The following is a 105268-nucleotide window of genomic DNA, read 5'->3' as shown; positions in this document are numbered from 1 at the left end:
TACTTGTGCAGGCTGCTGGCAGCTAGAGCCCCCCCCCCCCCACCTTGTCCCCACGGGATGGACTGAGGGCACAGTGAATATATGCTTCTCTCTTGTGACAATCCTTAACAAAACTGATAAAAAAGTAACCTAAAATGAAACATGCAGTTTGCATATGAGGTGCCTCCAACACAAGCTCTCGTTTGTAACCTCTTGACACCGACGGACGCCGCAGAAAAGGAAGCACCTCAACATAACTCTGGACTAAATAATCCAACAGGTTCCCTCAAGGTTGAGGTCAAATCCTTTTCGGAGCTGGTACACAGGTAAACATGCAGATGAACATGACTAAACTAGCACATTCAACTGTCATAAACTGCCTACCTCAGTACATATGCTAACGCGAATGCTAATTAGCGCTCATGCTAACAAATACTAAAGTCATTGCCATACTAGGCCAACACACAACTTACAGTTATTGCTTCCTGATGGATTGCACGCATAAAAAACTGAAGAAAGAGGATGTTTGGAAGGTATCGTACAACTGTCTCTGAGCTTTACTTGATACTTCCGGTGACTCATTTCCTGTGTCAAAATAAAGGCACTAAGGCGAAGATGAACAATAAACAACATAAAATACATTCTGAAGAACAGGAAGTCTGAACCTAGCAATTTACAATCTAATAACTGAACATTCATGATTGAAGGCAGAACATAAATACTGTGCATTTTTAAACAGAACATACAAAAATAAAATACACAACTACTCAAATACTCTAAATATCAAAAGATCAAATGAACCGTTGCCTATTACACCATCACATCGGCACCTTTGCCAGCATCAACACACAATACACAAATGACACATTTTTGAGTAGTATTTTTCATTTATTAAAACAGGACTGGGCATCAAAGAACATACATGCATGCTTTCTTCATGACAAACCTTCTCTTCAAAGCGTAGATGATAAGAATGCCAGAGCTGCACACAGTCCACCACCTCTACACAGGACCTGAGTCACTGTGTCTTTAACAAAGAAAAAGATATTGATATTATGGACAATTTCTGAAACATAAACTCAACACAAACACTGAGTATGACATCACTGGGTGTGACTTTGATGGAATAGCTTTGATCCCAAGAAGAAAGATTGATGATGAAAGCTTTGATCCCAAGTTGAAAGCTTTATGACATCACAAAATGTCAGTATATAAGCACCCGCTGGCACAGTATACACAATGCTTTCATTCAAAAGAAGCATTCAAAAAACAAGTTTGAGAAATTGTTAAAAACAGGTTGGAGAAACTTTTGCAAACAGATTAGAGAAACGTTTAAAACAGGTTTGAGAAACTTTTAAAAACAGATTTCAGAAATCTTTAAAAACAGGTTTTAGAAATGCCTCTAAGTCACAATTCCAGAGATGAAGATTATAGGCGGGGCCCTACGCCTAACACTGCTCGGGAGATTATGATACTGCGTATTCGTATCGATGAACTCGAGAAGGCACGTCAGGAAATATTCAACCCGAAAAAGCCTATGAACTACCTGGAATTACAGCAAATTGAAGATCAGCTGGAGATGAAAAAGTCCAGACTGACGGCTATCCAGATGACTGGTGGACTGTTGGAGGAAAATACACAGGAGAAGACCAGGGCCTCCTCAGACAGCCAGGCACCTCAAATGACAAAGAAACACTTCAAACAAGAAGCGATGGAGCAAAAGGAAAAGAGGGACTTGGACAAAGAAGTGATCCAGGTTAAGGAAAAGAGGGACTTGGATAAAGGAGTGATCCAGGTCAAGGAAAAGAGGGACTTGGATAAAGAAGTGATCCAGGTCAAGGAAAAGAGGGACTTGGAAAAAGAAGTGATCCAGCTGAAGACAAAGCTCATGGACAGTGAACAAGACATTGCTGAACTGCAGAAGGAAAAACAGCATCTCTCTTCAATGCTCGATGTTGCCTTAGAACAGCTGTGTGATAGTAAAAAACCGGACGTTCAGAAAGAAGAGGACAGGATGATGGAGAAGCTCAAAGCTCTGGAGGAGAAGCTCCAGCAGGTGGTGAAGGAGAGAGACAGGCTGCTGGCTGAGAAGGAGAACCGCAACACTGACAATAGTACCCTTCTGGCTGAGAAGGAGAACCGCAACACTGACAATAGTGCCCTTCTGGCTGAGAAAGAGAACCTCAACGCGAAGAATAGTACCCTTCTGGCTGAGAAGGAGAACCTCAAAGCGAAGAATAGTACCTTTCTGGCTGAGAAGGAGAACCTCAAAGTTAAGAATAGTACCCTTCTGGCTGAGAAGGAGAACCTCCAAAGTGAGAATAGTACCCTTCTGGCTGAGAAGGAGAACCTCAAAACAGAGAAGAGTATCATTCTGGCTGAGAAGGAGAACCTCCAAACTGAGAATAGTACCCTTCTGGCTGAGAAGGAGAACCTCCAAACTGAGAAGAGTACCCTTCTGTTTGAGAAAGAGAACCTCAAAACAGAGAAGAGTACCCTTCTGGCTGAGAAAGAGAACCTCAAAACAGAGAAGAGTACCCTTCTGGCTGAGAAGGAGAACCTCCAAACTGAGAATAGTACCCTTCTGGCTGAGAAGGAGAACCTCAAAACTGAGAATAGTACCCTTCTGGCTGAGAAGGAGAACCTCAAAGATAAGAATAGTATCCTTCTGGCTGAGAAAGAGAACCTCAAAACTGAGAAGAGTACCCTTCTGGCTGAGAAGGAGAACCTCAAAACAGAGAAGAGTATCCTTCTGGCTGAGAAGGAGAACCTCAAAACTGAGAATAGTACCCTTCTGGCTGAGAAGGAGAACCTCAAAACTGAGAATAGTACCCTTCTGGCTGAGAAGGAGAACCTCAAAGATAAGAATAGTATCCTTCTGGCTGAGAAAGAGAACCTCAAAACTGAGAATAGTACCCTTCTGGCTGAGAAGGAGAACTTCAAAACTGAGAATGGGACCCTTCTGGCTGAGAAGGAGAACCTCAAAACTGAGAATGGGACCATCATTGATTCCTACAAAAAGCTGTACATCGCCTGCGCTGACAAGAAGAAAATGCACATTGAGATAATCTGGCTCAAGAAGGCAAATGAGGTCTTACAGATGGAACTCCAGACCGAGAAGGAGAAGAAAAGAGGGTTCTGGAGGCGACTCTTCAAAAGGAAGTGAACAATGGCAACAGAGAGAAGAAGGCCAGAGAGGCGGTGGAAGAGGTCAAGAAGGTTTCAGAGGTCAAAGAACTCTAAAACAACACAAGAGAGTCATTGTCACAGATGGACCCAAATTCAGACTCAAAAGTTTCCATAAAAAACAAGTTTATTTAAATAATAGTCCAGGGAACACAAGGAAACCACAGGGAAACAGAAGCGACAAGATGAAACAGGTCAGATGGGAACAGGTCAGACGGGAACAGGTCAGATGGGAACAGGTCACTGGGGGGGGGAACAGGCTGGACGGGAACAGGTCAGACGGGAACAGGTCAGATGGGAACAGGTCAGATGGGAACAGGTCACTGGGGGGGGAAACAGGCTGGACGGGAACAGATCAGACGGGAACAGGTAAGACGGGAACAGGTCACTGGGGGGGAAACAGGCTGGACGGGAACAGGTCAGACGGGAACAGGTCAAACGGGAACAGATCAGATGGGAACAGGTCACTGGAGGGGGGAACAGGCTGGACGGGAACAGGTCAGACGGGAACAGGTCAGATGGGAACAGGTCAGATGGGAACAGGTCACTGGGGGGGGAAACAGGCTGGACGGGAACAGATCAGACGGGAACAGGTCGGATGGGAACAGGTCACTGGGGGGGGAACAGGCTGGACGGGAACAGGTCAGACGGGAACAGGTAAGACGGGAACAGGTCACTGGGGGGGAAACAGGCTGGACGGGAACAGGTCAGACGGGAACAGGTCAGATGGGAACAGGTCAGATGGGAACAGGTCACTGGGGGGGGAAACAGGCTGGACGGGAACAGGTCAGACGGGAACAGGTCAGACGGGAACAGGTCAGATGGGAACAGGTCACTGGAGGGGAAACAGGCTGGACGGGAACAGGTCAGACGGGAACAGGTAAGACGGGAACAGGTCACTGGGGGGGAAACAGGCTGGACGGGAACAGGTCAGACGGGAACAGGTCAGATGGGAACAGGTCACGGGGGTGGAAACAGGCTGGACGGGAACAGGTCAGATGGGAACAGGTCAGATGGGAACAGGTCACTGGGGGGGGAAACAGACTGGACGGGAACAGGTCAGACGGGAACAGGTCGTATGGGAACAGGTCAGATGGGAACAGGTCAGACGGGAACAGGTCAGATGGGAAGAGGTCACTGGGGGGGGGACAGGCCAGACGGTAACAGGCAAGACGGGAACAGATCAGATGGGAACAGGTCACTGGGGGGGGAAACAGGCTGGACGGGAACAGGTCAGATGGGAACAGGTCAGATGGGAACAGGTCACTGGGGGGGGAAACAGGCTGGACGGGAACAGGTCAGACGGGAACAGGCCAGACGGTAACAGGTAAGACGGGAACAGGTCACTGGGGGGGGAAACAGGCTGGACGGGAACAGATCAGACGGGAACAGGTCAGATGGGAACAGGTCAGACGGGAACAGGTCACTGGGGGGGGGAAACAGGCTGGACGGGAACAGGTCAGACGGGAACAGGTCAGATGGGAACAGGTCCGACGGGAACACACCGGATGGGAACCGGTCGCCGGCGCTCAGGCTGGGCTGGAACAGGTCGGCGGCGAACCTTGAAGGACTTGTGTGGAACTGGTGAGTCTGCTGGGTCCATGATGGTCAGATTGTTCTGTCAGGGTTGTGCAGGGTGGACCCAAATGCAGACTCTGCCAGTTCTGTAAAAACCAGGTTTATTGTAACAGAAGTCCATGGAACACGGGGAGACAGGGGACACAAGGGCGACCAGACGAGATGACAAGAGGCGCGACAAGTTGACGAGGAGACAAGACAAGCCTGAGCAGCTCTATCTAGACCAGTGGTTCCCAAACTACGGCCCGCGGGCCGGGTACGGCCCGCCTCCAAATTTGACCCCGCCCCCTCAACAATACCAGAGACGCATTTAGATTTTTTTTTCAAAAATGTAGCCGGGTGGGAAAACTTACCATAATCAAACAACACCACCAGATGGTACTGTGTCCATTTGGACAACCTCCATTGTGGACATTGTTCTGAAGAACAGACACCAGAGAAACCCGGAAGTGAGACGCCATCCTGCTTGACCCCAACAGTTTTGTGAGTATGGTTTCCCGGACATTAAGGACGGCTTCAATGAAGGTAATATGTTGTAAATTGCAGCTGGCGGTGAGAAATACCAAGCGATGGACATTGAAAGTAATTTGTGACTGAATTCTGTGAACTGCTGCTCACTGACATGTTTGTATTTGTTGAATGTTCACAGATCTTGAGTGTTGAAGGCGGAGATCATGGCGGTGTCCTGTCGCCATGTTGTTTTCTGATCCTGGACAGAAGCACACGACATCAAGACATGTGAATGTAAAGTTGTTTACTGCTAATTTGTGGGTTGTTTGTGTTCCAGGGATGAGCTGTTAGAGAGATTGTTCTGCCGACATGTTCCCAGATGGGTCTGCACTCGATGCTTCTGCTTATTAAGGCAGACAAGAGAAGTCTGGAGAGTCCTGCAGAAAAGTTTCAGTGCGTATTATACAATACTATAATACGTACTGAAACGTATACAACAGCAAGCCTTCTCCTTATTTCTTATTTTATTCCTCTTATTACATTTAAATTGAACGCCAATTTTTCTGTTCAGAATAAAGACCCCAAAATAATATATTCTGTGTCCTGTGCCGTTCAGTTTCACCAGGCTACATATTCAGCGCCTGACAAAAATATAGGACCTCCCATTTTTAGAGGGTAAATCATTTTTTAGAGTCGCTAAATAAAAATCAAGACTGTATGTTTTTTGTTGTTATATTTTACACCTACCTACATCTTTTCGCTTTCTAAGAAGGTCTGCTTTGAAAGATATCAACATTTTAGAGCTGAACTTTTACCTGTTAAGATTGTGCACCGCACAACAGAACCTTAAGCCCCCGTTTCCACAGTGCCCCCTTACTATCCGTAACCAGACCCAATAACTGTAAGTTGTGTGTTGGCCTAGTATGGCAATGACTTTAGTATTTGTTAGCATGAGCGCTAATTAACATTCGCGCTAATTAGCATAATCATGCATTAGCATTCGCGCTAATTAGCATTCGCGTTAGCATATGTACTGAGGTAGGCAGTTTATGACAGTTGAATGTGCTAGTTTAGTCATGTTCATCTGCATGTTTACCTGTGTACCAGCTTTGTCTCTTTGTAACAGAGATTCTGTGTCTTTTCTTTTATAGTTTCACTCTGTTTGAATGTCAGTGACGTACCAGGAACAAGTCATTAAAGGAGCAAGGCTGCTCACTTCCCTGGCTCTCAAAAGAGTTTGGCTGGCTGTTTCATCTATGTCAACACTGCAGCAGTATAACACATAGAGAGAACAGTATAATTTATTTTAATTCTTTAATTCTTTCTCATATGCCTCATACAGCAGCTGGAGTGTCCCAGCAGAGGGCGCATTTGGTAAGTGAGTTACAGGAAGAACACGCTTGGCCTCTTCAGTCGTCACTGGCGTGCGTGTGTCATCGTGTCCTCACTTTATTTACATCTTTTTCAGGTATGAATGCCCTGTGAGAGTTGTATGTTAAGTTGTGATGATTGGTAGAAGAGTGTCAGAGAAGTTATATGATAATATGTGTGTGTATATTTTAGTTTCCTGTTAATAAAGCCCCGTTTCCACAGTGCCCCTTGGCACTTTCCATGACACGGGGAACGGTTTGAAATGTAGGCGGGGTTATGAACGGCAGCGTAATCACGCAGGATGTGACGCCATTACGCAGCGGTCAATCGGGTAACAGTACTTTACTTCAGTGAAAATATAGAGCATACTTTTACTTTCACCCCATGACGTTTGGCCCCGATTATCTGTAGTTTTTACTCCATCACATGTCTAAAATGCACCTCATGATTAATCAGCCATTAAAATGTCACCTTCATAAAAATGTTGTTTTTTTCAATAGTTACTACTAGTAGTTGTTTTACCGCTGCAGAAGCCATTTGTACTTCCTTTAGTTTATTGTACAGTTATTGGGAAGAGATCAATTTCACCTGTAATTCATAATTCTTCAGATTATGTATTACCGAAAACGGGAAGCCTCATACTGGGCTTTTTTATTAATTTAAAAGTGTTTCCAATTTTCTTATATCACTGGCTTTTAATTAAGATTAGATAAGATATCCTTTATTTATCTCACATGTGGAGAAATTTGCAGTGGTACAACAGGATAGTAAAAAAGAAAGAAGCACACACAGCAGAAACTAGAAAAAGTTAAAAATACAATATAAAATAGAAATAGATTGATGTTTAAATGTGTATAAAAGTGCTGTTATGTCTCCCAGGTCATCCTGGCAGCACTGCAACAACACCGCCACAGGCCTACAAGTTGGGCTGTCACTCGAAGCAACGACTGGTGGGAGAAGATAGTGCCTGGCTTCACAAGCACACAGTGGCTGCAGAACTTCCGGATGTCTGAAGAGACCTTTCGCTACCTGTGTGGGAGAGTGTGTCCGGCGATGTCCTAAATGAATGAAGTGTTTGTAAATAGAGCTGTATATATTTGAAGAACCTGTTTAGTGTTGTGTTATCTCAAAAACCTGTTTCTGTTACCTGAGTTACTGTTTAGTTTTTCTTGTTCTACTTGTTTCAGGCTGCATTAAATCTGCAACACTGATCTTTGCGCCCTTGTTGTCCATCTACAAGCCAAACAAATCAGAAAGCACACTGCTAACAACCCCATCCAAGTTTTTCTGAAAGCATCTGACAGAAAAAATGATCTGAATTGTAACAACTTTTCATTCCAAACTTTTTCCTCACAAAATACGGCTCAATTCACACCAGTCAGAGTGGAGACCTCCAGCACATCACAATTCAATTCAATTCAATTCAATTTTATTTGTAAAGCGCTAAATCACATCAACAAACATCTCAAAGCGCTCTTACAATGATAGAGTACAACAGGACCCAACTAAACCCTTCCAAAGCAAGCAGGTGTAACAAGCAACAGTGGCCAGGAAAAACTCCCTCGCATGGAGAGAAGTTCAAGAACTCCCTCTTCAGGAAGAAACCGTGGGGCGGACCCTAGACTCTGGAAGGACGGCCATCCGCCTTGACCGGTTGGGGGGAGAAGTACATGGGATAGGACAGGGAGAGAGAGGAAAAGAAGAGGGAGAGAGAGAGTGGCAGACAGGCCAGATAAGTACAAATACTAAGAAAAGTCTATGATGAGCGTTGGTCTGATGATGAGCCAATCTCAGTCTGGAGTTTAAGGGCCGTGCCGTTGCGGTGGGGTCCCGGTGCTGTGGTGGGGTCGGGTAGTAGGACCGTCGTAACTCCACTCTGTGAGTCTTGGGTCTGATCCCCTGGATCCTGCTCTCCTCCTGTCAGGGATAAAAAAGACGGCGGCAGTGTCTGGTGGCTCCAGTAATGTTACACAGAGAGAAAGAAAGAAAGACAAGAAATAGAACCTCCAAATGTAGAGTTCCTCCCTTTAACGGGAGAGAAAAAATCCCCTCAGCAGTCTAGGCCTATAGCAGCTCAACTTAGTGGTCCTATTTTATTCCTATTTTATTCCTAAGGATAAGCTTTATCAAATAGGAATGTTTTTAGTCTACTCTTAAATAAACTAATGGTGTCGGCCTTTCGGACCGAGGCTGGTAGTTGATTCCAGAGTAAAGGAGCCATATGGCTGAAACTCCTGCCTCCTGTTTTACTTTTATGGACTTTAGGGATTACCAACAGTCCTGCATCCTCAGAGCGAAGGGCTCGTGGAGGGTGATAAACTTCTAGAAGTTTCTCGATATAGGACGGAGCCTTCTGATGAAGAGTTTTATATGTGATCAGAAGGATCTTGAATTCTATTCTAGATTTAATTGGAAGCCAGTGTAAGGATGCTAAGACTGGGGAGATGTGCTCTCTTCTTCCAGTTCTGGTTAGTAAACGTGCAGCAGCGTTCTGCACTAGCTGTAAGGTCCTAACAGAGGAGTTTGGACATCCTGACATTAGGGAGTTACAATAATCTAATCTTGAAGTCACAAAGGCATGAATAATTTTTTCTGCATCTTTGAAGGACAAGAAGTTTCTAATTTTTGCAATATTCCTTAGATGGAAGAAGGCTGTCCTGGAGACATGTTTAACATGGGAAATAAAGGACAGATCCTGATCAAAAATAACACCCAGGTTCCTAATATCACTGTTAGAGGTTAAGGTAATATTATCTAAGGTAATCAGACTATCTGAAAAGTTATCCCTGAGCTTTTTAGGACCTAGGATTAGAACCTCAGTCTTGGATGTGTTGAGCATTAAGAAGTTGATAGACATCCAGGACTTAACGTCCCTGAGGCAGGACTCTAGTTTAACAAGTTGGTCGGCCTGATTGGCTTTAATTGATAAATATAGCTGAGTATCATCTGCATAACAATGAAAGTTAATGCTGTGTTTCCTAATTATATTTCCGAGTGGCAACATATAGAGATTAAACAATATCGGTCCGAGGACGGAGCCTTGTGGTACTCCACACCGGACCCGTTCATGCATTGAAGATTTGTTATTTACATGAACAAATTGAAACCGGTCAGATAAATATGATTTAAACCAGTTTAAGGCTAAGTTTTTAATGCCGACGGCATCTTCTAATCTCCTTAAAAGTATATTATGATCGACAGTATCAAATGCGGCACTAAGGTCCAGAAGAACTAAAACCGATAGAAGACCTCTATCTGAGGCCGTTAGAAGGTCATTAGTAACTTTTAGCAGTGCAGTCTCTGTACTGTGGTTCATTCTGAAGCCGGACTGAAGGTCCTCTAACAGATTATTCTCGTGCAGGTAATCATTGAGTTGTTTAGCGACTACTTTCTCCAGAACCTTTGACAGGAAAGGAAGGTTGGAGATGGGCCTGTAGTTTGAGAGAAGGCTTGTGTCTAAGTTTGGCTTCTTAATGAGAGGTTTAATAACTGCTAGTTTAAAGGATTGGGGCACATAGCCTATTGATAGAGACTGGTTAATAATTGCGAGTATAGAATTATTAATTAGTGGCAGTGCCTCTTTCAGAATTCTAGTAGGAATTGGGTCCAACAGGCTAGTAGTTGGTTTAGCAGAAGAAATAAGGGAATTTAGTTCGACTAGTTGTATTTGCTGAAAGCATTCCAGATGACTGTTAGGTTTAACCAGTTCCTCTGTTATGGGGCTAACGGACGGTAGGGTTTGATGGATGTTATCCCTAAGCGTTGTAATTTTATTTTGAAAGAACTTCATGAAGTCCTCACTACATATATTGTTAGGAATGGTGGGCTCAACGCTATTTTGGTTCTTGGTCAGTTTGGCTACAGTACTGAAAAGAAACCGAGGCTTGTTTTTGTTTTCCTCTATTAAGGATGAGTAGTAATTAGTTCTACTTCTACTCAGAGCTTTCTTATAAGTTTTGAAGCTATCCTTCCAGGCTATATAATCTAGGTCTGTTTTTGTTGAACGCCAAGTTCTTTCTAATCTACGGGAGCGTTGTTTAAGCTCGCGGGTTGATGAGTTAAACCATGGGGATGACTTTTCCTGTTTTTTCATTTTCATTTTTTGAGGAGCTATGTCGTCTAGCGTTGTTTTTAGCATATCTGTCAGACTGTTTGTTAGGTATTCAATGTCTGAGCTAGCAACAGTATACGGGTCAGGAAGATTCACTACTGATTCTATAGCAGAGGGAATTCTTTCCTTGAATTTAGTTACTATGTTATCAGAGAGACACCTGGTTAACACGGCTTTAGCCGGAGGTTTATAACTATTTAGAACAAAGTCAAAGGTTATTAAGAAGTGATCTGACAGGAAATCATTGTGAGGAGAGATGGTCAGATGCTCTATATTCAAACCATAAGTTAGAATAAGGTCTAAGGTGTGTAGATGTTTATGGGTAGGCCCGTCTACTACCTGAGAGAAACCTAGAGAGTCAAGTGTAGATTTAAAGCTGGCACTGAAACAATCATTTTCTACGTCAACATGAACATTGAAGTCTCCTACCATGATAACCTTATCTTTAGTCAGGGCTAGATCTGACAAAAATTCAGAGAATTCAGTTAGAAAAGTTGAATAAGGTCCAGGAGGACGATAAATGATTACAAATTCTACAGAATTTACTATTTTATTTGACGGGTGTCGCATGGTCATGCTCAGACTCTCAAAAGAACTAAAGTTGGGTTTTGGGTTCATGTTAATTAGTAACTGAGAGTTAAAGATGGCTGCCACGCCCCCTCCTCGACCACTTTCACGAGCTATTTGAGTGTTAATATGACTTGGAGGGGAGGCTTCATTTAGACTAACATACTCATCCTTACGTAGCCAGGTTTCTGTTAATCCAAAGAGATCAATGTTGTGTTCGGTTATCAGATCATTGACTAGAAGAGCTTTGGATGATAAAGATCTAATGTTTAGGAAACCACATTTAATTTTTTTGTCTTGATTTTGTCTAGTTTCACACTTGATACGGATTAAGTTTTTGTAGTCATTAGAAGTTATTTTCCTAGGTTTAGATAGTTTTATACTTGTGGTGGTCCGAGGGATAGACACAGTCTCTATGGGATGTTTAACTAAGTTAGCTATGGTTGGTGACTGCCCAGAGGGAAACTCAGAGAGGCGTGTAGGACTGCGACTCTGTTGCCTGGTCCCCACTCTGGTGCGTCAGGATGGAGGAGCTAAGCTTTTAGCTATGTTTCTAGATAAGAGGTACGCTCCATCCAACGTGGGATGGATGCCGTCCCTCCTGATGAGACCAGGCTTGCCCCAGAAGGACTTCCAATTATTAATGAAGCCTACCGAGTTACTGGGACACCACCCTGACAGCCAGCGGTTAAAAGATGATGTGCGGCTAAACATCTCGTCACTGATGAGGTTTGGGAGGGGGCCAGAGAAAACTACTTCGTCTGAAATGGTCCGCGCGTATGTGCACACTGACTCTACGTTAGCTTTGAGGACCTCAGACTTCTTCAGGCGAACGTCGTTTCCACCGCAGTGGATTACAATCCGTTTAAATCTCCGTTTATTCTTGGTCATTAGCTTTAGCTGGGACTCAATGTCGCCTGCTCTGGCCCCAGGCAGGCAGCTAACTGTGGCCGCTGGTTGTCCTAGGTTAACGTGTCTCACTATAGAGGAGCCAATAACCAGCGTGTCCTTCTCAGCCAGCGTGCTGCTGAGTGGGGCAAACATATTGGAGACACTGACGGAGGCCTGCGGGGTGTAGCGGGGGTGTCCGGTAGACTTCTTGCTGCTACGTTTACCCCTGGCAGTCACCCAACCGCCCTGTTCCCCCGGCTGCTCGGGGGCCACTGAGGGGGGGTTAAAGTTAGCAGCTACCTGCGCTGCTAAGCTAGAACGCTCCCCTCCAGCTAAACCTGGCGGCTGTTTACTAGCTACAGGGCTAGCCCTAAGCTCGACAGAGAGGAGACGTTCCTCAAGCTGACTCAGCCTCGCCTCAAGTGCTACAATAAAGCTACACTTTTCACAGGTCCCTGTGTCAGTAACTGAGGTCGAGGTGTAGCTAAACATCTGACATTTGGAGCAGGAAAAAATAGGAGGAGAGGAGGGGGAAGCCATGGCTAAACAGGTGCTAATAGGAGCTAAAACAGCTAAAACAAAGCAAAAACAGAGAGAAACTGGAAGGCAATCACCTTTTCGGTTTAGGAATCCGGTTCTTTCCGTGCGGTTCTTTTCGTCCAGTAGTTGGGTTAAGCAGCTCACCTGCTCTGAGCTCACCTGCTCACCTGCTCTGAGCTCACCTGCTCACCTGCTCTGAAGTGTTGACCAAAAAGTAGATGCGCATATTGGGGTGTGAAAAAACTCTTTATTTGAACATATTATTTACATATTTGAACCGGCTATTCATTTGGCCCTGTGCCGCCACGCTGGGCTCTCAGGGCCTGGGCAAGCAAAGCCACCCCCTGGCGCCGTTCCTCCTGTCTCTCCTCCTGGCGGGCCCGGACCTCCTCCAGACGTGTATGCTCCCGCTGCTCCATTTGCTGGCGCTGAAGCTCCCGGTTGAGGTGTGCCTCCCGCGCATCTGAGGCCTGCATCTCCTTCAGGAGCTCCGTCAGGTGGTGGTGTTGCTGCTCCCGCCTCCTCCTGCCTAAACAGCAAACGGCGAAAGAACTTAAGTTAAGCATTGGACAGTAACAATATAATAATACATTTAATTTGGCAGCACCTTTCACAGTACTCAAGGACACTTCACAGAAGTATAAATATACAAAACAGAGTTAAAAGTAAACAAGGAAATTAGGTGAATATGCAGCTTGAAACGTCACAAGGATGTGTGGGAAGACACTGCCAGGGTGGAGCCTATCACCTCGCTGCTCTGCACTTTAATTGTTTGATCATAATCTGTTGTTGAGTGAAGTTAAGCATGAAAATAATAATATAAACATCCAGCTGCAAAAACAGCAGAAAATATATCAGTACTCTGCATCATTTGTGCTGTGCATTGTTAGGTATTTATCACAGTATTCAATGTAATGGTGCATGTATATACTTCTACTTAACAGAATACCAGTACTCCAATAACAACATGTAAAAGCTACTCCTTACCCGGGCGCTGCTGGAGCGACACATTCCCAACCCCTGGACGAGGTGGTGGCGATGCAGGTGATGGGGTTGGGAGTGACGGTGTGCTGCACCGCCCCTCCACACTACTGGGTCCAGGGGAGGTGAAATCCTCACCCATCGACTCACTTCCTCCTGCAGAAATGTAAACAAACCACACGTTCAGACTGCGCCGATAACTGGGGCTGAAGCTCACTAGCTAAGAGCCGCGTGCTACAGCTAACTGGCTCGCGCCTCGCGTGGATACAAAAAGCATGGATTTCACTTACCATCTCCCTCCACCAGAGACTCCAGCAGGGCCGTGGCGCTGTCCAAACCGGCTTCTCTTCCCTGACTGGCCGGTCTGTGGCCATAAATTTGGTCCATGTCGTCCAACCACCGCCAGTGCAGGACTTCTACTGAAGCCGTTACACCTCATCCTCTCCGACACCGCCCTGAAGGTTTTCTCATTCCTTACTGCCCCGTCTAGCTCTTTTTGAATTTGCTCTTCTCCGATTATGGAGAGGAGCAATTGCACTTCTTAAGTCGTCCAAGGATCCATTCTTCACTTTCTTTACTGATTTGAAACGGCGGGCTTGCCGTTAGAGTAGCGGTTGTAACAGACCAATCAGCAGACGACAGTGTTGAAGCTCCTCCCCCTCATATCCGGCAGGTTGCGCCTGGTATCCCAAACGGAGGGGTCTCGAGAAATGGTTACCAATGGCACCTGTTGGTATCGGTAACTGTGGCAGTGGAAACGCACACCAAACGGTTACCACAGGTCCTGTACCGGTACCAAGGGGGACTGTGGAAATGTTCCATGGACTTTTTTCTGTGAAGAACCCAGAGAGGGTTACTTGGTTCTGTGTGGCTTTCTGGAAAACGTTGAGGCGCCCCTGCGATCGTCACACTTTCTCTGTTACAAACTGGCCCCGGCCCCCGTCAGAGAAGGGAAAAGTTATGTGGCCCCCACAGGAAAGGGTTTGGGGACCCCTGGTCTGGACAGGAACAGGATTTTCAAGCAGGAACATGAATTAACAAAGAAGCAACAACAAAAGAAGAACATGATTCTGAAAGTTGAAGGAATGATGGTAGAAATCCTTTTCGGAATCAGGGTCACTCCTACAAATGGCCCTCGAACCTCAGCATGCAATGCTTTGTCAATGTCTCAGCCATTGTCGGCCGGTGCCGCTCTGCACTACGTCCTTCCCCAACCATCTGTTTTTCCTTCTCTGCTGTTCTCTGCTGGATTTATCTTCTTCGAGCTCCAACTGGGGGACAGGCGCTGGTCCAGCTGGTAGTCAGCAGGAGCAGGCTGCGTATTTCCAAACTGATGTCTACGTGCACGCTGGCCAATAGGGTGAGGTACAGAAAGTTCATCAATCACACCTCTCTCTCTCTCTCTCTGTGTTGAGCCTCTTCACAGAGACAGCGGGGGGCTGGCGTGTGACAAATTGATCAATATTTGTAATTTGTGGTTTGGATGATGTAATGTGAGCAGGATGGGTTTTCCTATTCTGGTCATTTAGCGGAGCCTCACAGCATTAAATACGAATTGACTGATGGATCCTGCATAAAGTGCCTGTGGCCACAGTCAGGATCTGTCATCAAGGAAACTTTTGGATTGATGAACAGGAATAACAGAGAATTTTACTCGAGGATATATTTATATGTTAACGAATGAGGGTTGAGGGTCTTGTTGTGGGAATCAACATGCATACTCCTGATCCAATATCCACTTCTGCAGCCCCGAGGCCACCACTGACAATGCTGTAAGGTACTGCTGGATTTTCAATCCAGGATCTTCGCCTCATCATAAGGTGTACTTTACTATAGAAAAAGACGGATCACTCCAAATACCACAAGAAATGATTACATCAGAATGGAAACGTCTACATTTCTCCATTTGAAACTGGGCCAGCCTAAGATACACCTGTCAACAATCCTGCTGTCCAATCAGCATCTTGATATGCCATACCTGTGAGGTGGATGGTTCGGAGAATGATTTAGATAAATTTATGAACAATATTTGCTGCCTTTATATTTTTGTCCAGTGTGTGAAGTGATATCTTTTATTGTGGTTAAAATTGCAATTTGGTAATTATTGTTCATAAATAATATGTCTCATTTGAAAATAAGAATTTAATTTAGAGGGAAAATCCAAATAAACAAGAACAATCACCACATATTTCAGCCCATCATCACCGCATAAAGGCACAAATCTTCATTCTCCTCCTCTTGGTCCTCCTCCTCCTCCTCCTCCTCCTCCACCCCGCTCCTTCTTTCAGTGCAGAGCGCACTGCGCATGCGCAGCCTCCCAGAAAACCACACGCGTCTCCCCGCTCGGCTCTCTCCTCTCTCCGATGCCAAAGCGGGAGAGAGATGCGCACTCCGCGGACACCGCAGCACAGAAATGCGCACAGCCCCGCGCCAGAGCCGGCGACAGCTCCACGTCCCCTCCAGCAGCCCCGACCCGTGCCACTGCAAAATGGGTTAGAGGGAACATGGCACACTTTGACACACTTTGCCTGACGTGGAAAATGCCCTGCCGGAGAGCCGCACTGCCGAGCGGCTGAACTGCGCGGCACAATAACACGAGAGACTTAAAGAGAAAGGAGGGGAACCTCAACTCCCAGACATTTCTACCGCTGTCCCTCTGCCTCTTTGCTTTTGAGAGATGATCACGGAGCTGGTGTGCACCGCCGTGGCTGTGGGTCTCTATCTGAACACGCTGGACGCGGATTTCTGCTATGATGACAGGTACAGTAGGTTTCGCCCTCAGCGCGCGGCGCGGCACGGCGCTCCGACACTTGTCATCGTCTCCTCTCGTTTCCTCCAAACGCAGGGAGATGGGTCGCTGCGCCTGCCCGCTCGCTTGCATGTGCTTTTGTCTGGAGGCTGCAATAAATCCCTGCTGATTTGTCGGATTTGCTCTAAGACACAAAGGCAGGGAGGAGCATTGAAGGAGGTATTCTGCAAGCAATATTACTTGACACATTCATAAAAAAAACAAAACAAGAACAAACTAATGAAGCTACTTCGCTTCAGTTTATTTATTGTTTTTGAATCAAAGACCGGCGTGCAATCCTTACAAACATGACAAAATTGTATTCACACCGACGCACAGGTTATTTCCACCAAAAGCAGGTGGAGTTCAACATGTGTTGTGACCCGAGCAGCATCCCCTTCCTCCCAACCATAAACAGCCTCATGTGCTCTTTGTGTTGATGAAGCACTCACGCTTGTCCTAACAATGCTCTGCACTCTGGGGAATGGAGAGCTTATTTAACACTGGGAGTAATTTTGAAAACAGCTGAATAAACACGTCAACACGTTCCTAGAAGGGCATGCATGGAAAAGCAGTACTTTAAAGGTAAAGGTGGACCAGACTAAGCAGAAAGTTACACTCTGTTTGGAAATTGAAACTTACCCAGTCTGTAACAGTGAAAATACTTATGGTTATGCATTTACGACCTCCTACACATCATTTTCTATTTATTATTGATTTAATTTGGGACTTTAACTTGGCCTTACGTGTGATTGTGAGTGTGTGGAGTTGTGATGACAATAAGATGGATAAAGGGTTATAGACTGTCCAAATAGTAAAGCTATTCAGTTTCAGTGTTATGAAACAGAAAAAAAAGGCAAATTCAGTGTGTGTATAATTGGAGATGTACAAACTGTGTTAAATCTTAAATTATCAGGCCATAGTGTTGGTGTGATTTTTTTCTCTGACTGGATAAATTTCCATGTTTGAATGGAAGTGTTTTTTACATGTTACTCCTGTCATGTTCCTCACACACTATGCAAAATGTATTTGAGATTAGTTTGTGACTCTAAATTGCACCGAGGTGTGTTTGTCTCCGTCTCCTTGCGTTTGCCCTGTTATGGACCAGTGACCAATTTTTGCGATGCGTTTGGCACATTAATCTCTACTAACGTAGATATCACCATTTTCAGGTGATCAGTGCATTCCAGACGTCACATTTTCATTTTTAGCATGCACTTCTTCATCCCTCAGACTCATTAAACGTCTGTGATGGAAAAATGCCCGAATTGCTCATAATTCGCTACTCTAAGGCTTAACTGGTGATCAAAAGCCAGGAAGCGAGGGAACCACTGAGCTGAGTTGATTTACGAATTATGGCTTGAAATGTGAAACTAAGAAGTACGATTCAATCAGATAACAAAGGAAAAGGAACCTTTATGGGATAGTATTAGACACATAAGCTCACGAATTGTAATTCAACAAAGCTTCACTTATTTTTTTCCTGAAACTGGCAGAAAGATGATATTTTAGTTATACGTCCTCTACAGCCAGGGTGCAGTTTGCTGAAGGGGATGTGGGGATACACGCCTCCTGTGGTCTATGTATTGCTCTTTCTGCTTCATCTTGTTTTCTTTTTTTATCACAGTGGGCTATTAAATTTGTCTCCCTTGCATAGTGATTAAAGCCACTTCACCAGCAGTCCACACAAAGCTCATAAACCAAGTAAAGCAGAGCTGTCACATTTCACATGATCGGCCCTAAACTCACAAGCAATAAGGGTTCGTTGAATTCAATGAAATGGTCATAGGAAGTCTCTGCAAAATGTACACCTGTAACATTAATAATGATTTAATTTTGTCTTTATTACATTTAATTGAAGATTTAAAGCTTTGTCTTTCAATACTATGCACTTGTGTACAGTATTGTACTGAAAGGTTTATGTCATGTTCTATTCCTCTCTTGTAAAGTAGAACCATTTAGAAAGCAATTTACTTTCTCAACATCAAATTTTTAGTTCAGTTATACCTTTTTTTTTCTTCTTCTTTTTTTTAAGCTTCATTAAACTTTGTTAGCTTTGTGACTTATGTTCTTACCACTATAGCGGTCTCAAATCGCTCACACACTCACATGCAAGTGAGTGCTTTTCCTCCCATTAAGAGCAACTTGGGGTTTGGCGTCCCGTCCAAGGACACACGAACAGGTGGAGCTGGGGATTATAACTCCAGCCTTGGGAATAAGCGACAACCTGTTCTACCACATGATCCACAGAGAAGGCACTTTTCATGGCAGGTTTGAGGTAATGGACCACATTAGATTGTACAAGTGTTTTTGATAAAGTGGCAGGTGCATGCGTTGGTATATTTTCGGAGAGTGTGGGTGTACCGGCCGTACATCTGCGCCTCTGAGATTAGCCATCCTTCATGTCAGTGTTTAGTAGCTGCGCCCCAGCTGAGCAGCTCACCTTACGAAGAACATCTGGACATGTAGTTCTTTATTGACCCTGAAATACTGTACATGGGTAAGAGCGGGGGGTGGAGGGGGGGGTTTAGCTCTTGTCAAAAGGGATATTTTTTCAGCTTTAGATATCAAGTGGTAAATCACTGGACGAAACCACTGACATGCAAGGTATGTTCTAGATTTCTCTGTGGATTATAAAGCATGAACAATGAGTGAGCAGGTTGCCTCCCTTAATCATCCACAGCTCAGTCAGATGTTGCTATCTGGTTAGCATCTCCAGACACCCCTTTAAAAGGTCAACTGTACCCCCCCCCCCACCTCAAACATCACCCACACACATGCACACACACACGCCATGGGTGACCCCTGCTACATGCTGTGTGTAAGTGAGAGTGAGTGAGTGTGCGCGGTGAAAGAGGAGGAGGAGGCGCGGTGAAGTACAGAGATGTGGTGTAAATGAGCTTCACATGCCGTCTTCAGTTACATCACACCTCGCCAAATATCCCCATAAAAGGACCCAGAGGTCGTGCATCCGTCAGCCCCGTCTGCACAACACCGCGAGGCTGTCAGAAAGCCGGCCGGTGACGGATTACCTGGGGGCGCTGCTCTGCCTGCCTCTGCCTACACGCCCCTGCTTCGAGCCTTCAGCGAGAGCTCAGCATCCACCAACAATGTGTATCTATCAAAGTCACCATGGTAATTTACACTCCTGGGGACAGACACTGGTGTTTTGGTTCAGCGCTCTCAGATGGAGGAGGCTGAATACCAATCAGAGGTCTGACCTTCCCTGGTCGTTCATCAAACAGGGTCTTCTCTCACGGGGTCAAGAGTCGTGTGCTCCAGGACTCCTCCCTCGGGGCTCGGAGGGGGAGTTATGTTTAAAAGGTTAAGGCGAGAGAAAGATTGAGGTAGAGGAGAGTTGAATGAATCATTCTGTTGTGGAGTCGACTAGAAGGCCCGACTTAGATGTAGACAAATTGGTTTTTCATACTTTTGTGCCTGGTTGTGTGCTGGAGTGATCTTATCTGACCTTTCCGCTCCATAATCAAATTCTTGCAGCATGTCACATGCAGTTCTTAGCATCCTAGACAAGATGGCGATGCAGATAAATCTTCTATATCCAGACACTCCGGAGTTCTGGGGATGTTCTGGCTGGTCTCTGTTTTTTCAATCATGTCAAGTGTTTTTCCTGGGCATTGCTCAGAGCCTGGCCAGGCTCTCACTTGGCCGATTGTAATCCCAATGAAAAGCCTCTCCGTGTGAAATGACTAAGTTTTTACGGGAGCCGCGAGAGGACTTGAGCCAGGCCGTTTTTTTGATTTGATAGGGGAAACTCAGAATGGGATTTGTTGCTTTTCCAGCCAGCCCCCCCCCCCCCCAGTTTAGTATTGGCAAACTTCAAACGAGACATGAGACAATTACAGTGCTGATTTGTTTACACGGGCTGTTAGATTGATTGCCTGAAAAATGTAGTCACGGTTTGGGAAACATATTTACCATAAAGGCTGTACTCTCCTACGACTATCCATCATCACATCGTTTCGACAGCGTGACAAACGAGGCTTTGCCCGATTCTGACACTTCGGTTATACTCCTCTTTAACAACAGCTTCTGACAGATCAGCGTGGTGAATAAATGGATTTCTTTGCTTGGAGATCTAGTATATTATTCACTCGAGCTCACACTGCTTCCTTTATCTTTCCTCCTTGTTTCAATGTTGGAAAAATGAAAGGCACCCTAAGTGGATTTCAGCATTCAGAGCCGCGTCTCCAGAAACATCTGTGACCCCAGTAACGTCACAGCCCCACTGCTCAGAGCAGAAATACATTATGGCCCCTCGGGGAGTTGGAGTGAAAACATCCCTCCCTCTTTGTCTCAGGGGAGCAAACAGTTTCATCTTTAGCTTTAAAGGAGATTGCTGAAGATTGGATTTCAGTGACATACACTCGATGGCTCCTTACTTCGCCATCTTGGAAACGCTGTGTTCGAACTGACTCCGTTCATCCCGAAGACGGAAGTAAGCCTCGCAAATAACAGAGGTGATGTTGAGCTCTGCTTCAAGAGAATGAAGATAGCAAGTCATAGATCCTGTGGGTTGCAGCATCTGTTTCTTTTCTGACTTGGTTTCTGTGGTTGACCGATAAATGCAACAATGTGGGATTGGCTCTAAGAAGCACCCTTTCATCATACTTCAAACCGTGGTGCTTTTGAGTTTTAAACGTTAATGTCAGGTCTTTATATGCGCCATTGTATTATTATTATTATTATGCACCTATAGTCGATATCATTTTGTTTTTGAATAAAAAAAAAATCCAGGTTTCTGTCATTTATGTAACCTCCACTTGACCCATGTGACGTTAAGCATGTAGCTACAGTGTTTGCATGTTCAGTTAATAAAGAAGGATTGTTGTGTCAGGAGTGACCATGTGCTTGTAACAACAGCCACTGAGATAAGAGAAGCAGTAAATTCAGTTTAAAGCAGGAGGCCACTTTTCAGTGTTGTTTCTATGCTACGGGCTACTGTTCTGTATTCTCTTAAGAAAGTAATTACATTACTTCGCTAATAACAGAATGCAATTATGTCAAGTAAAAGGACTCCCCACAACTGAACAGGCACAGCACTCAAAATGCGGCATCCCCTGTATTAAAGCTGCCGTGGTCCGCATGTGCCAAGTTTATCTTATGTGTCTGTAAAGGAATTTAATTTAGACTCAGACAGCTTTGTTAACCCCAATTCAGTTCAACGGGCCAGCAGAGGGTCAACTGAATTGTTGATTTTTGCACATTTTACAGGTTCGGCTCACTCTTGGTCAATCTGGGAAGAGAAGAGAGGTGGACATCTCATAGACAACTTATCTTCCTCCCGTGTGGTCTTGTATTTGAACTGTCCCCTGCACTGCTCCCAAGGTTGATTGTTTCGCTGCAGCTTCTCTTTGTCACTGTTGTTTGCTGCAGCTTGTAATTTTACAAGGATCTGGTGGAGATGAAAGACGGAGCAAAACAAAAGGGAGGGATCAGTGGGTGGCCTGAGACACATCTTGAAATGAATATATGGTGTTCTGATCATTTTTAAATTTATGCGATTTATTTGCATGCACCTTGTCTTTTTCTTCACTGATAAGACCTCCGATGTCTCAGTGTTCCTGCGATCAGTTTCAGCCCACTGTAGTCATTGCTGCCTGAGATCCCAGTGCCTCCGCTTCAACAATTATTGAAAACATGTGCCCTACTTGTGCTGGGGCTGTTTAAGTTACACTATATGCTTGAAGCACATAAATATTGAAGGAAGAAGCCAGCTCATGCAATGATTTGAGCAGAATCCCCTTGACTGAATTGTGTGCGCATTAAAGTAATTCAGCGGAGGTGAAAAAAAAAAAAAAGCATGCGTCTGTCACAAGGAGTTTGACAGTAAGCGCTATTAGACAGCCTGAAGACTAAATTAAAGTGAGCAGTGTGGTGAGGAAAACTGATGAAAAAAGTGTTTATGAATGGTAATTTGATCGGGTTTTGAGGCGTGAGGCTTTTAACTAGACTTTCGTACATAAAGGATAATGTGTTTTCGAGGAGAAGCCGGCAAACCTCATGAAACGTGTGGTTTGGTTGGTGGGAAGAAAAAAAAAAAAAGCGTCTCTGTTGCTGTGTCACCATCATATGCACTCACCCAATATACTTAAACATTAGCACATGTTCTTGCTCCCCTGGTTTCAAACTTGTTGCGATTCAAATCTCGTTTTTTGCCGTCTGAAACCTCCCCAGGTCTTGGGTGTTTGGCTCCAACTATCATTTTAACAATAGGATTGCAGGAGCAAATAATCTCATCTTGATTACTTGCAGATTTCGTCAATTGAAGCACTTAGTGGTCGACTTTGCAGAAATTGTGGCTTTGAAACTGCTTTCAAGCCGCAAATTAAGCATTGGTGGGACCCAGGATGGTGAAAGGGGTGAATTCTTCTGTAGTGGTGTCAAGTTAAGATGTTTGATAGGAGACGTGGCAGCATCTCTGTTGTGGACAGAGAATTAAGTTGATCTTCTTGCTTGGAAATGGAATCAAGCTTTCACACGAGCAGGAAACCGATATTTTGGCACTTGAGTGTGAATAAATTGTTCTTCAAACTGAAACAGCATTGAGACACGCACAACACACAATCAAACACATTTTGAAAGGTATTTTCATTTTAACTTGAACCTACTGCATGTGCTTCTTCAAGCAACTTGAAATGTTCTCTTTTTGCAGTGTCTCAGTGGACATTTTTCTGAAATTACTAATTGTGACGATTAAAATGTTCTTTCTTGTGATTGTTTAGAGCAGGGATGTCAGGATGAAATTGTGCTGTTTGTGGCCCTTGAACTAAAATGTGTCTGAGTGGGCTGGACTGGCAAAATAGTGCATTAGTAACCTTTAAATTTAAAGTGTAAAGTTTTTTCTTTATGATTAAAATGTCTATATTTTCCACAAAATTAAAGAATTATTGCATAAAATGACTACAATCTCAACTAAAACCAATCTTAATGTAACATTCTGTTGCAAAATACAGTGAAATGTCCACAAAACATTTATAGCTGTTGCATTGTGAAAAAAAAAAAGAATAAAATAAATATATAGATTTTCTATGAAAGTTTTTGAAAATTTTGATGAGTTTATTGGGCCAGATTGGAGCCTCTTGTGGGTCAGTTCTGATTTACAGTTCTTTCAATATGTAGAAAAACAGCTCCGGGTGCAGTTTGGGTTGCAGAATATCTCGCAAATTTATTATCATCTCATAATAAAGACGTGCAATATACATATCGCAAAAGACCAACTGCAAAATGCAATAAATTATGTTTGCTTCTCTGACATTAGGTGTATTATTCATGGGCGCTATATCAAGCCAGACAGGAAGTTGCTAAACAAAATGCTTTGACAGTTTCAAAATTAAACTCGGTAGTGCAACAGATTGCATTTTAAATCAACACTGCAGCATTATTTCATACCTGGTGGCTAGAATGTAGAAGTCACAAGCAGAAAAGAACAAAAATAACAGGAACAATTACCAAAAACAAACTTCTCATTGTAAAGTGCTGCTGGTGAGAACAGCAAAAAAAAGAAGCTTAAATTAGGGTCAAAAGAAAGAGAACTCTTATTTAAAAACAGATCTCAAAGACATTAATGTCATATTGCTCGTATTAACATTATTGCATATCACTTGTTCACCTTCAAATGATCGCACAAACTCTGTGGTTCTAGTGTCACTTTTATCTGTCTTCTTCCGTTTCTTAAGGTTTTCATGCTTCAAGATTCAAGATCAATTCGCTCATCAAGTTTTCTGACATTTAATGAACAGAGAATAAATCTGCACAATAAGTGGCAAACAGATCTATTGTGACGTAAGCTTTAGTATGAAAGACTGAGCATGACAAACTTAATAAACCCATGCTTCTGAATGAACTGACTCAGCCGCAGAGAGGAGATGACTGTTTATTTTTAGGTCCCCTCCCCCCCCCTCCGTCCCATCGGATCCCAGTGATGCATGGCTGAGGCTGCTGCTCACCCTTGGATGGCCCTCGAACTCCTCAGGCCGCAGACACCCCCGCCCGCCTGCCAAGACATGACCGCTGAACCTTCGTCCCACGACCCTCCCGCTATCTACGCCATACGCGGATCACAGAGCTGCGATATCAACGGACAACCAGCCTGACAACTCTTTAACTTCCACGTCAGGCGCAGATTTGTCACGTAACACCCATGTGAGACATGGGAGGATGAGAAGTTCACGTAAAGTGATGGAGGTCCCACAAATCAGGGCAGAGCGTGTGCATGTTCATCATGTCCTTTAAACATAAACGTGTTCAGCAGCATGGGGTTGTATTTCTACCACAGCGTGCTTTGTAAGCATTGTGGGTTTTTTCTTTCTTTTTTTTTGTGGTGTTAAGTTACAGTTAAAAGCTGGCATCTATTTTCACTCTTAAAACTACAAGGTGGACTTCTAAAGGACGTTACAGCAGTTGGAGCGTAATACAAAACCAAGCCCAAGCGGGGGATTGCACGATTACCCTTCCTACCTTTTGTAATCAATAGCCATTTAGTATCGTCTTTCAGTGACTACAAGGTTTTTTTTCTGTGTGTCCCTGCACAGCTGTGGGAATCAAACATGTGTTTTTCTTGCTACACTTTGTGTGTCAAATTTCACGACACACCATCAATTCTGGATGTTAAAACTGACTCTAAAGTGACATGAATCAGCAAGTTCCTCCAAAACGGAACAGGATATCAATGGATGTTGATGTGTTTTTGTTTCTAATGGTCACTGACATTTCCATCGTTTTCCCAGCGATAGTGAAACCTTCGATAATGTAAATAATCAGGTTGCTGAATCAGGTATTTTTCCTCTGTCTGCGGTTGGTAGGATCTGCGATACGTCTGTTTTGTTTTTAGTTAGAAGGTCGAGATGGAAAAGGAAACATCTGACATGTGTTGCACTGCTCTTAGCAGCTAAACACTGTAAGGAATATGAGTTTTTGCGTTTTCTGGGAAAATTTAGATGGGAAAATTATTAATACACATGCTTCATGCATGTGCATTCGGAGCCGGTGTGTATTTTCTCTTTGTTTCTGGTTTCCATGTAAAGCTAAGAGGATTGAGATTCATTCAGGCCCCGTTTACACTTCGTCTTCAAGTGAAAACTGAAATCTTTTGTTGCGTTTTGGGTGTCTGTATACATGACAACGGTGCTCGGAGCCACTAAAAACACATTGTTCTGAAAATGCTCCGTGTAAATGGTAAATAACACTGCCACTTCTAATGTGAGACCTCCTTCCATATAGTACACCACAAGACAAACATTTTTACATTTTCACTTCCAGAAAAATATACTAGTTTGAGTATCTCACATTTAAGGCCGTCTTATTAAAGCTAATAGTATGACTCACAATCACTTTGACACATCAGCACATTGAATTTAGTACTGTATATGTTTTTGTAGTGGCTCGATGTCTGAAAAGATCACCTGATGGAAGATTTTTAAAACTTTTTGTAAAGAGCGTAATGTTGGCAAAGTGAATTGCTGAGAGCCAATAATAGTTTGGACATCTTTGGCTTAGAACAAACAAAACAAAAAAATATATATAATGTTCTCTTTGATTGAAAGTTCTGGCAGGAAAGTCTCCAACACAACCAAGGTATTGTACAAAATGTAGTTCTCCCAATGTGCATCATATTCTGACTTGCCTGTTGGATGTTTTCAACTTTGCTTGCAAACAAAATATGCCCATCATAAAGTTTTAGGTGAAGTTGACAAGCCGCCTCCTGTTATCATCACCTAAAGCAATAACGTTTACCCCCCCAGGGCCCCGGCATTGAGCCGAGCTGCAAGAAAATCCTCCTGAACAGAGTGAGGAAACAAATGTTTTTATGGTGCCAAACATTTCATTTCAAAAAATGCATCGAATCCACGGAGGCAACACTTGTTATGCCCCGCAAGCTGGAACAAAACTTCAATTCATCTCAGCATACAGAGACTGCCTTAATTATTATTCCAAGTGCCAAGCGCTTCACAAAACCAATACAGATCCATTAGGTGGGCAACCTTGGCACTGAACCCGAGCTGTGCACTGCACACACTCTTTCAATCGTTATGCATGGCTACTTCAGCTCGCCTTTGTAAAATAGACTAATATGCATACGGATTTCTGGGTCAGAAAAGGGCCGCCTGCAGAGCTCCCAGTGTGTGTGTGTGTGTGTGTGTGTGTGTGAGGGAAATCAGTTTGTGATTCGCACTTCATAAAAACCTGCGAAGTTGAGAATGAGAGAGTCGAGACCAGCTACATTTACTCACAATGCATCGAGGGAGATGTGGTCACTTTAAAGCAGTTGGTATTTTTTTTGTCACAAGTTTCGTCATAGCACAACATAAAAAAGAATGTTTTAAATCACATTCAGTGGATTTATGGAAACGTTAAAAGGTCTCTAGCAGAGGCAACATACAGTCTTGTTTCATTTCAATAGGGCTGGGCCAATAGAACATAAGCTATAGATACCAACATCAAAGTGTTTCCTCATTTGTAACTGAAAAATACAAGTACATCCTGAAAAGGATCACACTTTAGGGCCGTGTGAGTTTAGGTAAATGCTGTATACGATAATGTTGCAGGCTATCATACACATATAAGTGTTTTTCTTTTGTGACTGTGATGTGTTTTTTTCGTCTTCTTTTTTATGGTTGTTTTTAATCACGTGCATTTCAGAAGCGAAGCAGTTGGTTGACTTTGTCCTTTTCAGTTGTTTTTGATTGTTTTTTGAGATTGAATTGAAAAACTTGTATGGAATAAAATCAATGAAACCTTTTAAATTAGTTGATTGTACAACTGTTGTGATTAATTATGCTGTTTTTTATTAATGCAAAGCATTAATGCACTCAGCACGGACACATTTATCTTTCTTTTGTCACTCTTCTGTGATGTGTAGATTGCACATACTGATATTGTGATATCGATAAATTTGAAATATTTTGTGAAACCCTGCATTTAATGCACTTTTCACAAAACATGACAGTTAAGTGTGATCTGAGTCAGTTTTTCTGAACAGGTTTGCAAAAGCCTGTCACTTCTCAGGCACAGAAGTCCTGCAGCTTTTAGTAATACAGTACATGTTTTTACAGCTTCACCCTCAAGTTATGGTTTTGATGCTGATACTGGTTCACGGGTTTTGCGGCTTTCAATTCTGGGTTTCAGACTTGCATTATGGCTTCTACTCTTATTGAAAACAGTGGGAACAGCAGGTACTTTCACAAAGAAAACAAGCATTTGATCAGTTCTATATTACTTTTACATTTTGCAAACTCATCCAGCGAGTTGAATTTTGCCCAGAGGCCAAATGTTTGACACGACTGGACTGTAGCTTGCTCATATTGGTTCCCTTGATTTACTTCGCAAAGGGAAATAGCCTTTCTCCTTTTCCTGTTTCCTCCCGATAAGTGCCTAAAAGTGGAAAACCACCACAGATGATAGAGATAGAGGAAATGTGGAAGCATCAGCTCAGATTTGTTGTTTCGTGGCTCTCCCACCGCTGTACAATGGAGATCTATTTGGAGGAGCAATGACACACGCTGTGTTATGAAAAGAGAGGATAGGATTATTGTGGATAGTCTAAAATAGAAGAATATGCCATTGTGCTTAAAATTGTTGCCGTATACAAAAATAGAAAAAGAGCATGGACTCAATCTAAGCTGGAGCGAGTTGGTAAGAACATTGCAATTTCCTGTTTTGCCATATAGCCACAGTTTTGTGTTTTGTGGTCTGACATTTCCTTCTTCGTCGAAACACCAAGTCACTCAGGTTTGGATCGGTTTGACTATCCATTACTCTGTGTTTGAAACAACAAAGCACATCATCCTTCAAGTTAACTATCCTCCTTAATTACCCAGTCAGGGTCAGGATACATTTACGCCAATTTCCCCATTTTGAAGCAGTGCCCTCTTAAGCACTGTTCAATAGTCTGCTCACCCGTTTCACGGAGACAGATTGAGCTCCTTATTTCAGTGGGATCTGTGGCTTTCCTTTCAGCGAGCTGAAAATGAGGTGAACTGCTGTTTAACATAGCAGCTCTGACTCTAAGAAGCTCTCACAATCTGCCTTTGATAATAGTTGTTTTCCTCTCTTCTTTTTTAGATAAACCAGCCACCGTATTTATCCATCTTCCGAATGTCATTTTGATATTCATAGATCAGCCGCTGGAGCAAAAGCCTGTGTAGTTGTAGTGCTTTCATGATGAGCGCTGACAACACTGTAATTTATTTTTGATACACATTCGAGGAAAGCAACCAACACCACACAGTTTTATCTCCTTTACAGTTCACCCATTCAATATATTACTTTCATGTCTTCATCTGGTGGACTGTACTACTGAAGGTTACTGAATTATGCATGTTTCTGCCTTGGATAAAAACACGGCTGGTTCGACTGAGCTCCGCAGTGTGTAAGGCTATTCATTTTCACTTTGAAATGAACACACAGCAGGGAACTTAGACTGTCAATACAATGATTGGTTGCCCCATACCCAAAAGAAATCCATCATCCAAAGCTCTGAGTTATTTTTTATTTTTTAATGTTTATCTGATCAAATTAAACATTCCAGCTATGTCGTCCTGCTGCAGGTTTGTGTCTCTGCTGGGTTGACATGGTGTGCGTTCTGATTGGAGGTCACCACAGAGTGTGGCGGTGCCGTCTCATTCACCACACCGGGCGAATTACCACAGCAGACATTTCCCCCACGGTTTGCTCATTACCGTGATAACACATCCAGTCAATCCATTACTGAGGTGGCTGACAATGCCAATTTAATCTACACTCCGTGGCCTGACTGATTTTTTTTCTTTCTGCTATGACCACCAGCATCTGCTAACATGTAGTCCTATCTAGCAGGCGAAATAGACCTCGTGACAACCCCCGTCGGAGACAGGAAAGATGTTTGTTCGCGGAGCAAAATGAATAGTTCTGCTCATTATGCTTGGTATTCGTTTCATGTTGTCTGTTTCATGATCACATAAGTTCAGAGAATTCAAAGTTAATTGAGGAATTTCAGAAAATGTGATACAATGCTGAAATGATGCAGATATACTGTTACTATAACGATACGATACCATTATGACACCACTTCGATATCGATACAATAACGACGCTATACCACAGATCTGCTTAATCCCAATAAGTTTTTACTCTTCTATTATAATTTTTCTTACTTTGCCTTTTATGTGAAGCACTTTGGCTTCAGCCACAGGTGTTTTAAAGTGCTATATAAATAAAGTTGACTTGACAACAAGCTGCGTCACATTTCCCTTCAAAACAAATTCTCATATCAGTTCCTTTCATATGTGGAACAGAATAAACACAATACTATGAAATTTACACACCTAACGCAGCTTCGCAGAATGCTTGACTACTACAGGTTAATCTGAGATAGTCACCGAAGAATCATTGATTTCCCGGAGTGTCTGCTGGATACCTGACAAAGAGTCTGGACCAAAACAGGTTTGGTACGTTATCTCCAATAATACAACAGGTGAACTTATTTTATCATCTATTTTATTCATCTATCTTTTAGATGAGGAAACCAGTGAGGAGTGTTCAGTTTCTTTCCATCGTCACATTTGTCTCTTTTCTGTTTATAGAGGGAATGATGAAAAGTCCAAGTTGCATATAATCACAGCGAAGCAAAGTCCTCCGAGCAAATGTCATCGCGCTGTACCATGACATCATGTCTGCTTGTTCCCCCGGTCCATCTCAGACGGCAATATGCCACTTTTATGATGTTATACAATGCATTTTATGGTTTTATAATGGACTTTCCTGCAGCATTTCAACAAGGCTGTATATTAGAGAATTCCTGCTGAAAGCTGGAAAAACTTGGATTGTATTTAACCTCCTGCAGGGAAGTGTTTGTGACATATCTTTAATAAACAGGATTTTGTTGGTTTCGTAATTCGTTGATCATTTGCGCTTGTCGTAGCTTGTAATGCTAACGGTTTCCAGTGCTGAAATAAAATGTGACTCAAGTAAAAGTACTTTTAAAACTACTTTAGTCAGGTTTAGCTTTGTCCAAAGTTGAGGGTCAAATGGATGGGGTTTGCACCTTTGGGATGACTTCATTGGTTCCAATGTTAAAAGTTGAGTTCAGGCAAATGGCTTCGTTGTACCAGCCATGTTCAACAGATCACAGATCAGAATTTGAAAAGATCTTAGATAATTAGCACAGATCCTTGAAAGGAAGACAGATTTGGTTTGGGTTGGCCCCCTTGGTACCCCTCTTTAGCTGCCGTTTCTCTCCGGCTAATGCTGGAATGTGACAACTGGTCACGGCAGAAGAAAGGAGGCCCTATTCTGGATTGGATACAGTGCTGTACGCTCGGTTAGTGCGGCTCACTTGGCCATTACAAACGCTGCAAGTGGATCTGACTGCGGAAAGCTGTCAAAACAGAAAGAAGCCTCACTGCTCCCGAGTGTGACACTACAGGCTGTTTTCTGTACAGCCCGCAGCCATTCTTTACATACAATGTATGCACACAGATCCTCTTCATTCTCAAAAGTAGCTGCATTTTTTAATTTGTCATCGGATTACAAACCAATTCGGGTGAAGTATTAAAGTGATTTTTTATTTTTTTTTTCTAAATCAGAGACAGAAAGCTTTTGAGCAGAAACAGAATGCTGCTTTGTTTCTCCAGCTGCTCCCTTGGCAGCGCTGCAGCACTCAGATCCTCCACTGGCTGCATGATTTGTCATCGGCAATTAAACTCGTCCTCATTATAATCCCCGCGGCAGATTAAAAGTGATCTGGTCTCTGTAAAGTTACTGAACAGAAGTTTGTTTCTCGAACGGAACAAACCTGCACCACGAAATATAGACTTCTCGTATCCACGTGTGATTATCCTTCGACAAAAATAGCTCCCAACTCTTCTTACTTTACCGCAGAGCAAGTACCAGTTGTCACTTCATTACTTCAAGTTCAATTGTTTTCATGGTCTGACACACTGATTTTTGTAGCAGACTGAATAAAAAGGAACTTTTTTCCAAACCCAGTTGGACATTGCCAAGGTCTGCCATGCTGTTGATTCCAGTGAATATAAAGTGGGCCTGCAACCCTCTGGACAGAGTGTGTTTTTGATGCTTTGTGTCCACACCTGGTCCTCTGCATGTGTGTGAGTGTGAGTGTGCGTGTGAAATCTGAACATATGTGCATGCAAATTATACAGCTGGACTGAGGTGAAAAGTGAGCCGAGAACATTGGCAGCCACTTTCGGAGCCATGACTCTTCATGACCCACCAACATCCATCTATTCCCCATGGAGAGAAATCAATGCCAGACACTGTATTTGTCCCCGGTGGGAGAGTACCCCATTTTCATTCAAGTGTGGGAGGTGGGGGTCTAGCGAGGGGGGACTGGGTGTACATAATGATGAGTTTAGGTGGCTCAAGGTGGACGTTTTTTAATAGGTCACTGTGCCAACCGCCAGCATCTGTGTGGAACTAGGCCAGTGGGATTGATTGTGGAAGGTAAAATGCATTAAACAGGTGAGGGAAAAAAACGGAAAGGAAAATCCTCCTGGAGCTTAAAAATAAAAAGTGTTGGATAGTGGTGAAATATCTGTACCACTCCAGCTAAAATAATAACCACAGCAGAGTTTTTGGATGGAGAAATAACTGCTCATTATAAATGGTATTTAAAAAAAACCAAAAAACGCTATGGTCCTATAGGTTTTTGCAGGATAATGTCCACACACACACACACACACACACGTGCAAGGTAATCTACTAAGAAGGCACTCAGAGGATAGTGTCTGACACACGCAATCGATTTGGGGCGTTCATCTTCATAAATATGCAATAGTGTCCGTGTGCTCCAGAGCGTGGGAAATACTGGGAGGAGTTTATGATTAATGTATAACCTGCAATGCGAATTTCCACATGTGTAAATGTTGTTTCTGATTGTGTCTGCTTTTAAATACATTGGAAAATGAAATGCACATTGGTTCAGCAATTAGCAAAGAAGCTAGGTATTTTCTCAGATGGCTCCCCACAGCTTTTATATACGTAGTTAAAAGATATTGAAAAATAGTTTTATAGTTGAGCTTTGACTGATCATCTTTTTAGATTTATTTGCAATAACACTCGCATGTCTGACAACTTCTTCCACCAAGGCATCAAACTCGCTGGTATCACCTTTCATCTTGTGCATGTGGAGACTCCAGTCAATTATTCTGCTGCCAAAGCAAACAAATAAAAAATGGAACTAACAAAATCTAGATATGAAACGTTGCCATGTAAAGAAGGCTTCATTCTGCATTTCGCCACAGTCTTTTCTCCTGGTATAGATATTGGAATGATTGCTCAGGGTAATGTAATATCAAATTACTGATTTGAGAAGTTAGTGGAATTTGTGGTCAACGTCAGAAATGATTTACCTGTAGAAGTGGGCCCATCCATCTTCATACCGAGTGTCACAGGGGAGCTGGTCACAGCTGTGGTTTTATTACAGGACGGGACCAATCCGTAACAGACCCAACGCATCGTATAATAGTGATTTAGTATAAATATACAATCATTTTAATCGAACTATAGCCACTCTTTAGGTTGTTTTTGCATAGTACAGCTTGATGGTAAAAATAGAAAGCATGTATTCAGACACAAGTGAAAGAGTGTAATGCTGCAGAAATTCCTGGAGAAGCAACAATGCTCTATAAGCGGCAGCGAGCTGAGACAGAAAAACATCTGTCTGGCATTGTAAATTATATCTGCAGCCTGTACACAGCTTTGATTTATGCATTGTTTGGTTAACTCAGAGAACAGTATTCCGTCCATTTTTAATCAAGCATCACATTTATCACTGTGGATGCAGGCAGCTCGGGGAGGCCACTCTAATTACCCATTCACCGTCAGGCGCTGTAATTAACTGTCGAGCTCCAGCTAGATGGAGAATTGAGGACTGATTGGCTGCTCATTTGTTTTCTCGTAACGTACTGGAGGTTGGTGGGTTCTGGCTGGAACCTGCGGGTGGGATGGATGGATGGCCGGAGGGTGTTGGAGTTGGCCACAGTTTCACTGATAAGCGCTGGCTGTGTGGGAAAGGCAACGATTTCTGGGAGACCTGTAAAACTCTCAGCGGTGCTCCTGGACGTTGGCTCATTTTAATGTGTTGGGCATTGCAAATGCCGCCGGGCAGTACGATACTGTCGGCATGTGCTGTTTTTATTAGGTGAGACTTCTCAAGAACCTATAAATTGCAAATTAAGGGTCCCTTGCTTGATGTATAAGGGATAAACACAGCAGTATGCAGCCATGGTTTTCCATAAGAGATCTTGGTGGTCTTCGGAGTGTTCGAGAAAGTGTGAAAGTGCAATTTGCTGATGAATTGAACTGTAACACTCCCTGGATCTTGGTCTCCGATGTTTTCCCAGCATGGCTGTTTTATTCTATTTGCTATAAATACACTGCTCAGCATCGTGTGCTTCAACAATATCAAAACTGTACCCAGGAATCTTTTGAATCCACAATTCTTTGGTTTTGTTTTACAAGTGTGAGCTTTTACCCTTTCAAATCCCAACCCAGTCTTTCGCTCTCTGCATCTACTATATTTTTCCTCCTGGGGAAGCGTAAAGCATTAGTTTTATTAGCAATTGATTTCCCATAGCCTTCCTTCTGGTGAGGACGAAGATTCATCACAGGCTTTTATTGACACCATCACTCAGGGAACACTGCCGACGGCCTGGCCTCCTTTTAACACAGGTGCCAGCGGTGGCATTGTTGTCAGATCACCTCGATTTTGTGGGGCCAGCTAATGGAAAGTGATCAATCAGTCGTGTAGATGGAGATAAAGGCCCAGTAATCAATTTGATGAGAGTTCTCAGTGATTACGTTCATAATTTTTTTTAATCATGAGGGTATTGAACATGTCTTTTCTCGAGGGGAATTCAACGAAACGTCGTCGGTTACTCGATCAAATAAAATGCTAAGTGATCTATTCAGCATTTCTACACACATCACTGGATTTATTTAGCTTTTGTTGCTGTAGAATTCTCAAAAGATGTGGAAAAAGTGCGAGTTTCTGCCCATTTTTCCATGGTCGCATCAATTATTAATCCGGGTAGTTCTTCAGATATCGAACAGTTGTACTCAGGAAGCCCTGTAGGCCTCAGTAATGACTAGAATTTTGACACAAAGCTCTTTACTTTTTGACATTTCCTGATAGTTATTTACTAGATACAAGTTCCGGTTATGAGACGTATAAAACTCCCATCAGCAGTTAAAAAGAGTGAAAGAGTTAAAATAATTATTGCTAATGATTAAAAACAAGTATAACTGCAGACATAATGATGTTATATTTATCATATTTATGCTTTTGTACACTACAAACAAATGAAATGTAATTTGTTTTTAACAGGGAAAAGTGCGTTTTGTCACAATTAGATTGCAGATATTGTGCGATGTGATGAAAAACAGGAGCAAAAGAAAGAACACTGTTACGTGTACTGTATTGACTGAAGTGCTTCTGAATCATATTGTTTGCAATACTAATTGTAATAGTAATTGTATATAATGCTGCCTAATGGCACACGCAACCCTAGTTTATACTGTATTTCTCAACTTTTAAACTGATCGTTCCAGCCAGCGCTCTGCTCTCACTCAGTGCTTCTCAAATTAATTGAAACCGAGTTTTTGCGGCATGGAGACTGCTTAAATTTAATGATGTTTGATATTCACACAGGCATTTGATTAATGCGTCAGTCCATATACATTTAAAGTCGGCACACATTTACGTCCCCTGCACTGAGCCGACCCTGACCCTTTTGGATTTACTTGTTCAGCTAATCAGGAAACCAGCCTCACAGGCGACATGAAAGCTGCCCGGACACAAGAGAGACGGCCAACTTCCTGATGTTTAGCTCACACTGTTTCTGCCTCTTTGAAGCCCCGAGCCCCCGGAAAAAATCTGCTCGCCCGAACAGGCCGGCCTGGAGGGCCAGAGGATGTAGAGGAGACTTTATCTTAATCAGCTACGAGCTGACCTGTTGGGCCTGACGGTGATGAAACTACAACAGACGGACACAAATGATGAGGAGCAACGATCCACAAGTGGCCTCCTTTGATTGTGGCAATTAAATCAATAGTCACTGGTAAAACTTTACTGGCTTGAGGCCAAAGGTAGAATGTGTGTAAGGAATAACATTTTTTGTCAACTCGTTTTTTAAGCTGTAATGTATTTTTTTCATGGAAAGTATTGCAAAGGAAACGCTGTGTTGTGCAACAATGATAAGAAACAGAAGACGTGAAGAGGCAATGCAAAGTCTGAGCTTTTCAGATTTTTTTGGCTGTCTTTTCTTTATACAGAGAATCTATATGCTCATGTATTCACTTTTTGAAATACTTATTTTCACCATGAGCAGTTTTTTTGTGTTTGGTTTAGATCAGCTCTACTCCTACTACTACTCCTTCCAACCACATGTTTAAAATATGTTATCAATCCAGCTTTTATTTCTTGCTGGAGCCAATCACAGCGAACAATGGTAAAGTAAACCCTGGACAGGTCGCCACTCGCCAGTCCATCAAGCGACAACCACATACATTATGACAATGATTATATTTTGGGCTGCAGCTACATTGCATTTGTTTGTATTTTTAGGTACAAATACAAATTGGGAAGAAAAGTACATATTTAGGACTTAAATTGTCTTTGCATACAAATGTGAACATGTTGCATGTGAATTTATGTGCAAGTATTTGTGCAGAAATATTAGAAATGGCACATAATTAAAATTAACACTCATTTCAGTTCCTTACATTTCTATTTTTATAAAAATTCTGAATAGACCGAGGAGATACTGTGTGCATTTGGATATTTTACAATGAGATGGAAAGGAAGCTACCTTTCTAAGGAAACAATATTCTTGTAAACACTCAGATAACAAGCATTTCCCCTCTGTAAATATACATTCAGTGCACGGATTCTGTTGCACAGATACAATAATTGTAAACACCATTTTGTTATGGAAGCTGTTGTTTCACATTTGCATGTAGAGCTAAAAAATAAAAAAAAGATGATTTCACTGGTTTGTTCTTTTTTTTCCATCTTGCTTGGGAAAACTGCTGGAAGCTCTGAGAAAGGCTATTTTTAATCAATTAAACCAGCGGACGGAGCAGGAGAGGGAAACAGAGTATAGTACCTTGAATACAAAGTAGGCTTCATCCTGTGTCAGAGATTTACTTACAGTACAGTAATACATAAAAAAGGATGAAAATCTTGCCAATTTTTCTCTCTCTGCTTTCTATGTCATCATTGCCCAGCTATGTGGAACGCCGTCCAGCGGCACTTTATCACTGTTAACACATTTCAAACGATGGAAAGAAACAAATAATTGCATGTGAGCTGGGCACGGAATCTGTCAAAATGTCATCTTGCACATCAGGCAAAGGAAGAGCTTCTGCAGAGCTAAGCATAAATCCTTCCCAACCAGACCCAGGGCAGAATGACAGAGTTTTATGAATGCTATCTGAACATTTCTGCATTTTTTTTCCCTGTTCTCCTCCCATATTCGGGCCACTTTGGCGTGGGACAGAGTGTGGGAAAGTAGCAGTGCCACTTCTGCTTGGGGTATTGTTCTGCCAGTGGAGGCGGTGACGTGCGGTGTTTGAACACACCCTTAATGTTCACTTCCTGACCTTTCGGCCAACCGATTAACAAACTAAACAGATATAAATGGTTGATTAAAAGAGGAACTGAATATCTGAATCATATCTCTGTCTGCTAAACAATCACTTAGTGAAAAGAACAGACATGAATTACCTAGGAAATTTGAGTTCATTCAAAAAGAAAGGATAATGATGTGAACATGAGCTCATGAAATAAGAGCTGTGGTTTCTTCCTCCCCCTCGTTACAACTCGTACTTTCATCATCATCGCCATCTCCTTATTGCCTGTCATCACGCTGCGGTTGCATGGAGGGGGGGACAACAGCGGCTGATAATCAGCCAGTGAACGAATCATTTAGGCCCAGCCAGCAAGCATAATGGCTTTCCGCATGATTGTTCAACCCAGCAGTGTGATGGATGGGTAGGTACCCTTGGATTAAAGTGAGAGCGGACCAGATCACCGTCTCCATGCGGTCGCTGGTCTCATGTGGTGAAGTTCAACAAGCTCCCTCTGGAGTGATCACTGAGGTGAAAATTAGAGGATTTTTTACTCTCAACCAGCTTTTGCTTTGAACAAAGCCCTGAGCGCCAATATCCTGCCAATCGTCACACCACGTGGGATTAGGACAGTATATTTCATAGATTATCCATATTGCACATGTAGAATGGCATGGGAGTTGCACAAAACACAATAATCAGCTTTACATCTTGACCTGTGACCCCTGTACGTATCTTACGAACTCTTTTCTTCTCTGTGATCACTTTCTAATCCTGTTAGCATTGGATTAACATGGAGGCGATGCGGACACCCACCCACACGGACACTTTCTCTCGGTTTGATGCAGTGGTCTTTAACTTGCTGCACGTGTGCCTGAATATAAATGAAGATGAAATCAATAACTGGTGGCCAGCGTCTTCAGATGCAAATCATATTGAGGACTCAGACGAAATAGTCCAAATATATATATATATATATATATATATATATATATATATTTAAACTTCATCAAAAACATCAATAGAACCACATCAGTCATTCAGAATAGATAAGCAAATATTACCCAAGTACTGCATTTCGTCACTTGCCCAATAAAGTGTGAACTTTTTTTTTCTCCAATAAACTTTCTTCTGTGATGAGGATTTGTTTCTCAGGATGGAGATTTCCCCCTCTCGTCGCGTTTTAATCATCTTTGTTCCTGATGCCTGTGCACAAAGCCAGCAGCATCAGTGCTGTGTTTACTTCAGTGGTGCGCCAGCCCAAGATTAGCGTTGTGTGAATAGGCCTGTCTGCTGCTGCTCTCTGTCTGCGAGTTTAATTAGCACTCAGTTTCCTCAGCAAGGAGAGGGAAATTTAATAGATTTTGGCCAGACAAGGGGATTTTAAAGAGCCCGGGACTGTAAGAGACTACCAGATCAGATTCGGTTCCTCGGGCAGATAGTTAAGATGGAAAGAGGAAAAGAGCTGGGAGACAGAAATAAGATGGATGGAGGTGGTGTAAGGGAAGAAAAAAAAAAGTGGACGAAGTGCATTGAAAAGCAGAAATAAAGATAAAGGAATTGATGGTGATGGAGATGCGGGTGGATGACAGATTTAATAGAAGCAAGTGAATGGAACGTGTGAGGGAAATGGACCAAGAGATGATGATATCCATGAAATAAAGTCTTGGCCAACCAGGTCAGCATCCATTAACAGCACAGTTTTATGATGATGGGGTGATCTATCTTATCACTTAGGTCAGGGGGCAGGAAAAGGGAGTCTGCCACAAAAAGCTATAATCCACTCTGTGTTGGCAGTTCATACTGGAGATCTGTGTTATTGTCAAACAAACACAATCTGCAAGCAGACAGGCTGTAAATAAGCAAAAACAAATAAAATTAAAGTTAAGCGTATGTATTGAGGGATGAATGGTGAACATAGAGCCGGAAACAATATAATAAATAAAGGAGGTAGTTCAGGCACTAATGAATATGTCATGGAGCTCAGACTTTGGACGGTCACCAGTTGGGAAGGTCCCATTTCCCAGTTTACAGTGTTCCCACGGCAATAACAAACAGGCCACACGGCTCCCTCCTGCAGTGCTGCTTTATAGCTGCTGTTAGGGTCCAGAAAAGAAACACAAGCTTATTATCACATACACTTACTAAGTTGGAGCTGAAGTAGACTTCTGGACATACGAATTTATCTTCGTGTTACATTTCTGCACATTTGCTATACAGCCGCCACTTTGTCCTCAGCTGGTAGCTGTTGCTTTATAGTTCCGGATGACAGTTCCACTGAAGTGGCAGGAGCTTTTATTTCATGCTTGTGAGAATGAGCAAAACTAAGATCAAAGCAACTTATTTGTGCACATTTTTATGTGGAAAATGTAGTGTCTGTGTCAGAGACTCAACATTGTTGTATTTTTTAGATACTTAAAAAAAAGAAATTAAATTCTGAAGAGTAGCGGCCACTTTTTTTGGGTGTTTTATCACGTGTTCTCTGCACAACAACAAAAGAAAAACACTCAAGATGAAATTGGACTGCAAATGTCACCCCTGCTATTGATCGTTCAACTAATCACGCTTGTTGTATCTTGCCACCCTTATCTCACGCTTATCGTACATTATGCATTTTTTGGTATCATTGATTGACGTAAGCAATCAAACAAATATGATAATTACAGAGCTGGCAACACCATGGCAGAGCGAGTACATTTTTTTAAATTTTCATTAAAACTGCTGCCATGTTGAGTAATGCAGAGAATTAATTTGTTATTGCCCTGCATGCAGTTTAAGCATCTCAAAACAAATCTGCTGCTTCGCTTCTTTTCTTATAATTTTACACGGAATATCTTTGCATTTCAAAAACCTAATTTGCACATAATTTTTTTTGTGTAACTAAATTATTAATCAACAGTGTTGTCAGTCTACCTATTATACTTTTTACTCCTAAGACTAACGTGCATAATGCTCCTCAAACAGGCGGCATATGTCTTTGAAGCGCTTGAAAAAGCAAATCACTGGTGGTGAGCTCACTGCTCGGGAGGCGGCGGAGGGGCTCATTTGCATATTGAAAAGACACATACCCAAACACTGAAAGACAGCCAATTTTCTCTCTTCTAAGAGCAGTGGACAGGTGAAAGAACACCTCATCCCATCGGGAGGGGGAGAAGAAAAAAAAAAAATTTCTACACCCACTAATTTCTCTTTTCAGAGTCGATGGGAATCCCACAAATGTATTTTTATACCTCCCCCCACCAAAAAAAGAAAGAATATTGAAAAGACCAAACCCATGCTGTACTTCAGGGATAGTGAAAGGAGTGCCCCACAGCCTCGCCGCGCTGCCTGCCCCACATTACGGCGGTTGAATACAAAAGACCTTCTTCTGTAAGAGCAATCACTACAGGAGGCCACTCTATCTGCACCGCTGCAGCGACGGGCCCCAATGAAGCCGTCAGCGCCGGCTCTGCGGCTGCACACCCACGCCTGTGCGCACACACACACACACACACACACACACACACACACACTCGCCAAACACAAAGACCCGCACGTTGCATGTATCCATCTATTCCTTCGGCGTTTGCAGGCGCATGCACAAACCAATTCCCAAAGCCTCATCGCTAATGCATTCTTTTCATCCTTCAGCGCTGGGCAGGAACGGGGAGGGAGATGAGTGGTTGGCGCTGATTTGAATATTTAAATTATTTATCACCACTGTGTGCTGAGACCAGAGACACGCTGAGGGACAGGAGGGAGCCGGGCCAGGGTGAATCGGGGCTCGGGTTTGGATTTGATACTGTGCTAACTAAATGCCTGAGGGGATGGGAGGGTGTGAAACATGACCGCTTACACATTTAGGATACAATAATCAGTTTTGTTTGAATAATGACTGGAAATCTTGGACATTCGGGTACTTTTTGAGTCTATGGGAAACTGTTTTGCCTTTGCTTAGGTTCATTTTGAATAAACCTTTCAGTGCTGGCAGTCATTAAATTCCAGTGTTTATTGTTTCTGTATACTGACTCATTCTGCCCTTTGCATCAATCACCACTGTAGTGGGACTGTTAACATTTCATCAATAACACCTTACTGTGGACCAACAGTAACACAAGGGAAAAAAAGAGGAAGAGGGTTTGTAAACCCAATGATGTAATGCACTGGGTCCTTAGAAATATCAAAATGGGCGAGTTTGCTTTGCTGCAGCTGGGAGCCTGAGAAAGCCACACTTGCCTTTCCCTGATAGAACAATCATGGGAAATGGAGGAATTTACTACAGCTCAGCCGATGACAGGGCCGTGGGCTCATAGGAAAAAAAACACTTCAATTAATTCAGCGAGTAGTTATCACTTTGACGCCGGATCTGCCAGTTAATGCTTGCTTTTCTGTCTTTTGAGTAGTTTTTTTTTTTGGGTTTACTGTCAATCTTCGTCTTTTATCTTGTCAGCTCTCACAGGCTGGCAAGCTTGATCTCCTTCTCTCTCCTGTCCTCCGTTTACACGCTCAGCTCTTAGTTACAGTCTCCAGACAAAGGAAGTCCCTGGCTGGCCCCCTTTTTGTTGCCCCCCCCCCCCTCCTCAGCAAACAGCGCGGCACTGCTAAATGATAATCAAAGCCTGAGCGAGAGGAGCTTGACAGAGTCGGCGTGAAGAAAAATTCCTGGAAACACAAAATTGGTGCTTTTCGTGGCCCATGCTTCATGCTCATATGCAAATAAAATACGTGACCTGGTTTTGAAGAAGAATGAGTTGTGTTGTTTTCGGAGGATAAGACGGGCTGTTATGACTCTTCCTCATTGTCTTTCCCTCATCTGCTTTGAACCGGCTCGTAAGCAAAGGGATTAGCAGAGTCGATGCTTTCGATTCCCACACTGATATTAATTAAACACAATTTCTCCTCAGATGATTTCCCCCTACGGTGTGTTGCTGATTTTGTATAGATATGAATTTTCAAGCCTCACTTTATTAGGGGTGTCAAACATAAGGCCTGTAGGCCTAAACTGGCCCGCCAAAACACCAAGAAAATAATAAAATTGTCAAACATTGATTTTTGAAATAATTTCTTAAGAGTAGTATCATTAAGATTTTTGTTTGACATTTCACTGTATTTGGTACCAAAAGGTATCATTAAAATTTGCTTTATGTAGTACATTCCGGTAGTAATTTGGTGAAAATAGACATTTTCATCATGTATACTCTGCACCACAACAAAGAAAAACTTTAAAGTTTTAAATTTAAAGGTTAATATGGCCCAGTTTTATCAATCCGTCCCACTCAAGATGAAATTTGGCTTTATGTGGCCACCGAACTAAAATATGTTTGACAGCCCTGCTCCAGAGCATATTAAGCTTTTCCTGTTCGGGAATGGTGGATAAAATATCCAAGTTTTTGACATGAAATCAAAAACTATTAGTGTTTAGGGAAGCTGATAAGTGCATACTAATCAAAAGTAAACAACAAAAACCCATGAGGTAGAAAATAAGACAGGAAACAGAGGAAATCAAACAGAGGCTGAACAGATGAGCAAACAGATCTCTTAACTGGGGGCATTGAACAGACGAGGAACAACAGACAAACAGACGTGAGGACAGGGTGAAGCTTAAATACTCCAAAGCGGAGGGAAAATGATGCACAGCTGGTACAATCAGGGGCGGAGCCAATCAGGATGAGGGTAGAGATCAGGACCACACACATACACACACACACATGCATACACACACAGACACAGACACACACACACACACACACACACACGGGAATGAGTTGCAAACAACAGACAGGTGTGAGGGGAGATGATGAACAGAGGAACAATCAGGACTTAACGTGAAATGAGGAGCCAGGAGGGAAAACAGGGACAAACAAATCATGACAATTAACACCAGCTGGACTGAGCTGTCTTTTCCTTTTTTTTTTTTTTTTCAAATCCCCACCTGCAGTGTTTCAGAAATGAAGCAATTTGTTTAGTTTGTTGGTTTTGGTTGCGTGTCCTCCTTTTATGTTTTTGTGCTTCTGAATTCTGGCCTGTTGTATGAAATAATGTTGAAGTAATGAAGTGAAATCAGGCAGTGGGGATCCATCTGATTGGAATATGTCGACAGAGTTCATGTCTAATTCATCACGGTTCAGTCAGTCTCTAGCGACGTATATGACAATGATGATACATTTGTGATGCGTTGTGCAGCCCTAGTTTTTCTCTGTCAGACTATTTTGCATAGTGTCTACTGTTGCATCGAGTATCTCCATCTTCTATATGTAGAAGATATATATATATATATATATATGTATACTGTCCCTCCTCAGCAAATGTCCGAACCAATTATCTTGAAACTGTTCAACTGGAGCTGTCCTTTTTGACATTTTAATCATGTCCATTCGGGCCGCCGTTAGAAAATGTCATGCCTGCCATCTCCATCCTAATCAAGCCTCCTGAGCCAGTGCCATACTCTTATGGTAGACCCTGGATATATGAACTCATGGACAGTCACTACCTTTACCCCTTACTTCTCCTCATCTGACCAGCACACGCCTCCAACTTGATGTGGTTCTTTTCCAGCTGTTCTATGCACTTCCAATGATCACAGTGTCAAACATCATGGTCCACGGAGCCTCCTGCCTCACCTGTCATGCTGTCCATCAAGATTACAAACAATAATGGACTGAGAATGCAGTAGATGGTGGAATGGAATCATCAAAGAGCTCATTCCGATTTTTTTATTCTCTAAAAAAATGAAGTTGATCTCAGCAACACGGCTCTTCAGAGCAATCTTGAAGAACTTCAGCATGACACAAGACACAAATTGATTTGTCTGGCAACATTACAGACTGTTGAGTGTAGTTTACTCAGTCCATTATCTGAACTCATTCCAGTAGACAGTGTTCCTTTTTCCAGAAACGTCATCCAGTTTGACATTTTTTTCAAGAAATCCTCCAACTCGTTGATTGAGCCATTAACAATGAAGCCAGCTGAACCCCCGAAAGGAACCATGCCTGTGCTGTGTTTCCTCCGTTTGACTACTTTTCTTTGTTTCCTGCTTTCTCCCTGGCACCTACGTCCTACAGGCTGTCTGATATTTTTATTATCAGCTGCATTCACTGTGTAATATCTAAAGATGCTTCATCTCTGATCAAATTCACTTTCCAAAAGGGAAAAAAAAAAAAAGGGTTTTGGGGGTACTCTCCCACTCAGCTCTGAGATGTTGGAGCGGTTAGGCCATTCATCACTCTTAATCCCTGCAGTGAGCCTCATTTGTCGCAGCCTGTGAACGTACACGAATGCTGCTCGTGTCCCCTGTAATGATCTGCTAATTATCAGGATCCACAGCAACCTTGGGGCTGTGAAACCACCTGTGTGTGCAGGTACCAGTGACATATGCACACGCTGTGCATGTGAGAGAATAACAGAGCTCATGTGTATTCAATCAAATACTCTGTGGTCTTTTTTTTTTTTTTTTATTGCATTTGGCATCGTCATTGCATTTGTCTATTAAATCTCACTGATGAGTGGATCATGAGCAAGATGGAAAACGTATTTCATATGAAACTGTGCTGTTGGCTGACTTTTCTTTTTTTCTTTTTAACTCATACCAGAAATTAAGTGAAGCAATTAAATAAAGTCTCTATTCATGAACATATGTTGAAATATTTTAAAATGAATTGTATATACCTCAAAACTGTCTGTAATTATGTGAATGAGAAAAAAATATTCGCCATGGTGTTAATAATCATAAAATACACATTATATAAAAACACCCAGTAGAAAAAGTGAATGAAAAACATATTGAAATTAGTTGATATCAGACAATAAACACATTATGAATGTCTTTATGTTAAACTAAGTCTCTTTACTCTTTCAGCCGAGCCATCAGGACCAACCAGGACCTTCTCCCTGAGACTCCGTGGACAAACATCCTGTACGACGACTTCTGGGGAACCCTCCTCACTCACAGTGGCAGCCACAAATCCTTCCGTCCGCTCTGCACCCTCTCCTTCCGCCTCAACTACACCCTCCACGGCCTGCGCCCGTGGAGCTACCACCTGCTGAACGTGCTGCTGCACGGCCTGGTCACAGCGCTCGTCACAGCCTTCAGTCGCCCGCTGCTGGGCACGGGGCCGTGGAGCCTTTTGGCGGGCCTTCTGTTCGCCTCACACCCGGTACACACCGAGGCGGTCGCCGGCGTGGTGGGGAGGGCAGACGTCGGCGCTGCATTGTTCTTCTTGCTCTCTCTTCTCTGCTATGCGAAACACTGTGGCCTCCGTAGGAACCCACACGGGGCCTTGCAGGGCAGGCAATGCGCCGGCGGCTCCACCGCTGGGTGCTGGGCATGGATGCTGTGCAGCTTGTGGTGCGCAGCCGCCAGTATGCTGTGGAAGGAGCAGGGGGTGACGGTGCTGGCCGTGTCTGCCGTGTACGATGTCTTTGTGTTCCAGAGACTCCGGTTCCGCCAGGCGTTTCTGCTCCTGCTGGGCAAGGTAAATGCATGCATGCCACTGGGGCCAGCCTGTGTGTATGTGTGTGTGTGTGTGTGTGTGTGTGTGTGTGTGTGTGTGTGTGTGTGTGTGTGTGTGTGTGTGTGTGTGTGTGTGTGTGTGTGTGTGTGTTCCCTGGCTCTTGTCTTGGCATCTCTGCATATCCAGTTTCCTGATCCTTCCCTCTGAGGCAAACCTCAGCTGGCCAGCTGTTAATGGTTCATGAATGGTGGATTAAGCTCTGTGTGTGTGTGTGTGTGTGTGTGTGTGTGTGTGTGTGTGTGTGTGTGTGTGTGTGTGTGTGTGTGTGTGTGTGTGTGTGTGTGTGTGTGTGTGTGTGTGTGTGTGTGTGTACTTAACATGGTTTTGCCTGTGTGTAAATTGTGTGTTTGCTTTTCATTAGGAATGTAATTAGTGGGGGAGGTTGGGTGTTTGCTTGTGCAGACTCCACAGTTGGTGCATGATAGATGAGCTTTTCTCATTTGATTGCGCTAAACAGGAAGAGAATTTATGCACCGAGGAAGTTTTCCTCTTCCTCGCAGTGTTGCAACCACCTTCAATTTGCTCCTGTAAATAGATACACAGTCATGCAAGAACATCTAAATTAAGATCTCGGCCTCATTATGTGTGCGTGTATACGTGCATTTGCGAGAACAGAGCTCCTCCAGGAAGAAAAGCTATTTTTACATTGAACTGTTTGGTCATGTGAAGACGACAAACGGTGCACGCAGAAAAACAACAACACCTCTGTTCTCAGGTATTTTATTTGATCCACCTGTTGAGCAAGCTGCAGAAGTGTTCACAGACAAACACACCATGTGCTTCCTCTGCAGGGAAGCTCCGCAGGCTTCCTGTTTCCCCTTCCAAAGTGAAGTTATTTGAGGAGGACAACCTTGACGCAGTGACTCATCTGATTATGGGAATCAGTGCCTGAATTGAAAGCCTCCTCGCACAAGCACTCTACATTTGATTAGAGAAACCGCTCCTCAGCCAACATGATGGCCCTCGTAAAATGCATAACTCGCAAAATAAAAAGTCCCCTTGGCTTTATTGTGCAAGGACGGTCCGAATGTGCACACGAGTGCACGCGGCTCTTTATATAGCAGATTCTTCTTGTGGAAACTTCTATAAATATCTCTTGCTTGTTGCAAGGTCTGCAGTGTTCTTCACAAATGTCCTGTGAAACCTTCTGTTGTGCACAAATCACCAGCACATTATGGACCTGTGCGTGAGTTATTAACACTGCCAGGCTTCAAATGAAAACACATTTTTATCTGTGATGAAGGGAAGCTTTACCGTACCGACGGGGCAGCTTCACGAGGAGTTGTTTCTGGCAGAATGATAACCCACAACTGTTAGCCCAGAGAGATCAGACAGCGAAGAAGGCAGGAGTTACTGCGCGGGTTCCTGTGCACTGTGCTTGGCAGGAGTTGCTGAAGTGTATGTGCTCTTACAGCCACTCGACCCTAGCAGACACAAAACAGCACCTGTCTTTGCAATTGTACTCAGTCACCCGGTGAATACGTAAAACTATACTTCATTTGCCAATCATGAAGCAGACAAATGAAGGCAGAAATGCAATGCAGAGACGAGAGGAAAAAGCATGACGTATTGGTACAATATAAATCCAGCTTTTAAGTTGTATCACAACATTTTTAATATCTCTGCCTTACAAGTTCCAGAGGTTTGTTTAATAATCTATTGATTTGATCCAGATATGTTAAAGCAATATGTCTCTTTGGTTACACCAGGGGTGTCACACATAAGATCCGTTTGCAAAAATCAGCCTGCAAAGAGGCTCCAATCCAGCCAAGGAAAACCATCAAGCAAATTGTAAAAAAAAAAATAATAATATATATATATAAGAAAATATAGATTTTTTTAACAGATTTCTTAAGAGTAGCGAGACAACACAACCCTGAGACCCAAGCTGAGATATCAGTGGTGCTGTTATAAAAGATAGCTACCACAAAAGCCATGCTGTCAGGGTGAGTTTGTAAAAACTTTTAAGTTTAAATTTCAAAGGTTATTAAGGCCCAATTATACCGGTCCGGCCCACTCAAGATGAAACTGGGCTGTATGTGAATCTTGAACAAAAACACGTTTGACACCCACGGTCTTCACATACATGAATAATTACATATTTTTCCTGTGGTATCTGTTCTGGAGTTTTTGGTCACTATGAAGTTTTTGTGTAGAAATATAGAATTACTGTTGTATCACAATTTCCTCTGATGCAAAATGGCGAAACGGGCTGGTTTTAACATGGCTTACAGGATTTCTTTTTCTTTTTTCTAACTCACATATTGGCACACAGTGGCTGATCCCCACTGAGTAACAGAAGTCAGAATGAGCTGCAGATGTCAACAGTCTGATTTATTTTTTGAACACATATCCCCACCATGGAGCTGACGTTACTGATATTTTATCGAGCGCGCAAGATGTCTACCTACTGAAGCAGCCTTGAAAATGAAGTAGTTGTTGCAGAAGACTAGCCAGCAATTCTTTGCATCATAATGTTCGCCATTTCTCCCGCACAGTAAAACTGAAACAAATGTAATGATGTGGCTGGTTTGGCTGCTGATAGTGTTTCAGTGTGCTCACCTTTTTTTTCTTTCAAAAAGAGCTTGTGTGGACGATATGTTTCCTTTTCAGTGTACTGGTTTCTAAGTTTCAACAGATAATATTTTTTTATTTTTTTATTTTTTTTCAAAAAAGGGAGGGAATGAAAAAAATATTTCTATGTATGCGTCTGCTTTTGCATTCAGACAAGAAGACATTTCTTTCTTTTAGAATAGGAACCAAAATTTGAACAATATTGATCGCTTCTCGTTTCGCTCCGTTGCATCGCAGTCTGTCAGATTTCATCATTCCCCATGCTTGTTGGAAGCCACTACTAAAGAAAATGACATTTTCTTTGCGTATTTATCACACGGTGGCACAGAGATACCATCAGCCATCTCCGCCTCTTTGCCCAGACACAATAGTCCTGGCCAGTGTCCGTGTGCCAGCATGAAAGGTCCCGGTGTCAATCCCCCCCCCCAGCAACTCACACCACTGTCGGCACATCTGGCTCGTTTATCACTCTGGCAGTGCCCTCCTCTCCCGCCCCGGTCACGGTTATCTTGGCAGGGAGCTCGTTACGTGCTGGGGCCAGCCGTGGGGGCAATCATTTCCTCGATTATGAGCCAGACGTCTCGTGATGCATGAGAAAACAAGAGGGAGAGGGTTATCGAAGGAGAGAACAAATTAGGGCGAGGGAAACTATGCTCTCACTTCCTTTCCTTTATCTGTTCTTGGTCTTTCTCATCCACGGTGCCCCGAAAGCACTTTTGCTTTTGCTTCTCCCGTTTCCTTTCTCCCACCAAGAAGCAATCAGTTGTAACCGAGTATGACAGGTGGAGCCAATTCAAAGATGCGCGGTGGAGAACGATGTTACCTGCTATATTTTCCATTATTATTTTTTTTTATTCTCAAATGAATTCAAATAATGGAAAAAAGAAAAAAAAACTCCCCAACATCATAACACCTGACCACTACGGCTGCAAACAATAACAAAATGCAAATTCTCTGAAGCGTAGCAGAGAGGACAGATGTGTTTGGACCAGCGTTCCATTTCTCATCCTATTAACTCTAATCAGATCGAGATGAGATTTCAGATGAGACAAGGTGGCATGGAGGGAGAGTTGGGAAGTGATAGATAGAACAAAGAAAGGTCCCATGTTTGCACCGCGGTCTATTGAGTAAACAAAATGAGCCTCATCTCCCAGGTTTATAAGAAGATAATGTCTTTGTTCTTTCCACTCCTGGTTTGTCGTTGGCAAAAACAAATATGTTTTCAAAGAGCTTCCAGGCTTTTCGTGGGATCCTGAAATAAAAAGCTCAGCTTTTTTGGATATTACAAAAGGTCAAGATGTCTCTGCTATACCTCAGTTGTTGAAAAGAGGTTTATTTAACTGGGTAGCTCGGATTTTAGGCATTTGCTTGATCGAAAGCCCCAGATGAAAAGTCTACATTTAAGGTGTGAAAACAAAGTTCTTCCACCTATTTAGATCGCATCTGGAGACAAATTAAAGATGACACATAGCAATTTAGCAGAGGACAAGTGAGGGATTTGAGGGTGTCCTCCCGAGGGTGCGGTTAAAGTGTTACGGACTCCTCCTCGTTTATCTCAATGAGTGCTGCAGACACACAGATTAAGTTTAGCGTAACCATCTGACGGCTTGATAAATGCCGTACCAATTATCCTGTAGCAGGAGCACCGGGCTGTAAAATGATGCCCTCTGTTGCAGGTTCTGCTTCGCGCTTTGTTTTTTTCATTTATCTCACATTCCTGCGGATGGCAGCAATCCAAATGTAGCTTTATACTGTTATTCAAAACTTCTAATCAACAAAGTGGCCTTATAAAACTTTAATTGCTTTAAGGGGTGACTTGTTTTGCTGACAAAATATTCCTTTTTGGTTGGCGAGTGGCACTCCAGAAATTGTCAAAACCTTTCATTGCACTTGTCTTTGTCATTCGAGCTCAAACACATTGATAGAAACGTCAGCAGAAATAGCTTTGGGTGTTGCTACAAACCTTTAAGAAAGTTGGAAACTTGGTTTCTTGTGTGCTCGTCAAATGCTTGAAATGGAATAAATGCAGCCATCTCTGAGATACATACGCAATTACAGCAGTAAGTGGTCTGTGAAAATAGCACTCGCAGCATGTGTCGGCCCACTGACATGGCAGCTGAGATTACTCCAATATTACCTGTCAGGAAAGGAGTTGTTGCAATTTTAACACGTCAAATGTAGATCACACGGAGGCAGGACCGGGCTGGTAGCGTTTATCAGATCCCTGAATTGTTCGACTTTTGGATGATCGGAATCGATAACATGAGAAAGACGGAGAAAATCCGACATAAAAGCTTAGTTTGTGTCCACGTTTTTGTGTTTGTCGTCTTGCGGCGGGTCACTGGTTGTCAGATATAGAACCTAAAGTGTCTAAACTATTCATGCTCATGCTGATTTTCATGTTAAATGGGAAAAGTATTTTGACCAGATCAGTGCTCACCTTGAGCTTTAAAAAGAAAGCAATTTCCTCAGTGGCACACATCAATGAAGATCTGCTGCGGGGAGACGGCCCTTCTGATGCCGTCATCTCCTATATTTAGCTATTTATTGAGGACGTTTGTGTCTGTGCTATGTTTAGACTTCATTGGAGTTTTAGTGAGTGTGAACCAGATTGCATTTGGACGGTCTTAATTCACTTGTTTGCACCACGGCAGCATTTGCGCTCCCACAAATAGACTAGAATACTAATGCAAAAGTTGGCATTCATTCTAATCACAGCAAACCTCTTGAGTGTGAACCCACCCATCCGCATCTGTATTCTATTTAGACACTTGACAGGTTAAGGGAGACGCGTAACCGGAGTTTTAAGCTTCGAACAGCAACAAGATGAATACAATTCTGTCTTTACAAGTCAGGGATCTGCAACCAGCAGCCCTGGAAACAAATGTGGCTCCCTGAAGCTTTCAAAAATTATATGTACTGTAAATAAATAAGTTTCTTACCAGATTTTTTAAAAATTTTGTTTGCACAGCAGATTCCAAAAACTAGTTCTATCTTGTGGCTCAAAATAATAAAATGGCTAAAACATCTGAAGTTGTGAATGTGGCTAAAACCACCAGAAAGGGTAAAAAGGAAAACATATGAAATTTGCTAGAAACAGCTGGAATGGAAAAAACTAAATGTCTACGAGTCACCACTGTGAGAGCAAAAACTGCTGAAACAGTTGCATGAAAGAAAGAAATAAATACATGAAATGGATAAAACAGCTTAAACCACTTGAAAATGTAAAAATTAAAAAAAAACAAATGAAATGTCAAAAACAAGTACAAACAATGTGGAAAAACCTAAAAATATAATGAAAAGCTGAACAATCTTTTGAAACCCTATAACATAAGATGCAGGTTAATTCACTGTTGTTCTTTTTAAACTTTCATCAGTATTAACTTCACTCAACCTGCTGAGAGTGATTTTGGAATAAATTTGATACTTCATGAGAAACAGGTTGTGCTTTCATTGTTCAAGCCAAAATAGAAAGTGGGGTTTTTTTTTATTACCAGTTCCAATCAGTTTCATTCATTTGATTCACAGATCTTTTTTCACTTTCATCACTTTTGACCCAAAACATATTATACTCCACCTCCTGAGTCAAATTTAAAATAAACTTGATATATCATGACAAACAAGGTTATACTTTCACTGTTCAAGCTTAAATATGATGGTTTTACCAGTTTTATCAGTTTCATTATAAGCAGTGTTATCCTTATTTTAAAGGTTGCACATGTTTTATGAGGCTTGTTGCTTTTTCTGTACTCAATAGTACATAGTAGTAGTAGATTTCTGACAGTTTTGAACTTTATTTAGTAAATTGGATCTTTAGAAAAAAAAAGCTAAGGTAGAAAATGAGTTCATAATGTCTGTGGGACACATGTCTTCAAGAGCATCGAGCATTCTTAACTCAATAATCCTTTGATTTTTACTTCACTTACTTCACTCAGACAGAATCAAGTTATCTGGAGTGGTGCCTCTTTGCTTTGCAGCTACTCTCGTGGACGGCCGGTGACCCGTCTCATTACCGGATCTGTGCGCCAGCAGCAGCACCGCTTTCGCCGAGACAACTCCGGGGTAATTGGGTCACTCTATCAAAGTCATCCCTTTTCAGTGGCAGCCCCGGCTGCCGTCTGATGACTTGGATGAGTTGCGCCAAGTCAGCGCAATCCAGAACGCATTACCGCGCTGGAAAAAGAAATGGACGTATGGTTCATTGTGACTTTCATCGCAATTTAGCATGTCAATGGTAATGCATCAAGTATGAGCGCTGCTGGATGTGCGCTGCGCAAACACAGCGCGTCCAGGTCTTTGAAGGCCGCTCCATGTTCATGTCACAGAGAAAGAATCGCCTCTGCAGTGGGATGGCAGGACTCGATCCAACATGCATTTCCAAACTTAAATGAGTTTGCTTGAATAGTTGGAAAACTTCATGGGTTGTGTCCACACATACTCGTCATTTATAAAAACAAAGGTTTTAAGTCCTCAAGGTACTCAGAACGATCAGCTCAGTGTGGTGGAAAGAATTATGAGCACTTTATAAAAAAAATTAAAGAAATCCAAAAAAATGACTTTAACAAGACAAGTTTGAAAGGTTGTCCCTCTGCCATCTTGCGTCAGTTTTTTAACGGCACTCATGTTAAGTCAGCCGTAGCCCGCCGTTTCTCTCGACATGTTTTAAACACTCGGCACGCTACAGTGTCAACAGGCGGACCACACACTTCTGGGATTAATAAAATAGCGGCTAATAATGAATGGCACGCTTTAAAGAGGAAGGCTTGAGGGCTTAATATAGCATGTTTATGTGCGAAAAGAGAGATGAGGAGGATCGTTCAGGAGGGAAAGTGGATAATACACTGAAAGAAAATTTAAAAAAAAGCAGCGAGTGGAGGGAAAGCCACAGAAGCTGATGCCGAATTTCCAAATGAGGATCCAAAGTGGTGGAGATATGTGGAGGAGCGTTATGTTCAAAGGCTTGGACCAAGCAGGATGTTAACATTTGACAGTTGGCAGGGGATTATGCCAGTCGCGAAAACGCACACGTCCCATGAAGGCCGATCGGTCACAGTTAGAAGCAGTTCCCAGGAATTTCACTTTGACAGCTGTAAGACTGTCAATGATGAAATGTAAAAAGTTTAAATCCTCCTTCTTCCTTTGAAAAAAAAAACAACCCAGATTGGTTTTTCTTTATGTGGAACATTCCTCACTTTCCCGTAACGATGAGTACAAAACGAGGACGTAGGAGGGATTGCTCTGGATAATGTAATGTTAGAGCAGAGGGTTGGCCTCTAATCAAAAAGTTGTGTGTCGAACTGTCAAGAAAGTAAAGTCCAAGTTGCTCCAAGTTCCTGTCATGGCTGCCGTCACTATTCGTGTGCGTGAATGGGTGAATGCAACATATCATGTCAATTCCGTTGAGGCTGCTCAAGCTGTAAAACGCTCGAGTAAATTAAGTTAATTAACTTGTTTGGGGGGGAGAAATGGCGAAAATTGGTGGTCGATAGCAGCAATGTGTCACGGCCCAGATGTCCACGGAGTGAAGGCACATAGAAAGAAAGATGGCGCACCATGAAGCCCTCATAGACATGGACTCTTCTAACTCTTTACAACATGTTATTATTGATATCAGCCATCATTTCTTATGGTTTACTTTCAAAAGCCATCAATTTTACGACACAAATTGTCGAAGCCAAGAAATAGGATGAATAATATGTGTTCATCTGCAAAAAATATACCTCAATACCACTAAGAAAAGAACAATGGAAGTCACTTTCTTTGTGATTTTCATTCAGATGGGGACTACGTTGGTCTTTTAAACACACATGAAAGGGATAGGCCTTTGTGTTGTTGTATTGCTGACGTGGAGAACTTGTGGCTCAACCGTTGGTAATGTGATTAGCCACACATGACATTATCCTGCCACAAGTCCAAGTGTGCTTAAATGCTGGTTTCATGAAAAACCTGGAAGAAATTGGAAAGTTCCAAGTTTATAAAATACATCTGTACCCTGTCAAACTTGAAACTTCTCACTTGAGAGAAGTTGGGAGCGATGAAAAACTATTTACATTTTTTTATTTTTTTTATTAAGTTCCAACAACAGATTCAAAAAGATGTTGCCTTGTTACGATAAGATTTTACATTAGAGGTATTTTTGTCTGGAATGTTCAGCAGAATTGCTCCCGAGCACACACTGACAAAACAAACTGGACTCGTTTGGAAAACCAATAAATCTGCCACTAAATAAAGAGGTTAAAGAACCTTTTTGAGAATAATTAGACGGTGCACTTGTGACGGTAATGATTGACTTGTTTGGGATCTTCAGGCAACTTCAGAAGACTTTAATGAATGAAGAGAAGGTCAAATCAGACCTCAGTAATATTGGCCACCACCGCCACCAATTATTCCACCTCGCAATCGCTTCATTCAACAAACAATTCCCTCTGATGGGAGCCAGTAAAAAAAAAAAAACTCCCGTAATTTTTGATTTTGAGTTTGTGAAGTAGTGGCTGTACATCACTGCCTTCCTCGCCCCAGTTTGAGTTTGGTGCGTGTGATTGATCGCAAAGTCAATTAAGGAACGGTTTGGAAACAGACAAGGCAGCGAGGAGGAGAATGAAGCTCATTCGCCTAAACACCACAAAATGACTCCCCTGCTGGAATTGGCTTATCTTCTAATACGTAGCAGAATTGGATTTCCCCGGACAGTTTCCTCCCCGGACGGACAATATGGGCTCATCCATCAATAAGCACATCCCCCTTTTTTGTGTAAAAGGCTAGTCTTATCCTTTATGTGCCACCTCTCAGCCTCCAAATCAATATCCAATATTTCCTCCTCGGACAGTTACTCACGGCCCCTCAGAGTACTCCGTTATCGCTGAACTCTTTGAACTGGCCGTCCTCCGTCTCACAATTGACAGATGACTCTCTGTAACTTGCTGTGCCGGCACTTTCTACCTCGGCTCCCTTCTCTAGAAAACACGCTTCTTAGTTTCTGATCAGAGAAATTCAACTGAAGTGAACAGGTCAGGCAAGTCAGTGATAAACCTCTTATGTTAATCCCAGCATGGGTTTGTTATGGATCACTTGTGTTTCAGGGGTGTACCGATGCGTGAGAGTTTGCTTTTAACATAGACTGGGTATGGTACAATTCATTCAGATTATACGCTCACTCTGAAATGTTACTGTAACAGTGTAAACACAGTTAAAAAGATAAAAGCAAACATTAAAGTTTTGCCCGTTCGACACTGGATCTAATGCTCATTAACAAAGCCAACAGTGACAACTCAACTATTAGACGAAAACAAATGTGGACCTGTCCTGTCTTGGTGAGCGATACCACACAATATAAACAGTGCTTACAGTACGCAGGCATGTTTTTGTGCGCACACATGAAGCTCTTAATTCCCCTGAGACAGGTTCAAAAAGAGTTCATATTGCTCCGGTGGAGGGAGGAAGAATGAATGGGCTAAGAAAATAGGATGTGAGTTGCATTTTCACAGTCATTAATCATAATGTCATTTATTTACTCCACTTATAGTTTTTTTTTTTTCCTCTTTTTCTATCAATGCATTTTTACTTGGATGACATTCACATTTCATCAGTGTTAATTGGGAAACTTTTTACCTTTTTTGTTTTCATTTTGGCCACAATGTATTACTGGATTAGCAGCACACCCAAAGGAATATCACATCAATCCTGTGTCTGGCTCTCTATCCTTTTTTGTCATTATTTTCCTTAGATTGTAGGTCAGAATCATCCTCCTTTCAAAAAAGTTATCTGGTCTGTTAATGCGGCTACTGATGCAGCTACGAACTTGGATGTTTATTCGAGAGCGGCTCCGTTTAAATTGCAGGCTTTGCCGCCGACAGGTCATTGAAAGGTGTTGCGTGACTGAGAGCCTAATGGCGATCATGCTGCGGAATTAATGCTCTTATGAGATGTAAACAGCATCTACATACCAACACAATGAGTCCTAAGCTGATTACCAGTCACATTCACTGCAAGCAACAAGTACAGACTTAGGAGGAAAGCCCTTCATGCTTTCACAGTTAATTCAAAGTTGACCTCAGCTGTGGGGTCTGTTGGGAGTGGGGATCACTAATTTGAACGCCATAATTAAAATGTGTACATATTTTTCCTTTTTTTATTAACTTTGGGAGTTACCCTTGTTATTTTTAATTAATCTGAGGTAAGATTTGGCAAACCAAAAGTAAAAAAATAGAGAAAAGAAGATCTCTTTCACGACTTCACATGAACTGTAGTCAAGTTTGACATGACATTATTTCATACAAACAATCATACTGCAGTTGACTCAAAGTGACATTTTGGACAAGTCTGCAGATTTTCTTAGTCTTTTCGAGCCAACAATGTCCCTGGAGCAAAAAAAAAAAAAGAAGTGAAATATGAAGAAAAGTATTTCAATTGTGGCATTTTCGACTCAATCTCATGTTAGTAGAAATTCTCCCTCACAGATTAATTCTGATGCTCAGGCACATGAAGGCCGCTGTCAAATTAGAAATGGTAGTTCTGTTTAATGACAAATAAAGGTTTATGTTTTCATTGTGGGTTTTACACTTTGCGTCGTCACCCCGTGGGTTGGAACGGATTCTCTGGTTGGCCAGTTTCGGCCCGCATGTTTGCTGTCTTTGTGTCTCATTCAAAATCTTGAATATGTCACAGCCCACAGTATAAACTCGGTGGTGTTGTTTCTGGATCTTTGCGGCATTTTGAATTTAAGACTTATGCCACTGACACAAAGGGCTGTATAATTGTACATGAATGCGGTTTAAGCACCAGACAACTACCAGAGGCGTTCTGAACATTTCTACAAATGCTAAGAATATATTCACCAGAGTGTATTTGAAAAACGATCTGAACACATATTACTGGAGGAGCTCCAGAGCACATAAGAATTGTTGTGGTTCTGACTTAAATGTTGATTTAGGTGTTTTCTTTAAGCTATTTTTCCCCCTTCTCTTGCAGAAAAAGAATGTCAGCGTTTTGCTGAGTCTTGGCGCGCTGGCTTCCTGGGGAGTGATTCTGCTGTCGGCTCGCCTCTACTGGATGGGTAATAAGCCTCCCAACTTCTCCAACTCTGACAACCCCACAGCTGACTCGCCACATTTCCTCACCCGGACGCTAACGTTTCTCCACCTGCCCGCCGCCAACGCCTGGCTGCTGCTCTGCCCCGACAAGCTGAGCTTTGATTGGTCCATGGACGCCGTGCCCTTGGTTCGGTCCTTGGCCGACTGGAGGAACCTTCACACTGTTGCCTTTTACGGTGGACTCATTCTCCTGGCTTTCTTTGGCCTCCGCGGTCAAATCTCTAAAGCCAAGGAAACCAATGGAAAAGCCCATGTGACTAATGGGAAATCCATCACTAATGGGAATGGTTACCATGCCCCAGACACAAACCATAACACCGATCAGGGTTTGCCAAAGACCACCCTGAATGGATCAGCTGGACATCACCACTGTCCTCGGCAGACATTTTTGCCCCCGACAGAAAGCCTTGTACTTTTTTCACTTGGAGCCCTTTCATTGCCTTTCCTCCCAGCCACCAACCTCTTCTTTTATGTAGGTTTTGTGATAGCGGAGAGAGTACTCTACATCCCGAGTATAGGCTTTTGTTTACTAGTTGCCACTGGTGCGAGAACCTTGTACGTGAGACTGAGGACTCGAGGCTGCAAGGTGTTGGTGTTGTGTCTCTGTGTGGCACTAGTGCTGCTCAACGGACTCCGAACTGTTCAGAGGAACAAAGACTGGAGCAATGAGGAAAATCTTTACAAGTCTGGGATTAATGTGAATCCTGCTAAAGGTAAGTGGGCCACCTGCTATCATCAGATCAGTTTGCACGCTGATGTTTCCTTATTCCAGGCTCTAATAAAGCGGGAAATGCATTTTTTGTCATCTTAAACTGAAATAATGTACTAAAATATTCTACTACCTAAACTTTTAAGTTAATCCAAAATGCTTTTTTTTTTTACAACATAATACATTTTTTTGTTTTGGAATGGAAACTCAAAGTTAAAAAAAATAAAAATATAGCAAAAACTTTTCTATAGAAATGTCAATTTAATAAGATTTGGTATTAGTTTTGACTTCCAAACATCTCTGTGCTAATGTTGCTAATATTAGCCGCTCCCTAATGTGTGAAATAACGACCTCACGTACTGTAGATCCCCGGTCAGTTCACTTACAACTCTCGGTTCATGTATTTAACAACGTTTCACTCTTTTCTTACACAAAAACATATTTCCCCACTAACAGAAGGGATGTTGCCACAAAAAGTTGTCAATTACTTGTGACATGTACAATGTTAAATGGCAAATTTTATAATGGATTTACTTTTAGCGCTAAATTGAAAAATATATTCTTTCACTTTTTCCAAAAAAAAAACCAACTAAACATCTGACAAATTTTTACTATTATATTGTAGCAGTAAAAAAAAGATTTCACAAGAAATGCAAACATTGTTCTTATCTACTTTTCTACTCATGCATGTGCAGAAGAACTATGGCCGTGGTGCACATGCAAAGTAGCAGCATTTCAAGAAAATTGTGTTTTTAGTGGCTCAAAGAAGTGTTGTCATGTAAACGAGTCAAATTGTCTTAACTGTGTGGTGAAACTTGTACATTATCTGAATAGATACAAATGCAAGGAAGTAACAGAAATACTTCTGCCAAATCACTACAATGGTAAACCTTTGAAATAGTTAAACATGAATATGAAGACTCTACATAGCTTTTATTTCCGGATTTGACAAATTGTCTGTCTCAGTGTTATTTTTCTGGTACGTTTTGACTGACGCGTGTCTCCCGCAGCCTGGGGAAACTTGGGGAATGTACTGAAGAACCAGGGCAAGATGGCCGAGGCAGAGAAGGCGTACCGGAACGCCCTGCACTACCGAGGGAACATGGCCGACATGCTCTATAACCTGTGAGTATTAAAGACGCCCGATCCACCTCCTCCTGTTTGCACAGTCGTGACACGAACGGGTTGTGATTCCTTTCCATCCATCACTCGAGATCGAAGCTGCAGAAAGAGGAAAGGCAGCGATAGAGAAAAAAAGAGGAGAGGAGATAAAGCATAAAGACAGATAGACAGGAAGATAGACAGGAAGAACAGGAATAGATCTAATATAGGAGGAACAAAGCATGTGAGGCACAGAGCAAGGCTTGATGCAACAGAGGAAATATCTCTGCGTGTGCGTCCCTTGTGGCTCTTTGTACCTTCTGCTGCTGATTTGATTAGTCATGGTTTGCGGGACCGGCGGGGAAACGAGAGCCACTTCCAATCTCGCAAATAAAAGGTGTTAAAGGTGCCAGGGACCTCATAGCAAACTCGTGTCTCTTACTCTTGTGCTGAAACTGTTTTTTTTCTCCACACTTCTGAGTCGCCTCTCAAGTTACGGGTGTCAGGAAGCTGGCGAAGCAACAAAGAGCGTGAAGAGGGAGAGAAAAAAATCTGATCTGTGTCTTGCATTGTTTGAGACGGAGGTGCCACATGAACATGATGGATGGTTGGATGTATTGGGGTTGTGTTCGTATATGTGGGAAGAAGCAGAGAAGCTGCCCCAGATTCTGCTGTGTTCTTTATTTCCCGGCTGTCACCCTCTCATCACATTGAGCTGCAATTTGTGGTTCAAGCTTTTTAGTTTACCTTCATAATGTGGGTATTAGTGTACTTATGGTTTTTGCTTCTTTTTTTTTTTTTTTTACATTTTTTGTTTCAGGGGTTTGCTGCTGCAGGAAAACGAACGTTTTTCTGAAGCGCTGCAGTACTACAAACTGGCAATTGGGAGTCGGCCAACACTGGCATGTAAGTAAACGTGTGAAAGTGTAATTCTGTTGTTGATACACGATAAGGAGAGGAGGCACTATTAGCAAGGGAGGTGTTTGTACAGAGTACCTGAGTCTTTGTTTGGGTTAATTAGACGTGGACCAAAGATCTTGTTCGTGGATTACTATCAGCTCCAACTGTAAAGCTGAATGGAATGCTCTTTTGCTGCATGGCCATATTCAGCTTGATGGTAAGATGATGAGATTCAATCTCACTCTTGACTGCTCGCCTGTGATTGAGGGCCCATCTTTCACTGTACCAAGGACAATTTTATGAGCAAGGTCACCTTTCTTCACTGCTTTCTCAGATTGATAACTTAACTATTTCTTCTCTAGCTTGATCTTCTTTTATCCCAATTGATTTCAGTTTTGACCTGTTTTCTTTTCTCTCCAACCCACAGCGGCCTACTTGAACACAGGAATAATCCTGATGAACCAGGGCAGCCTGGACGAGGCCAAACGCACTTTCCTCACTTGTGCCGACATTCCTGATGAGAACTTGAAGGACCCTCATGCCCATAAGAGCTCCGTCACTAGCTGCCTGTACAACCTGGGGAAGCTGCTCCACGAACAGGGCCAGCAGGAGGTGAGGGGGTCTGGTTAAACTAACCTGTACATCCTAGTTAAACAGCTTCTTTTTTTTTTTGTATCGTCTCTGCCAATGCAAACTTCCAACTTGACTTGCTAAATTATAATATTTTTCTTCCACTACTAGGAGGCCCTCTCTATGTATAAGGAGGCCGTGCAGAAGATGCCCAGACAGTTTGCACCACACAGCCTTTTCAACATGATGGGTGAGTTATTCTTAGAGTCATCATTTGTTTTAAGAGCTGAAACTGAATACATCTATTGAAAAAAATTATTAAAAATGCTCTTCTTCAGTGTATTGTAATATTAAATTATATATATTTTTGAGACTGTAATCATATGGTGATTGTAATTATATTAGCAACAACTATGAGAGGAAATTCAATTCAATAATATTTTATTACCGGAGCCATCGATTGGTACTTGTACCCCCCTCTTCAAAAAATAAATATACCAGTTGACAAGGAGATAAACACATGGTGCCAGATTTACTAAGGTCCTGTATAAATCGTGCTGAATTGCACCCTCAAATAGATTGCTTGATTTATTTGAGGGTTTGGCATGCAATATTGCTTGCTTGTTAGCCATGGAGTGAATGAATGAAGCTCTGAGCCAATAATGAAAAATGTTACCAGGGAGTGTCGGGGGAGGAAGTTATCGGAGAGCAAATAAATCTGTTATTATTTGGCAGGAAAAAAAAAAAAAAAAGGAAAACGCAATATAGGAGAAAAACTTGATTTATAGGAGAAAAAAATCTATTAAGATAGGATCAAGTACAGAAAATATCTTAGAATTTAATATATATTATACAAAAATAAAATCTGCGAAAAGAAAGTCATAGAGGGTCAGTTGTGGGTATGCCTCTCACCATAATAACAGCAGCATCTCTACTAAAGTCTGTGCAGATTTACGCCTCCAACACATTACAGTCAAAATCTTAAGCAATGCAAGCATTTTTAAACATTATAAATTTCATTGATCTGCAATACACACTCCATGTAGTGTGTGTCGTTTCTCTTGGAACACAATCCTCATTGTGTCCCATTACTAGATTAGTTACATGTTGGCACGCAATATAAACTTTGCTTTTTCACGTCCAGCCTTTAGTAGATCAGGCTGATTGTATTACATGCATGTAGAGTAGATGGAGTAAAGCTCAGAGCATGACTAATGGACTCAGAGTAATCTAAACCTATAGCAGCTTAACTAGAAAATGTGACCTGAGCCAGCCCAAACAATACGCTTCCTCAAACAGCAAAGTTTTAAGCCTAATCTTAAAGTAAAGACCCTCCTCAACTTAAACTGGGAGCTGGTTCCACATGAGAGGAGCCCAATAACTGAAAGCTCTGCCTCCCATTCTACTTTTAGAAAACCGAGGAACCTCCAGTAAGCCGGCAGAAATGCTCTGATAGGATCTGACGGGACTAATAGCTCTTCTAGATGTGATGGAGCCTGCTTGTTAAGAGGATTATAAGTTAAGAGAAGAATTATAAATTATATAGGAGAACCATGTCTGCGGGAGGACATTACGCGATGTGTACAAACTAGTGAATTGTTTTTTAAGTGATAGATATAGCAGATTTCTAAATATTATCTGTACTTTGAATTGAGAAGATCGTGTTGAAGGAAATCTTCAGTCGCCTTGTACCACCTGTTGGATTCCGCTGGTGTAGCTCATGAATGTGTGCGCAAGCCAACTGAAGCCGATCCCCGTAATAAATCACATCCACTTCCTTGTTATTTTAACACTAATCACATTATAGGAGGGTCATCCCAATGACATAGCTGAGGGGATGGATACGCAGACTCCCCCGGCGGGTTGGATGAACACTGGAAGTGTGTTTAGTCAGCTGACGGGAGGGGAGGAAGAAGGGCAGTGTGGGGATTGGTGGGATGTTAGACGATACTTTTAAAACTGATGTCATCAGCCTGCCTTTCTACCCCGGGGGCTGATAGCATTTACTCCGATCCAACTCAATCTTTCCCAACAATAGTTTTTTTTGTCCTCGACAATTTTAAATCCATCTACATCGAGGGAATGTTGATCTTTTCTTCAATATTAAGAAAAGAAACAAACAAACAATCAGAATCATAATGAACATTCTGTCTGACTCTGTTGATGAAGAAAAGTTATGATGGAGCCAACAGCAGATATTCTATTGGAACAAATGAACAGCAGTTGAATATTGTTGTAAATACAGCATCTTAAAAAAAGTCCTGGTTTCTGATCATTGACCACGTCGTTGTTTTTTCAGTTAGTTCTGCTCTCAAAGCACACAAAGTAAAATGTTTATTTCAATTATGATAATTTCCTAAAGAAGAAAATCAGGCTCTAGGAAATACCTTATTATACAGAGATACTGTGTTTTCTTTTTAACTTAATGACTTATTATACTTAAATCATGGGGGGAGTTATTAAGATTGTACAGCTTATACATAATAAATCACAATTTTATTTCACTGTTGAAATAAGTCATGTGACAAATAAACTACATTTAATTTGACATGTATCTATAGCAATGTGTGAGTTTTTTTTCTTTTTAATATTTGGATTTATTAATGAATTGCTTGGAATAGTCGGGTTTCTTAGTAAGTCAATTTCTCTGTATTTGTTCACCTTTACCTTCACCTTAAAAAACAACTGATGTGTCCCCCTTGTTTTTCATCTGTTGTAGGAGAGGCCTACATGAGGATGAACAAGCTGGAGGAAGCAGCCCATTGGTACAGGGAGTCCCTCAGGACCAAGCCCGACCACATTCCTGCCCACCTCACATATGGCAAACTCCTGTCCATCAATGTACGTTTCATTCCACACACACACACAAGGAAATAGAATTAAGACTAAAAACATTATCTAATGATTCCCTTGGATAATTATGTGGCGGACTGTAATTAAAAGGGACCTGAAGTGGCAGAGCGGAGTGATGAATAATGCATTTTGAGTGACTTACGGGACATCGAAGGAGAGCAAACCGATCGCATTGATTTCTCTGTAGAGCCTGAAGAAGTGCGATAATTGTTATTAGGTGCAAGCTACCGACTTGAAAATATGTGTGCTGAACAAAGCTCAACCCCGATCCGACGCCGAGGAGGAAAATCTGAGGCACTCGTGAATATTGTGTTCGACCTATAGCACCGCTTCTCTGGTGTGAAAAGGATAATGCAGTGCGAAAAAAAGGAAATTAAGACAGAAATGTTGCGGCTAATAAGTTTTTTTGGCTGCCCTTGGATCGACACGAGTCCAGGACCGAAGCCAAATACCTCCACAAATGTCTGTGTAGAAGCGGCTTACGTACAAGAGTGACGCGTGAAGGTCAGAGACACGGGAAGTTTAAAGATGAAAGGCATCCCTCTGTGACTGGATGGATTCCAGATCGTTTTTTTTATTTATTTACTCACATTTTGTCTGTGTGTGCATGTATGTGTTAAAGGGCCTCCAGGTTTGCGAGTGTTTTCTCTTTTTAACGGGCTTCACTTGCAGCGAAGAAAAACACATCTCCTCTGCTTCCGCCAACTCTCCTCTTGCAGAAAAACAAAAACACACTTATATGACAACAGATGTGTTCACAGCTGAAACAAGTTTAAATTAACAACCTGCGCCCTGTGACCTCTCTGAAGATGTTTGACCTCTTTTCCCTTTCCTCAGCCTCTGGTGCTGAGCAGAGACACAAGCACACACACACACACACACAGCTGAAGACCTTCAGGGCTCTAAATATTAGTCCTGACCAGTTCCCCCTCTTCGTTGAAAGATTTGAAGATATACTTGAACGTAGCTCACAGCCTAAGTCGGTTGACCAGCGTGGCTGGACATCTGCTCCGGTCCCCAAGGCTCAGGCGAAAGATCCATGTCGGGGCCCCAACTTACAGAGAGGCCACGTCCACTCCCACAGGGCTTAGGAGACAGGAGATTGGATGGAGCCCGGACAATAGGCCAGTGGACAAGCTTATAATTCAATTACTCTCCTTCCTTATTGAATCACTCCATCAGCTACATTTTTTGGCTGTCCTGCCGGAGTCGGTCCACAATACAGACAAGGGAGGGAGAGGTCAAAGCCGAGTTTCGCACCGCGCTTCACCCCGACGCGAGCTGCTCGGCTGTTTTTCTGTGAGAGTGCAGTCACTCTTCGACTTTCAAAGTGACCCAGTCTGCGCAGTTAAAAAGTTGGAACCTGATAGTCTTGCAACTCTCAGCAAATTACAAGTGTCACTCCCGGAGACACTAATTCACCTTACTCATCCCAAGGTTGAAGTGTTCCTTGTAACATTAGAGCCCCGCTGTCTGTCAGAGATATCTCACCGGAGTCCAAGTGCGGCGGTGTACATTAAGAAGAGATGTGGCCGCTCAACACGGAGCAGATAACAGTTCAACTTCAGCTGTATATCTGGACAACTCTGCAGCAATGCTCCCAACTGGATCTCATTGGGGAAAGCCATTTAATTATGTGAAAATGGGACTAAATACGATCACATGTAAAAAAAAATAAAGGGCATATTTCAATCCTCAGTGCTGCAGCAAATCACAATATGACCTTTTTATAAAGTTGTTTGAAAAATTGAAACCCTTCATAAATCTATGAAATGATGACTTGTTCCTCCATAACTGAAACGATTCACTGTAGTGGCGGCTTTGATGGATGTTCGGGGGATTATAGTTCAATTGAATGTAAGGAGGAAAAGAGCCAAGGAAAATGTGAAATAAGTCACCTCGGCCCTATATTCACTCGTTCATTGAGAGCGATCGCGGGCCTGGGAAGAAGCTAATGAAGCGGGCCTAATATGCTCCGTCCTCTCATTTCTTGTAGCATGGCGAGGCCACTGGCAATATGGAAGCAATCAGAGCTGAGGCATGAAACAAAAGAGGTGGAGGAAACTGAGCCACATGCCCAAAGAAGCAATATCTTTCTCAGTTTGGTTGTGGATCTACACACACACACACACGTGCACACACACCTTGGAGGTTTTCCTTTATAGTTTGGGCATGAGAGGAGGGGTACTGTGGTTTTCTTTTTATTTGCATCCGTTTCCTGCTGATATGAAGCAGCAGGTTGCCGTAGCTCAACCTGAGCAGTTAATGTGCTTCAACATCCCTGAGCAGCTACAGTTAAATAAAAAGAGATGATGTCCTGCATAATGCATGTTTTAAGGTTTACATAGAATATCAATTGTATATTTTAGACGTTATACCAACAATTCTTTACTGGAATAATAGTATTATCATATGAGCTTTAAGGTATGTGCATATTATTGTATTAGAGTTAGTAGTTTTGATTTTCTTCCCATCCACAAAATAAATAAATAAAAGGTAGGTACTTATATGTAGCATTTTCACATCATAACCAGCCTCAATACATTTCCACACACCAATGATTCCTGCTGTGCATTGGAAGATACTTCGGGGTCAGTGTCTTGCCAACATACACGCCAACAGTGTAAAATAGTAATAGTAATCTAACTACCAGCCTTGGCATTTGACCACCATCAGCCTCACCAGCTTATCCCCCAAAAATTCAAAAATAACTGTATATTTACATTTAAATTTTTTTTTGTATCGTGCTTTGTAGAGTTTCAGCGCACCCTCTTTACTTTTCATGCTGCCTTGCTTCAGTAATCAATAAAAAAAAAAAAGTGTCCGCCAAACAACCGAATGTTAAATCTTAAGGTGAAATCACTAATTTGCATTTTGCTTTCGTTTCAGGGACAAAAGACAGAAGCAGAGAAATACTATCTGAGAGCGATTCAACTGGACCCAACGAAAGGAAACTGCTACATGCACTATGGTAAGAGAGAATATCAATGTATTATGTAGGTGTGGATGCATTCATCATCACTGCTGCTTCTCTGTGACAAAGCCATGAAAGTCTGGGTCGAAGTTGCTCCAGTGCGCTTCTCATTATGCAAACCTCTGCTGTGCAGCACTTGTAGCCTCGGTGTAATGATCGGGCTTTTTGCTGCAGTAAGCTGTGCACAAGCTTATAATTAGGCAGAGATCTTTACAGTCTTTAATCCGAAACCCAAACTTTGTAGTGTCTCCGCCACTAACCCTTTCCACCCGGGTGCTGTGAGCGGGCTGGAGAGAAAGATTGCTGAGCTCGCTGTTCTCAAAGGAGAAAAATGAATCGAAACGGTTGCACTTCTTTCATTGCATCTTTGCCATGTGTGGCCTGAGATAGGATCCACCCTCCGTGACCCCACTCTGGATAGATTGGGTATTGAAGATGGATGGATTATTAGAGGTCACTCTATTCTGATCTGGTGACAGGGACAGAGAGATTTCATGCATCCTTACAGTTGCAGAGCCGCTAGAGGAACTTGGGAGTTTTTATTTATTTTTTTAATCTTGACACATAATTCAAATGAATAATTTGTTATTAAGCTTTTGCAGGAATCCATAAAAACATTTAAAATGAATGGTCTTTTAAACCAGGTGTGCTGACACAGCGGGTTATCTAAAACCTCTTTTACCATCACACCTCTGTATCATGGTCAGAGATCGCTGACTTAGTGTATATAGAGTGTAATGTACCATGTCCTTTTACAATTAATGATAGAAACCTGAGCTCGCCGCTCATGTCGCCTGATAAGAATCAACGCAGGCAGGTAATCATGTGGAAATGTCAAGTCCTTCACTGCTTTCATTATGATTCCCAAATATAATGACGGCAGTCATTCACTTTACTGCTTTTATCAGTGTTGGCAGTGTAAGGACTGTTTGAGGTTTCGCAGATGGTGCAAACACACACAAACAGTGCAGTGTTTATCTGAGTACAGAGACAGGATCAGAATACACTGTTTACTATTGGTAACAGAGGGCAAAACACGATATCGTGTTCCTGTTAATGCAGTGTTCATATCAGCTTCGGAGGAACAGGCTCCTCGCTGCTCCGTGCTTCTATCATCAGGATATTACCAGGAAATGAAATCTGCTCTATCGTCCCGAAAGCGCCATTGTACATTGCCCCTTTCTCTTCTTCCTTATCTACCTCCGTTCTGCCCCGTGCTTTCTCTGCGCTCCTATCTTGGGTTTTGATTTTAGTCTGGTAGTGTTGAGGGGGGTCCGTTGCTGTCTTTGGATCAAGCTCTTTCCCGTTCTGAAGTCCTGTTTTTTCTTTTTCCTAAAGGTTATTGTGTGGGTTTCTTGCTGCAGGTGATGTTTGTTTGGGCTGCTTCCCTTTGCTTCTCTCAAATCTTGCTTGTCTAGCTGTCCTGGGGTTGTCTGGATGAGCTCCAGGTGTGTGATGAGTGATGATATCTGTCCACGCTGTAACACACAGGCACACACGTGGGGGGGGGGCGTTGCACACTTACACTGAAATTCCCTTTTCCTGTCATTGTTACCGAGAAGATATTGTAAAACAAACATAAGCCAGGTCTAAATCATTTGCTTTGGTGTTTGGTTTGTTTTGGAAGCTGCACTTTATGTACGAGAAAGCAAACATGCCTGAACCTCAAAGGAGCCTCCTAATATTCCCTTTTTTCTGTAACATCTGCGGTCTTGCTTGGCTGTTAATTTATAGCCACTGAAGCAGCCACCCGTGGGTACCGCACCAGGTGGCTAGACCCCCACAGGAAAATGCATGAAATACTTTTGTTTCTGAATTCAACTGAGGAAAACAATAGTGCTTCACTCTTTTACTGTCGCTGCCGCCATTTCCTGAAGCTCTTTTTCTATTCTTTTTTTTTTTTTTATCATTTTCCAACCTCTATCCTCTTCCTACTTGCACCCTCATCACACCTCCATCAGTTTGCCACAGCTTGACGCCAAACAGAATAAAGTTTTTTTGTGAATTATGAATATGAAAAAGATTTATTCCCCCAAAAATAATACATAAATAACTAAAATAATTTTTGAAGGGCACAAGACAAAGTCTAGAGACTTTCTCTTTAAGGATATGCTTAGATACAGTGACTGCGATCAAACCAGGGTTTCTCGCTGATGTCGCTTCAATCCAAAACTTTGGAGGATGGCCGAGGGAATATTTGAGGCGATCCAGAGAAAAAGCAGCTGCAGACCAACTGTTACTTCAACGTCATTGTTTATTATGTTAATCTTTTCAAAACAAAATAACTGATGAACAATTAAATACATAAACCTTCATCGAATGATCTGCCCTTTATAGTCAGATAACTGATGTACTTTCCCCCTCTGACCAGCTCTACCTCACGTGTCATTCAGAAGATCTTAACAATTCCAGCAGCTCAGACAGAGAAAGGGACCGGGACAAGTAAACCATCATCTTTCTGAAGAAATATCAACTATTTCATTGTCATATAACTTCATCTTCTTTCAGTTAATCACTTTGATAAGTTTCTGAAGCACTGCAACACTTTGTCACCCTCGATTGCAGTCCGCCCATTAGATATGGACATATTTCACTTAAAACCACAAGCATGAACCTGATAGTAACAGTGAGTAATCCTGAGGAATGAGCCGCTTTCTGATGTTCATTTTGGTTCAAATTCACTGAAAAACTTCCCTACATCTGCTGTGATCAGTTTGGTGTTCCTCTTTACATTCGCACTGGGAGAATATGGGCATTATTCTAATCGTCTGCAGACCATTTCATCTTACTCTACCAGTTACTGTTAAGAAATTCCTGCCTGGGCCCAGGTTTTGGAATGAAAACTAGCATTGCCAAGTAGTGAAAAGGTTGGAGTTTTTTTTTTTTTTGACAAAAAAACAATTTTTCCTCTTTTCTTCTCTCCAGGTCAGTTTCTGTTGGAGCAGTCGCGTCTTGGCGAGGCTGCGGAGATGGCAGAGAGAGCTGCAGAGCTGGACAACTCAGAGTTCGATGTGGTGTTCAGCGCTGCGCACATGCTGAGGTTAGCTCACCTCCCAGCGTGCAACGACACCTTTTTTCCTTGTGGAGTTTCCCTGTTGACCGCACTGCAAGCACAGAGAGTAAAGTGAATTAACACATCTATAATGAGGTGTGGGTGTGTTCCAGGTTCTGTGTTTGCTGCTGTGCTGCTTCAACATTTGTGGGTTTTTCTTCCACCACTTTCTTTACATAACGGTCAGTGAAATATGAATTACAACAGCATCATGGAATAGTAAATGTCCTTTTTCATGAAAAAGCTCCAAGGTAATATGTATTACATGCATAAACAGCAGGTCCAGTCCTTCATGGTGACGTTTCAGTCCCGGGCTTGTAAAGAACCCGATGGAGACTTTCCCCCCGGAGTTTGGCAAGCACGTGCTCAGACAGCTTATAAATCTAAAAATGTGTCAAAGGGGACTGAAAATGTCCTTTAGTCTCAGCAACCGAAGGGAATATCGGAATGATGTACTTCAATAGGGTTTTTGCTCTACATGTCTGGAAAAGTCATTATTGCTCTCGAGCATCCCTCCTACCGCAGAGGATTTGTAAAAAAAAAAAAAAGTTAAAAGTCTCAGGCTTTGGCTGCTTTTAAAAACGTCGGAATAAACCGAAATGACAGGACGTTCTTCTGCGTTTTAGCCTCGCTGGTTATTTTCAGCGGAGACTCGCTGCGACATAAATCCAAGCAGATTAAAATGAGGGTTTATTGGTGTGACACGTACCTGTCAGAGCTAAAGCTGCTTTGCCGATAATAAATAGATAGAAATCCGAGCTTCGCTTTATGTTGGGCTACTGACTTCCCGTAAAACAGAGTGATAATAATGGCCTGAGAATCCAGTCCGGCAAAAATGGTTCTCTTTCATATGTCTGTGTGTCTGACATTTCAATTCAAGATAAGCAGGTGAAGCCTTTTTTTTTTTTTTTTCCCGGAAAGAAAAGTATAAGTTTACTCCTCCCCTGATAATGTCAGTTCAGTTGAACTTCCTGAATCTTTATCTGTCATTTAATGACTTGCCGGTATCTGACCAAACCAAACAAAGACCACGGAAGGACACTAAAGATGACAGCCGCGATATCGTTGGTGAACTTATGTGAACCCCTGTATTCTCAGGACATAAATGACTTTGAATCGGAGCCTTATAAATATGAATCACCATTTCAGGAAGGAATGGTTTCTTCAGCTTTATTAACTTTGGCGCGGCCAAGTCCGGTTCATGTGTTTCTTGAATATATTTGTATGTATGGAACAGTTTAAGTGTTGCCACTCGAGGTATCCAGCTGTACTGTGTAAAATGTTGTAATTATTGTTGGCATCAAAGCTGTCCTCAAAATTCTATTCATCAGAGCTGCACCGTTTGGAGAAATTACGAAGCAATAACTTACAGTAAGCTATTCATCCATCAACCCATCTTCTGTATCCACCTTATGCAAGTTTGCGATGGTGGAAATAACAGATCCCAGCTCTCTTTTAGGGGCGAAAAGCAAAGTTCAGCCTGGACAAACTGACACTTCATTACAGGGCTTACACAGGGACACACACACACACACACACACACACACACACACACACACACACACACACACACACACACACACACACACACACACACACACACACACACACACACGCACACACACTTGAAAGTACTCTTGAAAGCACAGGTAGATCATGCAAACGCCACAATGCATGTTAAAGTGCAAACCGCTACGCCACATTTTGCACGGCCCTAATGCACCGAATCGACGCTCCGGCACAAAATGCAAGTTGGATTATCTTATTTATTCCAAGCTCACTCACCAAAGTAATCACTTGTCCCTGCACATTGTGTACTAATGATTCTATTGGATGATCCAAAGTGTTCAGCATCGCTGCAGCTGAGGAAGGATCTGAAACATCCTCGACTATTGTGTCACAAAATGTTCTCCAATTTTTTATTTATTCTTTTTATTCAGCTCATTAAATTTCTCACTTGATGAGAAGGACTTTTGTCTGCTGGAACAAAGCGTAACAGAATTCTAGCATTAACTTCTTACAGAAAGATTACATATTTGAAAAAGAGGAGATGTGAAAGGATGGTACGTTGTGAATAGCACTGATGAATGTGCACCTGCTGAACACTGTAGAACATCATGATTATTTAACTGTCTGTTAAGGACTGGTGTATCCTAATGAAAATTATAGTTTAGCAATCCAGTTAAGGGCAATAATTGCTGTTATCTATATGCTATGCAGTTTTGTAGTGAATGCATACCATCATCAGAGATTGTGTGTTTCTTATGTGCATCTTTATGGGTTTTTTTCCTTCTTCCTCTTCAGGCAGGCCAATCTCAACGAGGCGGCAGAAAGGCAGTACGAGCGCGCAGCCAGCCTCAGACCAGATGTAAGTACACGGCCTGTTCGCACTTAGCATGGAAAACGCGCACTGTAAATTCAATTTACAACATACTACGTATTACCCATCATTGTGACATTATGTTTTAGTACTGTTGTTGCTGGCAAACAGCGATGCAGCTGACTGTAAAATGGAAACTGCATTCAGTTCGAGGCTTGTGTGAACCGGTGCCTCGATGTGCTTATCCAAACACAGAAACCCCAAAGAAAAAATGAACTCGCTGCTGTCAGACGCCGAAGTCACACACTCAGCTTCGGAGTAGATTCTTGATCATCACAGAGCCTTGAGGCATATCATGTCTCTCGATGTCAGCACATGCGGTGGAGGGACTCGGGCGCTATTATATCCTGTTTCTGAAATGTGTGCATCAGTCACTTCAAAGGGAAAGAGTGCACGGTTCAGTCTCGGAGAGGTAATTTAGAGTCACAGAAACCCCTGGAAGGAGCTTCCTGCAGTCATTTGTTATGTGGGTCTGCTTTGTGACTTATGTTTGGTCCTGCGAGGGGGTTGGAGCTTCTTCTTCATGTGTCTTTAGCCCATTTCGCAACCTTTCGTCTGACTAACCCCGACAGCTGTGTCAGCTGAACCCAACTGCATCCAATCAAACTCCACATATTAAAGCCAAACTTTCTATTTTTTTCTAAACTGATAATGAAATAATACCATTGAAAATCTGGGGGGGGACGGGTTATATATATCAAGGCTGTGATATTTTATACAATTAGGTCAGTATTTCTTGGAAGCTAATGGATCTGCAACTACTTTTCTTAATGCTCTAACTACATTTTTTTTTTTTTTTTTTTTTTACACTTGCTTTGCTGTTTCAGCCAATTATCTATCAAACTCATGTATAAAAGTAATAACAACCATTTGAGAAATACCCATACATGCTGAACAATGCAAGTATTTTTTTTTATTTAGCTTTCATACTAGCATTCACACACTTGCTCACACCTTGTCCTTGTACTACCTGGCCAATAAAAAAAAACCACTAACCCCTCGGCAACTGGTACAGGCTGGTGATCACTGCCTTACGAGATGTGGCCCTTTTGACATAACTGTCTGTCTGTTTATATCCTGTGAAAACCTTAAAAGCTCTGTAAAACCAGAGGAGCGACGAATAGCGGTTGTCCATTATGAGTTTGGAACCCGCCTGTTTATATTGTACCCTCTAAAAACATAAGTTACCTCAAAGTCGCAGTCATTATAAATCAGTCTGAAAGCCTTCATGTGCACTTTTCAACACGCTGAGGGCTCCTCTTGTCATTTGTCTGAAGTAAAGTGCCTCTCGTCTTTGACATTTGTCTCCGCGCCCATCTGCTTAGTGAATGACAGTTGCTCAAATATCTGCCTAATCCAATAGCTCTAAGGTCATGAAAGATTCAGTGTCGCGTCTACGTGCCGAGGAAGACAATGGATGTGTGCTTCCATAGAGGTTTTTCACATTGAGATGCTTTATTTATTCATTCAGATAAAAACCTTTCTTCAACTCCAGTCCTGAACAAAAAAGGCATTGTTTACCGACGGTAACAAGGATCCAGTATGTGTCATTTGTTCCATGCAAATAAAAAATGATTATACTTGAGCTCATGAGGTAATTTTTCAGCGTTTATAGTCATAATCCGAAAGATTTAAATTCTGGAAAACCTGGAGATATTTTGGCAACGGCGAGTGTGGTTTAATGCGACGGTAAACACCTTCTGAGCCACAGATTTGTCCAAAATACACCACAAAACAACAGAATAATACTGACAATAGCACGCTTGTGCAGCTTTGTAAGGATTTGCTTCTTTCAAATGAATTACCAACACTCGAGCTGGTTTTATATGCACAGGGATCGCTCACCAAGGTGTAATGACAAAGGAACTCATATTTATTTGGCTCACAATGCCTTACTTTCCAATTAAATTTTCAACACAGCTTTGAAGAGGTTTCCATTATAAAAACAAGGGAACTCAAAAGGTTGGCAACATCCCATATCAACTTTAGTTGCTGTGAAAAAAAAAAAGAAAACACTCCAATTACTGTGTTTTATTATTTTTATGATCAGGTTCTCCTTGAAATACTCCGGCTCTACAAGTGCTCCTGCATCAGATGGTGAAAACAAGCGTCGTGCTGAAGTGTGGAATGTAAACGAGTCCAAAATCAGTTGCGGAGAAGAGGCAAACAGTGGTGTTTGGGCGAGAGAGAAATCTGTGAATTTGTTGCCAAGTTGCTAACCATATGTCATGCAGCGAGGACGCGGGGCTGGGAACGGCGCCAGGTCCGGGGGATGAGGTGCAGACGACTTTGAGGATGAGAGCTGGGTGTGTTTGTTAGTTATGGCTTGCCACGACGTGGATTTTATACAATCCTGCAACTGGTACACCAGTCAGAGCCAGATGGCTTCACTTTGCAATTTCAAAACATGGCATTTCATTATATAGAAATCCCAAAACATAGCTCTGAGAACAGTTCTTAATAATTTCTTTAAAAATAATGACTTCCGCACTCAAATCTGCAGCTTCTTTTTTTTGTTTTCTGTATCACTATGAAAAGACACACTTCTCTCTTTGCCTTGCTTGCAGTAAGAATGCATGTAGGTCGCTATGATTCTCACCTCTATTTTTAAGACGCCTCGATTTCACATATCCTAAAACTTATGTTCTCTTTCGTGCTAAAGTGACAAATATATTTGAATATATAGAAGTGCAGAGTGCTTGAACAACACCCAATGTATTAGAACAGGCAGATAAATATAAGAAAACCTGCAGTTAAAGGATAAAATGGGATAGAAGGGTAACAAAGAATTGAGATGGGGATTGGAAAAGCCATCAGTTCTTTACAGTTTGGTTTGATAGATGTTTGATAGATGTGATCATTTATCAGACATATACTGTGATTTTCATAGAATTAAACAAATGAAGGATCCAAATATGTCAGTAACAAGAAGCATGAGAACAGTCTATAAATTAAACTGACTGGGCTATTAAGAGCAGGAAACTGACAGAATATACACGGATAGATGGACGGATGGACGGATGGACGGATGGATGGATGGATGGATGAAAACTAAGTGCGATGTTGATAAATTGAAATAAGCTTCAGTTAAAAAAAAAGGGTGTAAAACTTAAAAAAAGACATTATAAATCAGATTTACTAAGTAGTGCAAAAACAGTTGTGCATTTCATTTCCTATGGATGCAAACAGCTATTTAAAATAATATTATATCATGTGAAAACCAATGATAGGTCTGCTTCTCATCCAGAACATTATTACAAAGCACTTGTGGAATGACAGTTATGAAGGGAGGTGGAGCAATGTGGTTTAAGTTTCATTCTTCCACACTTCAAACCCCCTGTAAAGAAAAAAAAAACCTGTTACCTTAAGGCTTAATCCAAATCCACAATCAACTCTGAAGCTTCCTATAATATGGATCCCACATACACGGCTTTGTCAAATGTAAACTGAGAATGACAGCTTCAAAATAGTTCCCCGACACACGTTCAAGGTCAACCCAGTTGTCACAAGTACAGTACAGTAATCCTGTGACACTCTGACACCTCACATGTCACAGTACTTTTTTTTTTTGTTGTTGTTGTTATCATCCTGTTTTTTCTGTTCCGCAGTATCCAGCTGCTCTGATGAACCTCGGTGCCATCCTCCACTTGAATGGGAAACTTCCCGAAGCGGAGGCCAACTACCTGCGAGCGCTGCACCTCAAACCCGACGACGCCATCACCCAGTCCAACCTGCGCAAGCTGTGGAACATCATGGGGAGGCAGGGACTCAGGACTAAACTCGGGATGCAGAATGGCGACGTTTGAACTGAGACAGTCGCATGCGCCGCTCCCTCGTCGATGTTGTAGCATCGTTCTTGCAGGAGAAAGAGCCGAAGGCTGGAATCTCTCCTCACTTTGCTGATTTGGTCTGTGATGCTCGTGAAAGACATTCCGCGACTTGGCATGTTTGGGATTGAATTCCTGCCTGACGGTGCGTCACCACTAGTGCTCCAACTTGGACTTTATGTCGGCTAACAGGCAAAATGTCTTCTTTTATATGAGATTGCAACATGCTCCGTGAGTCTCACTTCAGCACCCCAACATTTGGTTTATTTAGAGCCGATGTAGCAAAGGTCGATAATAATTCCACCGGATTGTGTGAGTGCCAATGAGTTAATGGTTATCATATTGGTTTTCATTATACCAGCTGGTTTGACTTAAAAGAGCCAGTCCACATCCACAGTTCCACATCACTACCGCTTAATGGTTGTATAAAGACTTTTGTGGCTCCAGAGGGAGCAGCCGATTATCTTGGGGGGGGGGGTTCTTGTGTTAAAAAGAGTTGAGTTTACCACACCTCTGTGGCATCTCTGTTTTCGCCCTGCACAAAACCAAATATAGTTAAGTTGTAGTGTCGACAATGTCGGCAGCAGATTTTGAAAAGAAAGGACCTTCGCTCCCCCACCCCCACCCCCATCTCAGGGTGGTGTCCCGGACACAATCCAGTCATTGCATAACAATAGAAGCATGCGAGTGCATTGACATCTTCCGGCACCACCCGGTAACACAGTGGTCATTAGCACCCGGTGCATTCTGAATGATTGTGACTGTGAAATCACAAACGGCTCACGAGAAATGTTCCCCAGCGGTGCCAAAGCTTGAATCGAGTCTCTACGCCTCTCGCGCCAAGCAAGAACTGTTACTACTCATTTGTTGTGTCCTTCGTGTCAAATGAAGATTTTCTTTTTTTTTTCATTTCATGTGAATGAACTTAATTTATTAAATTTTCTTTTTTTTTTTTTTAATGTGGAAAATGCCAACACTGTGCTGTTTCACCGTCACATCAGCCCACCCGTTTCTTGTTCCTCCAGATAGACAGGCTACAGTAGGCAACAGGAATGTTCCGATAAAGTGGTTGGGTTTTTTTTTTTTATATATGTGTATTCTATTTGTTTTTCTCTCTGCTCAGGGACATCAGATTGTGATTCCTGTCACAGAAGAAGTATGTGACACAGAGAGAGCTTCTTAAAATGATGTTAGGTGTTATTTTTTATGACGTGATATTTGGTTAAATTATAGAAAATGTGTAGCTGGAAAGGTGTTGTGTTTTGTAAAAGAAAAGGAAATGTTCTTTTTTTCCATAATAAAACATGATCTTCGCTCTCAGTTCAGTTGATGTCCAAGAAGAATGTCACCGACACGCACACTACTCATCCATCCTTCTTCTACACTTTTCGTTTTTTAAATAAGTTCGAGCCGATCCCAGCTACGAATAAATATTACTTGGCTGTGATCCAGTGGCTTTATGCACCTTTTACTACAAATCCTACCGTTTCCTGTTTAAGTGGGGCTGAGGAAACCTTTCTTTAAATGTCCCTCATGACTTGTCATTTCTGTAGTCAGAAATACTGACTCTCAACGCTTTTGAAGACACTGGAAAAAATTCTGTAATACCAAATAACATGAGCATTCACACACAGAAAATAAATGTGTGTGTGTGTTTTTATATTCTTTGAAATACACTAATTTATGCCTGGAACACGCGAATACTTCACTTCTTGTGCGATTCAACATTAACATAACTGGAACACTTCTTGGAAACAAATAAATTAATTGAAGGGGGAAAAAAAAAAAAAAAGTACAGTCGGCCACACAAACAAGTAATTTACAATTAATGCCTGAGCAAATACTAAACAAAAGCTCGGTGTCGTCGCCGAGAGACAAAAAGAATCAGCCGCCAGCAGGCACCAGACTGTCACTCAGAGGCAGATCTGCAGGAGACTAATCAAACTCCAACTGGAAGTGTCACTCAAACAATGAACCGCCTGCATGAATGTTGTCCTACAGAGTTGTGTTACTGCCGCTCGGAGCCACGGCGACATCAAAAGGTGTCAAATCTCATTGTTGGGAATCGGTCGTCATAAATAACAACTGAAAGTGAGAAAAGAATTGTTCGACATTCGAGAGGAGAAAGCTCTGCACAGAGGCAATTACCATTAATCACAGATGGGGTTTTTTTGTGGTTCCCTTAAAATATCAGTTCAATCAATCAATTTTTATTTGTAGAGCACCTTGCGTGCAGGTTATTAGGATTCTAGGTGCTGAAGGCGACGTTCTGACAAACTGAATGAAATTGATGAGGGATATTCCAAAAGTGATTCACGATTTTCTCATCACAGGACTTTGCAAACGTCTCACTCAGATTTTTAACACGTCGGTAGAGCTTGGTATTTTTAAATGCACAGGGGAAAGGGGGGGGGGGGGGGGGTGGCGCAAACAGCCAACAAAGCCGTGGCGTTACAACACAGAAAAAAGAAACCACGTAGAAATCACGGGGACCCAACCAAACACAGATGAACCGGCAAACAAGACACACACAAGGAAAGCCCATTATATAGCACAGCCACCAGGTGCACACAATCACACTCAGGCGCAGGTGAAAGACATCAGGGAACTGCAATCAGACAGGAGGAGGTGAAGCCAAGGCGCCTGAAACAAAAGGCAGGCTTTTCAAAATAACACAAGAACGCTAAACATGAACTACAACAGTCCGTGTAGCTTAAGATCTCCATTCAGCAGCTTCTGCATTTCTTCTGACTTCTACTTATATATATATCTAAATTGTTTTAGGAGAGACACTGTGTTCAAATGGACTAGAAATCTACATTGTTTTGGATTAACTGTTGCACATTTAGGATGTCTCCATTGGCAGACATTTGGAAAAATGTGCAGTTTTATCTGGCGAGTATCGTCCAAAGGTCTTAGATTAAGAGTCGTGGCAAAATCGTTCCAATGTTGATACTGCAACTACTGGACTACATTCGAATTATGGCGTCTTAATGTGACATGCACAAAATACAAAGTCAGTCTGATTCTATGAGGAAATTGTCATTAACGGAAATATTTCTTGACATTTTTGTGTCTTAGTGTGTTGTTGCAGCCTAGTGAGGTACCGGGTTCTCAAGACAATTGACAAATCGGAATCAAAGAACGCGGGATTGGTTTGCCGGCTGTGCGTCGTTTTATCAAAAGCAATTCAAGAGAAAATTGATTTCTCCCCCAGTCATGTTAGCTCATCTTTGTTCCATCGGTAAAAGAGGACAGTACCAGTGTGTCTCTTCTCAGGAACACACACACACACACACACACACACACACACACACACACACACACACACACACACACACACACACACACACACACACACACACACACACACACACACACACACACACACACACACACACACACACACACACACTAATTAGGGTTGGTCTCACCACAACATGTTGATATCATCTGATCAAGCAGACATCAAAGACCTCATAATCACATGCCAGACTCGCAGCGCACCACTAAATATTTAAGAAGATATCAAACTAGACTCACTTATTGACTTGCAGGAACTCGCAGCCCCAGTTTGAGAATTCTTAAAGTCTGCACAAAGACTGGGCATAAATCGGCGAGGACACATTTTGTTATATAATCACAACAGAATGAAGGAAGTGCCTATTTATGCAAAGAAGGAAACTGGGTTTGAAACGCCATCTGCCAGAATGAATCTGCCCATCTTACCCACAGGACCAATTAAATTCATCTCAAATATTTTCTTGCGAGTTGCCGGCCGTCCCTGCAAACACCTCCGCTAAATCAACACGCAGTCACGAATACATCTGGCGTACCGTCCTTTAGAAGAATGAAAAGAAATCATTTTAGAAAATCCTTTTTTTTTTTTTTTTTTTTTTTTTAAACGTGCGTGATTCCGCCATTGTGAAGTTTTGTTCTGTCACTTTTTATAAAGATTCTTCCACTAAACACAGAAATGAAAAGGTACCATCCATTTTTTCGAGCAGACAAGCTGACCTTGCTGCTTTATTACATTTTCTGTGAATGAAGGCATTCTGTGAATATACTTTACTCTCATTGACCAATTACAACTGAGTGAAGTTGAAAACTGTTTGTACACTATGACTTGATCCATCAACTGAAACAAATGGACGTGGAGGCTGAAATAAAGATGAAGTTGAACTTCAGTCCTGTGTATCTGTCAAAAAACATAGTCTAATCAGGAAGGCCTTATGGTCGTATAATGATTATCGATTTCCCCTCACAATGACTACATCACTGGTTTAAGTACACTTTCTGTATGGAGATTGCATGTTCTTACTGTGCAGGCATGTTTTATTCCCCCCACAGTCCAGAAACATGGAGGTTACTGTAAATTGTCCACGGGAGAGAAAGTGAGTGTGTGAATAGTCTGCCGTGACGCCATCATCCTGAATCAGATAAAGCAGTACAAAAGATGGATGAGGCTCCGAGGGCTGTATTTGGACAAAGTATGTAATGGAAAATCCATTACATACTTTGTCCAAAAGAAAAGAAAAACCTACTGTATATATTCCATTATGGAATCAGTTTTTTTTTTTTTCGTACATTGTGTGTCAAAAAGTTGAATGAAATTCTCCTCAGTATCCCCGCTATTGAAGGATTGTAACTCTCTCTATCTAACGTGCAAATGTACCAATATATTGCTTCAACCTGCAGCTTTTTCTGGAGCTGCTCCCTCGGTTCATGAAAGAGTTTCTTTTGGGAGCATTCAGGTGATACACATATAACTTCCTCCAAATAACTCATGTAACATCAGCTGAACTTAATGAGTCTTAAGCGATGATAGGAGAACTGCTTTGGGTTCATTGTTAAAATGGGCCTGTGCGGGCTCTAATAAAAGCTAAGATACTATTACAAGTCACTGTTTTCTTAAGACTAATGAAGTAACTACACATTTCAAACAAGAAACTAGTTACTGTTAATGGATACCCCCCCCCCCCCCCCCCCCCCCCCCAGATTTCCCTTTTGGAAATATTATGAGCTGCTATCTCGCTCTGAAATTGCAAAAATAATTGCGTGCCATTAGAAACAGTTACCAGCAGAAACCAGCAAATGATCAACACCAGCCAAAGCTGAGAAGTCTTGTCTTTGTCTACTGCGCCCTCTGCTGATAATTTTGGGGAAATGCAGCTCAGTGTTTCTTCCTTCGGATCGTTTGAAATGACACTGCAACAGAAACACTTGAAGTACAACAAAGATATCATTCATTTCACAGAGGTTACTAATGGCAAGTATTTGGGGTGTGATCAGAAAGCACAACAACCACAGGAACCTCCAGAAGAGAGTGGCAGGTTTTCAGACCTTTTTTCATGACATTTGCATTTTGTATAATCGACCTGCAGACAACACCCTATCGTCTCTGCTGTTATATTACTGTGATATACCTTCTTATCAGTAGGACTAAACTGTCATAACTCACATGTGTGCTTTTTATACTCTGACAAAACAAAAAAGGAGCTTTACTATCAGAGTCGAAGAAAGAGGTTTTGAGTGATCAGGACATAATCATGATAAAATGGGTTGCAACATACATGCTGTAGTGTATATTCAACCTGTGTGTACATGGGGTTTTTTCCCCCAGTATCCCCTATTGTCCGAAAACGTGCATTTGAGGTTCATAAGTGTCTCTACGTGTGTGTGGCTGTCTGTCTGTGTTTGCAGTGTGATGAACCTGTCCAGAGTGTACTCTGCCTTCACACATATTAAGCTGCTTTAGCACCCAGCAACCATGAAATGATAATACTGTATAAAAATTTAAAAAAAACATGGATGAATGGAGTTTGTGGAGATGAATGTATTATGTGCAGGATTTTATGAATAACTTCAGTGAGATTGTAGTTTTGTAGTTTATGAGACTACTTTTTGTTTGTCTGTTGGTCATTTAAAGTGGAATGTAGACATTAAAGAATCAGTAAGTCAAAATTAAGTGAAGCCACTGTTATAGATCGGGTGGAAATATTGAGTCACTGTTGAAACCATCTATCTTGGCGAGTTTAGCTTGATTTTCTGTAATTGTGTAATCACCAGAAACCCCAGCCTCCAGTCTCTGTTGTGAGAATAATAGAAATCAATGGACAGGCCTAATATCTACTTTTGATGGTATGATCTCAAAACCATCACATGTCAGAGCTGACATCACAGATGTGAAAAGGCTTGATTAAGATTAAACACATGCCGACATGTCACTTCTAAAGAAATATTTATTTGTAGGCAATCTTGTTAAAACCTAGTATATAATTCGGGAGCTTACATCTGATACTGAATCAGATACTCTGGATATATCTGATTGGGATCAAATATAACAAATATTGTCGGATCACTGAGATTATCCACACAGCTGTCGTGTTCATTTTCAAGACCTTGATCAGGCTTGCGGAGGCTACATCGGCCCTCAATGGATTCTCCAACTATGACCCGAGCCAAAATGATAGATTGGCAGATTCCACCTTCCTGGTTATAGGTGATGCCCCCACTGTAATTACGTGCGTATGCAGCATATTTGGCAAAATATATTCCTGCAAAAGGAAAAAGATCAAAGGAAATATCAATACATAAATTACATAACATGGCATTCCATCCATCTATAATATACTTATTTACCAGAAATAACTGCACAAACAACAATAACTTACCTCTCCCATATACGCAGCCGTCTTCAGTTAAACGCAAATCAAAGTTGTACTTGCAAATGGCCTCAATCTTTTTCACGTCGGTCCCATGAAAGAGTCTTCGCTCTTGAATGTCTCTGACTTTGTGAATCCTCCTCAACTGTTTCCTTTTCCTTGGAGGGAAAAATCAGTGCAAAACAAATAGTTCAGAAGAGAAGAGGAATCGGGGAAAATGAAGAGAGGCCCACGAACACAACTTCTTACCTGCAATAGAATTCCCAGAGGTCCAGATTCTGTATCCTGCTGATTGACACAATGGTGTTGGCCAACAGCCCCTCATTCTCCACATGATGTGCCACAGTTTTAAACTCCTCAGTGAGTCTTTTGAGGGGGATTAACTTTAAAACACAACAGAATGGCATATTATTAAAAAGAATTCATGAGAAGATATTATGACCGTGACAAAATACAAACTTTCTGTAATATATTTGGTAATATCTACATTTCTTCATTTTCTTTACCCTAATTAATAATCATAAATTGAACAAAATCATAATTAAATAGTGGACATCTGATATATTCATTTAACAAGATTAAAAGAAAATGCACTATACACATTAAGCGATGAGAAATCCCCCTATAAACATAATACTTCTTATAAGGTATATTTAAGGTATTTTGAATAAATAACTAATTAAATAAATAAATCTTCCTTTCAGTTATCCTAATCCATGGCCTATAAATAAACGCTTTCTTTCTGGCATTTGTTGCTCAAAAATAGTTTCATTCCATATATTCCACCCATACTGTTGTTTGTGTAAAAGCTCTGCCCAAATAAAACACGTCTAAACATGTTGATCTGAAAATATATCTTCATTTCATCAGAGCCTAAGATGACTAAACTATGTCAAATAAAGACATTTTAGTGCAAAAAAAGAGACGTAAATTATAAAATTCTGCTGATTTTATGCAGTTTTTGATGATTATGCGTCTCCCTAAAATCTGTTTTCTAATGAATGATGGCTTCCTGTCATTTTAAAGTTTAAAGCACAACATTATCCAAAACTGTAGGTACTGCAACAACCCTAAAATCAATCGATTTTCTCAGATGAACAGTATTTTTGTTTTAATCAACTTTACCTGATATGGAAGTGTAGGATCAACTGACTCCCACAAATCTGGAGCAGCAATGGAACAGGAACAACTGGGAGGAAACAAATTGCAGTTTCACTTTCACTTGACCAGAAACTAAACCTATGTGTGTTTCATAAGTACAACCTGTAATATGAGTACACGGTTGGTATGACAATGCGTGCTTTGGCTCATGGATTTCACCTTCTCTCTATGTTGAAGTGTCGTTTGATCTTTCTCGCCTTTCCAGTGGTGTCTTTTAGGGACATTGCTGCATGGAAGCAAAACTCACTTTAATCAAGTTTATGTTTATAAGAGGAGTAAAATCAAATTAAATTAAAATTAAATCTCAAATACCACTAAAATCCACACGACTGATGCCACTGGATGAAGTGATGGTTGCAGTCCCCCTTCGGTTTCTCGAGTAGTATTGCTCCAAAACCTGACTACTAAATGGATTATCCGTGTCGTCCTGCAATGTAAAGATCAAGCGTTAAGAAAGTTATACTTTGGAGTTGATCAGCTCTATCGATCAACTGACATGACCTGAATTAAAAAATTGTGATTACCTCAAACCGGTGCCACTGTCCACAGTCTCCCAGATAATACCACACCCATTGGTTTTCTGTTGTATCCATGTACTCCACTTCATCAGTACCCCACATTGTCTTGGGAAATAGAAGCCAAATGAGTGATATAAAGAACTTGATATAGACGGATGAAACTCACCTCTGTCTGGCTGATTTGGTTGTGATTCTTCTGCCTCATCAGCTGATATTTTTAGTTACAGGCACACCCTCTGACGTAGGTTTCCGTTTCTCACTAACGTGACTGAACAACTGACATGCAAATAAACCTGTTTGCCATTCGTCAATATCTACCTGTGGTAGGTACACACAAGAAGATATGTAATGTGTTTCTGATGATTTTATTTGTTTCTCTCTCTCACACACACACACACGCACGCACGCACGCACGCACGCACGCACGCACGCACACACACACACACGTAGTTGTAGAAAATCCACATCATGAATCCAGTATTTCAACGCTCACAACTCAAAGGACACACAGTCGTACAAAGAACTCAACTGGAAACAAGGAAGCGATGTTACATTATGCCGTTTATGTCATGACAGTACTACACATGTGCTGGCTACATTCATTTTTTTTTTTTTTTTCATTTATTTATTTTTTTTTACACCAGGTGCAACGAGCCCACCTAATTCCAGGAAGTGACCAGATACTGACGTCACACGTCCATGACAGGATGCTAAGAACATGGTTGTTTGTTTTTTTTCTTTTGGTTTGAAATGAATTTGTTACAAAATTCAAGCTCAGTCATTGTCAAAACCGTCATTTGACTGAAGTCAGAAAAGTTACACGGAAAACATATTGCTCGGGAACGACAAGTGAGCACAACATCACCGCTTTATGTCAGTATGACACAATTACAAAGCCTTTCATGGAAAGGGGCAAAGGTCCATGGCTAATAAAAAAAAAAGATGTGGAGGTAGAAGCATTTCATGATGCCTATAGGTAAATGGTACAAAATACACGCAGACTGTGACGGGTCAAAAAGGAGAACACGTTTTTGGTTCTGTAAATACATCGATGTTTGGCACTGTGGATGTGGGGAAAAGAGGAAGCCAATGGCAGGACATCACCTATACTCTACAAGCTGCAAGTGCCACGCTTATTTTTAAACAGTTGACACATATTGAACGAGCAAGCACAGGTCTGTAATCTGTTTTATTTTTTGGGGGGGAGGGGGGGATGCAAAATCGACACAAAGACTGATCCACCGTCAGCATTTTAAACCTTCAGTGTGTCACAAACTCTCAAGGTCAAGTCTGAATAATAAACTGTACAGAGTACAAACTGTGTACGGCAGAAACTCAATGTTAGGAAATATATTTGTCTAGTTTCCAGTCAATATGGAGTACCATGTAAATGTGCTGGGATAGCTACAATACTGATGATGCTTTTGGATATACATTAATGTACTTCCTACAGAGCCAATCAGAAGTTTTCTTTGTTTTGGATGAATTGCTTTTTTTTTTCCAAACACATCAAATACTCTTTGTTCACTTACCTTACAAAATGTTATTTTTTTTTCGTTTGAAAATTGTTCCGCAATTTGAAAATATTGAGACAGGAACCTTGACATCTATACTTTGGAACATTGTGAGTTTTTGCATCGTTACACAAGGTCTTCATTTTCTTGCTTCTCAGGTTTCTCCAAAAGGCACTTTAGATGATCCGCGCTCCGGTTTTAGGCCGACTGAAGTTCAAATCTTCATCTGGTAATGCATTGAATGTTTCCGCGTTGAAGATCCAGTCTCTTCTTGGGGAAAAAAAAAATTGTGGCATCAGTAGAACTCGATCAGATACTCGGGGTAAATCTGATTGCTGTCAAAGATGACGTAGATCTTCGGATTGGCCATGTCGTCAACACAACTGTCATAAAAGTTGGTGAAGCTGGCGTCCTTGGAGGGCGGCCTGCTGTACATCGGATGGCCGACGGTGTATTCTCCGACAAGCACTCTGGCGAGGAACATGGTCTTATAATGTGGCTCGCTCGCAAATATTGGCGGTGCGAGCCCGTGTCTCTGCAGCGTGTTGTTGTGTTTCCCTGTGGTGTGACAGAATTTGCTGGAGTATTTGGCGTCCCGAGCAAAGTAGCTCCCTGCAGCAAGGTAAAAAATACAAAAAAAACAAAAGCGAATGTTGAAATCAGAGAGAGGAGCTTCAGCGGGCTCTTCTGATAAACACAAAAGGGTCTACCTTTGCCATAGATGTCGCCGTGACTTCCCGTCAGCCGCCAGTCAAAGTTAAATGTACATATAGCTTGTATATTGCTGTGCCCGGTGCCGTGAAACAGCATCCGCTCCTCAATATCCAAAGTGCGCTTGACTTTTCGCAACTGTGTTTTTTTCCTTTGAGGAAAATCATATAAAAGGCAACACAACCATCAGCACTAATCACCACTGATCGTTTTTCACTATATTTGAAAGCTGCATCAAAAGTAATACAACAAAACTGATTAGAATGTATTCTTATCATGAGTGATCGTATTCATATTGGATATTTCTCCTCGTGATTGCCTGCTTGGAGGTAGAAGAAGGAAAACTTGAATAGATGTGCCAGAAACTACTTTCATAGCAAAGCCAAAGGGAAAGTGCCTCAACATTAAATATTTTGTTGAGATTTATTTGTTTAAATTGCCTAAAAATATTGAGTTTTGTATCAACGTCTAAAAGAGAGGTATTCAGGAGGTGGAGCCAAGAGGCTGAAGCAGGAAGTGACGTGTGGAGGAGAAAATGTTTGGTGGAATTTTTCCTCATTAGAAAGTTGTGTGGTTGTTTTTTTTTTAATCAATAAAACACCTTCAGTAAATATGGCCTTTAACCTTGTAGCTTTCTTCCGCTGGTGTGTTTTGCCCTCCTGAGCCTCTACAGTGTTTGGTGAAGACGTTATATAAACAAGCATACTTGTGCGATAAACTGCAGCCAGGTTTATATGATGCAAAATAAGATGCAATCAAATGAGTCAAATAAAATTGTAGCCAGATCAGTCACATCAAACTATTTATATATTTTTTTACAGGTATTTGTTTACCTGCAGAAGAATTCCCACAAATCCAGATTCTGAATCCTCTGGATGGATTTGATTGGATGATCCATTGTCCGTTCGTAGAGGCGGGCCACTTCTTTAAACTCATATGTGTCTCGCACGAGCTGGATGAGCTGCATGAACATGAGGGGGAAAAAAAAAAAAAAGGAAAAGTAATGGTGAGCAACAGTTAACCTCCATCAAAATTCAGAATGTGTTTGTTATGTAATTCATTCACGCAACGTTTATGCCCACAGTTACACAGGATACTACTTTGATCTTAATTTTATAACATTGAATACGAGCTGGTTGTGTTTCGTCTTATTTCTCATATTAATAGTAAATCAACTTACTTTTAGATTCAAGCCAACTTAGATATCAAACCACAATTTTCAATCAATCAATTAATAAGCAGAGTTGGAAAGGTCATATTCATTATTCTCCTGCCTCTTAGATTTTCTCTAGAAATAAACTTAATGAAGGTTGTCATTCCAACTAATAAATTCCTAAAATTACCTACCCCTCCTGAATGAGTCTTACCTCAAGGCTATTTAAGAGTAACAAAGACTAATTTTTCAGTGCTTTGGGACAAGAAAGACGTGTGCGTTCCTGTCGTAAGCTTAGTTATACACACCTGATACGGCTCGTCTGTATTGATCCGCTCCCAGTGACAGGGGACAGGCAAAGCAAGATTATCACAAATAAACCTGAAGGAGACAGAGCAGTGGTCAGCAGGTTATTTTACTGCATGACTTCGGGTTTGCTTTCTGCACATACAACTAACTAAAATGACAAAAGAGAAGGATTCGTGTTCTGCTACCTTATAAAACAGGATAAACGTTTACCTGAAGCCAGTTGCAGAGTGGAGGGAGCGCTTGATTGGCCGCTGCTTCCCCGTGGTTACATTTATCTGTCGCATAACTGGGTTGACATGGACACGAAAACCCTTGAGAAACGTTTTGAAGACGAGGAAACCTTTCACTATTACCTAAATATATAGTTAGTTATCGTACCTGAGAAGTCGAGCCTGTATGTGTACTTGGCCGTGTAAAATTCCATCACGCCCCGCTGGTTCCTGCTGTAGCACTGCTCAATCTGAGCGCTGGTCACAGAGCAGGCTGCACTGGGATCGATCTGTCAAAGACGTTGAAATAAGGTAAAATAGTGATTAATAGTGAACAGACGGATGGTTAAAGAGCAAATGCATTGACAGCCACACACAGTCTTCTCTTACGGGCTCGCTATCATAAGGTTTTTCTCCTTCAAAAGTAAAAACAATATAAAATATTTGAGAAACATGTGAAGTAGATATTTTGATGTTTGAGATTTGTTTCCTACATTTAAAAAAAAACCCCAACATTTATCTGACCAGGCTTGTAAGTAATAAATTAAAGCAACAATCAATCCTTGAAGCAAACAGGATTCCTTTATTTTCTTCCATTGGTTGTTATTCACATCATTTTTGGATTTTAATTATTCGTTTGTTAAATGAAGGTGAATTGAAAGGATTGTACACGTGAACTGACTAAACCACTGAATGAAAATGTTTCATTTTTTCCCACATTATTAATTATGACCAACTAAAAATTTATATTTTAAAATATTAAACAAAATACACGACACTTTAAAGAACAATAACAAACACATTACTGCGCTTTGCATCTTTGATTTGACAAACTTTTTGAACATGTAATGCACACATTGTGAAATTGGAGTGTGTGTCATGTCAATTCTGGATGACTCATTTGGATGATTGTCTCTTTTTTGTTTGTTCTGTCCCTTCCTCCTGTTTCTTTTTTACTTACATGTACAGGAATAAATACATTAATAACTATAGCTTTGAAATACGGAAAGAATGTGTGATCAGATGCACTGTGATACTGAATAAGTATTTTGAACACAATAAATTGTCAATCTTTAGTACTCCAGATAGAATGCAGTGCATGAAATGTTATATTTTCCCTTTAAATTCCGAAATGTTGTTATTTGAATCAGTTTTGCACTTTCTCTAGCAGTTCACTTATTTTAATTCGGTCACACAGGTGAGAAAACATTACATGAACCCCAAGTTTTGACTTTTATTCTGAAGAGTCATTCAGAAGTGTCCCATAAAGTGACAAACAGACATGTCTCAGGTTGTCTTGTCTGCAACTTAAACCTGCAGAATCCTGGTCCACAAACTCCACAAAACTGGAGCAATCAGCTGGCGGAGCAGCATAAAGTGTAGTGTTGTACGTGAAACGGTAAACTACCTCGAACATGTGCCAGACTCCGCACTCGGCCAGGTAGAACCAGCACCAGTTGGGTTCTGAAGTGTCCATCACCTCTATCTCCGCCGACTCCTCCTCTGACGACCTGATGGCTAACATCGCTAAATCTGAAATCAGTGCGAGCAAAGACACGTCTGAGGGGAACCGACACAGAGCTTTTCACTTTCACGCCACCGCTGAGCGTTAGTGAGACGTTTTAACGGGCGGTCTTGAAGGCATTTTGTGTACATAAATAAATAAATAGATTAAGGAAACAAAATAAAAAAGCTCGGGCTAGCTGTCATTAACAGCTGCCGCACCCGACTCTTCTCAGACCTCTGGGTGTCTTACCGGGTTTCAGCCGCTCTCGAACTGCCTCTGTCGCCTTATCGGGATACAAAATCTCCATCCGTGACGGGTAAAGCTCCGAAAAAGTCACAGGGTCGGTTTGAGTTTGGATGATTAACGCTAAAATCCATTTTCTTCGTCCTGTGCGTTGTTTACTTTTGTTTCCTGGTTCGTCATCATTCATACGTCACTGCGTCAAAGTGATGCAACGCCCCCTGCACGTGAGGCTCTAACCCGGAGTTTGTCCCGGCAGGTACATAAAACCCCGAGTTTGTCCTAGCGTGTACATAAAGCATGTAAATATGATTTTATTATTTTTATTATAATTTTATTATTATTCAGATATTTTCTGTTGACGAAAGAACAGTTACAACTCCTAGTTTGTTTCAATTAGTTTCTCAAAATGGTGAAGGACAACGTACCTGCCTTATTTACATGTTAAATATGAATGAGACATATATGATATGTTTGTAATTTTTCATACATATCATTAGTATTTCATACACTGAAAACAAAACAGTTAAACTCTAAAACTCATCTAACAGAAAGACAACAGAAACTGCTAAAATAGGGTAGAAAAACAGTATACAGTACGTTGTGTGTGTGTGTGTGTGTGTGTGTGTGTGTGTGTGTGTGTGTGTGTGTGTGTGTGTGTGTGTGTGTTATCCTTGAGGACACACCCACTGCTTATAGTACGACTTTACTTCACTTCAAGCCCTCCACATTGCAGCCAGCTCGCGCGCACACACACACAGACACACACACTGAGGACACACTGGTGAGTCTCATTCATCCAGATCTTCTTCAGAACTAAGAAACAACTAATCTTCTGCACACATTCATAGTTTAATTTTGTAGAAAGACAATGATGCACAATAAGTATAAAGGATTGTTATGTTAAACTTTTTGTCCAGTGCGCACAGAGTCCAAGGGAATTCAGTTTGAACGTTTCTTTTTCTTTTCTTTTTTTTATGCGCAGCATAGTGGAGGAGCGAGAGACCATGACTGAAGAAACAGCCGACAGGACCCCCGCTACAGCCGCGGCTCCAGATAAAGGGACTCCTGAGGAACAGGCTCAACCGAGGGAGAAATGGGCCAACAATATGGAATTCATCCTGTCCATGGCTGGGGAAATCATTGGCCTTGGAAATATTTGGCGTTTCCCGTATCTATGCTACACGAACGGAGGAGGTGAGGGGGACTGAGATAGGAGGATCATGTTTCTTTGCACATCTGTGCATAAATGCATGCACATTGGAATGGTTATGCATGCATAGTTACAGGCATTTTTAGGTTTGTATGTCTTTGTGTGCTTATGCACCATATATTTGTGTATATGCATGCATATGTATTTTTCTTTTAACTATTGTTACGAATTCAATCCAGAAGTACTGCTGAGGTACCACGGAATGTCTGCATATCTGTACACAAATGTACAAATTGGATTGTCTGTGTGGGCTGCAAAGATTGAGGTAGTCAAACATAAGGCACATGGGCCAAAGCCGGCTGCAAAGAGGCTCATTCTGGCCCAGGAAACAACCGGGCAAATTGAAAAAAAATTGCAAAGAAACTATTGACTTTTTAACAGTTTGTCAGGGTGAGTTTGTGAAAACATACATGGAAAACGATGCAGAATTCTCCACTTACAGAAGTTTTACTTACATTTTACAGAATTTTGCACCAGAAACTATAATTAAAATTGGCTTTATGTTGAGATTGTAGTAATCTTTGTGCTGATTGTGAAACATTTGGCAAAAACAAACAAACACGACAAACAAAAAGTTAAACATTTATATAGACCCTGATTTAGAGTAATGAATACAATGATAAAAAGGTAAAAAAGAAAAAAAAACAGTATTCAGAGATAATTTCAACTGTGGTATTAATCAAATATAACTTGGCAACTATCTCAATGCTGTTTGATGTAATTTATGAAAGGTTGTGTTTAGTTTCAACATAAGCAAACTTTCTTATTCCATCATAAATTCTGAGAAGTCTGGCCTGAAAATTGATCTGTAATATGGTTTATAACTATGTAAGCATCATCCTTATTTACTCCCTCTTTAAACCAATACTTAAGTTTTATTGTCAGTCCTCAGTAGCAACTTCTATGCTTATAAGTGTCTTTATTTTTAGGTGTTTTCCTCATCCCCTACGTTATATTCCTCATATTCTGTGGCATCCCCGTGTTCTTCCTTGAGACGGCCTTGGGGCAGTACACCAGCGAGGGAGGGGTGACCGCCTGGAGGAAGATATGCCCGATGTTTGAGGGTAAAAACAACAACAACAACAACAACAACAAAAAAACAAGGCTCACACAGATTTCTGTGGAGTTATGTAAGAACCATCCAGATCACAGGAAACAAGCACATATTTGTCACTCTGCAAATGAACTTTACAGTCCACACGCAGAGGATATTAAGAGTGCAAAGTTAAATCAGATTGGTAAATTTAATATTGCATTACCTCTGGAGGAACAGCAGTTTTGTTTGTCCACCATCAGGCTTGTTTTTACCACTGATAGAACTGTGCAAATGAAGATATTATGAATCACATTTTTATGGGAGTAAGCACTTTATTGATAGTTGACATCAAACTGAAATAGATGTGAGTAGACATGAGCCTTCCATTGCTCCAGTCTGGGAACCAGATCTGCACCGTTTGATATGTTAGTATTGCCTCACACAGAAATGAGTCAGCAGCCACAAACGCCCACTCACCATGTGAAAAACCTATTTTTCTTGCAGGACTGGGGATTGCGTCCCAAGTGATTGTCACGTATCTGAACATTTACTACATTGTTGTCTTGGCCTGGGCCCTCTTTTACCTGATTAACTCCTTCATAAACCCGCTGCCCTGGTCCACATGTGCCAACTGGTGGAATACTGGTAAGCGCCTCCTCGTGAGTGAAAAACGCAGCCTGTTTAAACACATCTGTATTTCATTAGCTGTGTGCGGATTGCTTCTTTTTTTGCGACAGATTTTGGAGCAAGTTCCTCAACATGTTTTGGTTTTTTTTTCTTCACATTTTGAAGTTTGCAGCATTAATCTCACTGTTGCATTTCCGTCCTCAATCCTTTAGATATGTGCCACGATCGGGCGAGCCTGTATGCAAACCCCCACTTGTTTCAGCCGGGGTCCAACTGGTCCTTCCTGAACAACTTCACTTCAACCGACTACTTTGATAATACCAGTTACATGTGAGTTACATCGCTTTTGTCATTGTATACACATGCTGACAGCTCAGGAAGACGTCTCCATCAATCTCAGGTCTTCCATTACTGAGTTATTGCCATACTTTATACCTCATGTGCTTACATTTGTTACTTTGATTGAAACTAAAGGTGTCAGTTGCTGGCTTGGGACAGTTTAGGTCAGGGGTGTCAAACATAAGGCCTGTGTGCGAAATGAGGCAGTGCAATTTGGCCAAACCACCAAGCAAATTATACAAATTTCAAGAAAAACATTGACAAATTTCAATAATGATGCCATGAATGCTATCAAACTAGCCTCAAAGCCATGTTGTCAGGGTGAGTTTGTAAAAAATATGCATAATGCAACAGACCTCGGACATATTTTATTTATTTTTTGGGGAATTTTACTGTATTTTGCACCAGAAGGTTTCATTTAGATTGGCTTGATGTTGAGATTGTAGTAATTGTCAGATTTTATGAACATAAAACTCTTTCATCATGTATACTCTGCACCACAACCAAGAAAAAAAATACAAAGTTAAAGTTCAAAGGTTACTATAGCACTATGTAAGCCATGTAACAAAAAAAAAAGTACTTTGAAAAATACACTAATTAAATCTAAAGTACCTGTTAGCTTCGATTCTATCAAATGCAGAGTTTATTAGAATATGTAATAAACAAATATTTCACAGAAAGCATGTTCTCCACACACACTCCTACACCAATTAGCCACAATTGCGGATTTTTGTACCTGCAGAAAACTCGTGTGTCCACAGGAAGAACATGCAAATTGTCAAAGGTTCTTGCCACTACACCACCGTGCAGCCCTGCCAATAACAATATCCACAATTATTCCCAATGCATTCAAATGATAGCAATACTTCATTAATAATAATACTTAACCATATTAGTAAATATTGGTTGGTTGGTTTCAATACCTTTACATATTCCTTTTGTATTTTCAGCGGAGGATCATTTTTCGGTGTGAGTTCGCCGGAGAAGGAGTTCTTTGAGTGAGGAAAACGACACACTCGCACGTTCTTTGTCTTGGAATATGATGGCACTTTAAAAGATCCATTGTCTTCTTGAAGTTGTCTTTGGAGACATTCTTCTACAATAGCTCTTAATGATTTCCAGCTACCCAGAGGTCATCCTCACCCACAGAGTAAACATGGTGTTAATGGTGAATATAAAAGGTGACCTAAAGCCCACTGAGCTGCGATATTGTCTATATTGATGGCAGCGCCTTACGACTTATTGAGTATTGAGAACTCACTCTACATTTTTTTTCAAAGTCAGCAGCTGCAAAGAAGCAGTATGTTTGACTTCTTTCTTGTGATTTCCACAGGAAAATTGAATAATGTATATATCCATGTTCTGCCTACTGTTATATTGATCCATTTTGTTGTATTTGCAGAGGATATCTGTATGTATGTCTTCTCTCATGCGTCCTCACAACAGTTTCCGTGTGATGAGGATGTCCGATGAAATGTCTTTTGCTAAAATACACTGGGATCTGGCTCTGTGTCTCCTGGCTGCCTGGATTATATGTTACTTCTGCATCTGGAAGGGGATCAAAACCACCGGAAAGGTGAGTACTATATCAGAAGGACATTGTACCGTAGCGCAGGTCAGTTGTGCTCACCAATTTCCTCTCATCTGAGATAAGATTGCTGAATTGATTTAATTTGCTGTATGCTTGGTCATGCTTCACCACTTTAACGTTAGTAAAGCCGACTGCTGACGTAATTACTTCCATTGGAGACAAGTCAGAGATGCAGGTATCTGAGAAATTCACATATGATTTCTCGCCATATTTAATGCAAATCTTTAAATTGCTGATTATTCCTAAATTATCCAGATGTTTCTTGGATACTATAGAAATGCGTTGTGTTTGTGTGCTTTAACCAGCATGCTACATTTTCATCTAAGCACTTTTTTTCTGTTACACACACATAACTTGCTTCCCTCACATCCTAAAATTGCATTGTTACCACATTGTTTAGAAAGAATTTAGCCCTTAAAATTTTCCCCCAAAACATACAGTTTTAATTTAACTTGTTTTTGTTCCAGAGATTTCAGTTTGCTTGATGCTCGTGAGCCCCCCCATTTTGAACTGGGTTTGTTGTTTTCAGTTGGTTGCTTGGTTTTGCAGACTATTTTTTTAGTCGACAAGATACCAGCACATCTGCATGTTACTACCTGAGAACAAAAACAACAGTAAACACGGTAAAACAGCTGCTGATTTGCATCGTGGAACGTTTAGTGGCTGAAGAACTATTTTGGTTTGTGGGTTTTTTTCCCAGCAAGCGGTGGAGATCCAGTCTGTGTTCATACATTGGGTGTGCCATAAGAAAATCACTGTATCATTATGCAATTAATGTGTTCATAGGTGGTGTACTTCACTGCTACTTTCCCCTACCTGATGCTCTTCATCATCTTCATCCGTGGAGTGACGCTCCCAGGAGCTGCGGAAGGCCTGAGATATTACCTCCAACCTGACTTCAGCAAGCTTGCTGATGCAGATGTGAGTGACTCATCTGTCATGCGTTTGTCAACACATCCCCCTCTCTGTTAGATTCTTTTCTGCACTAACAGGATGAATGCTCGTCCTGTTATCGTCAGCCCCTCTGCTTTCTGAGTTTTTTTTCTCCTTGACTCTTGTTTCCGGGCTCAAGCCAGAGAAGAGAGAGAAGCAAACAGGAGAAGCAAACCAAAATCCCACTCAGTTTGATAAAGTAATCCTCCCCCTTGAGCATGAAACACCATCATCACACAGAGGACGTCAAACACAATTTGAGGGTGTATTTATCTTACAGCAAGCCACTGTGGCCTTTTTGACCTCAGTATCGTGTATCGTGTTTACAGCTTCTGCGATTACATTCTTGTTCGTCAGTTGTTTTCATAATTAGAAACTGAAAATACTGTTTTCCTTACTTCACCACGAAGGTATTCAAAGTGTTCCTTCATCTTATTGCTCCTCTTCACCTCCCCCGGCTTCGCCTTCTTCCTTCACAGCAGGACACAGGCTTCACAAGTTAACAGTTATCACTGGAGGGTTAACTGGAGGGCGTGCTGGGGTACGAGTAGGGGGCTGTTCCCTCTTCTCATGTACACATGTGTATGTATCTGTTTGCGTAAATTAATATGTCTCCTTTGGAGCCTCCTCATATTTGCTTTTCTGTTTAATCCCTGCCGTTTTTTTAACACGACTCTGCTGTTGCAATCTCATTCTGATGGGTCCTGCAACCCAATTAAATGATCTTATCACCTCACATCTGTCTGACTCATATAAGCGCTCATCCATCTTGGGAGTCTCGTTATGTTGGGAAAAATCTGTGCGATTGTTACTGAATGCACTTGAAAAGGCCATGCGGCTGATAGGAAAGATTTATGCAATGCCAGATGCTCTCAGATCGGCGCAAACTTTTGTTTGTGAATCTTGCCTCAGCAATGCGAGAGTCTGTTTTTGCTTCAGCTGCACAGGAAATCGTAATTGAGTGCTGGATTGCATCTGGAGTATGCTTTATTGAGCGAATGTGCCTCCTTTTGTGTCCATGTGTCAGTGTGCGTGTGATCATGTCTGTGCGGAGTGGTCGCAAGGGGACTTCAAAATAAACACATGCCTACAGAGACACAAAACAGTTGCCTCTTTGTCCGGGCTAAAATGTGAAGATTCTTGCCAAAAAGCTCAAGCTTCCATCTCTGACCCGGGGCTGGGAATATGTCAGGCCCGCCATGGGGCCGGAGTAAGGGGGGCGCCTGTATATTGCCTTGGAGCTGTGCCAGGCCTTCAACTTGAGTGTGTTAGACTGAGTTGTGGGGCTACTAATGCTAACCAGATGGCGTAAGGACGAGGCGCTTGTAAACGAGCAAGTCTGCAAACAAACCTGCCAACAACTCCAGATGTGAACGTGTGTGCACTCACCTAACACGGGGAAGTCCAAAAACTACAATCATGTTGTGTCAACACACAAACAGACGTTGCAACTGCATGCTTTGTCTTAACTAGTATGACCTCCTGATGTTTTCTTTTCCACAAAAGATGTTAAAAACGGCTGTTGTAGACCATTGATGATTAAAGGTGTAACCTTTCTTTCCCTCAGGTGTGGTACAATGCAGCAAGTCAGGTCTTCTTCTCCTATGCTGTGTGTCAGGGGGTCCTAACGGCTCTGGGGAGCTACAACAAATACAACAACAACTGCTACAGGTCTGTGCCTTCCTATTCCCAAAGTCCTTGCATGTAGGGATATTTACATTTGTGTCCTCTGCAACACTTTGTCTCCTTGTTGTGTTGCAGGGACTGCTTAGCACTGTGTTGCCTGAACAGTGCCACCAGTATATTTGCAGGCTTTGCCGTCTTCTCAGTGCTGGGGTTCATGGCACATGATCTTAATGTCCCTGTAGAGGAGGTTGTGAGTGCTGGTAAGTCAATAACACGATTTGTTCTACATGACGGCTTTACATTTTACACTTTTTCCTTTGAGATTTGGGACTGGTCACTGTGAGCATCAGCTGCAGCCCCTCGTGACCCAGAATTAGATAAAGCGAAATAGAAAATGGATGAAAGAATAATGGTAGGAACTCCATATCTATCAAAAAAAATTCGGTGTTAATCTTTTTTTATGCATCAAGGCCTTCAAAATTCCCTCTGTCCACAAGATGGCATCTTATGTTTAGAATTGGCTGAAGGCTTGTACTTGTACAGTGACTGTAAACAATAGTACTCCTAATAACAATTCTGGTCTTATAAAGTCTTATTGATATTGGCTTTATGGGGGGTTGTTTTGTTTAAGAAGTGTGGTTCACACTATAAATGTGTCTATTGATTGCAATCCCTGCTTTAGACACACTAAATTATGTGTCTTTGTGGGAAAACAGTTTAAAGTCCTCAGTGTTTTTGAAGCTTTGCTTTCAGAGTTCGGGGTTGAGATGACTCAGAGTCTCAGGAATGAATCTGGGTCAGATTTATAGCACATTTAAGTTTAACTCTTTGTGTGTCCGTTTTCCACTCGAGTTGCTGGATTCTGGATACAACCTTGAGATTTCAGGGGTATCTTTTGAGGTGAACCGCTTTGAATCCTTGGTGAGTGTGCGTTGAAAACACAATCCTTTTCCACAGGTCCTGGTTTAGCCTTTATCGTCTACCCTAGGGCTCTGTCAATGCTTCCTGGTGCGTCGTTCTGGGCTGTGCTCTTCTTCTTCATGCTGCTTTTACTGGGCCTGGACACTCAGGTTTGTATGGAAAATGCAGGCGATGCATCACATTTTGGAGCGACTCCACATTAAAATTCTGAATAAGCAAATGTTTATTAATGTTGTCACAGTTTGTGTGTGTGGAAAGCCTGGCCACCGCCATCACAGACCTGTTTCCCCGTCAGCTGAGGAGGCCGAGGGCAAGAGAGACACTGGTCCTGGTCATTGCTGTTATTTGCTTCCTGCTGGGCCTGCCACTCGTTTCTCAGGTAAGCTGCATCAGCACTCATTGTTCGAATAAATTTTTTATGCAGTATTCATGGAAAAGTCAACCTTACAAACTGTATTCCCATAACATTCTACATATTCTGTTTGGTCAGTGTTTCCTTTATGAATACCATTTAAATGTCCTGCAAAACTGTGAGTGACAGAAACCGAAGGAATTAGACGATTGCATTACAAAACAAGAGTTACTCTGTGATTCTGATTGCTGTGTCTCTGCTTTTGTTCCATGCTTTCCCGATTTATATTCAGGGTGGACTAGTCCTCTTCTATCTGGTTGACACTTATGGTGTCAGTGGAGTCGTTCTCCTCATCATTGCTTGTTTTGAGACCATTGTCATTGGCTGGGTGTACGGTACGTCACTGACTCCCTTTAAGGTTTTGATGAGTTCATCTATTTATTCTCTTTGTTACCACTTAGAAAAGTGATGCAGCCTCTCAGGTTTTTTTAAATCCAGTAAATTAGCTCAAAATGAATATGATGGTAGTTACCTCCATGAAATATAAACTAAATATGGTTTGGCTGTGGTTAGTCTCACTCCCTCTGATGAATCCTTTTTACCGCAGGAGGGGATAAAATCTATCTTCCTCTCACAGTGATTAAAGCCAATTCGCCAACAGACTGGATTAAACACTTTGAATAAATGTTTTCCAAAACTTGAGTATGTTGGACTCCAAAGTCACTCCTACACTTTCAATTTTAATAAGGGCCTGTCGTCAAGTGTTTTTACATTCTGATAGATTATTTCTAAGGGATGTCAAGATGGAAAGACGACAAAAACAACCATTAGAAGGATGCCGGTTAAAGGCTTGGTGAGTCTTTATTTACAGCCTGCAAGAGTCACAACTGTTGCACAACCTGTTTTACTGCTTATTTTATAACACTACCTTTGCATTACATTCAGATGTAATGATGATTTAAGTTCTACTCATTCCTTTTTTTCTTCACTTTTTCTGGTCGAATTTCAAAAGGAAGAAGGCATGCTGGAAAATCGTTTTTTGTTTTTGTTTTGTTTTTTTAATCATTGAGGTATGTGGGTGGTGGTAGTAATTGTCTCACCCAGCTTTCTTAAAATACATGTTTTTCTGGGTTGGTAGCAGAGATCACAAAAGCCTGGGACTGTCTTCTCTCAGGTTGTGAGGAGAAATAATCAATGCAACATTTTTCAAAAATCTACAGTAGACCTAGGAATCTGCTCATTGCTATGATTTTTTAAGGCTCCTGCTTTTGTCTGTTGGTGAGAGTTTGTGTGTCTGCCAGTGTTTGCCTTCGCTGTAATTTTTTTGGCAACTCAGAGATCAGAGAGTGGGTGCAGGCAATCTGGGAGAACCCAAAAAGGTTGGAAATCACACATCTGTATAGACGATGCTTTAGCATTTTGGATTTTGTTTTCAACACATTCAGTATTTAGGTTTTCTTACTATTGGTTCAGGGTAATTTGCAAGAAATAAGACGATGTACTGTTATGTACTATACTCAGTTTGAGGATGAAGGTCAGTGAAGGTCAGAGCTTGTGCCTGGTCATGAGGATTGGGACTCCACCTGCTGTTCAGAAACTGGGAATAGCAATAATTATTAAAAAAAAAAAAAGAGTGATGGCTTTCTCATCCTTCTGTGTTTTCCAAATATTGTGTTCATGCGCTTAATTTTCTGTTTCTACAACCCCCCCCCCCCACACACACACAAATAGCCCCTCTTCTCACCTTCTTCTGCCACCATATTAAATGAGTCTTCAGTGCTTTCATCACTTCCTACACCTTCATTATCAGGAGTATTACTGGATAAATGAGATCGTGTGGGTGGAGAATTCCTCCACTCTCACAGATTCCTCTTTCACTAAAATTGCAACTCTCTGAGCATCTTTACTGTGCAGATGCAGGCCTATTTCTAGTAATGGCATATCACTGGCATATATATTGCAAGGTCCTTAGAGATGATCCCAAAACCCTCTATACTGCATATTTGATCAATTTCTGTGTGAAATACAGTTTCAATTTCAAAAGTATGTCATCTTTGGGGTCCTGCACAGTAAAGGGATGTAGATGGAGATATGGCTCCGTTTCTGCAGCTGTTTCCTTTCCCTACGGTGAGAGTTTTGTTTTGTGTGTCTGCCTCTTCAGAGCTGGTTTCAGTTTTCAGTTACTTCCTCACCTTCATTGGTACAACACCGCTCAGTGCAAGTTCTTTGAAAGCTGATCATTTGTGAAGCTGCGTCTGGTTCCCCAGATAAATGTGGCAGTTTGCAAAATTCAATGTGGATGTGGTTCAGTCCTGCAGGTTGTGTAATTTCTTCAGTGTCATATGAGTTTCCTCCTGTGATCGACTCTCCTTTTTCTAACAGCTGAAGGTTTCAGCTCACTTTTTCTTCATCTCCTCTGCTTCTCATTAGCCCACATTACATTGGTTGCAGAGAATACCCAATTTCCTGTGTTTGCTGAGTGCTGTTGTTGTTTCTAATTAACACAAGTTAATGTCCATCAACATGGACTATTGCAACTTGCCTTCTTTCTCCTTGTGTTTTTTTTTTCCCCGTTTATTATGGGGGGTGGGGGGGTGGGAAATCATGATAAAAAAAAAAAGGGGGATAAAACAGGGATAAAACTCACTGGTTTTATTTAATAAACATTTGAAAAATTTGTATTTTAAGTGTGACAGAGGCAGGTTGCTACATAAAGATTCACAGTAAGTTCACAGAAGAAGCATCTACATGCTTCACATCTCCAAATACTTAATTTTATTGATTCAAACCTTATTTAATCAGGTTGGCCATTAATAACAAATTCCTATTTAGTGCCAATTGGCAAGGCCCTTTTGGATCCCGCTATGTTTCCTAAAAGCTGTCAACAATGGTATCTTGGCACAGATTGCGACATTGTTAAACCATTAATGCCAAATTAAACATGTGGATGAGATGATGGACTTCTGATGACCCCAGAAGGGAGCAGCCAAAGCATCTCTGTTACGGATATGTGTGGACGTCTGGGCTTCAACTAAGGATTACTTCTTGACATGAGATACATGAGGGTGTGGCGAATATCTAAAGATCCTCTGTGAGTCGATTAAGGCCTCAATTCAACTGACTGGCTTAATTGCCAGTAAAAGACATGATAATTCACTGTCATATTTTTTAGGGTCCTTAGCTTTTATTCTTGAGGGTCATGAAACCATTCAAGCATTTGTGCTTGGAACAGCTTGTTACTTATAGAGATACATTTATCTCTCGCAAGGTCTTTTATGCCGTCGTTACCTGAGTAACATCACATTGAGAATATCAGAAAATGCATTTGAACACCAAAAACAGATGCTTGTTTATTTTACTGTTTGGAGAAACTTGAGTAATTCCGCAAGCACAGGGAGAAGATGCAAACCCTACTGGATAGTCTATATCATGTGCCTAACGTGTAAAGTATCAAATAAAAAAAGATATAAATGCAGTACTTACAAATGTAGATGTTTATCTTTCTCACAGATTAAATATGGCATGCCACAAGGATCATTTTTAGGGCCCTTTCTCTTTCTAATTTGTATGAATCCTTTCGCTATATTATCAGTCAACTTTTCCATTCTCATGCGTCTTTTGCGATTTTGTAAATTCTGAGTTGATATGTTGTGTAGTTTAGGTGGCTGTTATCAACAATTGTTAGTTTTCTCTGCTTGTGGATCTGTTATCCTAACCCTAACCCTGTTATTTTCTTTCAATTTTCATTCAGATAATGTTTTTTGTTGAGGAGAGATTTCATATAAGCCCCCTTGGGCTTTTTTCTTCTCCTGCAGTTATTTTTCATCTTCTTTAAATTCTGTAGTATAATTCTTATTTTGTGCCAATAAAGAAAAATGAAAGTAGATGCACCTTCTTTTATTAGTTTAATTCAGGCTCACGTCTGTAAGATCATGACAAAACATTCCAACTTGAAATAATTGATCTCATTATGTTGTCAGTCAGTAGCTTGTTGGGTTTGACTGTTTTTTGTTTGACTGATCGGTGCCTGCTGTTTCTTTGGTGCTTTGCAGGCGCGGACCGTTTCTTAGACAACATTGAGGACATGATCGGATACCGTCCATTCCCTGTGATGAAGTACTGCTGGTTGTTTGTAACGCCGCTCATCTGCATGGTGAGTTTTTCACAATGGGGCCACATCTCACTTATCTGATCTATTTATTTACCTTGCGCCTACGTTTCACTGTCATGCCGCTCTCCGCTTTAATGCGAATATATTCATTTGAATTCATTAGCTTCTGATGTATGAGGAGTATATTTCATTTGAGCTCATTATGGTTTCATTACGGTCGAGTACATACTATATGAGAGTGCTGCCTGTACTTTAAATGTGGATTTGTGTTGTCAAATGCTCTGCGATGTCGACATGATCAGTACTAAAAATCAAGTGTTTTTATTTACTTGGGCCACTTTTCCTCATCATAGCAAATTATTTTATGAAATCGAAGTAAACTGTGCTGTACATTGTTGGAAATCCAGAGAGAATTATCTTTTAAGCCTGCAATTCCCCGGGATGCCGGGGAATGCCGCTGTCTTTAGCTTGTAAAGGCCCATCCTGTTCACTGCCTTCGTTACGCCACACAGGAAGTAGTTGGTATAAATCTTAAGCAACTGCAGAGCCAAATACGTCGGCTAGTAGCTGAAATTAGAGGTTAAAAAAACATCCATCCATCCATCCAACATGCAAATTCCAAACAGAAAGGCCCATGACTTTCTAACTGTGAGACGAGCCACTACCCCACTGTGTAGCAGCCTTACATTCACAACATGACCATGGATATATAATATATTTATTTATTTTTTTTTATTATTTGACTTTTTTTCCCCTCTTCTCTAGTTTACTGCACAGTACTCCCTGACCAAAACAGACGATCCCTTCATGGTGAACGGTTACGTAGTCGGCTCCTGGTCCCGCATAGTGGGCTTCATACTTATTAGCATTCCGCTCATATGCATCCCAGTATTCTTTCTGGTCACTCTGCATAGGGTAAGTGAACTCTTCTTCTTGATAAGACATTCTTGTAGGTCTAAGGTGAGGGAATAGGGCAGAGGTGAGCATTCCTGGTCCTGGGATGTCATTGTCCTGCATGTTTTGTATCATCGTGAAGCTGCAGAAAGCCTGATGACAGGCCACTCATTGCAATCAGGTCTGGTAAAGCAGAGACACATTGAAACCGTGCAGGACTGTGGCCCTCCAGGACCAGCAGTTATGTAAGTAGCAGCTATGAATGAGTTTAGAGTAAGTCTGCAGGACATGGGTGTAAGTAGTCCAACATACATTGGAAGATCTTATATCAAAGATTTCTTTTAAAAATTACTAAGATGATTTTCCCCCAATTCTCAGAATGCTAATGAGATGACCAGACCTTCCAGTGACCTGCGTCAGGCTCAACCCCACAAACCGCTGCTCACACTGTGTGGACGTGTCATCTTCAAGGCCCAGGCGCCGTCAAAGAGGAGTGTGGAGGAAACAAATGAAAAGATGATGATGGATGAATCCAGCAAGGTTTGATATTTGCTGATCCTTCACTTAAATCAAAACTTTAAAAAAAATCATATATAGCATTTCATATTTTTGTATACATTTGTTTTAATCTTTGTGGATGTTTTATTTTTGCATATAAATACTAATGTAAAAGGTCTGCACCTGTATATTGCATGTTTACTTGTTAGTCTGTAATCCTGCAGAAAGTTACAGACCTAAAAATAAAAGCGCTTCATTATCTTTTTAAAGGAGCTTAAAAGGAGTTTGATCCACACATGAATTGATTGAATTGTATATAAACATTAATCTTCATGTTAGCCCAAAATTGATATGTACAACCAAATATTATGTCCTCTTTATTTTGTTTTTGTTTTTTTCAATAAGCCTGGTGCCTACGTTACCCAAAGTCAACTGGCTTCACTTCAGGCAAAAAAACAACAAAAAAAACACTTTTATCACATGAAATCATTCTTATTTGATGTGAATTTGACATAGATTGAATTTTCTGCAAAAATGAGTTTTTAATTGCCATTTCCCCGCCATTTTTTATTTCTTTTTTAGTCTGCTCATGTCAATGAATGTTGCATTTGAACAAAAATGTATGTTTGACATGAAATGTTAAAGATTCAAATCCAGTCTACTTAATTTGTTTGTCCTATTGTCAACTGGATTTCACAGGTTTCTGTTTCAAAAGCTTTGAAGTTTTGTTCTTATATCTTGTCCGGTCCAAAGTGATCCACCATATACTTTTCAGTAAAATGTCAATGTGATAAACATCCTGGTGCAATGTGTCTTTTCGATTCCACCCTCATTGATTTCTGACCAGAGGGTAAACATTCAATACAAGTCAATACAAGCATCCGTCCAATAAATTAAACTCATTTTATTTGCATTGCAAAAATGACAAACTAAGAAAACAATTCTGAGAATTATGTCTCTTTCTACATCTTTATGTTGTGTAAAAATGAACTTCGTGTGTGTTTTGTAAACGGCTCTGTGGATGTGTTAGCGCGCTGGATGCGTGTGGATTGGTGAACATGAGCTTGCTCCATCATAACGCCCGGCTCAGTCATCTGTGTGATCCAAACCGGCATTCAATTAACAAATCCGGCCAGTGGCCTCCCACCTCTGATCAGTCTCAATTCCCCCGCGTCTGTCCCCTCTGACAAAATATGACTATTAGTTCTGAGCTAAGTCTGGACCTGAAAACAGGTGTGTCAGAGTTTGACGTGAACTTGACATCGATCAGGCTATTAAAATCAACAATGGGAGCCTTGTAAAGCGCAAATCACCGTTTAATGTTGATGTGATGAGAACAGCTGTAGTAATATGTTAAGGTCACGCTCCCATTTTGTATATTGATGGCTCAGTGCCGAGATTAGAAGCTGAACGTTGCCCAAGGCTGCATATAGAACCATTGGTTTGCAAGAGGTGCAGCACTTATAATTAGACCATCTACCCAAAAGCTTTTCCATAACCAGCCACTGCCGTACTGCCACAGATAGCCTAAGTTGTTGTAATGGAAAACACCAACCCTTGGCATGGGGAACAACAACAGAATAGATCAACATGT

The 105268-nt window shown here is 41.6% G+C and overlaps 4 protein-coding genes across 4 annotated transcripts; 2 read left to right on the top strand and 2 right to left on the bottom strand.

Annotated features, from left to right (window-relative positions):
- Positions 1–16331: 16331 nt before the first annotated feature.
- LOC308126939 (protein O-mannosyl-transferase TMTC2-like) lies at positions 16332–76870 on the top strand (the record flags this gene model as incomplete). The annotated part of the gene is made up of 12 exons (XM_080491644.1): positions 16332–16414; positions 44863–45478; positions 57059–57893; positions 58900–59014; positions 59811–59896; positions 60318–60502; positions 60632–60710; positions 63180–63301; positions 66203–66284; positions 69213–69327; positions 71644–71707; positions 75328–76870. 12 exons carry the CDS (start codon positions 16332–16334, stop codon positions 75523–75525), a joined length of 2580 nt encoding a protein of 859 aa, XP_080347770.1. The 3' UTR covers positions 75526–76870.
- Positions 76871–80777: 3907 nt separating this feature from the next.
- LOC308126940 (protein mono-ADP-ribosyltransferase PARP11-like) lies at positions 80778–84073 on the bottom strand. The gene is made up of 8 exons (XM_080491645.1): positions 84057–84073; positions 83897–83995; positions 83685–83799; positions 83532–83598; positions 83337–83400; positions 82461–82594; positions 82221–82369; positions 80778–82103 (listed from the first exon to the last, which is right to left on the bottom strand). The coding sequence occupies exons 2-8, from the start codon at positions 83990–83992 to the stop codon at positions 81835–81837; spliced, it is 894 nt and encodes a 297-aa protein (XP_080347771.1). The 5' UTR covers positions 83993–83995; positions 84057–84073; the 3' UTR covers positions 80778–81834.
- Positions 84074–84237: 164 nt separating this feature from the next.
- On the bottom strand, positions 84238–89725 carry LOC308127139 (protein mono-ADP-ribosyltransferase PARP11-like). The gene is made up of 8 exons (XM_080491950.1): positions 89543–89725; positions 89195–89319; positions 87956–88076; positions 87788–87863; positions 87577–87649; positions 86949–87076; positions 86115–86266; positions 84238–86016 (listed from the first exon to the last, which is right to left on the bottom strand). The coding sequence occupies exons 1-8, from the start codon at positions 89721–89723 to the stop codon at positions 85700–85702; spliced, it is 1173 nt and encodes a 390-aa protein (XP_080348076.1). The 5' UTR covers positions 89724–89725; the 3' UTR covers positions 84238–85699.
- A 540-nt stretch (positions 89726–90265) lies between these two features.
- On the top strand, positions 90266–104605 carry LOC308127112 (sodium- and chloride-dependent GABA transporter 2-like). The gene is made up of 16 exons (XM_080491901.1): positions 90266–90317; positions 90519–90730; positions 91676–91810; positions 92287–92427; positions 92622–92739; positions 93699–93746; positions 94195–94324; positions 95126–95260; positions 96840–96943; positions 97034–97158; positions 97856–97968; positions 98061–98198; positions 98464–98566; positions 102224–102324; positions 103048–103197; positions 103555–104605. The coding sequence occupies exons 2-16, from the start codon at positions 90541–90543 to the stop codon at positions 103720–103722; spliced, it is 1899 nt and encodes a 632-aa protein (XP_080348027.1). The 5' UTR covers positions 90266–90317; positions 90519–90540; the 3' UTR covers positions 103723–104605.
- The last annotated feature ends 663 nt before the right edge of the window (positions 104606–105268 follow it).

This window comes from Lipophrys pholis (genome assembly GCF_963383615.2).
Source record: "Lipophrys pholis genome assembly, chromosome: 22".
Classification (NCBI taxonomy): domain Eukaryota; kingdom Metazoa; phylum Chordata; class Actinopteri; order Blenniiformes; family Blenniidae; genus Lipophrys; species Lipophrys pholis.
This window is presented reverse-complemented; position numbering and strand designations above follow the sequence as displayed.

Bases quoted from the DNA above. Each gene is read 5' to 3' on its own strand.
- LOC308126940 (XM_080491645.1), bottom strand. From the start codon at position 83,992: ATGTGGGGTACTGATGAAGTGGAGTACATGGATACAACAGAAAACCAA. The intron at 83,599-83,684 runs GTATTTGAGATT...GCTTCCATGCAG, and splicing joins CAGTCGTGTGGATTTTAGTG to CAATGTCCCTAAAAGACACC. The intron at 82,370-82,460 runs GTAAGAAGTTGT...TTTCCCTCCAAG, and splicing joins CTCTGGGAATTCTATTGCAG to GAAAAGGAAACAGTTGAGGA.
- LOC308127139 (XM_080491950.1), bottom strand. From the start codon at position 89,723: ATGAATGATGACGAACCAGGAAACAAAAGTAAACAACGCACAGGACGA. The intron at 87,650-87,787 runs GTAAACGTTTAT...TGTCTCCTTCAG, and splicing joins CACTCTGCAACTGGCTTCAG to GTTTATTTGTGATAATCTTG. The intron at 86,017-86,114 runs GTAGACCCTTTT...ACCTTGCTGCAG, and splicing joins CGGCGACATCTATGGCAAAG to GGAGCTACTTTGCTCGGGAC.
- LOC308127112 (XM_080491901.1), top strand. From the start codon at position 90,541: ATGACTGAAGAAACAGCCGACAGGACCCCCGCTACAGCCGCGGCTCCA. The intron at 93,747-94,194 runs GTGAGGAAAACG...TCCTCACAACAG, and splicing joins CCGGAGAAGGAGTTCTTTGA to TTTCCGTGTGATGAGGATGT. The intron at 97,969-98,060 runs GTTTGTATGGAA...ATGTTGTCACAG, and splicing joins TACTGGGCCTGGACACTCAG to TTTGTGTGTGTGGAAAGCCT.